The sequence below is a fragment of the Arachis hypogaea genome, chromosome 18, assembly GCF_003086295.3.
Source record: "Arachis hypogaea cultivar Tifrunner chromosome 18, arahy.Tifrunner.gnm2.J5K5, whole genome shotgun sequence".
Classification (NCBI taxonomy): domain Eukaryota; kingdom Viridiplantae; phylum Streptophyta; class Magnoliopsida; order Fabales; family Fabaceae; genus Arachis; species Arachis hypogaea.
In genome coordinates, this window is record NC_092053.1 from 21,591,591 (window position 1) to 21,735,769 (window position 144,179).

The 144,179-nt window shown below is 34.2% G+C and overlaps 8 protein-coding genes and 1 long non-coding RNA gene across 9 annotated transcripts in view; 5 read left to right on the forward strand and 4 right to left on the reverse strand.

Annotated features, from left to right (window-relative positions):
- The first annotated feature begins 13,773 nt into the window (after positions 1–13,773).
- LOC112771826 (double-strand break repair protein MRE11) lies at positions 13,774–21,435 on the forward strand. The gene is made up of 20 exons (XM_025816647.3): positions 13,774–14,209; positions 14,800–14,890; positions 15,605–15,724; positions 15,832–15,900; positions 15,992–16,083; positions 16,558–16,660; positions 16,748–16,855; positions 16,956–17,018; positions 17,126–17,197; positions 17,511–17,588; positions 17,916–17,978; positions 18,076–18,136; positions 18,378–18,460; positions 18,925–19,038; positions 19,205–19,282; positions 19,554–19,625; positions 19,739–19,959; positions 20,356–20,440; positions 20,652–20,837; positions 21,100–21,435. The coding sequence occupies exons 1-20, from the start codon at positions 13,902–13,904 to the stop codon at positions 21,130–21,132; spliced, it is 2,100 nt and encodes a 699-aa protein (XP_025672432.1). The 5' UTR covers positions 13,774–13,901; the 3' UTR covers positions 21,133–21,435.
- Positions 21,436–22,028: 593 nt separating this feature from the next.
- Positions 22,029–24,063, reverse strand: LOC112771317 (DNA-directed RNA polymerase V subunit 7). The gene is made up of 2 exons (XM_025816018.2): positions 23,790–24,063; positions 22,029–22,745 (listed from the first exon to the last, which is right to left on the reverse strand). Exon 2 carries the CDS (start codon positions 22,739–22,741, stop codon positions 22,199–22,201), a length of 543 nt encoding a protein of 180 aa, XP_025671803.1. The 5' UTR covers positions 22,742–22,745; positions 23,790–24,063; the 3' UTR covers positions 22,029–22,198.
- Positions 24,064–48,640: 24,577 nt separating this feature from the next.
- LOC112772889 (uncharacterized) lies at positions 48,641–50,845 on the reverse strand. Its single transcript, XR_003187714.3, has 2 exons — positions 50,283–50,845; positions 48,641–49,026 (listed from the first exon to the last, which is right to left on the reverse strand). It is a non-coding gene; the product is annotated as an uncharacterized lncRNA (long non-coding RNA).
- Positions 50,846–70,169: 19,324 nt separating this feature from the next.
- LOC112771718 (chlorophyll a-b binding protein 13, chloroplastic) lies at positions 70,170–71,875 on the forward strand. The gene is made up of 3 exons (XM_025816528.2): positions 70,170–70,590; positions 70,672–70,833; positions 71,171–71,875. Exons 1-3 carry the CDS (start codon positions 70,471–70,473, stop codon positions 71,678–71,680), a joined length of 792 nt encoding a protein of 263 aa, XP_025672313.1. The 5' UTR covers positions 70,170–70,470; the 3' UTR covers positions 71,681–71,875.
- A 109-nt stretch (positions 71,876–71,984) lies between these two features.
- LOC112772676 (myosin-2) lies at positions 71,985–80,653 on the reverse strand. The gene is made up of 24 exons (XM_025817645.2): positions 79,472–80,653; positions 79,237–79,338; positions 79,006–79,149; positions 78,776–78,926; positions 78,652–78,679; positions 78,366–78,534; positions 78,186–78,249; positions 78,042–78,055; positions 77,868–77,952; positions 77,175–77,278; positions 76,925–77,063; positions 76,641–76,759; positions 76,226–76,378; positions 76,049–76,138; positions 75,551–75,628; positions 75,201–75,359; positions 74,881–75,075; positions 74,560–74,765; positions 74,349–74,484; positions 74,052–74,181; positions 73,818–73,928; positions 73,632–73,744; positions 73,084–73,299; positions 71,985–72,825 (listed from the first exon to the last, which is right to left on the reverse strand). The coding sequence occupies exons 1-24, from the start codon at positions 80,042–80,044 to the stop codon at positions 72,346–72,348; spliced, it is 3,759 nt and encodes a 1,252-aa protein (XP_025673430.1). The 5' UTR covers positions 80,045–80,653; the 3' UTR covers positions 71,985–72,345.
- A 9,868-nt stretch (positions 80,654–90,521) lies between these two features.
- LOC140181293 (protein MAIN-LIKE 1-like) lies at positions 90,522–91,647 on the forward strand. The gene is made up of 3 exons (XM_072224828.1): positions 90,522–90,981; positions 91,367–91,446; positions 91,540–91,647. Exons 1-3 carry the CDS (start codon positions 90,522–90,524, stop codon positions 91,645–91,647), a joined length of 648 nt encoding a protein of 215 aa, XP_072080929.1.
- Positions 91,648–93,263: 1,616 nt separating this feature from the next.
- LOC114925774 (uncharacterized) lies at positions 93,264–94,407 on the reverse strand. Its single transcript, XM_029294894.1, has 2 exons — positions 94,318–94,407; positions 93,264–94,235 (listed from the first exon to the last, which is right to left on the reverse strand). The coding sequence occupies exons 1-2, from the start codon at positions 94,405–94,407 to the stop codon at positions 93,264–93,266; spliced, it is 1,062 nt and encodes a 353-aa protein (XP_029150727.1).
- Positions 94,408–116,954: 22,547 nt separating this feature from the next.
- Positions 116,955–118,605, forward strand: LOC112772867 (uncharacterized). Its single transcript, XM_025817868.2, has 3 exons — positions 116,955–117,295; positions 117,374–117,449; positions 118,185–118,605. Exons 1-3 carry the CDS (start codon positions 117,211–117,213, stop codon positions 118,345–118,347), a joined length of 324 nt encoding a protein of 107 aa, XP_025673653.1. The 5' UTR covers positions 116,955–117,210; the 3' UTR covers positions 118,348–118,605.
- A 23,681-nt stretch (positions 118,606–142,286) lies between these two features.
- The window catches only part of LOC112769742 (B3 domain-containing transcription factor VAL3-like), a 4,070-nt gene continuing 2,177 nt past the window's right edge, over positions 142,287–144,179 (forward strand). Inside the window, exons 1-2 of the mRNA XM_072224829.1 lie at positions 142,287–142,373; positions 142,913–143,090. Of these exons, the coding sequence (XP_072080930.1) occupies positions 142,287–142,373; positions 142,913–143,090 (265 nt within the window). The remainder of the gene's footprint in view (positions 142,374–142,912; positions 143,091–144,179) is intronic.

Sequence of the window (144,179 nt, forward strand, 5' to 3'; positions counted from 1 at the left end):
AGTTAAGATCTACAATCATCCAACAAAAGTAAAATAAAGATAAATTAAAAAATTCTCTAAAAAAAATTAGAAAAAGTTTGAAATAGTTTGGATCAAAGATAATTTAAGCATCAAAGTTGGAGTCATTAGAGGCACCGTTATCCTCGTTATCAGTAGAGTTGGAACATTGGCCAGTTTCAAAGTGTGAAGAGTGGGGTGTGTAAGTGCAAAAATATTTCAGCTTAAAAATAAAAATTTTGAAAAAAAATAGTTTTACAGCTGTGACTCAAGGTACATGTAATACACCATGTATCAGAAAAATATATTTAATTAAAAATAATGTGAAAATAATTATTTTAAATGTAAGTTCAAAGTTGACCTAACAAAATCAGAAACACATGGTCCACATTCGAAATTAGAAACAAACACAAAGGGTTTACACAATCTGATAATTCCACAAGATTCCAATTAACCAACTTTAATGATAAAGCCCACTCATTATTGGCCTAAAATTATCTCATAACAACCTGCGAGAAAAAACACTAAACCAAAGTATTAGAATGATCAGGAAAAATTAGAAGAATTAGTAATACCTAAAGCAGTATGCAGTTTGTAGAATTTCTCTTCAATCAATGGTTTGGTGAAAATATCAGCTAGTTAATCTTCTGATTTAACAAATTAAATCTCTAAATTTTTATTTTGCATATGATCTCTAATAGAGTGAAATCTAACTTCAATGTGCTTAGTTCTGGAGTGCAAAATAGAAATTTTTAAAATATTTATAACACTCATATTGTCACAAAGTAATGGAATATTAGAAGCATTCAACTTGTAATCATCCAACTGTGTTTTCAACCATAATAATTTAGAGTAATATGAGGAGACAACAATATACTCAACTTCGGCAGTGGACAAGACAACAATTATTTGCTTCTTGCTTGATCACACATTGAGAGGTTTGCTAAGAAAGTAACAAATGCTACTTGTGCTTCTTCTATCAACTCGATCCCCAACAAAATCTGCATCACAATAACCCACTAATTGAAAGAAATTAGTTTTTGGATACCATAAACCATAATCAGTGGTACCAAGCACATATATAATGATTTTTCTCACTGTTGAGAGATGAAATTCCTTAGGCTTTGATTGGAATCTTGAACACACTCCAACACTTTGAATGATATTAGGCCTTGAGAATGTAAGATACATTAAGAAACTAATCATTCCTCTATATCTTATCTCATCTACATCTCTAGCATGCTCATATTTGTCTAACTTGATGTTTGGATGCATAGGAATTTTCATAGTTTAGCACATTCTAGCCCAAACTTTTTGACAAATTTCTTAGCATACTTTTCTTGATGAACAAAGATGCCATCAACAGTTTGTTTAATTTGCAAGCCTAGAAAGAAGTGAGCTCTTCCATCATGTTTATATCAAATTCATTAGTCATAAGTTTAGCAAAATCTGCATACAATCTTCCATAGCAGAACCAAAAATGATATCATCAACATAACTTTACACAAGAATGAAATGACCATTGGAATTTCTAATAAATAAAGTGGTGTTAATGGCTCCTCTTTAAAAACTATTTTTAAACAAAAATGAGCTAAGTCTTTCATACCAAACTTTAGGAACTTGTCTTAAACCATATAAAGTTATAGCAAGTTTGAAAACATAATTCGAAAAAGTTTGGTTTTCAAATCTAGGAGGTTGAGCCACATAGACCTCTCTATATATTATTCCATTTAAGAATGCACATTTTACATCCATTTGAAATAGTTTGAAACCACAATGAGCCGCATAGGCTAAGAGCAATCTAATGGCTTCCATTCATGCTACAGGTGCAAAAGATTCATCAAACTCAATTCTCTCTTCTTGATCATAACCTTGAGTAACGAGTCTTGCTTTATTTTGGACAATGATTCCATCTTCACCCAATTTATTTCTAAAAATCTATTTTGTACCAGTGATTTTCTTTCCGTTTGAATCAGGTACCAGAGTCCAGACTTATTATTTTTCAAGCTGCTGTAATTTTTCCTCCATAGTCAATACCCAAGATGGATCAGCAAGTGCTTCTTAGACATTTTGAGATTCAATCTTTGAGATGAGAGCTACATTGTTTGATTTGGCTCTTTTCAAAGATGATCTTATTGCCACACCTTTGGAGGAATCACCAATTATGAATTCCTCTATATAACTATTCTAAAATTTCTATTCTCTTGACCTTTTAGTTTGGATTGATAATTCGGGTTCATCTTGATCAACAATTGCCTCAGCTTCAGAATTTTTTACTGCAATAAGAGATAATTTCAGATCTTGCAGAATTGCCATTCTCTGTGCTTTCTAGCGCAGCTTCTTGTGAACTCGAATTTGATTATTCTGTCTTAGCTGTTTTAGTCACTTCAAATCCAATTCCTGGACTTTCATTAATATAAACACTAGGAATAATGTTAGATTCACAGAATGTGACATGCATAGTATCCTCAACAGTCTTAGAGTTCTTGTTATAAACTCTATAAGCCTTGCAATTAGTAGAGTACCCAAGAAAAATACCTTCATGTATTTTTGGATCAAACTTTCCTAATTTTTCTTTCATGTTCAGTATAAAGCACTTGCATCCAAACATACAAAAATATTTGAGGTTAGGAGGGCGTCTTTTTTAAAGTTTATAAGGTGTTTTCTTCAAAAACTTTCTTATAAGAGTTTTATTTAAAATGTAACATGTTGTGTTTATAGCTTCAGTCCATAAAAATTTTGGAACATCATATTCACACAACATAACTCTAGCCATTTCTTGTAAACTTCTATTTCTCCTTTCCACAACACCATTTTATTGTGGTATTCTAGGACAAGAAAAGTTGTGTGATATGCCTAGTTCATCACAAAAAGATTCAAAATGTTAGTTCTTAAATTTCTTACCATGATCACTTCTAATTAAAACAATCTTTAAATCTTTTTCATTTTGAATATTCTTATTGAATTTTTCAAAAGCAGAAAAGACGTCATGCTTATAAGCTAGAAAGAACACCCAACCAAACTTAGTATAGCCATCCACTATTACCATTTCATAGCAACATAGCCTTTTCCCCAAGACTTTGAGTCCTAGTTGGTCCAAACAGGTCAAGATATAATAATTTCAATGGTTTCTTTGTAGAGCATCTTTTTTAGGTTTGAAAGAAGTTTTTGTTTATTTATCCATTTGACAAGTATCACATGTGATGTCTTTATCAAACTTAATGTTAGGAAGATCTCTAACTAAGTTTTTTTAACAAGTTTAGAGATTTGGAACATACTAGCATGTTCTAATCTCTTATGCCACATCGATTTTTCAGATTCTATTGAAGAAAAATAAGTCACATTTTGAACTTTAAGATCATCTAGAGTAAGACCATAGACATTGTCATATCTCTTTGCAATAAACAAAACAGTCCTTGTTATTTCATCTATGACCCTACAATCTAATTTCCTAAAAGTTACTGCATAACCAATATCACATAATTGACTTAATTATGCGTAAGAGATTATGCTTTAACCCATCTATTAGGAAAATACTATCTATGCAAGTAGAGAAATCTTTGCCAACCTTACCAATTGTAATTATTTTACCTTTACCATCATCAGCGAAAGTTACAAATCCTCCATCATACTTGTTAAGTTTGATGAAGAAAGTAGACTTTTCGGTCATATGCCTTGAACATCCACTATCAAGATACCACATATTTTTTTTTAGATGTAAGGCAAACCTGCATGTTCTTCAACTAACTTTAGGTATCTAAATCTATTTAGATTTTTTATTGTGAAATCTTCTTGGTTTCCTAAGAGCATTATAATCATGAACAACTTTATATAATTTATGATCACCAAAAGATCTCAAAAAAATAAAATATTGTTGAGAAACATGACTATCTCTATTACGTTTATAACAATGGTTCCTATTTGCCGAATTTTGAGGCTTGCTAAAAATTTTTTACTTAACATTCTTGGAAGAGGAAGCTTCAGATTTTTTGAATTTTTTATTTAAAAAAGGTTTGCTTTCCTCTTTGAATCCAAGTCCAAATTTTCAAAACTTGATCTTTGACAAGCAAGTAATTTGTCAAGATTTTGAAAACCTTGAACAAACTTTGCTAGATCTTCGTTAAGGTTCTTAATTTTCTCATGCAATCTCTCATTTTTAGCAATTAGATCAATTGAGGCTAATACCGAATGCTTGAGTTTGAATTTGTTTAGTTTAACTCTTAAAGCATCATTTTCTTCTTTCAAAGAGTTTTCATCACAAACTTCGGTTGCTTTTAATTTTTTTTAATAAAATTTTATTTTTAGCTCTCAATGCCTCATTTTCATTCTTGCACTTAGCATATTTATCAAATAATTTCTTTGAATTCAAAGTTAAATCTTTAATAATAAAGTGTAATTCATCAGTATATAAATCAGAAAAATCTATCTCATCCATATCTGTGTGATCAACCATCAAATACATTTGAGCCTCATGATTTGAGTCTTCTTCATCTTCAGAATCATTCTCCAAATCTTCTCAAGTTGTCATCATCACCTTCTTTTTGTCCTTCCTTGATTTGTTACCTTTCTTTATTTGAGGACAATCAAATTTGAAGTGATCGGACTTCTTGCAATGATGACAAGTGAATTTGGACTGATTTTTTTCGAAATATTTGGATAAATTAGTTTATTTTCCTTCACCGTTGTATCTCATTAATCTCCTCAATTTTCTTGAAAAGAACACCATCGTCTCTTCATCTGAAATGCTAGACGTCATCAGATTCTTCTTCTAATTTGCTATCATTCTTAACTTCAATGCTATATTTTTTTTTTTGTTATCTTTGTCTTAAGACATATGGGTAGTTTCATAGGCTAGCAGCTTGCCTTTTAGCTCATCATAGGTGATTTTTATCAAATTATTCCTCTCAAAGATGACTGCACTTTTCACTTTCCATTTCTTAGTGAGACTCCTCAAAATCTTTCTCACTAAAGTTTCTTCGTAATAGCTCTTCCCCATAGCGTCCAGATTGTTGATAAATATTGAGAACTTTTCAAACATCTTATCAACGCTTTCATCCTCCTTCATGAAGAATATTTTGTACTCTTTCATCAGCATGTCTATTCTTGTCTCTATCACTTATTTTGTTCCTTTATGGGTGAATTGTAGCTTGTCCCAGATTTTTTTGGCAGTTTTGTACCTTGACACTTGTCTGAACTCTTCAAAACTGATAGCATAATGTATTAGGTTGATTACCTTGGCATTGAATTCAACCTTCTTCTCCTTATCCTCTGTCCACTTATTGTCTTCCTTCAAAACTACGTCTCCATAAGCATTTTGCTTACTTGGAACATCAGGTCCATTGATGATGATATTTCAGATATTGTAGTCAATTGACTGCACGAAGATTCTCATTCTCTCTTTTTAATATGAGTAGTTGCTGCCACTAAAGTAGGGAGGTCTGTTGTTGGATTGACCTTCAGTGAGCGTGTAAGCCACAATGTTTGCACCCATGTTGTTAGCCATAGATTTTTGTCCCAAGCTGTGAAACTTGATTCCTTAAGATCGGACTCTGATACCAACTGGTGGGAATGCTAGAACTTGAGAAAGGGGTTGAATCAAGTTAATTTCAAAACTGAAGTTCTTTTCTCTATTTTCACAGAAACAGATTATACAAAAGATTTTTTGCATTTTATCTCTAAAACCAGAATAGAACAAAGCACAGAAGGAGGAAATCACACAAGCATATATCCTGGTTTGGTTTTTATGTGCAATAAAATATCTAGTCTCTACTACAATTATGGTGGACTTTCAATTGTAATCAAACTGATTACATGCACCAATACCAATGAATTACAACCTAATTCATCTAGTATCCACCACTAAGCTTCTAACCAAGTCTAAAAACTACGAAGTGCTATCCTAACTTGATAAAAGAAAACCCAACCTGGTTCAACAGCCACCAAGTGCTATCCCAACTTGATAAGGAAAACTAATCCTAGTTCAATAATAACCAAATATATAGAAGATTTCTTTTGACTTTTTCAATGTGTCTCTCTTGCCTATTTTCTCTCATGGCTTTTTTGCTTTTCACCTCACCATAATTTGTCTTTTTCTCAATTACTAAAAGATAAATATCAGATAGCCATAACAATGAGATCTAAAATGAAGCTCAAAGATGAAGAAAAATAATTTTGCATGTATGAGATGATGAATTTTTTACTCTATTTTCTCTGCCTTTAAATGATGTTGTGAGACCAACTATACAGTGTGAGGTTGACTCTTCAATTTTGCTTCACCGCCTTTGCATTTTTCTTGAGCATTGAACCAGCTGAAGTCTTCTCCTTCTTTCAAGAAATCAAACAAGAAAATCAAGGATTGAGAATAGAGTAATATGATGTAGAGGTGAGATGGACAACAACAGCTTCATGGGTATGAGGTCCTTAATATGTGTTTGTCAAATCAACACCCTTAATATTGTGCTTTGACCTCAAATTTTAATTTCAACTATTGATTTATAGTAGAAGAAAGTAACCTCCATATTCTTCTTATTATTCGAAATACAAATGCAGATGGAAAGTAGATTCAACAAGCAATTGACTTGCATAATAATAAAAATCTTTTACTTTTTTTTTATCATACTTGATTTAAGTATTTTGATTTTGGCTCAATTGATTTGACTTTACCTCCAAAATTTTGTTTTTCCTCCTTTTACCTTTGTGGGTTGGTCCAAGTAACAACATTATATACACATTTGTTCTTTTTATTGGACTGCTGAATTGTTGGACTTGTGATTCATTTCATAAAATTAACTTAGGCCTGCACTATGAGCGCACACACTTCATCAAAATATTTTTGGGCTATTAATCTAATATAATATTTGTCATCATATTAATATATATCAAAATTAATTCTAACTTAACAAGCTTGAATTGTTGATGAAAGATTCTCACAATGGAGCAAGCAAAGACATGCGACAAAGAAGATAACGATGGTGCAAAGAAATAACATAACGAAGTAAAGAATGGAGGGTAGATATACGACGTAGTCCAGACTGACCAAGAAGATAACAACGAATGAGAAAGAAGACAAGAATGAATTGAAGCCACATCCCACATCCACATGTGAGGAAAAATAATTTTGAACTTAGGGTTAAGATATATATATATATATATATATATATATATATATATATATATATATATGACGAGCTTCGGCAGGAGCCTAACTCTTGAGCTCTGCTTGCTCGGAAGGTGAGAGAGAGCTCAGGATGGCTAGAAGTTCCGCTATTTCGGATAGCGAAAAGAAGAGTTTTGCCCGGCAAGCGAATCGTAGAAAAAGCACTTCCCTAATTTTTGACGTGAGAAAGGTATAGAGTCTGGTAACTAGAGGTGAGTGGGGTGTCTTCCATAGAGGAGGAATGCTCCACCGATAGGGTACGAGTGTAATACTTGGAGTGAGAGAGTTAGAGGGAGTTGGCTGGTTCGATAGGACCTGTAGGGGTGGCCCAATCACTAATAGGTCTCTAAAGAGAGCCCCCTCATTCTGTCTAGAGGAATATATATATGTGTGTGTGTGTGTGTGTGTGTGTGTGTGTGTGTGTAAAATGACTAAAAATCTTATAACAATAATAAAACTCTTAACAATATTTGCTAGTTTTCCAAGTAACTTAAAGGTTATTAGCATTGGTCTTAACCATAAAGATCCATAGATCGAAACTAACACTCAGATGAAGCAAACACAAACTCTAAGGATAATTAAGATAATTCACATATTCAAAAATTTGAGAGACATGACAAGGATCTCCGTTCAGTTTTCTGATCCTATATTGGAAAATTCCCCTCCCCCTCCTATTTGTTATCTTAGCTAACTATTATGGTATAAATATTTTCCAAAGTAGGATTTTTGTGGAAAAACTGAAAGAACTTTACTGGAAGATAGATAGTGATTTATTCATGTTAGTCATCAACCACCAAAAAAAATTAATAGAAATAGAAAATCAAAGTATATTATCATTTTCAGGTGTAAAAATACAGAATAACTTTTTAAAGAGAACACAATATAAATTGTCTTAATTTTTTTCATTTGAAAATGTAAAACGTGATATCTTACTATACATTTTGTCACTACAAGAAAAATATCCATTCAGCTACACTTTTTTTAAGCTACACTTGAAAAGCGTAGCTATGAATAGGCTACACTTTTCTCTGTGTTGCCTTTTTATAAGAGAAAAGGATACACAATTATGGCATCATTTAAAAAGTGTAGCCTTAGGTATTATAGAAATCACTTATAAAGCGTAGCCGTAGGTTGATATCTATAGGTTCACTTTTCGTATCAAAGATGACGCTTTTAGAGGGTAGCCTATTTGTTAAGTTTTGGGTGCGGTTTAAAAGTGTGCCTAATGTATCTAGAGCAAAAAACTTAACACTTGGTGAATTTTTTCCCTCTTAACTTTTTTCCGTTAATTGTTAATATATTTTTTATTTAATTTTTATAAATAAAAATAATTTAAAATTCACTAATATTTCTTAGTTTTACATAACAAATTTAACTAATGTATTTGAAAAGATAATAAAAAATAAAAATAAAATTTAAACGACCTTGATAATTATCTTTAAAAAATAATAAAACTCCCAACAAAAAAAATTTGTTAATTCTAATTGATTTTTAATAAATAAATTAACAAATTATTATATCATATAGACTTATTCTATTAATACAAAAAAAATATTATTAAGCATTTAGCAAGTTGTTTTACCAGATTTCTGATTGCTCATAAGTCTTCTATTCTAAACTAGTCTAATCCTATACTTGGTAATTCTAACTTACTTGAATTCTGGGGTGTGCTCAGCTTGCTTGAAAAATAGATATGATATGATTTTAATTTGTTGAAGTTCTAAGTGTTTATTATTTCCTTACTCCTGATTTTAGTTACAATAGTCAATACTGAATACGTTATTGAATTTAGAATGCGAAGTAAGGTTGTATCCTTATTTGTGATCTATTGTGGTGTCTTTTACCTTAAATTAAATATATTATTTTATTAGAATTCGGCTTTACGTTGATTCACTCGGTTGGACCAATGAACCTTTAACTTGACATCCAGTTTTTGGAACCTATTCTTCGGTAGTTTTAAGTTTGAACTGTAACTTCCTTTTATTTTTTCTTTCAAAGATGAGCGAGCTTTTCTTTGATGATGTTTTCAAGGTAGAGGACATTGACCCTGACGGTAAAAAGTATGACAAAGGTAGTCCTCTTCTTTCCTTCCTCTTTGTATATCATAAACTTACATTCAATCACTTGTTTGAAGCACAAGTGAACAACAGCATGGTTGTTTATTATAGCATCATCAATCATTATTATGGCTTTCTTAGTTGATTTTTCATAATTTTGGGGTCTGATTGCTTTGACTTGGATATTTTTCATAATTTTGGGGTCTGATTGCTTTGACTTGGATATTTGGGATTTATTTATGAATGTTTAAGTTCTTCACTTTATGTGCCGGTATCAGACTATCAGCTGAGTAAAATTGTTAGTAAAAAAAAAAATAGTGAAGGTTTAAAATAATTTGTTGGCTGAACTTACCTAAAAAGATGTTAGGTGAAACTTCTCATGGATACAAGTCACGTTACATAATAAGTTGGGAGTATTCAACCTGACACTGATTTTATTTGAATGTTTTAATTTTTTACAGGGCCTTACATGTAAGTTTTATTTCACATTTTATCATCATCTTAAGGTATTCTCCTTTTGGGTTCATATAAAGTGTTGTTAATTTTTATATTTGTTCTATGAGACCAATACCTTGATACTGTGAAAATAAATGAATAAGGGAAAAGGACGATTTGTCAAAATTGGTTGAAAATATGGTGGTAGATATGAATGAAAGCAAGGGGTCAATTTGTAACATTTAGGAATGGATTCTCCTCTATGTAAGGATAGCTGCTGAATGAGAACTGTGCCACTGTGTCAGATTGTTCATATCAAAATTTAAACCCACTATTTTTCCCCGTATTGTCGTTTCTTTTAAATACTATATATAGTTAATTAGTCCGTTATGGAAGACATGCATAACTTCTGCCAAAGCTTCTAGAAATTTGATTCCTTGCCTACTACTACTACTACTGTACTAATTGTCAAGCATTTTTTGGTTTCAATATTCAATAGGCACACCACACACTATTCAAATTTGTGTATATGCATATCTATTATTATTGAAAGGGAAATGTCTTTGGTGAAGAATGAAGATTCACACTAAATTTACAAAGAACATGATTTTTTTATGACCTTTTCTCTTATTAAAAAAAACAATCCCCATTCAAAAGCATTCTTCACCATAGCATCATACTCAATAAAGTCATTCAAATTGTACTTATTTATTCTTGTAACCAATGGAGTGTTTTTACCCCCCTAACCCTCTCCTAGAATTTAGTATTCTCTTTTCTTGGTGATGCTAATTTGAATGTTGCATTATAGGTTTTGAAGAGTTATGGACATATTGACGTACATCAAGAACAGCCTTATGGTGATATCAGATTGAATTTGACCCCTTCCTTGAATCGTCAATTTTGATAGTTTTGTTAAGTTGCTTGCAATACTTCAGGGTGCTGATGTAAATAGGTAAGAGTTCTAGCCTCTCTACAAGGTATGCTTGATTTAGATTTGCTTGATTTATATGTATAAAACCCTGTAAATATAGGTACAAAATTAGATAAACATTAAAAAAGAAAGAAACTAAACCAAAACAGCTTAAATCCACACAAATACAATTGATAAACTGAAATTGAAAATAGACTGAAAATCACGTACCTGACTAGTAGATATGCATCAATGTGTTTCTCAAGATAAAATGTACTCTCCTTGTGCTATCTGGTTCTACCCTAATTTCCACCTTCTTCTAGGTTGTCTTTTTTTTTCTACCCTATTTTGTTGTTTTGTCATTATCTCTTGAATGATTTAATTGTTGCTGCTGCTGCTGGGTCCCAAATCTGTTTAATTATATCAATTTAATTCTTGCTAAATGATGATTATGCTGAATTTGTGGTTAAAGAGAACGAGAGAGAGGTTTCAAAGTTTGAACTGTTTCAAGTGCTGTTGTAGTTGGTTGCAGAGGTAACAAAAAGTCTACGAGTACTCTGCTGGTTGTGGTTTAGTAGTAGATGTAGAATCTAATTTTGTATACTATATCTAATTTTTAGTAGTAGATGTAGAATCTAATTTTTAGTAGTAGATGTATATATATAAGGAACTTAGTAATTGAGGGTTTGGTGCATTTCAAGTTTTGCTCACCTTCAAGGTGTTTCATACAATGTCAATGTTAGAGTCAGCTTGCTTTCTAGTAGCTTTTTTATTTGTTTTATTTTATTGTGTGAATTTGCTTTTGAAATTTCCACTATTGGATCCTTGTTTTTGTTTTTGAATGTTGGATGATCTGTTTTGTTATGGTAAGAAATATGCATGCTGAGATAGAGATAGGAAGCCTGCGCGTTTTGTTAATAATGTTGGTTTGATTTATGAGCTTATTGATTGTGTGCTCCTTCGGGTGATTTTGCACTTGAGCTGTTTGATGAAATGCGCAATAGGCTTATACATGTAAAATCCAAAAAAACTTTTATAATTTTTGTATACTAAAATCTTGATATAACGAAAATTCCATTTAATTTTTATAATTATGAATGTCATTATGAATATTTTTCTAACTACTTTTCTATATAATTATACAGGGTAACAATGAAGATTAAGCAATGAAGATTAAGCTGATTATTATTGTGGTTTATTGGCTAAGGTAGAGTACTGTTTAGAATCTTTATATGTATGGTTGACTAATAATTTTTATTAGAAGATACTTATATATGTAGGATATGTTTTTTTGTAGAGTATTAGTAGTAAATTCTAAGTGATATTATGATTGTTTTGATATGACTATACTTACTTTAGTGTGAGATGTATGAATTTTTACAATTAACTTCATTCTAGTACTTTTGGATCATTATTATAAATATATTTTGGTTGGAGATAATTTTTATTATTTAAAGAAATTATTTAGTATAATTATGTATTTATTTTTATTTTATAATATTCAACTCATTTAAATAAAAATGCAGAATTATTATACATGTAATCATATTATTAACTATTATGTTGTATTAATAATTATTAGAAAATTATATATATATATATATATATATATATATATATATATATATATATATATATATATATATATATATAGAAAAAAAAGAGATCTAAGGCTACACTTATATACAGTAGCTGTAGTATACAAAAAAAAAAAAAAAACGAGGAACCTAAGGCTACACTTATAAAAAGTAGCTATGGTATAGAATGTGGCTTCACTTTACAGGTGATGCAGTAGCATTGAAAAGCGTAGCCTATTCTGGCAAAAATAGAAGCTGAAAAGCGTAGCCTTTGGTCCTGGACAGCATCACTTGAAAAGCGCACCCTATTCCCAAATGCCAAAAGCGTAGCCCTTGGTGCAGAAAAGCGTAGCCTTTGAGAATAGGCAACGGCCGAATAGGAATCACCCCAAAAAGCGTAGCCGTAGCCCAGAAAGCGTAGCCGTAGTCTAAGGCATAATTTTTTTCACTTTTGGCTACACTTTTTAAGTGTACCTGAATGTGTGTTTTTCTTGTAGTGTGTAAGTAGGAAAAAAATATGAAAAAAAATATTAAAAAATTAGAGATCGTATTTTATACTTATAATTAAAAAATGGATAGAATTTATTCTCTTAGACTATTATATAAAGGAGCCCAAATTAACATATTGTAATTATAGTTACGCTTTAAAAGAGTGGTCATATTGTACCATAGTCATCAATAGCCATGCTTTAAAAGCATAGCCATATCAGTTACTATTGCCACGCTTTAAAAGCGTAGCTATATCTTTTCATACGGTCATACTTTAGAAGTGTGGCAATATCTCTCTCTATTGGTACGCTTTTAAAGCGTGGCCATATCTCTCTCATACGGTCACGCTTTAAAATAATGGCCGTATCTCTCACATACGACCACGCTTTTAAGCGTAATAATCTGTAAAAACGTGACAAAAAATAAAGTGTGGCTATAGGTTACAAAAAACGTGGCGATAGAGTAACCGGCACGCTTGCAGATGTGACACTTTCAAAAGCATGCCAGTAGCTCAAAATGCATGGCGAAAAGCTATCGTTGCGCTTTTTTCAGCTTTTCGTCATACTTTAAAAGCGTAGCAATAGAAATGTTTTCTTGTAGTGTTTTGGTGGCTAGGGCTTGGATTTTGTTATCTTTTCCTACATATTGGAGATCAGATTATTTTAAAACAACCAATTTGGGTTAGTCGAGTGGTCAGCTCACTTGTATGCTTAAACAAGTGTCGGAAGTTTGAATCCCGCCTTGTGCATGCAGTAACTTATTGGCCAGTGGCAGACCTTTAAATGGAGTTCAGATCCGCGAAGGATTAGTCCTTAACCTGTCGGGTTGAGGGATACCGTGGGGAACAAAAAAATATTTTAAAACCAAGAAATTAGTAAAATAAAAAATAAAATTCAATTATTATTAAACTAATATAGTAAGATTTAAACATGATATAAAATACAAATAAATAATAATTAAACTATTTTTTATTCTATTAATTTCTTATTTTACAGTATCTTTATCCTGGGTTAGATTTGGGCCTTGTGCCTGGAAAAATATTGACCAAAAACATAAAGCGGCAGAATAATCAGACCCAAAAAATAAAAAATATGGAAGGTCGCGCCATTCTTTAAAACGGTAAAATCCTCTGACCAAAAAAAGAAAAAAAAAGGGGGTAAAACCCCAGCGTTAATACAAAGTCGTTTTGTATCGTGGATCAAAAATTCAGACTTAACCCGCTCTGCGACTTCACTGTTTCCAGTCCTCCACCTCCTTCTTGCTGAGCTTCTTCTTCAACAATGGCGGAGGCAGAGTCGGAGTTATCGAACACGGTGCGCATACTTGTGGCGACGGACTGCCATCTCGGGTACATGGAGAAGGACGAGATACGGCGGCACGACTCCTTCAAAGCCTTCGAGGAGATTTGTTCAATAGCCGAACAAAAGCGCGTCGACTTCCTCCTCCTCGCCGGAGACCTCTTCCACGAGAACAAGCCTTCTCGCTCCACGCTCGTCAAGGCCATCGAGATCCTCCGCCGCCACTGCCTCAACGATAATCCCGTCCCCTTCCAAGTCGTCAGCGACCAGACCCTCAACTTCCAGAACTCGTCCGTGCTCTCTCTCTCTTTCTCTCTCTCTCTCTCTCTCTCTCTCTCTCTCTCTCTCTCGTTTCGTTTTGAAGTTTCGCTAATGAAAAAAAAAAAACGTGCATGTTGAGGGTTGACTATGCGTTTTGCTGCTCTAAGAAATTTGATGCACTTTGGTTTGTAAAGTGAGTATTGTTTGGCAAATGATGCATTTTGTTGTGCTTCTCAGATGAAATTAAAGAAAAAACAATTAGTATATTAGCTTCTTTTAGAATCCGCTGAAGCAGACAGTGAACCGTTTCGATTTTTCTTTGCTATTGAGAAAGTACCATTCCTTAACAATGGTGCTGCAGGTAACATATATGTGATAATGTTTGCCCTTCATTGATTGTTCCTTTTGAAGTGCAAGTGCGTCCTATAATTTAGACGTATTAGAATTTAGAAATATAACCATTCATGCACCTTCTGGTTTCGTGACATGGTAGAGCTGAATTTGTGCTGTTCAATTTGAGATTAGGATTTGGTTGCAAAGGGATATTTGTGTTTTTATTTGTAATATTCGTGAAGAAAAACATGAAATTTTATTGTTATTCATTATTATTTTGGGGCAGGTTTGGTCATGTGAATTATGAAGATCCTCACTTCAACGTTGGTTTGCCTGTATTCACCATTCATGGGAATCATGACGATCCTGCAGGCGTGGTATGACTGAGCATTCTTATGTTTCAATGTTTATTTTGAAATTTTAAAATGGCATCAGATGAAGATGCCTTGCTACTTGATGTTGTTAATTACCAAGTTAGTTTTAGATTTTGATTGTTATTTATGGTGCATTATGGCATGATGGGTTTAGAATGTTATAGAGAAAGGTTTTGGCTAGTTGTCTTGGCAGCTGGCACTCAGAAACATTTGAACATTCTGTCTGAGCCACTACAATGTAAAGTTCTTATTTGCGATTTTCCTAGAAGCAATTCATATGTAATGCCCAAAGGGATGACAGTCTCTGCTTTTTCCTTTTGTTTGTATGGTTTCTATTGACATGGTAAAAATGAAATCATCTACCTAGAAACTAAGGATGCTTTTTGTGTTTTCATTTTCCGTTTTCATTTTCAGTGTTTCTGTTTTCAGAATTTTAAGAAGAAAAAGAGAAAACAGGGAGTGAAAACAGAAAATGGGATTTTATTATTTTTACTGTTTTCTCTTTTTCCTTCAAACAAATCTAGAAAATAGAAAACACCGAAAATGAAAATGCAAACCAAATGCACCCTAATTTTTCTAAACCCCCCTCCCCTCCCTCCTCCCTTTCTTATTTAGCTACAATGTACTTAACCAGATTGATATTTTGTGAATGCAACTGTAATCTGCATACAGCCATTCTTAAATACCAGTGTGTTCCTCACTGAATGATTGTCACAGGACAACCTTTCTGCAGTTGATATTCTCTCAGCATGTAATCTAGTCAACTACTTTGGTAAAACAGTTCTTGGAGGTTCTGGTGTTGGTCAGATCACTCTCCACCCTATTCTTATCAAGAAGGTTTCTTGTTAATGCATAAGAAACTTATTTTCATTTTTCTAATTGGAAAAAAGAAGAAAAATGGCATGTTTCATTCTGTTGTGAGCTACATTTTTCATGAATTGCAGGGTTCAACAGCTGTAGCTTTGTATGGCCTGGGCAACATTAGAGATGAAAGACTTAATAGGATGTTTCAAGTACGCTGCCAATAAAATTTGCTTTGACTAGTTCATCTATTAATTTGAGTACACTCGTGTCACATGGTTCGTTATTCTTTATCTTGTTCAGACGCCACATGCTGTGCAATGGATTCGACCTGAATCTCAGGAAGGATGCCAAGTCTCTGATTGGTTCAACATTCTGGTTCTTCATCAGAACAGGTTATGCTTCTTTCCTGCCTGCATTTTAAATAGATTGTGTTTAATATCACTTATCACATACTCACATGTCCCAAAATGTGTGATTAACATGAAATATACATTTGATTACTTGACTTTGAATAATGGAATTCTTCATCTTTTCCCCCCATTTTCTTATGGATAAAGAAGAAATATTATTAACAAGAAAAAAAGAATAGTGCACATAACACAGAGGAAAGAGTTCGGTAAATCACATAGGAATAGACAGGAAAAAAAAAGAAAAGAAAAAAGTACATAAAAGCTTTTCAATCGCTCTGCATATCTCAGTCAGAGAAACTCCTTTAAAAAGATCATGTGCCCTTCCACCAAATAGATGCCTAATCCTATTCAATAAGACATGCTTATTTTGTCCTGTTTATGGTCTATAACATATAATTTTAGATTTTAATCTACTTGATAATTGACCCTTTTTTTCCCCCAAATGATGGTATGCAGGGTGAAAACAAATCCAAAAAATGCAATAAATGAGCACTTTTTGCCTCGTTTCCTAGACTTCATTGTGTGGGGACATGAGCATGAATGTTTGGTTGATCCGCAGGTTTATTGAAAATTTATATTTGTGAGTAGGTCCGGATAGATATATGCTGTGTTCTGCAAACTTAATATGGATTTTAGTTTTCCTCAGGAAGTTCCAGGGATGGGATTTCACATTTCACAACCTGGGTCATCAGTTGCCACATCACTTATTGATGGAGAATCTAAGCCAAAGCATGTACTTCTTCTGGAAATTAAGGTTGCATATATAATGACAATATAAACACCTCTTTCATGGAAGCAGCTACCATCTTTTTATATAGTTCTCATAAAGTGCTTGAATGAATTGTTCTTGACAGGGGAATCAGTATCGTCCAACTAAGATACCTTTGATGTCTGTGAGGCCTTTTGAGTATACAGAGGTGAGATCTCTCACTTTTTTTTGAAGAATACATTCAATTGCTACAGAACCCATCTTTTGAAACTATCTTATGGTTCTTCACTAATCATTCAAATCTTCATAATTCAGGTAATACTAAAAGATGAAGCTGATATTGATCCCAATGATCAAAATTCAATTCTTGAACACTTGGACAAAGTGGTATGTGGGTTTATTAAATCTAGATGAAAATTTGTTTTCCTTGCCTTTTATATTACTGTGCCATTTTTGTTGCTCTCTCTCTCTACTCTGTCTCTCTGGAAGCTCATATATTGGTTCCTTTTGATTACAGTTTTCCTATTTCGTTCCTCTTGGTGAATACGTTATGATTAAATATATTAGTCTGTTGTGAACTTGTGATATAAATTGGCATATCTGAAAGGAATTTAGCTTTATATTCCCCAAATAATTTTTGTATTTTGGACCATTGATCATATGTGTAGCAACAGTATTTTGATAGTAAAAGATTATGTAGGTGGTGAAGCTGATAGAGAAATCTAGGAAGAAGGCTGTCAACAGGGATGAACTCAAGCTTCCATTAATACGTATCAAGGTAACTTGTATATACTGTACAATGAATCTTCAATATCACTTCTGTATTTGAGTGCATTTCCTTCTGTTTCGCTTCTCACCTGCCAGGATGATTGATCTGCAGTTCAAAATGCTTCTAGAAATGTACTGTTTGGTCACACTTTTTTCCCCTAGGAAAAATAGTAATTTTCATTTTATTAAACATTTTTATTACATGGGAGTTGGATTCGTGAATCTTTCAAAAGGTATAGAGTTCATTTAATTAAACTACATTCTTATTAAACTTTATCTAGCCCCATTAGATACTAAACAATGTTTCTTGGTATGACTTATACAATGTAATATGCAGGTAGATTACTCTGGATTTATGACTATAAATCCTCAAAGATTTGGGCAGAAATATGTGGGGAAGGTATTTGATGTCTATCACTCTTCCTAAATTAGTGTGGTATTGCCCATTTTTCTCGAGGGTTGTTTTAGTGATGGAGAATCTATTATCCTTGTATCAGGTTGCAAACCCACAAGATATTCTTATATTCTCAAAGGCTACAAGAAAGGCAAAGGGTGAAGGTAATTTTGAATAGTTTTTGTTTTCATAGTTCATTGCGAAGTATCCTCCAGTTACAATATTCAATGTAGGCATCCTTTATTGTTCTCAAAGAGATTCTTGAGAATTTTTTTAGCTGTAAATGCATATTTCTTTTCTTAATCTACTTATTTTTTGTTAGAAAAGTGAAATTATTTGACATTGATAATGCCATTTTTTTAACCTTAAAAAGGCCTGAACAAAGTTTGTTACTTTCTTTTGTAGGTAAAATTGATGATTCGGAACGACTTCGTCCAGAAGAATTAAATCAACAGAACATAGAAGCTTTGGTTGCTGAAAATAATCTGGTATTTAGAAACTGAGTACTTTAATAATTTTGATCTTTCCTTATATGGCTCTATGCGTACTTGCTATTTCAATAATGTACGGCCAAGTAGATAACTTTGGCCCACTCTAAATATTATTTACTGTTTTTTATATTCTATTCCACAGTCTAACTTTTTGGAATTTTGCTATGAAAATTTAAAGGATTTGATGACCGGGAAAAAAATTGTTATAATTAGAAACAAGAAATCAGTGACATTCCTACGACATATTTCTTAATTTGGTTGGGAGCCTGACTTAAGTTCCTATTATTTAGTTTAAGCTTGATTTGCTAGTTGTATAGTACCAGACAACTTTGGTTGTATCTGGATTCTCTTGAGTTTTAATTGAAGATAAGGAATATAAATATGAGCATGCAGCAAGTTCGATTTTTTTTGTTTTATTATTTTTATTTTTTTAATACATCTTACGTTTAATGGTTTTGCAGAAAATGGAGATACTTCCTGTCAATGATTTGGATATTGCATTACACAATTTTGTGAACAAGGATGACAAAAATGCATTTTATGTGTGTGTACAAAGCAATATTAACGAAACAAGAGTGAGGATTCTATTTTGCTTTTAAATGCCATTTGGCTTTGTCTTTGATATTTGCTATGTTGTAGATCTGGTTCACATTGTAGTCCACCTTGTCTCTTCTTCTCATCGATTTGTGTTCATGTGATACTCCTTCCTCTTTTCATTGATGATTTATTGTGCTTCTGCAGAACAAAATTGCTAAGGATTCAAATACCATGAATTTCGATGAGGAAGATTTAATTGTTAAAGTTGGAGAGTGCTTAGAGGTTAGAAGCTTCATTTGTTTTAATGTTTAATGAACATGGCCTTGGGGTGAACGCCTTGATGTTACCGAGGCTTTCATGACATAGCATTCTAGCATATTGTCTAGGAATGTAATTGCTTGTGTCCTTCCAGGCTCTGTCCATCACAATTTTCTTTGCAGTATTGCAATTATTGGGACCTTAGTATGTGTTGGTATGGATCACTGTGATCTTTGATTGATGAAACATACATTTTCTCGTGTCATTAATTATTTTGTTGGTTCTCGTTTTCTAGGAACGTGTCAAACAAAGATCCACCCAATCTAAGGAACCCACACAGTTCACTTATGCTGATCAGTCAATGGAGGTAAACCCAACATATCATATGGTACTATTGCAATAGTGATGGAAAAGCTAGGTTCTGGGCAGGCAATGTTATTCACAAACTTTATTCTTAGTCATTTTCTCTCCAACCCCTAGGATTTTCAAGGCAGAAGCACCTCTGGAATTGGACCTGCAGTTTCCTTTAGTGATGATGACGATACCATGCAAATATCCACCTCAAAGCCAAGTACCAGAGGTAGGAAAGGGTCCTCTGGTGCTTCTCAAAATCCAACAAGAGGGAGGGGCAGAGGCAGAGGCAGAGGTTCTAGCACGATGAAACAGACAACTCTTGATGGAGCATTTCGCTCATCTCAAAGGTTATGACTCAAACCTAGTAACCTACTCGTTTAAAAGAGAATGATGTTAATTTTTATATAATACTTTTTTTTTAATTGAATACTATGTCTGGAGGGTAATAACTCCCATTTTTAATTGCTTGTTGAGCTATGAATATACCAGTAATTATGCCTGAATAAGCAGATATAGCTGAGTTTTTTGTACTAGGTGATTCTTTCTATATTTTATGTCTTAGTTTCTTCATGTGTCCCTATTCTGGCATGTAAGTTGGCCAATGTGGACAAGGTCTTCCAGGACACAAGAAAGAAAATAATCTGAAGCATGCTTAATGTTCCCCCCCTAAGTTTGATATTCCAGTGGTGGTGTGCCGTGATCCTAGATTTTAATGATTGAAAGGTTTCATTGACATAATGCAGGTCTGCATCAGTTGCTGCTGCAACTGCACTCCAAAGTGCAGCTGATGATGGGGACAATTTGGACTCTGCTTCAAGCGACAGTTTGGTATGGTCCAACACCAATTCATGGTTTATTGAATTCCTTAGTTTGCAGTTCCTTAAATGTGATGTGTTTTTGTGCTTCTTTAATACAGTCATTGCCAGTATGATATATGCATCCTGACAGTTTTAAGTTTGCATGGGATTGTAATTTGTAATCAAAACATACTGGACCTGTTCAATGATTATGTTGAATCCCTGTCTCTGATATTGCATAGGAAAATGAATCCAATCTACCCGGAAGAAAAAGGGCTGCTCCAAGGGGTAGAGGTAGAGGATCTACACAGTCATCTAAACGTGGAAGGAAATCAGATAATTCGACAATCCATAGAATGCTCATGAACAATGATGATGATGATGACGACGACGACGATGATGCCAGAAAGAGATTAAATAAGCCTCGGGTTTGTGCCCTCCCTGCTTCTCTTGATTTGTTTCTGATAGGATATATGTAATATGTTACTTTTCCTCTATTCCCATTCAAAATATGTGTATGAAGAGTCGTGGACCCTTGTAATTTGCTAATCCATTTGATCGATTACGTGAGACTGAGAATCTGGTTTATATTGAAAAATTTTTTGTTTCAAAGTTGTAGCTTCTAATTTTACATCCTCATCTTTGGAGTTTGTGATTTCTTGGAACTAAACCTTTTCATCATGATTGCAGGTGACTAAAAACTATGGAGCTCTAAGAAGGTGAACACACACGGTTATATGCGATTTTGCCGATTTCCGCAGGCCTTATACATAGATACTGTTGTAATATCATATGAATCATTAGGTGCATTTCCTTGTACAGAAAATATATGTATTGACAAGTTTTGTGCACTGGTAAGGTCTTCCTTTGGGTTTAAGGATAAACTAGTTAAGCAGAGTACAGGGGTAGTTTCTTTCCCTTTGTTTATTTTTGTCTCTAGAATTCCTCCGAAGTTTTGGGTTAGATGTAGTATTAGCGTAAGATCTTATTTAAAGTTACCTTAATATCCAGACTCTTGATTGTAGATATTGTTTCTCGCTGCAGTTTGTTTTCATTGTGCCGGTCACTTTAATTCTAGTATAAATTACTATTTTATTCTTTAACGTTTGATTGAATTTAAAATGTTTAACACAGCAAAAGCTGATCAACAAAATAATGGATGAATATGTAAGTTATTGATATAATTATGAATTATTATACTTGATTAATCAACATTTGAAACTATAATTGAAGTATTGAACTTATAATCGGCAAAATCATATTTAAATAAAATGAAATTTAAATTTGACTCAGTTTGAAAACTTAGTTCTTAAAATTTACAAGTGCTAATTCATTTTATTTTGACGTCAACATTTTATTTTAATAGCGCTAATAATGATTTAAAATTTTTAATTTTGAAATGAATAAATTTTACTCCACACACATAATAATATCTCCAAAAAAGGTTCCTTCTTCTCCAACACATTTTAATTCTCTAGAAAATTTTAAAAATTATTCTCGTCAAATTGATTACTCCCTCATTATAAAATATGATAAGGACACATTAACAACCCTGCATTTTAATATTTGTTCTTCATGGATTAACATCAACAATGATGAACATGCTTTCAAGAACCAAGTAACTACTAAACCATAATATTGTATTTAAGATGTTAGAAATTCCTTATGAACATGAGTTGATAAACCTAACTACACATCAACGGTAGAAACTGGTCCTAGGTAGTCGCCTTCCACAATATTATATTTAAGGTGTTAGAAAATCCACATGAACATGAGCTGATAAACCTAACTACACATCAAGAGTCGAAACTGGTCCTAGGTAGTCGCCTTCCAGACTAACCAGTGCCTGAAACTCCCTCTCTGCTTCCAGCCACTTAGTACCAATCACCATAAAGCGAACCCTATCATCTTTGCTGATCTTGGACATTTTGGCATTCATGAAGCAGGGATTCTCACCAGGAACATATCGGTAATCCGGCATCTTCAAATTCGACAGATAGGCATTCTCAATAGGACCACATCTCATGAAGACACCATGCTTCAGAACCTTGTGGACCACACCTTCTAGAACCTCACCCTTGAAAATCTTGAAGGTAAGGGCATTGAAGACAACTGGGAAGAGTACATCCCCGGTGTGTTGTCTAACTTTTCCTTCGCCAATTCTCTCCAGTACTGTGACTGCAAGAAAGTATCCAAGATCTTTCGAAGCCTTCTTTGCAGCAAAGTCACTCAGAAGACGAATGATTATTGCCCTCTGAAGCATCAGGCTTTCTGGTTGCGCGTTTTCTGCAGCAATTATGACATTCCATTGAAGCTGCACTTTGAGAAACATTGTCCTGACCATACATGTATCAGAAAGTTATACAACAGCAATAATTCAAAACTAGAATAACAAACATGCACTCGCACACGCACACATATAAACATATCCTACAGTTGAATCAAGAAATAACAGCTGAATCATATGCTTCAGTTGTTTTCTAATTGCTGAATGCATTAACCAAGTTGTAGCAACCTATAGTTTGGGACATCATTAACGAGAACTAAGTACCAACAAATATAATTACCTAGTGTAACAGAAACCTGTTTGATTTTTTGCAAATTGGTATACAGGGATTTTCAAATCTTTTTGTATCTCGTGTTTTGAGTACAATCTCATATCTATCCTACATCAGTGCTTACAAATTAACATTATAGGCAGCAGAAATAGCTCCCTTTCAAAATCAAAGTTAGAAACCAAAATATAAAAAATAAAAAATCGAAATCAGAAGCAAATTTCAGCAGAATGGTGGAACTCTTTTTTTTTTTTTCCCATGAAAGAAGGAATTGTTTCAGCGTTCCTGTCAAGTTAAATATAAGTAAGGTCCAAACATAACAATGGAGATAGTTCTTCGTGATGTAAAGGTTAGTGTTTAGATTTTTTATAGATTGAAATAAATCATGCATGCATATGTATTTTTTACAATAACATTAACATGCTGACTTTAGTTTTGTAAAAAACAGGGGACTAATTCATGCTTCAACTCCTAGATCAGCGGTAGGTACTGCTTCTTGAATCCAAATTATTATTTTTTTTACATTGCATCCACAATTTTCCTTTCCCCCTTCAGTTAGAGTAGAAAATATTTCCTTAAACCAGTTTTTAAATTCTGATGGTGTTATTAATCTAATAATTATTATATTCTCTTAACAACTGCAGTATTCAAGGAAGAAGGAAAGAGAAGGGGAAATAGCAAGGACTCCTTCTCTACAGAAACCTAACTTTTGTTTTTTGTTTCTTCTTTTTCTTCTATGCATGTTTCAGCACTCTCTGAAGAACTATTATCAACACTTACAGGGAAAAAAAAAAAAGCAAAGAATATAGAAGCAGAAAATGGTACCACAACGGAGAGAGCTAGAGAAGACGACGTCGAAACCACAGGAGCTTGAGGCGTTTTGAATGGTGGACGGTGTGTGAGAACACAAAAGTGATGAGTGATGAGAGTGGATAATGGAGGATGAAGGCGCTGTGGATGGTTGAATGGTGAATGAAAAGGTGATTTAGGGTTTGTGGGGGTGTCCCTCTGTGGGGAGCATCAACCAGATTGAAGCTGAAGCAATCTCTCCTTTGATCTTTTATTCATGCATTCTTTTTTTTTTTGGTTTTTAAATCATAAATGGGCCACAGGCCCAAAAGAACAAAATTATATAGCAAAAGGTTCCAGGTAACATTATTCCTCTACTATCCCGGCCTAGACCCAGCCCCTCTGCCCTCTCACTTTCGTTCTCTATAATTGTCAACATTATTATTTTCATTATCGTTATTTTTTTTTTTTTTTACTATAGATAGGAGACTCGAACCCGCAACCTCTTAATTGAGTATGGAAAAATTATGCCATTTGAGCTATTACTTATTGGTATTTTCATTATCGTTATTGTTATCTTTATTGGTCAGTATTATTATCACCGTTATTATTGTTGGCATACCCTAATATTACTATTTAGTAACCCTGTACGAAAATAATAACATACGATATCGTACTTTCCATTGTAAACAAAAAAAAAAAAACAAAAAAATAATATCGTTACGTTACCAACACAGATTCTGCCAATTTTTACCATTTTTATGGGCTGGGCCCTAAACCTATTTCATCAAAAAAATCGCATCCCTAATTATTCATACTAAACCTTATTTGTCCTAATTACTAATCCTAATTTTAACCGTTCAGCAACATCCACCCCCAAAACCCGACGGCAACCCCATCCAACCTTCTTTTTCGTGTCCCTTTTCGATGCCGGCGTCAACTTTAGTCAACGCCGCTGTTGCTTCCATCGACGAGCAGCTGGGTGTGTTCTGGAGATCAACGCAGTGCCGCCATTACTGCTGCATGTCATCGTTGCAGCTCCTTTAAAGATGCGTCTCTTTTTCGCTGGACCAGCCGACGGTGCGTCCGCGTGCTCTGCCTCCACGCACGCCGCGTTGAAAATCTCCCTGCCTTCCAAAGCACCACCATCCCAATTCATCTCTTGTATCTGACCAACTCCAGTCAGCGCCGCAACAAGCACCGGCTCCAAGACGCCTCGCGCAAACGCTTCCTCCTTCGTTGGCGCCACTGATCTAACAAGTTAGTAGTAGTATTTCATGGTTTATGTACCTGGATGTGGCTGATCTGTTGAGGGTTCATATACCTGGATTAGGTATTCATATAAGATGCATTTTTGAATTTATGGATGTTATTTTTTTGTAATGTTAGAAGTTAAATTATATGAATTGATCTGAATCTTCTGTGATTATCAGTTCATTGTGTTTTGCTGGAGAGCTTTTGTATGCATTATTAATTATTTTTGTTTAGAGAATCCGTAAATGTGGGATAAAAACGGGGTTAAGATAGTCTACGGAGTAAATGTTGTGCATTAAAATTGGGTTTGCATGTGGTTAAAGTAAACTTCAAGCATTAAGATAGTCTAGGGAGTAAATGTTGTGCCATTTTGGAGGTGTCTTTTTGGAGGTGTCTTTTCAGGATGTGTCTAACGATGGATGTGTTTTCTAATTGAGATGTCTTTTGTGGTCGTGTCTTCTATGCATGTGTCTTTTTTTTCTTGAATGTGTCTACTAATGGAGCTGTGTAATGGACATGTCTTTTGTTTCACTAAATCAAAGTTCCTTATTGAGACCTGTGGGAGTTAATAATCTGAACAGATTATTCTATGGTACTGTTTCTGTTTCTGTCTGTATTGCTGGATTTCTTAAAGGTTAACTTTCCTTTAGTAATTTACTTGCATTTTTTGATCATGCTAGTTATGTTGAGTTACATCTTTTTCAAGAACCTTTATGTGTTACACGTCTCATCACATGGACATTGATGTGTCTTCTTTTAGATGCATTTTTTGTTTGAAACTTGTTTTAATGTGTCTTTAATTGATGAGTCTTCTAATCATCCCAATCTTTCGAAGAGTCTTCAATCTTGTACTCTTTCCAGAGGTTATAGACAAATTGTTATAATCTAGTGGAACATCAAGTCATTTTCCTATTGTGATAGCAATTTCCTGTTTCTATCTATGTTTCTACATGAAGATAGCCACAAGGAGAAGAATATATTGGTCACATTCTCATTTGCGTTATCTTTAAGGCTTTTATATACATATATATATATCTTTTTAAATCAAGTTCTGGACCAAGAAAAAGAAATGGAATGATAAGGAAAATGGATCAGGATGTGTTTAACTATGGATGTGTTTTTTAATAAAGGTGTCTTTTCTGGTTCTGTCTTCCATGCATGTGTCTTTTTGTCTTAGATGTGTCTACTAATGGAGCTATGTTCCAATGGACATGTCTTCCATTTTCTTAATGGATATGTCTTTTATGGATATATCTTATATTTAAAATTTATTTGGATGTGTCTTTAATAGATGTGTGTTTATTGGATATGCCTTTTGTTAAAAATTTTTTTAGATGTGTCTTTAATAGATGTGTCTTTTGTTATAAGAGAGGGAATTGTGGCTGCTCTCATTAAGTATGAGAAGTTAGAAGAGCAGATGAAGGAAGCTACAACTAACTTGGTCTCTCAAGCAAGTCAGATAGAGGAACGGAAGTTCCATCCCAGGGAGTGTGATCAAGAGGTTGCTAACATGAAGAGTGCTCTAATCGAATAGTTTCTTGTTGGATTCTCAATTTTTTTTAGATTAAGTTATTTATACTTTGAAGGATTTGTTAGATTCTTATTTTGAACGTCAAGAAACATAGTTTATTCATCAATGTAGACATATTCTCAAAAGTTTATTTGAATGTATGTGCACATGATTTTTCCAAGCTTCTCAATTTTCCTAGACATATTTACATCAATGTAAGTTCAGTTGTTTGTTATATCTATTTGGTTATAGTGATCCTGTAACTATAAATTTGTCACTATAAATTTGTCATCATTCATTCAACTTATCCATACAATTTGCATCACTGTAGAATAGGAATTCATCATGACCAAAAATAATGCAAGAACTTTCTATTTTGTTAGATGGGTAAAGCTACATCATTTAGAAAATTATTATATCAATACTATACAACTTGTTAAATAAAGAACAACTTTCTATTTGCTACACTTGGATCACGTCTTTTCCACTTCATCCGATTCATCAACTGTTTCAAATTCCTCTTCCATTAATTCAGATTCATCAATCATCTTAAAGTAGATTTTTTGCTTTTTCAATGTGGTCTTGCAGCTCGGAATCCTTGAGATGACGTGGTACATTGCTTCTGCAAAAAGCAAAAACGAAGGATAAATAGAACTGTTGTGATTTATTAGCAACTCAACTTCTTTAATTTGTTGATCTTCCTCTTCACAGCCTGCATAACATTAAATAGTAGCTAAGACCAACTTAAATTGTAAAAATCATCTCTGCTAGTGGAGATTTAGTAAAATAGAAGTATAGACTCTATTCAAAAACTTTACAAACCGTGTTAAAGTTTTAACTTGATAAAGAGGCAGCAATCTTAAAGCAAACTTGAAAATGAATGTAATTAACCAAGTTGCCTACTTATTATAACACATGCAAGGCACCAAAGACATACCTCAGGTGAACCAAGAGCAATACCAATCAAGAACAACCATTTTTCTATAGGGTCACATAGATAATTAATGAGTTGATTGTTTGCCAAATTAGTTCTTTCAAACATTTTCACAGGTTCAGAATCTCCTACATGATACATATATCACAGATCAACAAACCATTTAACAATTTTCATACAAGCTACAAGCACCTCAACCAAAATGCATAAGATGGAAAACATATTTGAATTAGTAGAATTATGTCTCACCTTCAATTGACCAATGGTATACAGACGTCTGCGTCACAAGATCCAACAACTTGGGGCTAATCCCATTCCAAAAACTACCTGTACAGAAAATAATCACGTTCCAAAGGGATTAAATTAAAAATAAAAGAAACAATTATAACTCAAAAAAACATCTTTTTAAAATAGATGGACGATGGATGATGGAACAAGCTAGGAATCCCTTACTGAAAAATAAGGCCACATTTTTTAGATCCATATGGCAAACTAACTGAAACATTTTTTATCTTTGAGTTGTTATTACGACACTCAACATTAATGTAATGCATACAGAAAGCTTGACAAAACAGAAACAATTGAAAGAGACTCCAAAATAATATGCAGCATGCTTCTAACTTCTCCAACAAAAAAAAGATTAGTAAGATTATTATATATTCACCTTAGGAGCCAGCAGAAGCAGAAATGTTTCAACCGAGTAAAATCCTCTATCGACAAAATCTCCAAGGAACAGGTAGTTTGTTTTGGGGCAATCACCTCCTGCTTTGAAAAGCTCCTTCATGTCATAAAATTGATCATGGATGTCACCGTATATCTACGCAACCAAAATAGCTTATCAGACCTTTACAGGAAAAAATTAACAAGCAGAGTCTTAAAGAGTCATTAGTGCAGTAGACCAAATCCTAAATCTTGTTACCAACATACTGAATATATATGCTTTGCTATAAAAACAAGCAACAAGAACATAAACCGCAGTTCCATTATTATCAATAGAGAACACTGTATGTCATGCACTTCAGTACTTACCTAATTCCTAAAAAACCTATGAAAATTACTTTGAGATTAGAAAATGCACAATACAATGTAGTACTTTGTAAATATAATACGAATTATCTCAGTCCCTTAGCTCCTACCTCAACCTACTCATGCAATTCAACAAATTTCACTCAGAAAAGGGAAAAAAAAGCACACAGTCTATCGAATCCCCAATAAATACTAAGCCCTAGATAAAGCTCCCAACTTGAAATATTTTTCTTCTTTCCCCCAAAAAACTGAAATGGAAAATATTTCAGGCACGTTTTATTCAGTTTCAGCTGAAATTAGCAAAATAAAAAAATCCAAATGAAACGTTGAATCTGAAATTGAAGAAAAGGAGCAATGAGTTGAGTGAATAATAACAAATTTTTATGCAAAAGAGAGAGAAGGGAGGTTTAGGGTTGAGAACTGACAGTGACGGGCAGCGACGGAACAACGCAAATGATGGACGATGCCGTGACAGCGTAGTGGAAGATGACATAGGGAGGACGCGCCACTGAGGCACGGTTGAGGAGAGTGACGCGAGGGTGGGGGTGCGGCGCGATAGAGACCGGCGAGGCGAGGCGAGGGAGAAAGAGGCAACGCCTGCGCTAGGTAGGGTGGCGTTCTCGAAGAGGCAACGTTGACACCAATGAGGGAAGGAGAAGAAGGAGGCACAACGCAGAGAGAGTAATGTGTGGGTGGAAGCAAAATAGAATTAGGGTAAAATTTGAATGGGATTATTCAAATTCTGATTCTTTTTTAGATTCTTAATTTCTATAACAAATTATATTTAATTAATTTTAATTATTATTGGTAATAGTTGGCAGATATAATTCTTGGTACCCTATAGTTTTCCCAAAAAAAAAATTATTAGTGTCTGAGAGAGAAATTAGTAGATCATATTGTAAACGGATTTTTTATTTAAATAAATAAAATAAATCTAATAATTACCAAAATAAATAATTTAAAAAATATTTACCGATTTAAATATCTTAGTCTTATCTCATTTACACTGTAAACGAGATGACATTGCATGTATCTCGTTTACAGTGTAAACGAGATAAGACACGTCAGCTGAACCACGTCTATCTCGTTTACAATGTAAACGAGATATATATAAGACAATCGCAATAGCTATAAAAGGATGTCTAACCTTTGGTATTACTCACAAATTTTTTCTATCCTTTTTGTGTCTCATATTTTCCACAAATACAAGGCATAAATGGCCAATAATAGTCCATACATACTTGTGCTTGTTTATCCCAATTGTCGTATGAGAAATAGCGACAACGAGGTGACATTTGAGTGTGAAGATGCGATATTGTTTCGCACTCAACGTGTGAAAATGTTGTTGAATTTGAAGAGTTTGATATTGAGCAAGCTCGGTGGTACACAAGGGGACGAGCATGTGCGACTGATGTTTGACATCCATGGGAGGATTATGGTGGAGCAGGTAATGGAGCTTTCCGCAGAGGTGGGACACAGTGGTAGTGGGAGTTCCATACACTCGACCTATGTACAGGACGACCGACCTCTCGCACCACCGCCCATTCATATCGCCATTCCAGTGGATGAGACAGAGAAGGAGTTGGACGAGGATTACGTGGCGGACAGTGCGGACAGCAACTCGTTCGATGGTGGGGATAAGGATGAGTGTGTTCTAGAGACACCTGTCTAGATTGTGGCGCGCCATGTCCTGCCTCCACCTCACCCAATTCCGCCGCTATCAGCAGTGCTAAGTCACTATCACAGTCTGGATCTGGACGCCATGCATGAGAGGACTCTATTTCCTGACACGGGTGAAGAGGATTACAACCTAGACGGCTATGTAGAGTTTCAGGTCGGCCACAAGTTTAGAAGCTGAGAGTCAGTGCTTCAGGGTGTGAAGAATTATAGTATTCGCAGGAGTGCGGAGTACCGGGTGATCGAATCGGACCGTTTAAAGTACCATGTGCAGTGTAGTCAAGTTGAGAATGTGTGTCAATGGAGCCTCCGTGTGGTCCTTTTGCAGAACCTCGGATACTGGTAAGCTTAAATTTAGTTGCGCTTTTCAGTACTTCTGTACGATATAAAATAGTAGGTGATTGACATGGCTAAAGCGATACTGTTTTGTTGTGTTCAGGGAGATTCGGAAGGTTGGTGGAGTGCACAGCTGTCTAGCACCCGCCATGTCTTAAGACCATTGTCAGTTAGACAGCAGTCTTATCTGTAGAGTCATCTTGCCGTTGATTCAGTCCAACCCCTCTATAAGCATTCCGGTTTTGCAAGGTGCGGTCCAGGCAAGCTATCACTTCAAACCATCCTACAGAAAGGTGTGGATGGCCAAGTAGAAGGCAATCACACAGATATACGGGGATTGGGAAGAGTCGTACAACAAGGTGCCGAAGTTGCTTCAGGCACTGCAGACCTGTTTTCATGGTACCATTTGTGACCTACGCGTCAAACCGTTCTATGATGGACACTTCCTGGTACACGACTGCAGTATGTTCGACAAGATATTTTGGGCTTTCCCGTCATGTGTTGAGGCTTTCAAGCATTGCAAGCCATTTGTCTCTATAGACGGTACGCATCTGTATGGCAGATACAGTGGAGTGTTGCTTATTGCGGTGGCAAAAGATCGGAATAGTAACATACTGCCTATTGCTTTTGCTATTGTGGAGTCCGAGAGCACCGAGTCATAGTTGTTCTTCTTTACTAATCTGAGACACCACGTCACTCCACAAGACTGCCTGCTGGTTATCTTTGACGGATCTCAGGCCATTAGGGCTGCGCTAAGCTTCGATGATAGTGGTTGGCATCCCCCAAGAGCCTTCCATGCTTACTACATCAGACACATGGCTGCGAATTTATGACTCGGTTCAAGTCAGCCGAGGGCAAGAGATATCTCATTAACGCTGCTTATAGTCCAAGCAAGGCTGGGTACGAGTGGTATATGGATGCCTTAAGAGGAGTCTCCCCGTCGATGGTGGACTGGGCGGGTCGTTTCAGGAAGGAGATTTGGTTACAACATTCCGACAGCGGGCGGCGGTTTGGTCACATGACCACAAATCTGTCCGAGTGCATCAATGCAGTGTTGAAGGGTACCCGATACTTGCCGATTTCTGCCATTGTGCGCATCACGTACGAAAGATTGCAAAAGTTATTTGTGACGAAGGGCAGAGAGGCACAGTCACAGTTAGCGGCCGGATGCCGATTCTCACAGAGACTCTTGGCCGCCATTGAGAAGAACAGAGAAGGGATACCGAAGATGCGTGTTACTCATTGTGACAGGCGGGCCTCTGTGTTTGTTGTGGAGGAGCTAGAGCCGTTCGAGGGATGGGAGGGAGTTCCTTCTGTGTTCGGCTATCAGACGGTACGTGTGATTGTGGCTTGTTCCAATCTCTCCACTATCTGAGCCGCTATGCACTTGCCGGTTGTGCCGCAGTTAGCATTGAGTGGGCCCCGTATGTGCATCCTGTGTACAAACAGGAAGCTGTGTTCAAGGTGTACGAGATGTAGTTTCCCCTACCCTGACGAGTCGATGTGGGTAGAGTGGCATGGGACGATGCTACGTCTTAACCCAGTCATGTGTCGGAAAGCGACTGGAAGGCCCGTGTCTACCAGATTCTTGAATGATATGGACGAGACCGAGCGGCATGAGAAGCGATGTGGCCTTTGTAGGCAGGTCGGTCATTTAAGAAGGGGATGTTCTATTCAGCCCACAGGAATGCCTAGGTCGTACAATGCTTCTATGTTTATTGTAGTTGGCATGTGTTGTTGTTTTTTTGGTAGTGTGATATTTTATGTTCTAGTAACTTTGGATGTGTAATATTTTATGGATTTTTTATTTAAATAAATAAAATAAATATAATAATTACCAAAATAAATAATTTAAAAAATATTTACCGATTTAAATACCTTAGTCTTATCTTGTTTACACTGTAAACGAGATGACATTGCATGTATCTTGTTTACAATGTAAACGAGATTAGACACGTCAGCTGAACCACGTCTATCTCGTTTACACTGTAAACGAGATAGACCCCTTATCTGGTTTACACTAAAAACGAGATAAGGCTATACCGCGTCTATAAGTATAAGTCATTTACAATGTGTCTTTAGGCCCCATTTTGACTTAGTCAACCTCTTTCTCCCCTCTTTTTACCTTTTCCTACCATATTTGAGACTGATACGGTGATGGCACGCCAAGCGGGGAACGACGGAGACATCAAAAGACTGAACAAGACGTCGCATTACGCTGGGGTGGCTGACTTCGAGGTTAGTTGCATTCTGTTCGGTTAATCTAAGTATGTGGACATTGTTAGGGTAGTCTCGTAGTGACAAGCAATGAGTAAAATTTAGGGATTGGACTGTATGATGAATTTAGAACTGTATTTGCTTGTGTAAGATTGTTATGACTTAATTAGGATTTGCTTACTGACATATGTAATTTAGAGACATGTATAGACTAGAAACATGGAAGTATGTTCTTAAGTAGACTACAAAAATTTATGATTATCTCTTTATAAGTTAAATTTTTTTATTCAGCAGAGGCCTCGCCTTCTACTACCCTAGCGAGTCAGCCATACCTTTCCTCCACCAGACGCCATCGTCCCGTATCTAGCTGAGGCCGGATTGGGCGATACGGTGCCCCTCAGGGACTTCACTTTTGACAATTCCCTAATTTCGGCACTCGTTGAGCGATGACGTCCGGAGAGCACATATTTCATCTTCCGTGGGGTGAGGTCACTATCACTCTGCAGGACGTGGCGTACCACCTAGGCCTACGCGCACACGGGAATCCCGTTGGGGGGTGCCTTCGTGACTTTGGTAGGTGGTACCACACGGAGACATGGGCCATGGTGGAGCAGCTGCTTGGTGCTAGGCCTCCGGTAGTTATACAAGAATAAGAATTTTATACGATTTAGTTTAAATAATTGAGATTTTAGAATTTAATACTTTAATTTTATAAACAAAGAAAATTAATTATATTATTTTTAATTTTAAATTAGAATACTTAATTAAAAGCCAATTAGCAAATTGATAAATAAATAAATTTTTTTAAATAATTTTAAAGAATTAAATTAGATTTTAAATTTATGCATTATATCGTAATTTTATTAGAAATCATGTGTAGCTTTTGAAACGGACTTCATTAACAGTCTTCTTGCATCATTGACTTAATCATCATCATCATCATCATCATCATCATCATCATCATCATCATCATCATCATCATCATCATCATCATCATCATCATCATCATCATCATCATCATCATCATCATCATCATCATCATCATCATCATCATCATCATCATCATCATCATCATCATCATTATTATTATTATTATTATTATTATTATTATTATTATTTGTAAATATAGGAGTATTCCATCCAGTCACATACACACATACAAACACAAACGCACCCACACTTGCCACATACACGAAGAGGGATTGAGAAAGAAAAGAAAGAAATGGGAGAAAGAAATAAGAGAGAAAGATGAGAGAAGAGGAAAACGGAAGAGAGAGAGAGAGAGCCGTCACGCCTACCACCATCCAGCACGTCCCGCCGCTGCCAAGCCGCTGCCAAGCCGCTATCAACATTGCTGTTGAGGGAAAAGAAAGATGCGGCGCGAGGGGAGGGAGAGAACTCGTGCCGCCTTGCTCCCTGCCACCATCGTCGAGGCTACCACGTGTCGCCGTCGCCGTCGCTTGTGGGAGCCCGGGGAGAGACACGATCGAGAAGCCGCATCTTGTTGCCGCCGTCGAAGAAATCAGTGCCACCGAACCCCAGCCGCTCCGTCGCCATCAAATGAGGTAGAGAGGGAGAAAGTAACTTCGTTGCCGTTGTTGGAAAGGAGCTTGACCATCGTTGCCGCTAGAGCTTGTTGCCGGAAGAGAGGAGGTGACGGCGGTGGAAGTTGCTGCCGCTATTCTGCCTCACCGAGTGGCGCTGGAAAACCACTGCTACAACCGCTGAAGGACTCTTCTGCACCTGCCAAACCCTATCCCACTCCAGTTTGGGTTCTGACCATGGTTCGTTTATGCCGGGTTTTATTCTTCTAAGTGTCCGAGCTGCTGCCATTGCTTCGTCTCCATGTTTCTCCTTTGTTAAGTAAGTATTTCTTTTTCAAAACCTTCACCGCTAGTGTATGTCTGCTCTGTTATAAATTTGATAAAGATTCTGAGATGTTGGTAACGTAGGATTGTGTTCCACTTATTGCTTGTCGCGCTTAGAGTTGCGGTTGCTGCTACGGATAGTGGATAAAGCTGAGGTTATGGCTGCTGCTGTCGCTGGTCGAGGGAAGGGGTTTTTGACGCGTTTTGATTTTGACGAGTTTTGACTTTGAGGTAGGGGTTTTTCTTAACATTTATTTTATATTACAGAATTGTTATAAATAGATAATGAAGTGAAAAATATATTTCTGTGATTTTATTTGCCTTATGGATGTGGTTGTCTGTTGGATTGAATTACTAATTATTTGAATGGTGTGCGGTTATTGATGAGAAACTGGTTTGTAGAGTATTTAGTTGAATAGTATGAAAAGTGATTTTTTTCGTGGTTTTGGAGTTAATTTAATAATGTGAATGAATCGGCTTTGGAAAGGATTTGAGATATGAAAAATGAATTGATTTTGGAAGTAGTTTGATTTTGAGTTGGTTTGATTTTATAAATGATTTAATATTGGAGCTAGTTTGACTTTGAAAAAGATTTATTATTGGAATTAGTTCTATTTGAAAATAATTTGTTATTAGAATTGGTTGAATTTTGGAAATGATTGAGAATGGTTGGGGAATGTTTGGATGGGACCCGAAAAGGGTGGCAGTGTCCGAGTTTTAAAGAAAATGCTGCCAAAATTTTATAAAAATTGAAAGTTTCGTTTGAAATAATTATTTAAAAAGATTTGGTTTTAAAGATTATAAGTTTTAAATTTGATTTATTTAGAAAAGAATGAATTATGTTTTGAGTTGGGGTTGTTGATGAACGGAATGAGAGGATAGATGATGGTGATTGAATTTGAATGAAGGATGATGAGAATTGATTTTAAAGTATGATTTTTGAATGAATTTGAAAATGAGATATGAACTTATGAATGATGATAATATTGAGAATGATGTGGATGTTGATGAATTATGATTGAAATATTCATATGGCTTATTTATTTGAATTATCTTAGACACGAGTTTCTCTGGGTAGACGCAGTGGCTTGCCACCACTTGTTCCAGGTTGAGACTCGATACTCTATTGACCCTATGACGTAAGGGTGACTGGACACTTATAAATTCCCGGGAATGGTACCCCCATTGAGTGATTTGATATATATATGAGAAAAAGTATGCATAGACTTATGGGGATGTGCGTCGGGGGACAGTCCAAGGGTTTAGCATGCCAGACTTGTTGGGTTGGCTGTATAACCGACAGATGAGCTCATTAGCCATAGGACAGGCATGCATCATATGCATTTGAATGCTTTGCTTGGGTTTGAATTTGTTTTGGTTTGCCTAATTGTTAAACTGTTATTAACAGCTACCTGAACTATTTGCTGTAACTGCTACCTAAACCTGTGCTCTCCTTGTCTATTTTACCTGTGTTTGTCCTGGTGTGCTACTTTTGAGAATGAGCTTTGGTGCTGAATTGATGATTGTGTTGATTGATTGCGTGGTTGGTTTCTGATTAAGATTTTCTTATAAGAAAAGAAAGGTTTTGGATTTCTGAGTATTTAAATATTGATTTTCAAAAAGGATTTTTAGTTGACTAGTAGTTGGTTTTTAAAAGTTTCAAAGGACGAACAATAATCACTGAGCTTAAAAATAGATTTCTCTTTAAATATCTTATTTTGACAATTCTGAAACTCTGTGGTGAGACCGTGTGGTTAGGTTCTCACCCCTACAGCTTTATCTTTTTAGAAGAGGGATGAAAAATCTCACAAAGGGTTGTATTGCGTTTTGCTTAGTCGATAATGCTGTTTAGCTTTTATTTATTTACTCCTCCCCATCAATATTATATTATGTAAGAGGGATAGAATTTGTATGATTTGTATGTATATAATATGTATAAGTTACTTGAGTAAGAAGTTTTGTACATGTATATGCTTGTCTTGTTTTATTTAAAAAGTATTCTTTTTCTGGTTTTCAAAAAGAACAGTGATAGGATTTCGAGTCAAAGGCTCCTATTTTATTATTAAGTATATGAAGTTGTCGTAATACTTCTTACTATCAGTGTAGCGCAGACGGAAGCGTGACATTCTGACAGTGAGGGTGTTACACAAAGACGTTAGATAATTAGTGAATTAATTATCATTATTCATTCTACTCCACACACATATAAGAACTGTACAGTGTATCACAGTTAGCAGTTTAGTTTTGAAAATCAATTAATACAACTTTACTCTTTCACTCTCTTTCTCCTCCTTTCCCCTTTTCTTCCGTCTGATTCATCTTCTTTTCCCTGTTCTTCTCTGATCTTAGACTTGCACAATAGAGCTTGTTGAGAGTGTAGCCTCTCCCTCGCCATTTCCACATGGTGCGGTGAGCGTGGAAGAAAGGTGAATCTCCGATCAACGAGACTGAGTTCAGAAGGCTCCAGATCTGACTGCTGGAAGAGATTCGTTGATCCTTTCTGATTCTTTTCTTCAAAGAAGATTCATTGATTCTTTCTCTTGATTCTTCTGGAATAGTTCTGTTTCAACGACCTCAATCGTTATTCTTCTCTCAATCTCTGATGGTTGATAATTAGGGAGCGGTTACTCTTACAATGGAGGCACAGTCTATTGCAACCTTCTTTAATCAAATTGCTGCGTTTCAGGCTCAAATGGCGAAAACCCACATCAATCCGATGCAAGATCCAACAAGTCAGTATTACATTCACCTAAGCGAAAATGCTGGTATGCCTCTTATTCCAATTGTTCTTACTCCTAATAATTACGGTCCGTGGAGTAGAGCAATGCTGCGAGTTTTAGAAGGAAAGAACGAATTAAAATTCATTGATGGTTCGCTGCCTCGACCACATGAGAATTATCCTCTGTTTGACGCTTGGAAATGCTACAATACTTACTTAGTTTCTTGGATTAACTTGTCTTTGAGCCCTGACATTTCCAACAGTGTAAGTTGGAACAACGTGCTTCGGATCTGTGGAGAGATTTGAAGCATCGATATTATCAAGGTGACAAATACAAAATAGCTGAATTGCAAGAAGATTTGTTTGCCATGAAGCAAGGAGACTTAGACATTACCTCTTACTATACAAAAATGAAATCAATTTGGGAGGATCTTGGAAATTTCAGGCTAATTCCTCATTGTCGTGACTGCGATTTGGTATGTTCTTGTGGATTGGAAGTAATACGCCAGTACAGACATGAGGATTATACCACATGATTATTGCGAGGGCTCAATGACCAATACTCTTCAGTGCGGTCACAATTGATGCTGATGAATCCTATGCCCGATTTGGATACGGCTTTCTCCATGCTGAGTCAACAAGAACGATAATTTGGGGAAGCACCAGAATCCAAGGTGTTCTCCAACAGAGCTGCCACAGAGTATCCATCCTTTGATGACAAAAACAAAGGGAAAGGTAGAGGTCGTGGTAAGGGTAATCGGCCTCAATGCACCTTTTGTGATCACACCGGCCATATTGTGGAGACATGTTACAAGAAGCATGGGTATCCACCTCATTTGCGCCAAAGGCAAATTGGCAGTATCAACTACATGTCAACTGATTCACAGGCTGAAAAGGTCACTGATGAACTCAGCCAAAGCAATCTAAGCACTACTTGTCAAAAGGAAACTAATGAAGCATTAAGACTTGACCACACTCAATTCTAAAAGGAAGCTATACTCAAGCTCCTTCAAGGTCAGGATGCTCAGTCGCAACCTCATACTGCACCTCAGGCACAACTTCCCCCACACACTTCTCCAACGAGTCAAGGTAGAAGGGTCATTTTAAAATACAGCACCATAATTTCTTCCTTTGTTGCTGTGAAATCCACCCTTTGGGTCATTGACACAGGGGCAACTGATCATGTGACTTTTGATCTTAATGATTTTGAGTTACACCATCCCATTTCCCCTATAATTGTTAGAATGCTGGATGGTATTCAAACAGTTAGTAGCATCATTGGTACCATCCGCTTCTCTAATCAATTACACATTACAAATGTACTTTTTATTCCTACTTTTGACTTCAAACTGGTTTCTGTGTCCAAATTGACCAAAAATTTAAAATGTCAAATGCTTATTAATGATACACTTTGTGAAATCCAGGACCAAGCTACTTTGAAGAGGATTGGAGTAGCTAAATGTGCCAATGGCTTGTATACAATGGATAGCAAACCAATTGTTGGCACTTCTGCATTTATAGGTAGCAAATTATCTCATAATTCTGTGGTTTTAGCTACTGCCACTTTGGGCAACTCTGCTACTATAGTCAATAAAGTGGATGCACTTTGGCATTCACGGTTAGGTCATGTTCCACAATGCAGGTTAGAAATAATGCACAAAATATATTCTATGATTGATTGTGCTGAACACATACATCCATGTAATTCAAAAGAAATTACCCTTTTCTTATAGTGTAACTGAATCTACTGATTGTTTCGATTTAGTTCATGTGGACATTTGGGGACCCGTTTCAACTCCTTCCTTTAATGATGAAAAGTATTTTCTCACTATAGTTGATGATAAAAGTAGATATACATGGATTCATTGCATGCATAATAAGTTTGAAACTTCTGATCATATTATACATTTTGTTAGATATGTACAAACTCAATTTGGCAAAACTGTTAAATGCTTCTGCTTTGACAATGGCCCTGAATTTGCTTTGAAATCCTTTTATGCTTCCAATGGCATTTTGCACCACACTTCTTGCGTGGAGACCTCACAGCAAAATGGCATTGTGGAACGCAAACACCAGCACATACTAGGAACTGCACGGGCCTTGATTTTTCACTCTTCCTTGCCAAAATATTTTTGGACATATGCTGTTAAACATGCTGTCCACTTGATTAATATTCAACCTAGTCATTTTCTTAAAAACAAAGTGCCTTTTGAAATCATCTTTGGAACTTTGCCAATTTTATTCAATTTAAAGATCTTTGGGTGCTTGTCTTATGCCCCTACTCTAGTTCATGGCAGAACCAAGCTGGATCCTCGGGCCCGTAAATGCACATATTCTTGGGTTTCAGGGAGGGTACCAAGGGTTATACCCTGTTTGATTTGAACTCCAAGAATATCTTCACCTCTAGGAATGTTATATTCTATGAAGATTTTTTTTTTCATATAATAAAACTAAAAATTTTGCATTAGGACAGGTAGACTCAACACCCAAAACTCATCACCATGCACGTCACTTTGATTCCGATAACACGGATCACTTTTGCTATCCACCCACCGTAAATGAAGAGCATGCTAACACCACCACTCACAATCATGTTGCATTATCTACATCATTTTCACCCCCTCAGCTAAGAGAGGATACTGCCATGCATTCATCATCTCATACATTAGAAAATAATTCCACATTCCATACATTAGAAAATAATCCACCTTCCATTGAAATAAGAAAGTCAACCCGAATTAGGACAATGCCAACACATTTAAAGGACTATCATTGTGACACTCCTGGTATAAAGTCTACTGTTAATACTCTTTGCAGGTATCCTATCTCACAGTACATGTCATATGAAGCACTAAGTTCAAAACACAAGGCCCTTTCTTTAGCCATTGTCAAAACTGTTGTGCCACGCACCTATGAGGAAGCTGCTGTTCATCCTTGCTGATGGAAAGAAGCCATTAACAGTGAACTTGAGGCATTGAGGCAGAATCAAACTTAGTGTGTAACAAAACTCCCAGCTGGCAAGAGGGCAATTGGTTGCAAGTGGGTCTTTCGAGTGAAGTTCAATCCGGATGGAACTGTTGAATGTTACAAGGCAAGACTTGTGGGGAAAGAATTTACTCAAGTTGAAGGAGTAGATTTCATAGACATCTTCAGTCTCGTTGTTAGGATGACTACATTGCATATAGTTTTGGCTCTAGCTGCAGCCAAACGATGGCATGTTAAGCAACTGGACGTTAATACAGCATTCCTCCACGGAGATTTACACGAAGAAGTGTACATGAAGTTGCCTCCAGGATTAGATGGGATTAATTTGGATTCATCCTCTATTTGTAAGCTACAAAAGTCGTTGTACGGATTAAAGCAAACCAGCCGTCAGTGGAATTTGAAGCTCACAGAGACACTCACCATTGCTGGTTTTGTTAAATCCAAGAAAATATGATGCTAACCTTTGCCTTCAGGGCTTCTATCACCAACCATCGTGCTTCGACTAGACCAGCTCTCGATTCTGCTTAGCATATACTAGTGTTTTGAGTAATCGAATAAACCCTTTCTTCCTCTTCATAGATGTCGTCGGTGTTACTGCAGTCGTTTACAGCATTCGTCCATCGAGATAAAAAATTTACCCAGAGAGAAAATCCCGAACTAGAAGGAGGACATCAGGAAAGAAGGTCTAGGGTTTTGGATCGAAAGATACACCGAGCGAGAGAGAGCAAGAGAGAGTCTCAAGCACAGGATGATATAATGCAAGAAAGGCTCGAGAAACACGATCTGGAAGGGGAAAAATCGGGGTTGAAGTGCTAGAGTTTGAGAGTGACTACGACACTTTGAGAGACAGAGCGAGAAAAGGGGAGAGAATGGGAGGTCACACAGAGGAGTTGGATGGATCGGGATCACAACATCGACGGATATGACATAGGCCAGAAGGAGGGAGTGAGCTATCGAGAAGAGAACGAAGGGGAAGGGGAAGGGGAAGATGGGATTTAGGGTTTTTGAGCAAGATAGAGAGAGGAGGGGACGACTTGAATTGAAAGATAGAGAATAGCGAGAGAAGATAAGGGGAAGAATGAAAGGCTTTTAGGTTATTCATTGTATCAATTTTTTATTGCAATTTATTAAGGGAGTGACGCGTGGCCGAATAAGCCATGGATATTATACTGGTAGAAGATATCATCCTCATAATGATTATATCATTATTTAACATAATTGTGCTTTTTTCAGTTTTTAATAAATACATAGAACTGTAATATTAAACTAGAGTACCAAAATACAAATTTTAGAGTAGCTCTAGGACACTTTTGATATGTATAATAGATAGTTATTTACTTATTTTAAATTGTAGTATATGTCTGGATATTTGAAATCTTTAATACATTTAAAAATTATTGTCAAATTTACTTCTCATTTAATTTTATTGATTATAATAGTTATTATGATTCTTGCTACATATAATTTTACTAAGCCTTAGATAGTGTTTTTGGTGCTCTTTATTTAAAAGGGGCTTGAAGTTATTGTGCTTTGATTATAACCTTTATTATAAGATTAAGATATCTTTCTTACATATATGTTGATATAGCTTTCATGAAATTGTCTGGCATAATTTTGAGCAAAATTGATTGAAAAAGCTTAGGAAAAAGGATACCATGTCCATATAAATTGGTATATCATTATTATAAATTTAGATATTACACTAAGCCTAAAATATATTTTTTTAGCATATCTAATCTGTAATGAGCTATTAACTTTTTTCTGCACAAATTAAGTAGAAAATTAAAGATTAGAAGTAACATTTTGTTAAATTTGCATGTTGTTTTTAATTTGATTTGTCCTTTTATATTAATTTAATTTGTTAGAAGTTTTAACTCATTCATAAAACAACCCTAATTTAGGATGATGTATCTAAAATTAGAAGAATTATTCTCTACTCTCTAGTGTATATTAAGTAACAACAATAGTTATAACTTGTATTCTATTATATAAATACATAACATAACACATATCATATTTGGTTAAAACAGTACTTAACAATTAACTAATTCAACTATATCCAAGAAAAATCAGTAACACGACTACATTAATATACTCCTTAAAACATTTTAATCCTAAATTTGTTTCTATAGGAAATTTAATTGGTAATAGAAATAGAAACTACAAGTATCTAAAGCATATTAAAGCTAAGTATTTAATACTATTTTAACCACATACTTTTCATGCCATGAATAGACTTTGGATATGAGTAACTAAGAACATGAACTCCACCTCACATTGCCATTTCTAAAACAAAATCACCTTGCGATCATGCTTGAAAATATTAGCCCTTGTAAGTACAATGCTACTCACCTTCTTGTCATTAGTTCTTCTCAAGTTAGAACTTTGTTCATGGATCGACATACATCAAACTCCTACCACAAAATATGTCTGGCACTACAATAAATAAGGGCTTTCGCAACGGCCAAAAACCATTTTCATAGATTGAAAAATCGTTTCTAAAACTTTAGGCAACGCTTTGATAACGGTTTTTGAACTATGGTATATGGCAGCCGTTATTAATGCTAATAAACAACGGTTTTTTACCTAAAGTAACGACAACGAAGAAAACCATTGCCTTTGTTACCGTAATAGACAATACATTTCACAATATATTTTAAAGAATGATTTTTACCGTTATCTATCATTATGCAACGGTTTAGAACTGTAATTGATTAGACAATGGTTTTACACTATTGTCTTTGTGTTGCTAATTTTGATAACGGTTTTCACACTATTGCCTTTGTATTAATTTTGACAACGGTTTTAACATCATTGTTTTTGTTTTATAGTTTTTGACAATGACTTTTATACATATGTTTCTTTATTCCCAACGATTTTCTCATATTGTTGCTTTGAATTTCAAACTATTTTTCTTAATTTAATACCAAATAAACAATCTTAACTATATAAATCAAATTACTATTAGAAACTAATAAAACATAACCATTAAGATTCGATGTAAAAGAGGTCTATAGATTAAGCAATAATGCATGGCCCATTAAATTTAATTTATACAATATTTTATGAGATCTATAGCACATTACCTATAAAAGAGGTCTTAAAGATTAAGCAAATTAAACTATTTTAAAATCACATAATATGAGTGTCATATCAATCTCTAAAGTAATTTGCTCAAGTTGGTAGTTGTAACAACCTTTAAAATAATTTACTCAAGTTGGTTACAGCTTCATCGGTAGCACCAATTGACTCCAACATCTAAAATAATTTCTTCTCTATCAGACCATAGGCAAGAAGGAAATAACTCGCTACGCTCTGAAAAAGAACAAGATCCCTTCGCTCCCCAAAATGGTCAAGGAAAGCCCTTGTCATAACTGCAACACTGCATACACAAAATAAACAGAACTTAACCAAAGCTAACTTATAAAGTAATGGGAACTAGGCATCAAAACACAATCGTCACACAAGTGTGAAGACATATAAAATCTACAACATGCTCCTACCAGTCCAATACTCTAAAACTTGGAACGTGGTTAAAAAGAATAATCAAATTAGATTGTAGAAACAATGTTATCTGCAGTAAGCACTAATTATACAGAAACCATTTCAATCATCAATAAGATGAATGAAAGCTAGGGCATAAGAAAGCTAATAAAGTAACAAAATCCTAAAGTAACAAAATTCAAACCTTAAACCCAATTTCACATTGATCAATACCAAACCCTAAATCCAAATTTCACAATAAAAGAATTTAAACCCTAAATCCCAATTTCACAGCAATTTCATCAATTTGAAATTAAAACATATGTTAAACCAATTTCATAGCAAAATTCAAATATTAATTTCAGAAAATCTAATGGTAGAAACGGCCAACTTACTAGCAATGGAGGAGGTGGCCGGCGGCGTAGCAGATTCCTCGTCGGAGAGTAGAAGCAGTGCAGATTCGTCACGGATTAGAGGTGCGGCTGGAGTAGCGTCGTCATCGCGATGTCAAGGTGCTACTTGAGCAATTTTGACGTCTTAGAGAAGAGATAGTGCAAAACAGAAGATGAAAATGACTCTCTTCTGGACGACAACGAATATGACCCTTCTTTGGACGACGATAAACTGGACGGCCACGAAGCTGACCCCTAAGTCTTCTTTTCTTTCTTCTCCTCTGTACCACGTGTGTGTGCTAGTATGGGTGAAGTATATTGTGTGCGACTGAGAAATGGTGAAGGATCAGACTGTGTTAACAAAATTAGGATTAGTGTTTTTAAAAAATGATAAGGATAGTATAGATATTTTTATAAAAATAGAGGATAGAGTCATATTTAAAATTAAATGTAATTCACTAAAATTATTTTATTAGTAAAGAACTTTTAATAATAATAATATATTAAATAAGAAAAAGTATAGGATACCAACATATTATCTGCCAATTTATTGCCAACAATAATTAATTATTATATTTTAAACACATATATAAAGAGACACATCTAGAAAATATATCTGTAAAGACACTTCTATTAAACACAGCCATAAAAAAGATATTTTTACTAGACACATCCACAAAGACACTTCCATTAAACACCGTTATAAATAAGAGTTGGCAGAAGTTGGCAGAAATGCTGTTGGTAACGTAGCGGGATTGATTAAATAATGTTATAATTAGGTTTTTTATTGGATAATTATTTTGAATATTAATATAATTTAGATATTTTTATAATTATATTTTTTATGGTTAAAAATAAATATTATATAATTAAATTTTTTGATAATTATTTTGAATAATAATATGATTTAGATATTTTTCACAATTATTTTGTCAAAACTTGAAAGTAAATATTATATTTGGAAGGAATAATTTTTATGTGTATTATGGTTAAGTATTTTTAGAGAACGGTTTTTATGTGTACTATAACTTAGGTATTCTTAGAGAACGATTTTTATGCGTATCTTTTGTATAATTATTTAAACAACATTAGAAAATCGTTGCTTGATAAAAAAAATCGTAACGGTTATAAAATCGTTCTTTAAAATAGTCAAAGAGAATAATTTTATTTTGTTGCCATAACATAATGAAAAATTGAACTTCAACAGCAACACTATAAAAATCGTTGTCTAAAAGTTTATTTTTTTATGAGAAATGTTAGAGGGTCATCAAAATTTATTGTTTTTAGCCATCAATATTTAAAAGTATAGGATAAAGTATATTATTGGATTAACTAAACTAAAAGAACTAGACTAAAAAAATTGAATTAATAACTAAGTAATAGACAATAACAATAATTTCAGATGACTTCCTAATAGTCTCTTCTTTTATTCATCCTTCAAATATTATCAAGTAACTTTCCGATTATGATAAGAATTAAAAATACCTAAAAAATAACCAAAAGGCACTAGCAAAAAAATGAATAATCCCTAAAGTTTCTAGCATAAGCAGCTGATTCTTACCTTTTTCCACAATTAACTCAGACATCAAACATGAGTAATTGCACTGACACTAGATATGCTAAAATCTAAAACCTTGATTTAAAGATTTTTTGAAAAGCTTAATAATAATGTTGAAATTAAATTTCTTTACCTGGCTATTTTGCCAACATCAAAATAAAATAATAATAAGAAGAAAAGGAACCTTTGTTTTAGAATAACGTCGCCAAGGGGCAAAGCATATTGTGACTCTAACCAACAAGCAACTGGTTCTTCCATTAACATTTTAGATTTGTCAGAATATATTATGATCAATTAGCATTCATTAGAATTATTTAGTATATCTGAATATTTATTATAAATTATTATGTATTTATGATTACGATTCTCTTAACACCTATAAATACTCTTTTATATTGTATCATTCTAGACAACTTGAATACACTCAATAATACACAAATTCTTTCTCCAGTTTAGTCTCTTGTTTCTAACATGATATCAGAGCCATGGTATCTTCCTTGACGAGGATATGTTTGTTAGAGAATCATTAGAATTAATTTAGATCAATTAGTATCATTTATATTTATATAGCATATCTGTATATTAATTGTAGGATTCTATGCTTTTATTATTTTGATTCTTCTAGCAGCTATATATACCCTTTGTACATTGTACTTTTCAATACAACTCAATAATACACAAATTTCTTCACCAATTTAGTCTATTGTTTCTAACATGGTATCAAGAGCATAGGTTCTTTTTTTTCCATGAAAATTTGTTCATAGCCCCGTTGTTTTTTTCTCTTCCGACAGTGTTCTTTGGCCTCATTTTTCGACCCTTTTCCGAGGCTTTGGTTCGTCACCTCCTTTACCACTGTCTTCGTCTCGTCGTTGCGAGTTCAACAAGTCCAATCTTGTCGCCGGAAACCACCGCACGCGCCGTCTGAAGGTCGCCGTTCGTTTGTTTCTCTTCCTTCTTCCAGACGCTTCCAGGACCATCCAATTTCAGCCCAGAATCAACGCCCAGGATTGTCCCATGTAACACCCTACCACACAAAGCTTTACGCTTATGTCGAAAAACAGAGGTGGTGAGGTATTACAATCTCTAAAATAAAATATACATGCATATAATAGTAGAAAGAGAACAGTAAACTAGGATCTTTGAAGAACAGGTGAAGTAAAAGTCGCGAAATAAAAAGCGCATTGCTCAGAAAACGAGTTAACTTGCGTGCTAAGAAAGCTATAGTCAACGAGTACAAGATAACAAAACCAGGAATAAAGGGTCAAAGATACAAAATAACAAGCTCCTAACTTAGCCTGCGAAGTCAAGGCTGGCCGAAGAACATTTATACATATATATACAGATTCTAAATCCAAACATACATAAACAAAACCCTGTCTCTCCATAAGCCTCTAAGAGGGTCAAAAGGAACAAGTCATATGGAGAGAAAACTAAGTACATATATATACATAACTATCCAACAAAAAGTAACCCGATAACCACTTCACTTCAGAAGTCCAGACGCCTAACGCACTACAAGAAAACATATTTTTTGCTACACTTTTAAAGCGTGGCAAAAAGATGAAAAAAGCGTAGCGATAGCTTTTCGCCATGCTTTTTGAGCTATTGGGATGCTTTTGAAAGGGTCACACTTGTAAGGGTGCCGGTTGCCCTATCGCCACGCTTTTTTTGCCACGCTTTAAAATATTACCACGCTTTAAAAGCGTGGCCATATGTGCCAGCTATGGCTACGCTTTTAAAGCGTGCCAATATCGACACATATGGCTACGCTTTAAAAGCGTGTCAATAGCGTGGGATACAGCTACGCTTTGAAAGCGTCACTGTTGATGCCTACTATACATTATGGCCAAACTTTAAAAGCGTGCCAATAGGGTGAGAAACGGCTACGCTATAAAAGCGTGCCAATAGAGGGAGATACGGCTATGCTTTTAAAGCGTGCCAATAGGGAGACATACGGTTACGCTTGTAAAACGTGGTTGTTGATTGGTACTGTACAATATTGACACTCTTTTAAAGCGTGGCTATAAGTTAGTTCAATAACCTATTAGCACTCTTTTTTAATAAATACCTTACAAAATCATAGATAATTTTAAAATATAAAGGATGACTACTAATTTTAAATCAACTAATCCTTACTTCATAAACTTGTCACAAAAAAAAAGTGTTTGATCACATACTCTAACAACAAACCAAAAATCAAAGTCATGACAATTTCAAATATGAAACTTCATGATTATTGATCATCCATTTTGATCAAGAAAAGAAAAAAATAATGCTGCATTCAATTTAGCATCACTTCGTTAAAGTTGTATTCCTTTCCGGTAATCGAAATATTGAAAATAGAATTTTATTTGTAAAATTAATAATTAAAAATGATTAGATTATAATTTAGTTAAATATATAAATCTGAATATTGCACCAAAATTTGAGTTCAATCCTTCGATTGCACATTAACGAATGAGCTGAGCATAACTATATTCTAACAAAACATGCAAAAAACACTCGGCATGATATAAATTACCTAGGCATATATAATTGTCCTAATAATCAATTCTCTTTTCATAAAGCCTAGTACATTGACCTAGTAATTAATCAAAGCATCAAAATTAATTCACAATACTATATATGAACATAATATGCACTCAACCGTCAACACGCAATAGCGCAATTTAATGCATATATATATGATGAATATGTGTTGAAGAGAACTTATTAGGTATTTTAAAAGTAAATAATAACAATTTGGATTTAGCTAATACTGTATGTGATTTAAGATAAGTGTAAGAGTTTTTCATATAAGTAACACTACTTCTACTTACAAAAAGCATTCTAATGGCACCAATTCAAAATTACTAGAAATTTATGCAATTATAAAGTTAGGTTTATTCAGATATAACACAACAATTCAAATTTTAATAATTCAGAGGCTATATAAACATTGACCTTCAATATACTTCAATATTATTCAGTAGCAAAAGTTCCATTCAATTTTGTTCAATTCTCTTGCTGCTCATATTCAAAAAACTTTACATTACTGAAATTCTGTAAATCCCCTTATAACCTACTTTACTAATAACTTACCTTTCTTTTTAATAACGAATTTGAAAAGCTAAAAACTTCTCGAGGCAGCGAGGATAAATCCTAACTAGCTAATTTACATATTTCACAAGAAATCAAAATGGAAAAAGAGATGAAGGATGAAAAAACAGCAACCTAACTCTGAGCTAAGGACTTTGATGAAAAAGTCTTGACCCCTTTGATTAAATTGCTTCATGTCAATAAGATGATTGAACCAAAGTAGATAGCCAGTTCCTCTATTACGGATATCCAAAATTAAACCAAAAACATTCACTGTTAGATAGAACGAGAATAAATAAGAACTAATTAACAATCAGTTCCAGAGTAAGTATTATACTATTTTCCACAATCTCAGCTCAGCTTTACCAAAAATTCAAAGAGTAGAATTTATGCCTTCCAGAATTAGAAAATAGGACATACCTCAAAGTTCCAGCTGCTAATACATATATGGATAGTATAATTATACAAATAAATTCTGATGAACTGGGAACTGATGAAGCCACAACTCCAGAACCATTCAAACTCACTTGCAATGTAAAATTACATTATTCTCATTATTTACGAGTTACTACTCTATTCAAACCTAAATTAACTTAAATTAACTTAAAACCTAAATTAATTTTATGAGTGTATAATGACTTTTCATTGTCAAACACAGAATTAAGACATTATTTCCAACTAAAAGGATAGCTAATAAAGAAAGAAAGAAAGAAATAAAAGTAACATCCAAGAAGGGAAAGAAAAGGGAAAGCAAGGTAACTTCGTTTCCAATTGCATTACCCTTTATTTGTAAAAATTGGAGGCATAAAAGATGATTTTTTTTATTTTCTCCTTAAATATTTCCTTTATTACTTTCTACTTGGATTGTATTTGATAATAGCAATCTGGACAACATTCAAGTGCAAGTTACATTAAAGCTATACCAAGAAGAATATATAAAATTGACAGAGAAATTTTTACTATACCTACAAGGCTAGAACAGCATTTATAGTACAAGACCTTACAAAATGTATTAAAGATATAGATTATTGATTCAGTGATTCTCTTAACCATGTTACCCAAGTCAATTTGAATTTAAATTGTTTTTGTTTTTACTCTGTTGCTTTATACACAAAAGGTTGCATGCTTTTGAGGTCTGATTTCGGTTAATTGTTACATCAGTGACTCAATTGCTATCATCATAATATAATGTGAATGACTTTATCTTTGCATTGCATTTGTCCAGGATGCCAAAGGAGGATGATTTCACATTACCTCAATGCCACCAATACAGAAAAGTACAATCAGCACCCAAATAGAAGACAACACTAAATGCAGAAGACAACACTCATTAAGGCTATCTTTCAGATTTTATTAATGGCTATGAAAACGGGTTAAGTAATGAGAAACTCATAGTAACATTATAGCACCTCCTAATCAGAATTTCATGTAAGAGATTCAAATTATTTTCTTACTAATAAATTGTAAGCATAAATGCGCAAAAGACACTTACATAAGGACCTTGAAATTCCTACCACCACCTGCCCAGGGACCAACTTACAGCGAAGGAAGTAGTGATGGCTGAAGCAGAGCTTGCGATAGAGCAGCGACGGTGGCAGAGTGCGATAAACTTGAGTTTGAAACACCCGCAAGAAAAGTGATATACCAGAGAGATAGAGAGAGGTCGACGGCGAGACCAGCCGTGAGAGGTGAGACTCAGTGAACTTGAGGGTGAGAGTGGCAAGAAAAGAGAGAAGACTGACGACGAAGGGTGAGACTCGGTGAGCTTGAGGGTTAAGGGTTCTTCGACGAAGGCATTGCGAGCACCGACGACTGACGACGTTCTTCACAGAGTGCTGTTAGGGGTTCTTCGTCGCGGTTAGGGGTTCTTCGATTGGGGTTCTTCGTCGTGGTTAGGGGTTCTTCGTGAGGCACAATGAAGAGAGGGTTATGGTACGGTGAGGCACAATGAAGACAGTGTTAGGGTTAATCATGGGTGTTCATCTTCATGGAGGGCTTTCTGAATTGAGCTAGGGCAATTGTAACAATGAAGACCAAGTCTGGAAGAGTAATGTGTAAATTATTGTAACTTAGAATTTCGAAGCAAGCTAAGGGACAAGTTTGTAATTTTCTTTTTAGTTGAATATTTTTTGCCACGCTTTTGAAGCGTGCTAAAATAGTAGTAAGAAACGGCCACGCTTTTAAAACGTCCCAATAACAAAATTCTGTTGCCACGCTTTAAAAGCGTGCCTGTTTTTCTCTATGGCTACACTTTTTAAGCGTGGCAAAAAAATCGTGGTCAAATCTCGAATCAGTTGCCACCCTCATAAAAGCGTGGTCATTGACACCTTTTGCCACGCTTTTAAAGCGTAGCAAGAAAAAATATAGCCAAATCTCTATTTAATCGCCACCCTAAAAAAATCGTGGCCATTGACCACTTTTGGCGACGCTTTTAAAGCGTAGCAAGAAAAAAGCATGGCCATAGGCCTTTTTTCTTGTAGTGACGAGGTGCCTCTCGACCTGCATCTAAAAAATAACAACACAGTATAGGGTGAGAACCAAAGGTTCTCAGCATGGTAAAAGTGCCATGCATATAAGATATAAGGTCCTGGGAATGCAAGACCATAAAGCTTAAAGTATTAAACAAAAGCCATAAAAGGTGGTCTTCTAAGAGTAATTAAATCTAACTTAACTTAATCTTAACTCTAGGTTTTACCTCCTTTCCTCCATACCTCCATTTCCGACAACATATCACGGACAAATAAGCATATGAAAGCAAGCACAAAAAGGTACAATTACTGCAGATAACAGATATATAATTAGCATAGAAATACATTTAGTCACACCCAATTAATGCACAAACAAGTAAATTCAAGTAATATGCACATGATGTATGCCTGTCCTATGGCTGATGAGTCTCATCTGTCGGTTATCAAGCCAACCCGACAAGTTCGGTTTGCTAAAACCTTGGACTGTCCCTCGTCACGCATCCCCAAGAGTCTATGCATAGCTTTTTCTCATATATAAATATCAATTTCTCAATGAGGGTACCATTCTTGGGGATTTATACGTGCCCGGTCACCCTTACGACGTAGAGTCAACAGAGTATCGAGTTTCGACCTAGTACTCGTGGTGGCAAGCCATGGTACATTACCCAGGAAACCTTGTATCTCAGCTCATTTGATTGCTTAAGCGAAGTATTATACATAATCATTTATAACATTTCATATTCAATTCATTACCTTTTCAACTTTACTTTACCTCCAAGTTATCTCTATTTCCTAACTTCATCTAGTTACTAGGCTTGTTACTATCATTTGTGACTGGAAGAGTGAAAATAGAGGTTTAGAATTTTAAAATTAGGTTTAAAACTCAGAAAAATCATATATGCTGGAATAGAAGCCACGCGTATGTGCGGCTCACGCATACGCGTGGGAGTATAAAAAGGCAGCTCGCGCGTGCATCCCTCATCATGCGTACGCGTACGCGTAGACGTGCATGCTGGTCCATCACGCGTACGCATACGTCTACTCGCATACGCATATAAAGAAGTCATTCAAAAATTCCATGCCATGTGTATGCGTGGGCCACGCGTACGCGTGGGCGTACGTTTTCCCAAAAATCTGATTAAGTTAGAAAGTTGCAGAATTTTTCTATTCCAAACCAAAACTTCCGACGGGCATAACTTAATCATTTTAAATCGTTTTTCATCCGTTCTTTGAACGGTATAAACTTCACGAACCCAAATTTTCATCAAAATAAGTTTGAACCATTTGGGGGTCCAGAGGTCAAGTTATAGCTTGTTGAAATCCAGCCAAAAGCCAATTTTCATTACACTTCAAAAACCTCAATTTTCTTTAAACAAATTTCAATATCCACTTCCTTTGCCTACACCCAGCACAGCCACAACTTACAACATCTCCAAATCACTCTGCTATCCATAAACAATCATTATCACCAATTAACAAAATTCCATACTTCCAACAACAAAATCACCACTATTTTGCCATACATACATATACAATCATTACCACCAACTTACCAACAATATCACCAACACATACATAATTTATATTACCAATCAATGTTATTAATACTAAGTATCCAACATACACAATCATTCCAACCTATCCTATGGTTCTCTAGCATAAGTTTTCACAGAATATTATATATTAAATATGTGAAACCTAAACCATACCTTAGCCGATTTCCATGTATTGATCAAAGCAAAACACCAAAGACACACATACAGCTTTACTTATCCAAAATCACCAAGCCTTGGCACCAATCCAAAGCCTCCAATGTCCACAATTTCAAGTTCCAATTACATACACACCACCTAATACAAATATACAACACATATACACCCAAACTCAATATCCAATGCACAAATTCAGAAACTAGATAGAGTTATGGTATCCTCACCTTACCCAAGCTTCGTATAAGCAAGAGTGAATGTTTCCTCAAGCTAATTGGATCCTAATACATCAAAAAGCAAAGAAATTCAACACCACTACATAATTTTTGAAAATTAGGGGAAGGAGAGGCTAAGAGTAATAAAGTGGCTTACCTATGAAATTGTTCTGGTAGAATCGTAGAGCTCGACACGGTGGTCACGTGGCCACAAACGGTGCGGCGATCGAAGCTCGGATGGAGGAGATACGGTAATTTGAAGTAACGTAAGGGTTAGGGAATTTGGTTTTCTTCTCTCCCTTATTTGTGCTTTCAGTGAGCTCTTTGCTGAAGTGGGGAGAAAGAAGAGCCTCGTTTCATTTAAGTGTTAGGCCAGTTGGGCCCACAGACCTGGTTTGGGCCTGGTTCAACCGGTCTGGCCTATTTGGTCCAATCTTGGGCCGAATTCTTTGAAATTAGTGTTAAAATTCTCGTTTTGATGAGCTCTATCCTAATTTAATATAATATTCACATTTATAATTTTATTTATTAAAATTTAATTTATTGACTAATTATTTACTAATTTAACGGGATTTACATCCCACGTGTCGCCGAAGCAACGCCTCAACTAGGCCGCGCCCTCGGTACCGTTCGATCTTCAGCAAAGATCAAACGGTCCAGAGCGCACCACGTGTCGCAGAATCCACACCTCCAGCCACCTTTAGCGTTGGCATGGCTTTCCTTCTCTACTAAGATGTCGCCACGTGTCACCTTTCCTACTAGCGTAGCTGGTGACATGGAATCTGACGTGGCAACTGACATGTCAGACAATAGGGTCCTCCCTAAGGTTTTTTGGTGTGCTCTTTATGATTTTGCCGTCTGTTTTTTCATTTTCAGCTCCGAATTCGTAGTTTTCTCTCCCTTCTTTGATCTTTGTATCTACTATTATGGAAAACTCAGATGTTTTTGCTACCATAGATAGAAAGAGTCAATTCTGTTGTAACTATAACCGTTCTGGGCACCTCTTCTAAAACTGTCCTTCTGTTGAATGTTGCACATGTCAACAGAAAAGTCACATTTGTTACAATTGTCCACAACTATTCTACCACTACTACAAGCTCTCGAGACATTTGATTACCACCTATCCTACTTGCCCACCACGTCCTAATCAATTTAAGTATCATTCTCATCCCAACTTCTCCAAGAATGTGTCTACTTCTCCCGTTGCTACTACTACTGCATCTACCACCTCTACTCCTATCTCTCTATCTGATATTGCATCTCTTCTTAAGCATCTTCTCACCCTTTTTGGTAATACTCCTGCTGCTTTTTCGACTCCTCCAGGTAATTCTAAATGGTATTTTGACTCCGGTTGCTTTAATCATATGTTTTCTTTGCGTTATCTTTTCTCATCTTTGTCTACCAACTACAAATGCACATTCTGTCAATATTGCTAATGGTTCCCTCTTGCACGCAACCCACAAGGGTTCTATTTCCCAGTCAAATCTTAATATTCCTGATATTTATTATATTCCCAAATTGAACTTTAATCTTATTTTTGTTAGTCAACTTGTTGATCTCAGTTTTGATGTCAATTTTTCTATTTCTGGTTGTCGTGTACAGGATCGTCGAACAGGACAAATCATCGGGACTGGACGTAAGGTCGGAAGGTTGTCTAAACTCGAGAATCTTCATATTCTTTTTGTGCCAAATCTCTGTGCTGTTTCTTCTCCATCTATCCTTCACTTATGGCATCAATGTCTTGCCCACATCTCCTTGGGTAAATTGCGTCCTCTTATATCTCAGGGTATTTTGGGTCAGGTTCATAATTTGTCTTTTGATTGTGTTTCTTGTCAAACTGCCAAACAACTGGCTTTATCGTTTTACAATAATTCCTCTCTTGCATGTTCTCCTTTTGATCTTTTCCGCTTTGATGTTTGGGGCTACGCTCCCACCGCTTCTATGGAAGAAGCTCGATACTTCATCATTTTTCAATACGACAATTTCGGCAGATAGTGACGGAAATTTTGTAGCGGTTCTATAAAACCGCTACAAAATGACAACCTACGGCGCATATCACGGCGTTTAGGGGTTGGAGCTGCAATCAGCCTGGCATTTAGCGGCAGTTTTACTAGAACCGCTGCTATATGTACCGTAGGGTCAGTTACCGTTTTAAATCTTTTTGTTCAATATAATTCTAAATGATTTCATATTGCCTTAAGGTTGGATCCATGACTAGAGGAGCTCAAATATCCCGTGGCCAACCACGTGATAGAGCTCCACCATTTTCGTCTTCATCTAATAGAGCTCCAGCTTCCCGTATCAATGAACCATTTCGTGCACCGTGCAATGATAAAAGGCTTGCGCCGTCAACTATAGCTGATGACCCTCAAAATTCCACAGAACGCACAGAGACGCGGCATCGCGATGAAGTGGCTGATCATGAATTAGAGAATGAGGATTACAACCCAGAGGCGAATGAAGTTCCGTCGTTTGAGGACCACATTGACGACTTGTTTGCTGCCCAAGAAGGCGAAGGTCCGAACAACGATGAGAAACGCAAAGATACACATTACTGGAATGTTACTATTATCGGTATATTTTTTTTCTTCTGTTTTTGTCAATAGTTATTTCGAAGTCATTTACTTCTATTTACCTTTTGTGCAATTATTAGATAGTAATTTTTTTTTCCATACACTTCTTAGAGGATGGCGTGAGAAAAGGGGCTAGGCTGAGCGTTAAGGAGCCTATAGCACCTCCTCCCACTACAAAGATAATACTCCCATTTAATAAAGAGTTGTAACCAATTGGTCAAGCAGCTGGACTATTCAGTGGTTTCTTAGGGAGTTTGGGTGCTGATTATTCAAACTTTCCCATATGTGAAGAGAGTTAGAAGCACGTGAACAAAGCCAAGAAGGAACATGCATATGACATCGTTAAGGTACATCTTTAAGCATTAACATATTAAGCAAATTTAGTATTCAATTTTGTTTTTTGTGTAAGAACTTTTGCTTGGGTAAATGAAATTGCTGGTTAAGTTTTCATATTTTATTTTTCACATGTTTATATCAGCATTTCTATATTATACGTAACTGCGACTTCTTGTACTGGATTTGAGTGTTATATTTTTTCAGTTTAAAGTAGTCTGTAATGGTTGTGGATATTCTTCAAATTATGAGTCTTATGCTTGTTAGTTGGTTTTGGTTAATGATAATGGCAACTAATTGTAGAGGGTCTTTCACTTTGAGAACAATGCCAGAAGAAAAATAAAGCGCGGAATTATGCAAAGGATAGGAAAGCTCTGGAAGGATACAAGACACAACTTGTATCATAAGTGTTACAAAGAAACAAGGACTTTTGAGCAAAATCTTGAGCATCGCCCGTCGGGAATAGAAGAAAATGAATGGAAAGGGTTCTTTGAATATCGCCAGAAGGAAGAAACAAAGGTAAGCCTTAGTATTTTTTATTATTTCCACAAAAACATACATGTGTATACATATTATACCCCTTACATTTTATATTCAATATCCCTTTCTCATTTATATTTGTTCTGTAATTTGTTCATAGAAAAAGTGTAAATAAAACACTTTAAATCAGAGCAAGCAACTTTACACACATACTGGGAGATCCAAAACATTGGCAAGAAAAAAAGACGAAGTGGTAATAAGTAATTATTTGTATTGAGCTTTTGATTAATCTTCCTGAATATGGTGTTGTTATTTACAAAATTGTGTCGATATCAATGATATAGGAGAAAGAACAAGAAAGGCCCATTGGTAGAGGAGAGTTATTTATCATCACTCATAAGAAAAAAATGGCTCGTATATCCATCCCGATGCGCGTGTTGTCAGTGTAAGTAACGTCTGAAATTTTTGAAATTAGATTACTGTATATATCGTGCTAATGTTAAATCATGCCTTTCCAATTTCTTATATATTTGTAGGAAGCAATTGCGAATGTTGAGAGGCAGGATGAATCCTCTAAACACCTTTCACAAAATGATTCACTAGCACAAGTTCTTGGAAAAGAGCACGCAAGATGAGTTCGTGCCTTAGGTGCTGGACCATGTCCCACCCAAGTATTTGGTAACGCTGCTGGACAATTGTCGAGTTCTGGTGCGCAAAATGAATAGTATGAGAGGAGGATTGCAGAATTAACTGCTAAGATAGAAGAAGAGTAGGCGAAGAGATAGTCGATGGGGAGGGTTTTGGGATATATAATCCAACAGCAAGGAGGCAATTTGCCAGCTGACATTGCTACAGCACTGGATGATTTGGACAGTACACCGACCTTGTCATGCACAACAAAAAAATTGACTTTCAATCAATATTATTAGAGACTATTGAATTTAAGTTGGTTTAGTGTTTTATGTTTATTTTCTTTAAATTGTCAAATTTTACTTTATATTGAATCTTTCACTTATGACAATCTCTTTATATAAGTTATGTTTGCATATATATAATTTAGTTTGTTATGTTATTTGCTTGTTTTATTTAGTTGGAAGTTCTTTAAATTAATCGGTAACTAATAAATTAAAGTCGAATAAACATACTATTTTAAAAGAGGCAAAAGAATAAAAAACATATTGTGTGTTTCCTGGCATTTAGCAGCGGTTTTCAACCGTCACAAAACAAACGTCATTTTCAGCTCATTGCCATTTAGTGGTGGTTTGTAACCGCCGCAATACCATTTTTATTACGCGGCGGTTATTCCAGCAGTTAGCAAAAACCACCACTAACTGTTTACCCGCACCCTATCTTCCAGCGTTTGGTTTGACCGCCGCAAAATGGATCCAGAAACTGCCGTAAAATGCTGGAATTGTTGTAGTGTTTGTTGATGATTATTCACACTTTACTTGGGTTTATTTGATGAGTAATCGCCATGAGTTACCTCAGATTTATATTAACTTTGCCACTATGATTAAAACTCAGTTTTCCAAAGTCATTAAGGTTTTTCGATACGATAATGCTATGGAATACCGTGATTCCAAACTTTTAGCCTTTCTTGCAGAACAGGGTACTTTGTCTGAGTTTTCTTGCCATGGTACCTCTCAACAAAATGGCCGAGCTGAACGCAAACACCGTCACATTATTGAGTCTGTTCGTGCAATGCTTCTTTCTTCGTCATGTCCTGGGCGTACTTGGGGTGAAGCTGTTCTTACTGCTGTTCATGTTATCAATAGACTTCCTTCTTCTGTTCTTGGTAATGATACTCCCTTTGAGCATCTTTATCATACCTCTCCAGATTATAGTTCTCTTCGAGTTTTCGGTTGTGTCTGTTTCGTTCTTCTTCAGCCTCATGAACATAGTAAACTTGAACCTCGAGCCCGCATGTGTTGTTTCCTTGGTTATGGCACTGAACACAAGGGTTATCATTGTTGAGATCCTCTCTCTAAAAGTATTCGTATATCTAGTCATGTTGTCTTTTGGGAACATTACATGTTTTCTCGATTTTGCTCCTTTGAGTCCATTCCTCCTACCCAGTCACCTTTCTTCACTAACCCCAATGTTGACTTTTTTCCTAGTGATGATTCTACAGGTTCTATCTCGGTTACTCTCTACAGCCTCCTACTCCTCTGCCTTCTCTGTCTCCCGATGATTCCAGACTAGACGACAATCCTACTCCTACCGTCATGCCTCCTCCTTCCATTCGTTCTTCTAGGGTAAGAGATCCACCTCCTCATCTTCTTGATTATCATTATTTTTTTACTATTCTTCATCAACATAAACCTAAGTCATTCAAAGAAGCCTCCACAAATCTAAATTGGCAACTAGCAATGTAGAAAGAAATACAGGCACTTGAAAAAATACACACTTGGGATTTGGTTGATCTTCCTTCTAATCAGGAAGTTGTGGGCAGTAGATGGGTATACAAGATCAAGAATCACTCTGATGGCTCTATTGACCATTATAAGGCATGCTTAGTTGCTTAAGGTTGTACACAAGAGTATGGTATTGATTATGATGAGACTTTTGCTCCTGTTGCTCATCTCACATCTGTTCAAGATTTTCTTGCCATTACTGCGGTAAAAAAAGGTCTATCAGTCAGATGGACGTGAAGAATGCATTTCTTAATGGAGATTTGAAAAAGAAGGTCTATATGAAACCACCTCCAGGTTATCCTTGTCATTCTAGCAAAGTCTATATCCTTCACAAGGCACTTTATGGTCTTAAGCAAGCTCCTCGTGAATGGTTTTAAAAGTTCAGTACCACTATCTGCAATCTCGGTTTCACTTGCAGCCCTCATGAGAATGTGCTTTTTATTCATAAAAGTGAACGTGGAGTTGTTCTTCTGCTTTTGTATGTTGATGACATGATCATTACTGGAGATGATGTTGATGGTATCTCTGATCTCAAAGCCTCCCTTCACCGTACCTTTGAGATGAAAGATCTTGGCTCTCTCAGTTATTTTCTTGGTCTCGAGGTCATATCCACAGATGATGGCGTCTATCTCTCTCAAGCTAAGTATGCTTCAGATCTTCTTGCTCGCACCGGGATTACAGATAGTCGCACTTAGTCTACTCTCCTTGAGCCTAATGTTCGATTTACCCCTATGGATGGCATTGTTTTGGATAATCCTACTATCTATCAACAGTTAGTTAGAGGTCTCGTCTACTTGACTGTCACCCAACCAGACATCGCCTATCCCGTTCATGTACTTAGCCAGTTCTTGTCAGCTCCTCGTACTACTCACTATGCGGCAGTTCTTCGCTACATCAAAGGCACCCTATTTCATGGCCTTTATTTTCCTGCCCATTCATCTTTGTTCCTTCAGGCATACTTAGATACTGATTGGGTTGGTGATCCCATTGATTGTCGTTCTACTACTGGTTACTGTTTATTTCTTGGCGACGCTCTCATTTCTTAGTGTGCTAAGAAGCAAATGTTCACTACTCGATCAAGCACAGAAGCTGAATACCGTGCTCTCACTGACACCACTGCTAAGGTTGTCTCGATTTATTGGCTTCTTGAAGATTTAGGTGCTCCTCAGTCGTCCCCTACTGATGTTTTTTAACAACCATAGTGCTATTCAGATTGCCCATAATGACGTATTTCATGAACGCACCAAACACATTGAGATTGATTGTCACTTTGTTCGGCAATATATCCTTATTAATGTTGTTCGTCTCATCGCTGTTGGAACACTGGATTAGACAGCTGGTATCTTCACAAAAGCTCATCATCCGACTCATTTTTGGACTCTGTTATCCGAATTCAAGATGGTATCCTTAGCTCCCACTTGAGTTTGAGGGAGGATGTTAGAGAATCATTAGAATCAATTTAGATCAATTAGTATTATTTATGTTTATAATGCATATCTGTATATTAATTGTAGGATTCTATACTTTTATTATTTTGATTCTTCTAGCAGCTATATATACCCCTTGTACATTGTACTTTTCAATACAACTCAATAATACACAAATTCCTTCTCCAATTTAGTCTATTGTTTCTAACAATGTTATTTTTCTTCTGGTGAAATCACCGTATTTTTCATATTTCTCTTTCGTGCTATTTTTTTCCTTCTCTTTTGTCAATGGTTTGATGCTTTCTCACCTAACTGATTAGCTCGTTCACTACTTACTTATTCTCATAGAGAAACCATATATTTTTCGTCACCTTCCGATAGTTTGCCATCTCTTTACACTTTGTCACTTTTTCAGCAGTTTTTTGGCAGTTCGCCATCTTTTCAACAGTTTTTCGGTAGTTGGCCACTCTTCCAGTAGTTCCATCTGTGTTTTCTTGTGGCAGTTTCGACTGCCCTTTCTTCAGATAGCGGCAGTTCCATCTGTGCTTCCTTTCGACAGTTCTGTCAACACTTCCTTCAGACAGCGGCAGTTCCATCTGCACTTTTTTCCTACAGTTTCGTCTACACCTGTTCTATCAGTTTATTCATTTTTTTTATTTCGTTGTTTTAAATAAGTTTCAAACTCAAGTTGTCACTTGAGTTTGAGGGGGGTGTCAGAATATATTAGGATCAATTAGCATTCATTAGAATTATTTAGTATATCTGAATATTTATTATAGAATATTATGTCTTTATTATTACGATTCTCATAGCACATATAAATACCCTTTTATATTGTATCATTCCAGACAACTTGAATACACTCAATAATACACAAATCCTTTCTCCAGTTTAGTCTCTTATTTCTAACAAGATTCAATAGGGTTGAATAATATGAGCTAACCCAATAATAAAACTTGCACACGATTATTAAAGAATATAGTTGTTCTTGATCTCTTATTCAATCGCCGAAAACCACACTAATTGAACTAACCCCACAACAACAATAATGAGAGGATAGTAAGCAAGAAACACCCACGAGATGAGGTATTCAATGATAAGAAAAGGAGAAAAAAAGGGAAAAAAATAATGAGTCAAAAGGTTTCAATGGGAATATGGTAGGGGTAGGTCAACTCACGAGAGAAACCCTAATTAGGGACATGCATTACAAAAATTAAAACTTACGAAAAAGAAAGACACAAGGGATATTTCCTGGGAATGAAAGCGAGAGGAAAGTGAAAATAATTTTGTTAGGTAATTAATAAAAATACAGTTAATTGCTGTCAACTAGCAATAAATACATATCTATAATTTATTAGATAATATAATGTTTAATTGAATCCCACTAGGAAGCTAATGAAATATCTTTACAATGTCTACAATGGATTATTTATTTGGCACAATTTAAATTAAAATTAAAAATGGATCCATTTTTTACCCTAATGTCACAAAACCCTTTGGTTTCACATTAATTTTAACCATCCAATCCTTATTTCAACCTTTACCCTATGCATTCTTTGTGAACAGATGGCACACCTCTCACCCCCACCCTCGCGACCTCCGACAACCATTCCACCGCAACGGCGCCAACTGAATCTGCATCTCCCTCAACACCTATCTGCCCGCGATTGCTCACCCCTCTACGCGCACAACTTCCCTCGCCGGCAGCAGCAGGTTCGATGGCCCCCCGGTGCTTCTGTTGCGATAATCGAGTGCACTAAACTGGTGGGCCTCAACGTCGACTGGATTGCACATCGCACAAGGCTAGGTCGCTGATCGACTAGGCGCCAGAACCGAGAACCCTGTGTGCGTGCCCTGCGTCCTCCATCCTCCGTCCAAACCCCTTTACGTCAACGACGTTGTTGTTGCGACCCACAAGAACCTTGCGTCGCCAAGGATCTACGGGAGGTTAGTGGGTAGATTTTATAATGCAATGAATAATGTTTATGTTGCTGTTAGTTGTACATGCAATCAATCTACTTAGTTGTTTGATTTTTCATATCGAAGAACTCCATTGTTGCTGTTGCTGGTTTACTTGGTTTTTCTATTTCAGCATTCAAAATTTTGTCAAATTTTGGCTTAGTTAGTACAATAATGATTCAACATGTAGATGATTATTTTCATTGGATGATTACTTTACTACGTATACGAATGGTTGATTTTCATTGGATGTTCATTATACTAGGTATGTAGATAGTTATTTTCATTCTAAACTAACAGCTTTATGGATGATTATAAACCTAATGCATTGGCAACACCTAGTTCAAGTGTTGCATCTGTGCTTGCTATTGGAGGATTTCCAGGAATAAATGTGCCTACACAGTAGAAATAAACTTTAAAACTTTGCAACAAACTTTACTTCAGGTACGTTTTTCATGTCAGGTTTTGTAACAAACTAGCTTATTTTAAACAAAATGGTTTTCCTTTTGCTGGTGATCATCCAATGAACATGCTTAGTGTTATATAGGTACTATATTTAATCATCAAAACTAGGTTTTATAAAGTTATTTGTCTGACCTTTCAAATATTTAACAGTCCTAAAAATCTGCAGAGCTACTTCTTGATTTGAAAGTGAATTCCATAATTAGCAGTCCTAACACTTTTTCTGAGACTGCCATGACACACTTGTCATTTGCATCTCTGTTGGAATTAAATTAAAATTTGAGAATTCATTATCAAAGGCACTCATATTATGTTGTATCCATTGCCAAATTTGAAATAATTTTATGGCTATAACAAGATTCTAACTTCTCATAGTAAATTACACCAACATCCAATGAGATTAGGTGATATATTACACACGGTATCCCTTGATTTGTCATATTTACATTGACCTTATCCCTTGATTCATAGAGGAGTGTGAGGGCGTTGAGCTAAAAGAACTTCAACCCTGAACTACTGGATTTTAGTTCTTATTATCATTATTCTCAGTGTATTCATAATGCGGGATCTAATTCTAATCAGAAGCTACAGTAAAACATGCTAGCCTAAGTCACATATTTTAGTTGTGGTAGCTGAAAGCATTATGAGTTGAGCTATTTACTGATCTTTTATGCCACTTGCTTCCTTTGTGTATTCTGTGTAGGTGCAAGTACCTCCTTGTACTATACTATCCAATCGATGCCTACCATTTGTAATTAGACCTTGGACCACTACTGCACTTGTCATGTTCGAATTTTAGGTCCCATTTAAGAAAATATCACTTTCTCTTGGAGTTGGATATATTAAAGTAATATGATGAAATTATGGCATAACTCATCCCTATATAGTCTATTTTTGTCTATTTGATTGGTTTTGGTGGGCTAAAAATTGTTTTAAAATAAATTAGTTTCTTGTTACTAACCATCCATTTTGCTTAATTATTTCCGAATCATTAGACATGTCAATTTCACAATAATTTATGAAATTGGAGGATTTTATATTTATATAAACAGGATTGCATGATTCTTGGTAAAAGATCATGAGGCAATTTGCCATGCTGTAATGTTAGGAACTCAGATAGAGCAGTAATTTGATCGAATTAACCCCCTGTGAAAGTTAACTAATACACCAGTTCTTGCCCTTGTTATCTCTTCCCAATAGTTTTCTTCTCTCTCTAGCAATTGGTAACAAGGATAAATAATTCAACTTCCAGTTAAAGTTCTCTGATGCTTCAGTTCTTTTATAAGTTGAGTTGGCTATATTTTATATTTGATCAACCATATGCATATTTTCTGTTTAATTGATTTATTGGAAGTATATATATCTACTTATGAATAGGCTTTAGTTATAATATGTATATTGCATTGCATTCCTGAACTAGTCGATCTTGATTTTCATTATCAATTCGTTTGCTGGATGTTCATTTTACTGGGTATGTGAATGATTTTCTTCATAACAAAGTAGATGTTTATTTAATTTAGACTGGATTTAAGTAGATACAATGAAATTTACTAGATGTTCATTTTACTAGGTATGTGGATGGTTATTTTCATCCTAAACCAACGGCTTGATGGATGATTATACACCTGATGCATTGGTAACACCTGGTTCAAGTGTTGCACCTGTGCTTGCTATTGGAGGATTCCCAGGAATAAATTTGCCTGCAGGGTATGATACTAAGGGTGTCCTATTTGGAATAAATTTTGGTAGTTTGAAAGGATCAAAATCAAAGCTAATTGATATTGCATATGGATTTGAACAAGCAACTAAAGTCAGAAAGCTCCCTCCAGTTTAACTTGCAAGAATAAGATAATTAATTGTTGAAGTTCTTCAAAACTTTGTCATACATGTTGTCAATTGCCTCATGAACTATACTATTGTTTAACTATAATGTATTTTTATGTGTCTTATTTGAGCAAATTTACCGTGTAATAATAAATCTTAACTTTTTGGCTCTTAACTTTTTGGCTAAAAAGAGTGTTGTCTGGTTATCTTTCTCAATACAACTATTCTTTACTTTTTTTCTATTTTTAGCTAATTGGTAAAAAAAGATATATACTTTGGATTCTTTGTAAACATAATACAACTAGAACTTTTACTTTAGCAATTTTCATATTCTTTTTCCAACTAGCTAACTCAAATTCTAAACAAAAACCAATAATTCTTTGTTACTTAGCCCAACTAATGAAGTTCTTAACCATTATCTTTTTAGTTTATCCTTTATACTTATTTTTTAAATATTAAGATTGCTGGATTTTACAGGCCTCTAGAGGTATTTACTCTTATATCATATTGGCTTATGATCATTTATGGGGCCAATGAATAAATACAAAAAAACAGAAGTAATGGACATATTGTGTTAAAAAATACTTTTCATTTACAATAAGCAATGAAACTAATAAACACTTTCCACTTTTGCCAATATAACATTTTAATTAATTCATGGATATAAATATTGCGAGTTATTGTTCATCTTGAATTTCAAAAAACTTTTGCTTCTGATTATAAGCTGAAGAGTTGGCGTTATACATCCTCTTTGGGTTTAAATATTCCAAATCTTCCTGCAGAAAATGTGAAAGCAAAAGAAACCTGCAGAACATGTGCATGTAGAATCTAGCAAATCAAGCAAAAGACTAATAATATAACCCAAATAAACATCCAGTTTTCATATGAAAGTACCATCACATACATCGTAAAATGAATATCCACTTTAATTGATAATAAACAACTAACAAATTTACCAAAATACCACTCGGGCACCATGATTAAACGGCTTAACAAAAATTCAACTTCAATTCAAGCAAAATTAAACTTAATCTAATCCAAACTACATAACAAAAGAAACATGTAGAGCATGTACATGCAGAATCCAGCAAATCAAGCAAAAGACATGTCAAGTCAGCAACAATTAAACTATAATGGATGCATACTACTGAAGCTAAGCCAATTATGTCAAGTCAGCAACAATTACACTAATTCTATGCTAACTGTTTAATCAAAGTCCATGTACAAGGTAAATTGAACATCATCCTTGTTGCTTCTGTAACAACTAGCTCATTGACCAAAATATCTCCCGTGCACCTGGTTTAAATGACACAAATCAATTCCAATTTTTATTCGAGTATGACTCAACTAAATCAAATCCACAGAACGTAACAAAATAAGCATGCAGAGTATTTGAACGCCAAAGCCAGCAATCCAATTCAAATAAACAAATGCCATGCGGAGCTGTCCCTTTTCAAACATCCATTTATTAAAAAAACCAACCATTCCTATACATAGTGAACTAAACATCCGTGTTCTTCCAAGCAAGTAACGTAATATTGCATCCGCCATATAAAGTATTCTAAAAGAAGAACAAAGATCCAGTGGTTCAACAAATCAAAATATCATCACAATCGGCATGCGTGCATACTCCCTGAGTTCTAGATTCACAAGCAATATCACTTCAACAAATACCGAACTGAGTTGTACTTTTCCTTTTATTTTTAAAAACACTCCCAAACTAACTCGAGAAACATGTAGAATTGAGAAAAAAAAAAGAACCCCAACAACTTATCAACATTGAACCCTTTTTTGAAAAAATGGTTTACAAGAAAAGAGGGAATCAACTAATTCAACCAATCAAAACACATCTCATTTAGATCACTATTGGGCCAAATTTAATTAGCTTCGTTCAAGCACAACCAAAATAATTTTTAACCAATTATTTAATTAACTCACATACCAGATACAAAATCAAGCAAATAACCAATTACGGAAACAAAAACAAACATCAATTCATAGATGAGAACAAACTATCTCTAAACATTGCAAACTAAACAACCGTCTTATTCCCAACAAGTAAAGTAATTTTGCATCCATACATATTACCAGAATTCTAGGTTAACTAATCGAAATAGAGAAGCATGTAGTAGTGAAAAAAAAAGAAACTATACAAATTAGCAACAACACATGATTTTTTTCAATTGAGTGCAATATTTCAAAAATAAAATATACTCTGCAAGATAAAAAAAAATCCAATAATCCAACCAAATCACAGTACATCGTTTAACTAAAATAACTATTTTTTGAAGTCTAATACATTACATTAACATCAACAGTCACATGTTTTTTCCAATTTAGTCCAACAATTCAAAAATAAAAAATATTCCGCAAGGAAGAAAAATTCAATAATCTTAACCAAATCACAGAATATCTTTTAATCAACGTAACTATTTATTGAAACATATTACATTGCATGAGCATCCATTTAAAAATTAAAACCCTAGCTATCACTAACCTATTGTAGTCAAATGAGGTTGTTGAGGAAGATGCGTGATACTATGTCAGCGCCGTTTGCTGCAGTTAGTGGTGAACAACGGTGTTTAGGTGCCTATGACGTGTGGCTTGCTTGGTGGTGTTGCTGCCGCTGGGTCCGTGGCAACCGTGGTGGGCGGTGGCACAACACGGACAGAAACGGGTGCGGGATAAAGGAGACGGGCTGGAGATGCTCGACGGCAACGTGTGCTGCTGGTGAGGGAGTGGGCGTCGCCGATGGGAGGGTTGGGTAGAGAAGAAGCAATGGCGCGGCAGCGTGACGGCATGTTGCTACCCTTCGCGCCCCCTCCTACGTTAATGGCGGTGGCTGTGGTGGTCGGGTTGTTAGGAGTAGGCTGGCACAACGTTGAGGGTTTGACGAAGAGGGATTAGGATTCGAGGGAGAGGAATTGGGTACTAAATAGGAGAATAGATTTTTTTCATATGATGGGTTTTTGTGTTTGTATAAGTGACGACAATTCTAATTTGTTTCAAATTTTAAATTAGCAAATATTTAAAATTAATTAATTGACCAAAATTTGATTTTAATTTTAATTTATTGTATACATTGTACATTATATATATTGGTTTCTCATACTTTTTCTATTTAATTTGGTCGTTTTACATGTTTTGAAATCTGATTGTCTATCTTATCACTTTATTAATATCTTTATTCTAAAATTTATCTCAAAAACTAATTTGATCGCGTTTGTAAAATTTGCAGATTGAAAAAAAAATTAAAATTTAAAAAACTAAATTAAAATTCGAATTCAGAGTGAACATTCATTTTAGTATATACTTTATAGCACTAAGTTAAGCTGCTTGATAAAAAGATTCTAAGCTTTTATCGAAAAGATGGAATAGTTAAAATTTTCAATCTATTTGCAATGTATTTATTGAGGTAAAATTCAAAAATATACATTAACGATAATCTTAATCAAATTTTTGAAAGGTATATTCGGAATGCAATTTTAAATTGAAATAATAATACATAAATATTAAAAATTATGCTATGTGTACACCAAAATTAACTACTAATATAAAATATATACTGAAATATAAATACACATTAAAAATAAATTAAAGGAAGAAGGGACAAAATTACACCTGAAAATTCATACGCTGGACACAAATACACATAAATTATTTAATGAATCACGCGTGCACAGTAATTATACACTCCAGCAGACACAATCACCATTCCGGCCATCAACGTGTGGCGTGGTTAGTTTGAGTGGACACGTGCCTCTATTCACTCCTTGCTGGCATGTTCAGATTGAGTGAGCTGGCCATTTAGTGCCAACTCAGAAATTACAATTTATTTTAAAAAGAAAAAAGAATAAAAAGACATCCTTAACACGCAGCCCAAAGCGAATCCATTGTTGTGTTGTGCTGTGTTGTATCATCTTCTTTCTCTTCCACCCCTTTATTGATTCACACCAAAAGCTTGAAACTTTGATTGATGGGGTACCTTAGTATCTCTTGCAGAGCTGAATCCGCAGTTTCAACCTCCAATTCTCTCACACCATCACCTTCTTTTTCTTCTTCTTCCACCACCACCACTTCAAAGAAACAGAACAACAAAGAAAAAGAAAAACCCATCAAGATCCAACACTTCCATTACAGTGACCTTGAAGCTGCCACCAATGGCTTCTCAGAGCGCAAGCTCCTCGGCAAAGGAAGCCATGGTTATGTCTATAAAGCTACAATGGTTTCTTCTTCTTCTTCCTTTGCATCTGCACCAGAGTTTATCATCAGCAACAACGAGGTTGATAACGAGATTGATATCTTGTCCAAAATCCAGAGCAATAACAGCAAGCTTCCAAATTAGGAAAGAAGGGTTCGTTTGGCATTGCAAACTTCAAAGGAAATTGATACTCTTCATTCATCAACACCACCTGTGATCCACAGAGATATTAAATCAGCAAATGTTCTGATTGATATAAACTTCAATGCAAGGTTAGGTGATCAATAATGCCCAAAAATTCAACCCCAAACAAATGTCCACAACCATATTCTTAATACACTTTATTTTACCCTTAATCATATTAATTGTCTTTTGTAACTGTTGCACATATTCTTTCAATTTGGTGGCACACTCTGTAAGCTTATTCATCTTCTGATATGATTATTTCAATGGTCTTTCTTCAGATATAACCTCTGTCCCCACATTTCTTGTTTTTCCTTCTATTTCGTCCAGCCAAATAAAATACTCACAACGATCTGTCTGGATTTCACTCTGTTCCAGACTTGAGTACCACAACTTCAATTCCGTGCAAATACTTGCCATTGTTGTACTCAAACTTCTTCTTCTTCTTGTTCTTCAACAACGAAGATCCGCTACCAACAGCGCTGCTACAATTTAGGGATAAAGAGCTCGATTTTTTCTGGAATGAACCCATATTCTTAGTTATTGGTTAAGGTGTTAGGGTTTCAACACATAGCATCTTCTTTCTGAAGATAAAAGAAAAGGAAGGGTTTATTTTAATTAATCATTAAAATAAATTGTAATTTCTGATTTGGCACTAAATGGCCAGCTCACTCAATCTGAACGTGTCAGCAAGGAGTGAATAGAGACACGTGTTCACTCAAACTAACCACACCACACGCTGATGACCGGAATGGTGATTGTGTCTGGCGGAATGTATAATTATTGTGCACGCGTGACTCATTAAACGATTTATGTGTATTTGTGTCCAGCGTATGACCTTTCAGGTGTAATTTTGTTCCTTATTCCTAAATTAAATTACACATATATTTTTATTAAAATATATTGGTAGCTAATTTTAGTGACTGATTTTGGTGTACAAATAGTACTTTTAAAATTTTATATATTTATTTTAGCACTTGTTTCAATTTTTTTTTTATAGAACTTGATTGAAATTGAAATGTTTAGCGTATTGAAAACGAAATTTTTTTTATGTTATTAAGAAAAACTTTAAGAATTAATAAAAAAAGCGATGCGAATATATATTGTTGAAAACAAAGGGAAAAAGAAAACGATGGATATTGATGGATAGGTATAGAGACAAAATGAAATAAAAAAGAAGTGTGTAATACTATGTTATTGGATCAAAGATAAAATGTGGATAAAAAGATATGAGTTGGAGATACATAAAATCCTTTAAAGCCTTCTCATTGGTTGATCCAAAACCACACATCTTCCCCACCACTAACAAGTAACAACAGCAACACTCGTGTGTGTTGCCAACCACAAACACACACCTATATGATTCTCTCTCTCGCTACATATCATGTTACACACTACACATTAAAGCAATTAAGAAATCTTGCAAGAAATCATGGCATCAACATTGTCTAGCACTGTTGTGAAGCCAACACCTTTCCTTGGACAAGGAAGGGGAACCAACAACAACACTCTGAGAGATGTTGTCTCCATGGGAACTGGGAAATACACCATGGTATGTATATTGTTGTTGCACTTTTGAGACACCCCTTGTTTTAGCAACAGTTTTGAAGTGTTGTGTATGGTTGTGTTTTAGGGGAATGAATTGTGGTATGGGCCAGATAGAGTGAAATACTTGGGACCCTTTTCTGCTCAAACACCTTCATATTTGACTGGAGAGTTCCCTGGAGATTATGGTTGGGACACTGCTGGTTTATCTGCTGACCCTGAAGCTTTTGCCAGGAATAGGGCTCTTGAGGTATCTTCTTCAATTCATATCTAATTTCTCTGTTAAGGCCAGATTTTTACAAATCATAAATCAGTAACTCTCAGTAAAGTGTTTTTTTGGGCATCTTTAGGTTGTCAAAAGTTTTAATAGAAAAATCTCTTTTAAGGTTTTAAATAGAGTTTAATTTTGTCAAAAGTATATATGACAAATTATTAAAATTTTTATTTCTTTTAGAATTTATATTTTTTATGTTTTTTGAAAAAATATTATAAAAATATTTTAAGATAAATAAGATCTTTAAGCCTTAGTGGTGAGTCATTGAACGTTTTGTGAATGAAATTAAACGTTTTTGTGGAATAATAATTAGGTGATCCATGGGCGTTGGGCTATGCTTGGAGCATTAGGTTGCATCACCCCAGAAATTCTTGAGAAGTGGGTCAGAGTTGACTTCAAGGAGCCTGTTTGGTTCAAAGCTGGGGCCCAAATCTTCTCAGAAGGTGGGCTTGACTACCTTGGAAACCCAAACCTTGTTCATGCACAAAGCATCCTTGCAGTCCTGGGCTTCCAAGTAGTCCTAATGGGCCTTGTTGAAGGGTTCCGCATTAATGGGCTTCCTGGTGTTGGAGAAGGGAACAACCTCTATCCTGGTGGGCAGTACTTTGACCCATTGGGCCTTGCCGATGACCCAGTTACTTTTGCTGAGCTCAAGGTCAAGGAGATCAAGAATGGAAGGCTTGCCATGTTTTCCATGTTTGGGTTCTTTGTTCAGGCCATTGTAACTGGTAAAGGCCCATTGGAGAACCTTTTGGACCACCTTGACAACCCTGTGGCTAACAATGCTTGGGTTTATGCCACCAAGTTTGTGCCTGGTTCTTAGAACAAGATAACACCTTTTCTTTTTCCTTCTTTTCTTTTACCCTCGCACTTTGCTTTTATTGTGAATAAAGAGACGATGATTTATGTGTAGGTTGTTATCATTAAAGTTGTGGATTAGTAGTGTTAGTGCACTTATTGTTTTTACTTATTAAGGACTACTAAGGTTTTTGTCAATCAAGGGGATTTTCATGGTGAATCTATATTATTTCTAAATATAATCATATAAAAAATATTATATATACACAAAAAAATCAACTACCAATTACCAACTTAGTCACTCATATAAAATATATATTAAAAATAAATTAAACAATACATATATCTATACACATACATAATGATTGATTTAATAATTGATTTCCTGTATATACATGGCCTTTTTCCAAGCAGCATAAAAACTTGATGCTTAAAAGTTAAAACATTATTTATCATTGGTGAAATGAACTTGCATCAATCCAGCACAGCAATATGATGTACAGATATCAACACTGACTACTAATACTTTTGCGAGCTAAGTTTCACATATACATGAACAAACTAGACTATCCATTACTACTATGCAACCTACAAGTCTACAACTATGCACAACTTTCACTCTGTAACAAAATTGGTAGATATACAGTTACTCAACCCTTCACCAACACCAACCACTATTGCCATTTTTGCTCATTCCCTACCAAGACTATGTGCTTTTGAACTCAATTTCCCCCACCATTTTCGCCGCCCTCTATCCATTTCTGGATTCCTATGAAGTTTTGCTTTTATCTCCTTCAATCTAATCTTGTATTCTTTCTTCCACCCCTCAAACCTACGTTTAAGTTTCTTATATTCAGCATAACATTTCATGTTACCGTTTTGACCCTCGAGCATAGCTTTGGCCTCTTCATCAAAGACGTGTCTCTGCTGCTCGAATTCCCTTGTCAGACTGCTCACAGAATTTGCGCAACCATTAACTTCTCTTACTGCTCCGAGTTCAGAAAGACTACAAGAATACTTCAAGGGTGTACTCACTCCAGGTGTTCGAGGTGTTCTAGATTCCATGGAAGCGGTATCTTCAGAATCGGAGCCAAATTGCGCCACGACATCATGTTTTGCATGTTGACCACTGGCAGAGGCAAGGCTCTTTCTAGCAGCAGCAAGACTCATCTGTAAATTGAAATTGCAAGTCGAGTCTTCAGTTGAATTTCAGGTTAAACTTCAAACCCTTATGCATTAAGGTTGCAAGAAACTAATGTTAAAACAAAACATTCCTTATGGTGTGTAAAAATGAGCTAATCAAAGGTGTGGTTTTGAACATTTGAACAACATCACATTCATTGCAATAACATCATCAAATCTTGAGGATGTCAAAAGTTGAATGTATAAGCGGGAAAGTTAGTTTAGATTACTAAGCTGAAAACTTACTTGCAGAGACACCATTTGTCTTTGCCACATCTCCTCCATTGATTTCATCTTATTCTCGTATTCGATCCACCTTCTCTCAAACTGTTTTAGTTGATCCCTCAATTGAGAATTTTCGACTTCTCTTTGCTCTATAGTTACTTCAGCCTTGACGACCCGCTTTTGGAGTTCTGCTAAAGCTGAAGGCAGGTTCTGAGCCAGCTCTCTGGACAACACATCCTGATAAACATAAACCAGGAATGAAAATTAGTAATAAAAAGGAGAAAAGAAAAGAGGCGATTAAGATCTAGAATGGTTGGGAATTTGTACAAAATCTTATATAAAGAATCATTCAATTGGTATGCAGACTTAAATCTGCCTCCAACTTCCAACCAGAGCATATCCTAAGATTTTTGAAGAATTTTCGAAGGTCCGAATAAAGGGCCTTAACTTCTGGTATTCTAAGCCATTCAAGAACCTAGAAATATGTTTTGGCATAACAAACATCCCCATCATTACACGTAGGGCTGGTAATATAGTGGGTTTTTCTAACTAGAAAATGCAAAAATTACCTGTATTTCTGGAAACTTTGGACGTGATCTTCGTCTATGTCTCGGATTTTCATGATGTTTCTTCGGCCTATAAAGGCTACTAGCATGCCTCCGAACCAACCACCCACGAATTACTACATAAAAAGGAAATTTTTAAGAACCAAATCATATTTAATGTCCCTCTCAAATGTAACCCCACACACTAACCAGATTGTATTACTATGGCTGCCTCAATCTGCTGATCATGTTCAGAAGAAATGATTATAGAGGACTCCATCATAACACCATATTTCTTTCTCGCAATTTCTCCACGAATAACTGTAATATAACCAAATAGAAACTAAGATTTAGATACAAACATCCCAAGCAAGATGCACATGGAGGCAATAATCAGCAGAGAACTTTTGATCCAAGCGAAACTAATTTGATAGGCATCCTTACATGATTGTAAAGTTGTTGCACGATTCTTAAGTTCACGGAAAGTACTGCGGACTTGATAACCACGAAAACTTCTCTGAACACTAAGTATTCCCCATAAAATATGTTTTCTCCTATCCTCCAGTACACCAACCTAAACAAGAAACAAAGCACTGGAATAATGAAGTGAAAGAAACCACTAGATGCATTAATATAAAATCAAGCCGAACCGTGATAACTTGCGACATGGCAACTCGCATGTCAAGTAAACCACAACAGCTCACTATCATGGCTCGACGGCATTAGAAATTACCTACGTACCTGTCCTGATCGAAGATACAGTTTGGTGTAGCCAACTTGGTACATTTCTGGAGGGATATTAAATTGTTGCAAAATAGCAATAGAGATACTCAGTGGATCTAAAGATGTGTGCGCCTCAGAAAGCAATAATCCATACCTAAAATATATGCAGAAACACAAATTAATCCACTATTCATGATAATTGAAAAACTATAAGAGATTTCTGAACTACCGTTTGGCAAACTCTTGATGCGTCATTCGAGTAGGATATCCAGCCCTCGAAATCCTTACAACCTCCAAAACTCCGCAACATTTGAGCTGTTGCAGGACAAGGTCTTCATCATATATGCCAGGAACTTGCTTAGCATTGGGCTTTATACAGCGAATAAAGTGGGGTGTGGTGCTCTCCATCTGATGCATCAACTTAAACAGCTGACCCTGAAAGAAAGAAAGAAATTCAGTAACTTACTACTATCAGTATACACCTCAGATTTCTACTATGCTATTACATAGCATAGTTTCCATGAGCATTCATGCGATGATACAAGGTTACCTTGAACTTTGTGCCAACACTCTGCCTTTTTGACTCCATAGCACCTAAGTGTGAGGAATTTGTTTGTTGAGACGGGTCAAGAACTTGGGAGAATGACTGCAGCAGTTCGCAACTGCACGATGACAACAATTTAATGGAATCAGATGGCAGTGGATCTCTGTTCTTCTCCAGAAACCCATTTGTATCATATGTGACCTAATTGAGAGAACTTGTTAGTATAATCACAAACACAATCAAAATTGAAAACACACCTTAAGGCTCAGGAAATTTCAAGAGATACTTATACCCGAATAATCAATTTGAACTTAGTAGCTACTAACCTCCCCTGCATAATGCCGAACGCTGAAAGCCTTGCCACTTTCTCCTTTAAAACAAGGATTGGAACTCAGGTGCTGCTTGAGTTTAGTAGCAAGTGTCAGATCAGTGGCCCTTGGGAAATTTGATTCCTCATCCAACAGAGAGAGCAGCCCCAGAGGCTTCTGCAAAATTTACAACAATGTATATAATGACAACATCAATCAGAAAACTTTGTGAAAAACACCTAATATTAGGACCTATACACAATTTTTTTTATAAGAGCATAATTCAAGAATAGAATGCAATAATCAATGCCGCCAAGAGGGGAAACTCAAAAATATTAAATAGGTTAAACCTCATAAATAGTAAATACCTTCTCAAAGAGATCCAAACAAACTTGATTATCCTCAAATTCCACTTTTGTCCAATCTACACCATCTAATTCATAGTCCTGAAAAAAGAGAAGCAAATTGCAATAAATTTATAGAATAAGAACATAGTGTCAGACAACTTACAGGAACAAACAATACACTAATTAAGATCATTTGGAACTAAACTGTTTTATGAAATTATACTTCATAGCTTTTAGTTATTTAATTACTCTTGTTCCAAATACATTAACTTGTATATATTGGCCAAAAATTTGGAACTCTTGATTGATTATGCTCTTCCCAAAAGATAGTAGAAGTACCAAAGCTTTTCAAATGATGCATATAAATTAGATTCTTGGCTTGTTTCGCATTCACACTATCAGAAATATACTTGGCTTCAAATTGTCCAGCAACCATAAAGTTGAATTCACAAATAAAATTTATGTAACTGTAGCAACATACTATTGCATTCAAATTAAAGATTTAACATAATTTCTGACCTCCTGCTCAAGTTTAAACAGATGCCGATTGAAATGTTGCTGAAGCCTTTCATTGGCATAATTTATACAAAACTGTTCAAAGCTGTTTTTCTAGAGAGGGAAAAAGAATATCAACCCATTAGAACACATAAAATAGTGCATGAAACAATAGCAAACTCATCAACATAATTTGCATACCTGGAATGACTCAAAACCGTAAATGTCAAGGATACTTATGGATCTCCCAGTACGTCGTTTACCCACTTCAAGCGCCTTGTTGACTTGTTCTACAAGCCAGTCAAACAAGTTTGCATACATAAATTTTGCTAATGCATCTCTTGTATCAATGGCCTAAAGAAAAAATGAAAAATTATGTAAATAAACAGAACGGATTAGTTAGGTGTGATTGATCATTTGTAACTGATTAGAGAGTAGACGATCCCTAACTCTTCCTCAAATTAGTGTAATTCATTCAGGGTTCTTGGCTTATTTCAAAGAATTCCCAATTCAATAACACAATTCAAATTTTCAAACGTCATTTCCTTCTAGCAAAGACATTTAGGATTTGTACAATAATAGATTGCAAGAATTGTTTAGGTAATAATAGACAAACCTGTCGCAACGTCAATTTTTTGGTAATAGTATCCTTGCCAGCTTTAATTTTATGGGTAGACAATGTTACCATTAGCTCCTTCAAACTGCATTGCATCAGTGTGGCAGCAATGGTTGCAGCTGCCAAGAGAATTATATGCACAATGTCACTTTCAAGGTGTAACAAAAAATTTAATGTATTCATTCATATGTTACTATTTTGGTCACCTTTAAGATAAACCATTATACAATCCTTTCCCGCACAATTTAAAACATTATATTTGCTTTTAAGAATCTTATTCTTACCGTCATCATCAACCACCTCAATGTGATTTTCATTGTCAGTTTCATGGAATGTAATATTTCCCAGCCATAATATTGCAGCTAGCAACTTGAAAACCCTTTCTTGATCCTGTTTGGACATTCGAATAACATCCAACGCTTTCTGGGGTAAAACGCAGATAACAACGACAGGGAAACATTCCATGAGAACATAAAAGGCCATAAATTAGCTAAAAGAATATAGTGCTAACAAATGAACCGGCAGATGATATACCACTAGCCCTTGAAACTTTTTATCATCATTAACACCATCAATTATCATGCAGTCACTCTGATTAAGATATCTATATTCACTGGCCATTCTAAGCTTCAGCCTATCTGCAACGGAGAAAAAGTAATGCTGTGTGAGTAAATACTTACAACTTCAATTGAGCTGATAAAGAAATCACATTGCAGAGGCAACTAAAAGGGAAGAGGATATGTTTACAAATGAATTTACATATAGTACTAAGTGGCAGCAATGGTTAGTGAGGATAAGATAACAGAAGCTCGGCTAAAGTGCTTTGGTCATATGAAAAGATCAACAAAAGAATCAGGCAAGAAATATTTTATGAAATGGAAGTTAGTTCAGTTAAATGGTGTAGTGGAAACCTGAACTTAGATAGGAGAAACAAAGTATGAATAATTTCAATGAGATTTGGATTTTGATAGGACCTAGTGACATCAGTTGGTCCATATAACCAATACCACATAATAATAAAGCTTGTTTCTTTTACTTGGTACTTTGTGATGCCTTAACCAAGTAAATTTAAGGCATCTAAAAATGTATCACATAGGATGCCGAAGCAACTGTAGTAATTCCAAATAAAGGCAGGCTATAAAACAAGCCATATACTACAAGCTGAAAACTTGTGACATAAATTACGTAAGTATGCAAGCAAATTTGATAAATAATTAGAAAATGCACCTCTAAGATCAGGTGAAGCACCAGCACAAAGCTGATAAAATATGTGGTATGACCTCTCACCATTGGCTAGTTGAACAACTCTTGACTGCCAAAGGAGATGCGATTATTTCAGAAGTGAACATAGATATACATTTCAGTTACACACTTAAGTTTAGGCAGGGTATCACAAGTTACCTTTTCTAACAAAACTGCTCAAGTCAGTGAAATGGAATTGGCATGAGAAACACAAAGGCATGAGAACTTAAGTCAGTAAGTCAAGAAAAATCAATTGCACGAAAGAGTAAATTTTATGCAATATATTTACTTGAAAATTCTTACATGTTTGAATTTTAGCCCCACAAATTTTCCCCAGTGCGCTGAAATGAATTTCAATCAACTTCCCCTGAGCCCAAATAAAGGTGTATACCAGTTCAACTTCTCAACCATTAAATGCAATCCACAAAGTGCTACATTGAAAGGAATGAGTTCCAGTATAATGAAAGGAAAAACAAAACTCACAAATCTGCTAGAGTTATCATTCCTAGAAGTTTTTGCGTTTCCAAAAGATTCTAGTACAAAATTTGTCTGAAGAACATCATTTTCTATCCCACAACTGCCACCACCTAGATCAGCTAAATACTGCATAGCAATTTTCGCTGTCTCTGTCTTCCCTGCTCCACTCTCACCACTATCAACAGATTTGTAAAAAGGTGATTATTAACAAGTACATATCTATGACTTCTTCAGCAATTCAATGCCGTAGAGTTCAGCAACATATATGAAGAGGAATGTATTGAGTGCTGACCTTATGATAATGGATTGATTTACTTCATCTGCAATGTGTAAAATTTGAACAGAAATCTTTCTGTGAATATATAGTAAAACTACAGCTTAACAGAGATTCCAAAGAAAGAGAGAATCTCGCTCACCTCTTATCATCTCGTTATAAGCTGCATCTGCCACAGCATAAACATGAGGATTATCATTACATCTCTGTTTATAAGCTTCTACGTATTCACTTCCATAAATCTGGACATCTTTGAAGGGATTGAGTGCAATTAAAACTGGCCCTGCCTTGCTCTGCATACAGAACAAATACCATATGAGGGAACATAGATGAACAACCAAGCAGAAGTACAACCCAGAAGAGCACACGTACGTAAATCAAATCTTGAGTGTAACGACTCTTAAGATTGTAAAGAACTGAGGGTTCATTTAAGTAACTAAGCTGTATAAGATCATCCACACCCTCTAAAATGTCGGGATTAGCCGGTAGGAGTGCTAATCTGGACACTTTCATAACCTGCAGTAACAACCACAAACATGTTACCTTGAAAACTCAAAAACTGAAAACTTTATTTCGAAATGACAAAAATGCTTAGAATTTTACATTTCCATTTGAAAGCGAAACGCATGCTTCCTCTTCTGAAGTTGACTGTATCTTTCCTAGTTCCCAGTTCCCCTTTTGTTGCCTACACCAAACTTGAAGTTTCTGTAGCAACAACCAAAATCAGAAACGGAAGTTTAATGTACAAACACGTGCTACTAACAAATTACCAACTCTCAATCTATGCCAAAGGTCAGTGCTAACAGATAACTGAAAAAGAGTTCATCAAAATACACACCTTTCTGATGAAATAAGCAATATTATCATCCTCCAAATCCACTTCTCCTGTTGGAGAAGAAACCATAGAAGGTACAGCAGAAGCAGCAGTAGAAGCAACAGCAGAAACATAAGTAGAAACTTCAGAAGAAACAGGAGCAGATGCATCAGAAGGAGCAGGAGCAGCAGCAGCAGGAGTATCAGTTTCAACAGCAACAGCAGAGTTTGGAACCTGAACCTGTGATGATACAGGGGACGATGTTGTTGTTGGTGGTGGTGATTCTTCAGCACTCAAGTTCAAGTTGCTATCTTCTGATTTCACAATGTAAGGTGATTCCACAACCACCTTCACCTTCTTGACCCCAAAACTACCATTCCTCCTGTGGCGTCCACGAACACCACTATCCTCTTTCTCATCATCTCCATGGCAAAGGAACCTATTAGGCACTCTCACCGATGGCAGCCTCGCCCTCGAGGGAGGCCGCGATGGCAATGCCGGCGGCTTGTCCTTCGGCTTCTCCTCCTCATCCCTCCGCCGGAGAGACTCAAGCATCTCCTCCAGCGAGCTCCTCGCCTGAGATCTTGGGGTCATCATCTTTTCTTGCACCCCAAAGAACAACACAATCACAGCACAAAGGAATTCAAGTAAAGTTAAAAACTTTACATTCAATTTCTCATACCCAATGCAGAAATCTCATCACCCCTTTCCCTCTGAGAATGAACACGCAAAATGGTGAAAAGTTTTTATTCTGAACGGATTATGGTTATGGGGCAATACGGGTTACGTTTTTATTTCTCTTTTATATATATGATGATATGTTTTACGTGCCACTCGCATCACCCATAAAAAATTTTTAGCAACAGAATATCAAAAACCGAAGTCCAGATATGGATTTACCAAATCGAGGAAGGTGGCGGGTTCCTATTTTACTGAATGCGAAAGATAAGAGATTGAAGAAGTGGAGAGAGGAGGTTAAGGTTGTTAAAGTTGTTGCGAATAACTAACGAACCTCCTCTCAGAGGAAAAAAGAAAATAGAAACGGGAAGATAGAAGGGAATATTTGGGTTGCTAGTGTTAAAGAAACGCACAAGAGTTTAATGAATGTAATGTTAATGGCGTATAGAAGAAGAGCCCAGAAACTTTGAAGATTGAAGGAGTTGGCATGGCATCCTAACAGCGACACTTTGATAGTTTGATTCATGTCTTCCTGTAACTGCATTCTTCTTCTCCCTTTTTTTTATTAATTTATCTTTTTATAAATTAAATGTATTAATTTAATTAAAAAATTTCGAAAAAAGTGAAAAATATTGATTATATTATTATTAAAAATATTTTGTTATGATAAGTTTGATTTTTCTTGTTGTTTTTGAAAAAGTTGATTATTCTAGCTATTGATTATTTATTAAAATTATAAAATAATATATATATATAATGATTAATTTTTAATATCTATAGAATATTCCTTTATTCCATACTAATTAAGTATTATTATTAATATATGTATAATGGAAAATTAATGTATAGTATAAACTTGAGGAATATATATTAATTATTTTTATTTTACGTGTAATATTAAAAGATATCATTAATTAGTCGTGTCTAATATGTTAGATAATATAAAAAATCTAAAAAGAAACATAAATAACTTGAGATGATAGAAGCAAAATATTTTATTTAAATTCTCGTATTTAACTAATATTTTAAACACTCTTTAGCTAAATTGCATATTAAATATATTGTAAATACTAAATAACTAAGATCGCCTACAAAGTTTAAAGAAATAACCAATCATAACGAAACATGCATGCCAAACCAAAAACAGTTATGTTGGTCTCCTTTTCATAGCGTTCCATAGCCAACGACAAAGCAGAAAGAAACTGACAGACATTTTGACATGCTGTATTGCTGTTGGGTATATATGTATGTGGATGTGGTCCTCCAACCATTGAAATGAGATTAAATAATCACATTTGCATGACCTTATCCCAAATAGTTAATAATTAGGTAATATAATCTATACTTTATGTCATATGAAGAACTTAAAGTGGATTAACAATTTTTCAAAGGATGACTATATGCGCTTGGCGTCATAGTAAAGGACATGTGACCGATATTGGATATAGCTCTTGTCTACCATCACTTTTGAATTATTCTATTTAGATTTTTGAGGGCCACAACACTTTACATATACTCCCTCTATTTAATCTAGACATGCCTATCATTTTCTCCTCTCTCTCTCTTTTTTCTTTCTCCCTAATTCATTGGTTTCCTTCATTTTCTATAATTTTCTTTTGACAAGAGTCAAAGTTCAGCCACTATGTTTACGTTGGCTAAATAATTTGGTTATAGGTTTAAATTTGGTGTTTAGTTGAAAATTGGTGCAATGTGTGTATTTACCAAGGTTGCGAGAACGGGACCGGTCAAAAAACCGGTAGAATGACTGGTTCATTGGTTTAATGGTTCGACCGAAGTTCAATCGGAGTTCAACCGGTTTAATTAAATATTAAATAAAATTATTAAAAATTAAATATATAATTTCAAATTAAAAAAAATCATCAATCATCAATAAAATTATTTCAGATAATTTAACAAAACACCATCAACTATCATCCATCAAAATTTAAGAGAAGTAAAACAGCATGATAAAATTATCCCAGATTCACTATTATCCCAGATTCACTGAAATCAACCATCAACAATTATTCCAACTACATAACAATTATAGAAACCAAAAACTTAACACACTGAAGTTTGTGTGACCTACTATTATGGTATGAAGAGATCCATTGAGTGGAAAGTCCAAAAAGAAACCATGGAGGTCTTGAGTTACTGGGATGTCAATATGGAAGATCTCTGGAGAAAATGTCAATTCTTGGAGGTGAGGCAGTAACAACAAAGCATTGAACCATTCATGTCGAAAGATAGTGAAAGATCAAGAGTAACCAAGCATGTAACACAGAGGCAGCAACAACATTATTTTCCCACAAATCCAGCATGTGACAAGTTCAAATAAGTCAAGTTCTCCAATTAACACAGAGGCAGCAACAACATTATTTTCCCCTGAATTCTCAAGAGTAATCAGCCATCTTCATCAATCAGCAACAAAAATATAAAACAAGAAAATTTTCAAAAATAATTTCTTATAATTCAAAAATAGAAAAATCAAAAACAAAAAGTAACCTCAGAAAACCATGAACAAATAAATAATTCAGCAACCAAAATCATGAAGCAGCAAACAAATAAATTATGAACATATAACCTTAGAAAATCAAAAATCAAAATCATGAATCCAGCAAACAAATAAATCATGAACAGATAACAAATAAATCAAAATCTTGAATCCAGCAAACAAATAACAAATCGCCGTGAGAGAGACAGAGAGAAAGGACATTGAGCTCTGACCCTCAGACAAAGAGAAAACTCGAAGAGAGAGACGGACACTAACAAATCGAGCAGCGACGACGACAGAGCAGCCCTTCGCAGCGGTGATGCCAACAGCTCAGACTCGACGTCGAGGGGAGGTGACGATAATAGGTGTTGTTGACCTTGAAGAGAGCGACAGAGAGAGATCGCCGAAGAGACGATGACCGGCCGACGGCGACAAGAAGAGTAACGATCCGAAGAGACGACAACCAACTGACGGCGACGAGGAGAAGAACGATGAGAAGAGTGCGACGGTGGGATAGTGATGGTGGCTGGGTTTAGGGTTTCTCATAGACGGAGAGAAAGGGGAGGGGAGGGTGGGGTGGGGTGAGAAGAGTGCGACGGTGGAAGAGTGATGGTGGCTAGGTTTAGGATTTCTCAGAGACAGAAAGGGAGAGAAGGGGGAAGGGTGGGGATGGGGTGGGCTAGGTATTGTTGGGTTGGTTTTTTTTTTATATATATATTATAAAAAAAACCGGTAACCCTGAAAAAATCCAACCTGTTCTGACGGTTCACCGGTTAACCGTCGGTTTGGCCGATTCTTAGCCCGGTTTTTTGCTGAACGGTTTTACAGTGAAACCGAACCGACCAGATGACCGATTCCCGGTTAATCCGGTTGAACCGGCCAGTCCGGTTCGGTTTTCAAAACAATGGTATTTACAAATTAGTGAGGTGTCAAAAGGTATTTTCAACACGTGAAGAGACGTATTGTATGTAGCACGTTGGTGGGCATGAATAACACATGGCGAAGTTTGATTGCATGAAACTGCAACATGTGGGGAGCGTGTTGAATCAGCACAGAGGAGAGGCGTGTTTCATGTGTCGAATGCTGATTGGTTGGTGATGCAACACGGAAGATGTGCTGAGTACTTCGTCTATATAAAGCAAAACTCGGTACCATTTTCATTGTGAGGAAGATTGTTCTTTGAGTGTGTTGCTAGTGTAATGGAGGGTACCGCAAACTTGGTAGTGTATTGCAACGGTGAGATTATACAGAATACTCATGAGAGAGTAAAGTTTGTGTGCCAAAATTCGTTTTCGTTTGTGGTTCCATGCACCATGACGTTCATCGAGTTTTGAAATGGTCTCTGTCAAAGCATTGATAGAGAACAATATATTGAGGAGAGTGAGCAGTATATTAATATTGTACCGCAATCCGATTATTGCGTGTTGTTAGGGTTGTACCACTCATCACTGCAAGCCACCTCACCACGCCCCATGCGTGTTTCCAACACCTGCCACGCCTCTGACGCCTTGTCACCACTCCCGTGACGTGTTGAAACTGACACACACAACGCGGTAAAACACCTCCCTTTTTAATATTGAGCCAATACACAAATGTAATTTTCATAAAAAAATAATTTTTTGTTTACATTTATATATTTGAATGTAAATTTAATTTTAACTACTCTTATTTTTTTGATGCGGTTACTATTACTCAACGGTTATAAGTTATAATTTAAAAATTAAATAAAAAAATGTTAGTATTTTGATGATTTGTAAATAATCACTATTTACATTGTTATGCATAATTCGTCCTTATACCAATAATTTGATCATCATATCTATAATACAATTTAATCTGTCTCGTATTATATGCAGTAATTACTAATTAGAGTTCGGAGAACAGCTTAACAAATAGATATATATATTCAAATAAAATAAAAAAATAACCTTTCACACGTCATAATCTTTAATAGTTTAAAAAAAATAGTCAAACAGACATTAGTACTTCAAACATAATTGTATTATAGCTCATGTACCTGTCCACTAATATTTGGACAACCAAAAAAAAATATTTTAAAATGTTCATTTCTCTATAAATAAATCTAACAAGATAAAAAGTAGAATACATATAAAAATTTAATACTCACTTAAATTATTTTTATTCTCTTCCTTAAATTATTACTAACTTGAAAATTGAAATATCTTTTACAGATATTTACTCCATTTAATATTTTTTAGAACTCAGTGTATATTTTATTTATAAAAAAGACATGACAAATTGACAATGCCTCACCTTCTACAACGAATTATATCTTAGACGAATTTCTTAACGGCAAAAACATTTTTAATATACAAATAACGATCTATGCTATTTTAGATAGTGCAGTTTAAAAACTAATCTTTAGTGGCCACCATAAGAAATTTCCATGTTGTGCATATTGTTTAAGAGTTATATTCAATATATATTCACATCCTACATAGAATCTTATTGTAATATTTATTAGAAAAGAAACAAACCCGGAAAATATATGAATTTTTTTAATCTTTGTATTCTTTTATTCTATACGAGAGTATATCTTCCTTTGTTTATATTAAAGAAAATAAGAATACATATATATATATTTTGAGAAAAATTGTCCATCTCATTAAATTATTTACAATATCGCATGTGATGTAGGTGATGATTCAAATCAAAGCTTTAATAATGATATTATTTAATTTGTCCCACAATATAGTGATCATCTGTAAAACAATATCCTAAAATAAATAAATAATAATAATAATAATAATAATAATAATAATAATAATAATAATAATAATATGATTTAAAGTCTTTTTTTTGACATCTAATATGATTTAAAGTCTTTTTTTTTTCAAAAAAAAAGTATTAGTATTGTTGATTCGGGTGGTTTCGTGAAAAATAGATTAAGTGAAAAATAATAGTTAAGATGAGAGATTAGGGGTAAGTAAACTTGTGAGGAAGACACTTCTATTAATAGCAAATAAGCAATACAAGAACTAATAGTGAGGAAGAGAGGTGGAGAACAAGTGTTGAGACCTCCACTAATGTCACAAGAGGATGAATGAGCTTTGTTTAAAGTGGACATGAATGGTTTACAGAGAAGAGAAGCTCTCAGAAGAGGATGAAGGTGAAGGTGAAAGTAAAGGATGAAAAAGGGTTTCAAGGTCTGTGAAGAAGAAGATGAAGGTGAAAGTGAAAAGTGAGAGTCTCGTTGAAGGTGAAGGTGAAAAGTGAAGTAAAAGATGAAGATGAAGGATGAAGGATGAAAAGTGAAGTAAAAGATGATTTACAGAGGTGGCTTGAGGTCCTTTTTATAGTGTAAAACCATGATGAAGAGGACACCCCTTGGCCAATGATTTTAGTCTGACATTTGGTTTACTGCTCTTTCCAAAATATCTTTAGGTATTTGGGATCACCTCAAGTCTTGTCAACTGAAAAGGGTAGGAAGTTGATTCCCACACGTTAAACTAAAACTCCTGACATGTGACATTAGTGAAGGGACATCTAGTTTGGTTTTCTTTCAATTAGATGACACCTTTACACTCCAAATCCAACCAATCTACTTCCACCAATATAGTTCCCACTGAAGAGAAATTCAACTCCTCAAGGTGTTCTTTTGGGTTCCATCCTTTTAGCCCAATACCTTTAGGAGGAACTTAACTCTTTTCTGACCATGTTTGTAGGCTATTATAAAAATAATTATATACAAAAAAAAGGTTTATATTTTTAGTACACAATCAATTATATTAGGGTTTTATCAAAAGAATCATGTTACATGATCAACAAATTTATGTCAACTTAATTATATAGAACGATAAAGTAAGTATAAGTATATAATTATAAAGTATTGAAGCAATATTTTTTTACATGTGAATGAAGTGAATAAATAATAAAGCAATAATGGAGGGAACCACACCCCATCATTAATCAATTCAGCTCAATTGAAACAAGTAAGAACACGACGATGCAAAGTAAGCAAGCTAAGCAATGGATCCCTCTACTCTTTTTCTTTGATTTGATTTAACAATAAGCAACCTTGCATGCTTATGCATAATGACTCAGCTCTGGATTTAATGCTTGTTCTTTTCCTCTTAGTCTCTTACCATTCATCTAAATTAGAGTTAGAGGTTTCATAATCCATGTATATATGATTCATCAATCATAATGTTATATCAATAATTGGTAAGATACACTTTTTTTTCTTTTTTATCAATATATGAGAATGACTACTTTTTTTGGTTTGATAATGAACATATAAGTTGCCATATAATAATTATACGATTTAAATTTTAAATAAAAACTCAATAAATACCCATATAATTCTGTATAAGCTACTTAACATATTTTTTCCTTCTACCAAAAGAACCAAAGAAAAAAAAATCATGATGTGGTGAGTTGGCTTCATGATTGCATATCTATTATTCTTGGAGAGTGAATTTTGTGAATTGTCTGTGTTGTCAGTGAGATAATTCGTTTTCTTTAACTTTCTGTTGTGTTTGTCCTTGCATATATGTTGTGTCATGAATACAACAGTCAGAAGACTCTCAAGTACTCATTCCAGGCCAAAGAGCCCTGACACTATAGCACTGAACATGTCTGCGTAAATTTGTATCTATTTATGAGCATTTTATATTCCAATTATAAATAATCTTAGTCTTGATGATGATGGAATTACAAAAGATAAGTTTCCATCATTATATTAGACTAGATTATAACTTCTAAGTTAGGATCAATTATTGAAGTGAAATTGAGTAAATACTACAAAAATTTCGTCGAACGATGGATTTATTAAAAAAATTCATCGGTAATATATTTATTATTGAAATAAATTAACCATATAAATTTTGTCGGTAATTATTTATTCATGAATTTTTTTGTCTATCATTAATTATTATAAAAAAATTTTATTAATAATTTTTATCGTCAAATTTATTTTAGTAAAGTTGACGGTAATATATTATTAATTAATAATTAAATTAATAACTATTGACGAATTTTACCGATAGTACATTTAATGTTAAATTTATATTTCAAATTTTTTTTTAAAAAAATTTGTTTAAAAAGTAATATATAATTTTAAATATTTAAATTCAATAATTTCTAAACTAATAAATAAAAAATACAACACTAATTAATTCAAAAAATAATAAACTCAGATAATAATAAATTTAGAAAATTAACAACAATAAATAATAAGTCAATAATTAACTCAAAAAATAAACAAGTTAATATTAACTAGGACGATTAACAACAATCAAGTAATTAACTCAGAAAATTAAACAATTAACTTAGATAATAATAAACTTAAAAAATTAACAACAATAACTAATAAGTTAATAATTAACTCAAAAATTAAATAAGTTAAAATTAATTCTGACAAATAATAACAATCAACTAATTAACTCAAAAAATAAATAACTCATATAATAATAAACCTAAAAAATTAACAACAATAACAATAAATCAATAATTAATTCAGAAAATAATGAACTCAAACAACACTAGAGAACAGAAATCAAAATAATGCAGTTGGAGATCTTACACTTATAAATTCAAATAACAATCAACTAATAAGAATAATGCATATTTCAAACACAGAATCATTAAAATAGAATTAAAAAATCCTAAATCTAAACTAACATACGAACTAAATCTGAAAAATAGTTAAATCTCTAATACAAACACCTAATTGCAAAATTTTTAATACATAACAAATTAAAATTAGATAAATTAGGGTTTAGGATTTAATTACCCAAAACTAATTAGTGAGTTACTTGGAGACAGTGACGACACAAAGAACTTTTCTGCCGTAGTGGTAGCACAAACAACGAAATGGCGGCAAAGGTGACCAACCAGCAGGGTTGTATTAGAATTTTTTTAAATAAATTGAAAAAAATAACAGAAAAAAGGAGGAGGACAACATACCTAGAGGGAGGAAGGAGGCAGGACCGGCGATATAGGGGGCAGCAATGGCAGCAGAGGCAGGAGCGATGAAAACGGTAGCGATAGAGCGACCAACGCCACGCAAAGAGTCCACACAATCTTTGAACGCTGTTGGTGGTGGTCAATGCTGGTGGAGGGGTGTCAAAGGTGGTTTGTGGAGAGACATAGAGAGAGAGGGTTCGCGATTCGAATTTAGGACAAGATTATCGTCGTATTTATCAGCAGATAAATCCGACGGTAACGCTTTGCGAATGACCAAAACGCAGCGTTGTACTAATTCAGATTAAAATATGCCAATAAATCCGACGGTAATGATCGCACCAATTTTTTCCTCCAATTATTACCGACAAAATTACCGTCAGAAAACCAAATTCGACGGTAATTTTTTTATCCAACAAATTTATTGCCAAATTCGTCGATAAATATGTCGCTAATGTCCGATGCTTAAATTGACGATATTCAGCATTTTTCTTATAGTGAAAGTCCACATGATTTTTTTTTTTAACGAGTGATGTTATACGTACAAAAGTTTTTATAACCAAATATAATCAAGTTGATACAAGTCTAACAAAAAATATGTGCACATGTGTTACTGCTTCTTCTTTTTCGTACTTTTTTAGCATAGAATTTTTTGTTAAAGAGCATAGAAAACGGACTTTTTTCTATAATAAAATAAAAAAATTATTATTTTTCCAAACATGATTTTTGGACTTTAATTCTCTAAATACGATTTTTTTTATTTTTGGCATTTGTCCGGCGAACTCTATAAAAATTGGCAAATTCGCCTTACTCCGGGCGAACTCCACTCAAATTTTTTTAAATGCACGTTTTTAATCCATATCATCGTCTAGAAAATAGTATATAGATCTACAAACAGTATATAGGAGTACACAAAAATACACGAACAACAAGCATGGCTTCTTCAAGGATTTTTTAATTATAAATTAAAAAAATAAGTCATATTTAACAATGTCAACCATTTTTATCGTCTTTAAAAATATACAAGTACACCGGAATAAGCCATATTTAACAAGGATTTTTTTATTATAAATTAAAAAAATAACTATTTCCCAAAAATAAAATACGACTTATTCCTGTGTACTCTTGTATACTCTTATGTACTCGAGATGATGATAATGGTTATCATTGTTAACTTTCCAATATGATATATTTGAAGTGGATTATTTTTGGAAAATAGTTATTTTTTTAATTTATAATTAAAAAATCATTGTTAAGTATGGTTGCCATTATTAAATATGGCTTATTTTTTTAATTTATAATTAAAAAAAATCCTTGAAGAAGTCATGCTTATTGTCTGTCTAATTTTGTGTACTCCTATATACTATTTGTAGATCTATATACTATTTTCTAGACGATGATATAGATTAAAAATGCATGTTTTAAAAAATTTACAGAGTTCGTCCGGGGTAAAGCGAACTTGCCCAAATGCCAAAAAAAATCGTATTTTGGAAATTAAAGTGGTTTTTGTTGGTGGTATTGCATGTGGTTTATTGAAGTGATTTTGTTTGCGGTTTGGTAGGCGGTTTAATTTAGCGGTTTCCGTTACTGGCTTTGCATGTGTTATTGGTAGTGGTTTTTGTTTAGTGGTTTTGCATGTTGTATTGTTAGTGGCTTTCGATGTGGTTTATGTTAGCGGTTTACGTTGGCGGTTTGTGTGAGTGGTTTTTGTTAGTGGTATTGTGTGCGGTTGATTTTAGTGATTTTGTAGACAAGTTTTGTTGATGGTTTATGTTAGCGGTTTATGTTGCTGATCTTGCATGTGGTTTATTTAGTGGTTTTATATGCGGTTTATGTTAGCGGTATTGTATGCGGTTTATGTAAGTGGATTCGCATGCGGTTTTGGTAGTGGTTTATTATATTGCTTTTGTATGTGGTTTATTATATTGATTTTGTATGCGGTCCTTGTTTTGGCAGCCCCAGCGTTGCATCTCGAGCATGCGGCGGCAGCAGGGCATGCCCCTCGATGAGAGATACGTTTCGTACCTGCAGATGGCCGGATTATACTATCTTGCGAGGCTGAACGATAGATGGTTCCGATTAGATGAGCCCCTTGTTAGTGCATTCGTTGAGCGGTGGTGTCCGGAGACGCACACCTTCCACATGCCGTTTGGAGAGTGCACGATCACACTTCAGGATGTGGCGTACCAGTTGGGGTTTCCAGTGGACGGGCGCTATGTCAGTGGTTGCCTTACAGATTTCCAGATATACATCGAGGGTGGCCGTCCTGCCTGGGTGTGGTTCCAGGAGTTGCTTGGAGTGATTCCTCCTCCGAGCCAAGTTCAGAAGTTTGCTGTAAACTGCACTTGGTTCCAGGAGACTTTTGGGGAGTGCCCCGCGGGAGCCGATGAGGAGACTGTGCGGCGCTTTGCTCGTGCATATATCATGATGTTGTTGGGTACTCAGCTGTTTGCCGACAAGTCCGGCAACCGCATTCACATCAGATGGCTTCCCTACGTAGCTAGGCTTGAGGAGATGGGTACATACAGCTGGGGGTCTGCAGCACTAGCATGGTTGTACCGGTGCATGTGCCGAGTGGCAAACAGACATGTGGTAAAGTTAGCGGGCCCACTTCAGTTACTTCAGTCCTGGATCTTCTGGCGCTTTCCTAGGTTTAGGCCTGCTGGGTATGATACGTACAGCTGGCCGTTGGCCTCGAGGTACCCTACTCAGACCTTTCTATTTCAATTTAAAATAGTTGATTCCATGTTCGCTTCTTATGTTATACAAATCTGTCACACTTTTAATTAGCTATAACACCGATGTGAGATGCAAGTGGTCAGGTTACAACCCTTCCAGTGGCGAGAAGGGACTTAGAGTGCAGAACTGGAGACTGAGAATAGACATGTTACAGGCCAGGGATGTGAGTATACTAACCGGCTATGTTTATTTAATTAATTAAACTTTATGACTTTGGATCATGAATTGGCCTGACAATGTTGGAATCTTTCTGCAGTTTATCTGGTTGCCCTATAGCTCCCCCGAGGTACTACAGGTTGTGCATCCGGAGGTGTTGGAGCCTCGGCATACGGCGATGTGGCGGTCTGTGACGTCACTGATATAGTTTGCCGTGATAGAGTGGCATCAGATAGATATGGTTTTACCGCAGTTAGGCGGAGTCCAGCCCCGTCCGCAGCCCGCCCTGAACATCGACTTTCTGATGTCGAAGGACAGGAGAGGCGGTGATCGTTGGTTCCCGTCAGCTCTTCAGTTCTGGCATCTACATTGGGAGATCCGTGCGGACTACGTTCTCCGGTTCGATGTTGTTGCAGACCCTGGACCCTCACATGACTTCCTGGAGTGGTGGAGTCAGCATGGAAAGAGGTTCTTGTCACCAGAGATGTTTTTGGGGGATCCGAGAGCCGTTCCTATTCCTGTGGAGGCGTCACAGAGGGGTGCTGGGCGAGTTCCTGACATGGATCGTGTTGACGATGTGCCGGATAGGCGTCGGGTCGAGAGGAGAGCTCGTGTGGGGACACAACGGAGCCAGCGTGAGTGGAGGTGGCTGGACCAGGCTATGGACGAGGCTGACGGGGACGGTCGACGTAGAGGAAGACGACGAGGGCACGGAGGCAGACGGAGAGGGCGTGCTGCGGCGGACGATCATGGTGATCATGGTGACGACGACGACGACGATCAGCACGGGCCCGTGGGGGTCGCTGCAGGGCATGCTGCAATTGGTGGTGTTAGTCCCCATGTTGGCGGGCATGGAGGCGAGTGGTACGGGTCCGGTATGGGTGACGGTGCTGACCATGGTGACGGTGGACTTGGGTCTGGGCCGCTAGGAGATTACTTCGTTGGTGTCCCAGCCGATGACCAGACACTTCAGGAGAGTACACCATGTGTTAGTCCGGGGACGATGTTTTCAGACTTCCTGAAATGTGATGGGCTTGATGCGGACTTCGGCGGGTCACACTTTCTAGACGAGATTACTGCCATCATGCAGAAGGATGATGCGGCAGGTAGGCGTGGTCAGAGCTCCGGCACGCAGGCACCTTTAGATGTCGACCTGAACGAGCCTCCTATGACGCCTGCTGCTGACCATTTTGCATTGGGTGGTACTCCTACTTCCGCCTATACTACTGCGTCGCATTCAGTTGCCGGGCTGTCTGGGGCACCCGTCCAGCCTAGGCCACCTGCACAGCCTGCCCCGGATGAGGAGGAGGATGAGATCGAGGACGAGGATCTGCTTATCCGGAGAGGCCACAGGACACGGGTACCCCATCGTTGCTTCACCGGCTCGCATCTGTTTAGATGATTCATATATCCTGTATGTTGTTTGTTTATGTTCATTGTTGTATCCTAGCAAAGTTTATTAATGTCTTTGATGTACTTTGACGTTCCAACATGTATTTTGGTTATTTATGTTTCAGTATGATGTTCCAAATCATGATATTGTACTTTGAAAATGGTTGTTCAGTGTTTCTTTCAGTTACTAGCATCTTTTCCGCATCATGTATTAATTTAATTTGTAGATTTATTTATTGCCTTGTGCATTAAACAGAAATTTCGTACAAAACTACGGAAACGGAACATATTCATTAATTAAGATCCCATGTAGAGTTCATCGCATTAACATTAACAAATTCTATCACTTATCAACTACAAGTAAGGAAACCTATAATAGTGGAATCTAAATGCCAAAGTGAAACAAACAAAGTACCAAAGCTAACAATACAGCTACTCATGTCCCCCTGTAAGCTCTTGTCCTCCGACCTGTGGGCAACTCCGACGTGTGTATCCAGGCTGCCGACAGAGGCCACATCTCTTTGGCCGGTTCGGATCTGCCTCGTCTATATTGGTTCGTATCCTAGTGGACCTCGGACGACCCTCTCTCGCATGCCTCTTGTTAGGGTCTGGGATCACTGTCGCCCCGTCATATGGTGGCCAAAAGCCCTCCGGAATGGGAGGTGTGAATCCCATCCGACACACACTGAACACCGAGCTAAGACGATACACCTGGTGGATGTAAGGCTGCCATGTAATCCGTGAGTAGGCACAGCATGCCAGTGCGTGCGGACACGGGAAATAAAGTGCCTGGAAGTATCCGTAGTCACAAGTCTGAGATGCAAGCGAGACTCTGTAGCTACCCAGTGAGAACGAACCAGTCGGAGTTGTCTCTGCGACGGTAAACTCCGAGTTATCCCTGTCGTACAAAGTCACCATGAAGCACCTTGCTATCTTCAAGTTGGCCTCGATACACTTCACCAAGTGCTGACTGAATTGTTGTCCGGTACCCAGCTGGGCCTCAGCCTCCCTCCCCTTGCGAACAAATAGTTCGGCCAACCTTCTGTATGTTGCCTTCACCAGCGAGCACGCAGGGAGGTTTCTGACACCCTTGAGGATTGAGTTCACACACTCAGAGATATTCATTGTCATGTGCCCGAATCTCCACCCCTCATCACAATGCTGTGTCCACAAGGAATACTCAATTCGGTTCGCCCAGTCACACATTGCCGGGTCTTCAGACCGCAAAATATCAAACCAGTAATCGAACTCTACTTCGGTCTTAGCGTACGCCGCATTGACAAGAAGCCTCCTTGCGTCTTTGCCCTTGAAGGTTAGGGCAAAATTTGCTGCTACATGTCGAATGCAGAATGCCCGGAATGCAGATGGAGGTAGCCAGCCTCCGTCGGGAGCCTCCAGCGCGGCCTTGATGCCGTTATGTATGTTTCAGCTTTGCATGTAATTCGAAGTAGCACAATTCGAATTACATTCAATCCAAGTTTGAAACGATTTGATTCGAACTACATATATTTGTGCATTGGTTGGTTGGTGAATCAGATTTCGTTTTGGCTGATTCACGTAATTCCTTTCTCTCCATGGCTTATTTTTGTTTTTTACCCTAAAATTTATTAATATAAAATTTTTTGTACATAGCAAAAATTTTATTAATATAGCATAGAAATTTTTACTTATAACAAGAATTTTTTATCCAAAATACGTAAATTTTGTTACCGATATATTTTATTGGTTGGGTAATTTAATTATTGTTGAGTCAAGATTTAAGATGTACCTTATGATGATAAACATATTTGATTATTTTTCATTATAACTAACCTTTATGATTAGCATCGTAGAAATCAATCAAAGATGACCAAATCAAATTAGGAAGGATGTTGCAAATCAAGGCAGCTATTAATGCATTCCAAGAATAAAAGATTGGGAATTCAAATTGAAAGCTTTCATTGGAAATCAGATTGAGAGCTTTGAAGAGTGCGACGGCTAGTCAACGAAAAACACACTTCTCCAATTTGATGAAAAGATATCAAATTTTATAAAAGATTCATACAAGAAAAGGGCAAAAATTCAAATTGAATCTGATCTAAAACACTCAGTCATCATTTCCTTTTCTTGTGTATATGCTCTTACTTCTCTTGGCTCTAGAAATAAGTTTATATTTTGAAAAATATAAAAGACTAAAAGAGAAGGGTATACAAAAGCCAAATTTTTAAATTGTTTGAGTGCTTCGTTTTTCGAAGAATGTGTTAGTTTGGAGTACATTTTGTTGAATCAAGAATTGACTTGATTTCTTGGGATAACAAACATAATTAATAATAGGGTAAAGTATATTTTTGTTCTTAAAGTTTGACAAAAGTTTCAAAAATATCCCTAAGTTTTATTTTATTTCAATGTTGTCCTAAAAGTTTTCGATTTGCATCAAATATACCCCAGACGGCTAAGTTTTCAAAAAATTTAAGACCAATTCAACAACAATTTTATAAGAACAACCCTCAACACAAGCAAATCAAGCATAATTTTCATGCATTATTGTTAGATTGGTCTTATTTTTTTTGAAAATTTAGCCGTTTAAGGGTATATTTGATGCAAATTGAAAATTTTTGGGACAAAATTGAAACAAAATAAAACTTAAGGGTATTTTTAAAATTTTTGTCAAACTTTAGGGACAAAAAATATACTTTACCCTTTATAATATTTTAATATATTTATTTTTTTATGAGCATTGTAGATATTAATAAATTAGCAATCAAAGATCACGATAAATAATCTATGATTTAAGTAAAAAGCCAAAAACAACACATGATTCATTCTTCATAAGCAAGAATCAGTTCATATATAGATTGAATAGCTGCTGCATTTTTATCAAGTTAAACACGGAATAGATTAAGGGTGTACATAGTCTGGTCCAGTCTGAATGCCCGACCCAGGTCCAAAAGATTTTAGGGCATGATAGCCCAGATCCAAAGGGGCCCGGGACTGACCCAGAAAAAAAGAATGAAACCAGAGAGAGGGATGAAATTGGGACCGGGTCATAATTCGGGTCACCCGGACACGGCCATGTGAGAATCATAATTAACAATGAACTAGGGCACACATTCATAGTTTCATACAACCACGACCATGAGCCATTAGCCTCACGCAGTGACGCCTCACAATCCCTCTTCCACGTACCCTGCCACAGTCCCCTCTCAGCCCTTCCCCTCAGCCCTTCCCCTCATAACGCCGCCGCCAGCCTTCCCGTCGCAGCCCTCTCTGTGCCTTTCACCAATCATTGCACTCTTTCCCTCGCAGCCCTTTCTCTATCTCTCACCAGCCACCATGACAACGCCCATCACCGCTCCCCAACCTCGAAGTCACGATGGTGGTGCACTGCTTCTCGCCTCCCGGTGACGACGTCTCTCGACGATGACTGCAAACGGCGATGGAGCTTCTTTGACCATCAAGACCTGAACGATGACGAGCGATGACTGCTTCTACCGCTGGTCTTCTTCTTCTTCTCTTCTCTGGCTCCTGTTCAAGCTCAGGTAAATAATTAATGTTTTGAATTTCTGATTAAAGATTTAATTATTGGAATTTCTGATTAGGAATTTGATTATTAAAATTTCTGATTGGAGATTTTGATTGTTGGAATTTATGATTAGGGTTTTGATTATTGAAATTTCTTATTAGAGATTTTGATTATTGGAATTTATGATTAAGGATTTGATTATTGAAATTTCTTATTAGGAATTTTGATTATTAAAATGTCCGATTAGGGATTTGATTATTGGAATTTCTAATTATGAATTTTGATTATTGTTTTGTTCTTCCTTTTTCAGTATTTGACTATTGTTTTGATTAGATGTTTATTGTTCTGATCTGAATTTTGATTATTGTTCCGACTCTTGATTATTGAAACTTCTGATTAGGTGCAACTTTGTTCTTCCTGTTTAAGTGTTTTATTCTAATTATTGTTGAACTTTTGATGTGTTGCTGATTATTGCTGAATGCTGAATTTGTTCTTGATGTTGTTTGTTTAGGATACGAACAATGGGAGGAAGAGATAATTGTGTTTCTCCACCAATCACCGAATAGAATGTAACAATAGAAATTGAAGCTGAAAATTTTGCTGCTCTTGCATAATATTTTGTTATTTGTATGTGACTTAACTATTTAGTGTTATTAGACAATATTAGTATTGATTGTGGTTATGCTTTAATTTTAGAGAATGGTTGATTCTTGTTATAATTTTTTAAGTGAATTTTACTATGTGAATTGTGAAATAATGGTTGGAGATTTTGAGATTTTCACATGCTAAAGCCTGGTTTTCACTCGATTTTTACTCAGTTTTTACTCTGTCCGAAGGTGTGTAGGTTTCATAGGATTTAGGGCCAGGTTAGGGTCTAAAAAATAGGCCCAGTATATATTTCGATTCAGATTTAGGTTACAACAAACCCGATGTGGCCCGGCCCATGTAAACCCCTAGAATAGATTCTTATTCAATGCCAACAGCTAAAAGCATTAAAGGTACAACGACTTGCTTGATTATATTAGCGATAATTCCAACATTAAGGAAAGTCATTGACAAACCCCAATTTGACGGTTTGTTTTGCATTGAATTCAGAGTATTTTGATAACCTTTTGTCACATTTAGCCTAGGAATTAGCATGATTTTGTTATCTCTCCCATATTCGTGCTTAAGTGTAAAAACATGCTTTCTAAGCCTTATTTTGATGAATTCTAGTTCTTCTTTGATTCCATAAGATGCCTTGAGGTGTTTGCTAGTGATTCCAGGATTGAAGTAGGTTAGGCATGGATCAAAGGAAGTAAGGAAGGAAGCATACAAGTGGAGAGAAGCATAAAAAGTCAAAGAAGCAAAGTCAGCCATGCACGCGCACGCGCACAAGGCGCTCACGCGCACATTGCAGAATCGACCAGGGACGCGCACGCGTACCATGCGCGCACGCGCCGATGATGGCACATGACCTCATTAATGCAACACGTGCCTGGCGATTTGAGAGGGTTTCTGAACCCATTTTTGGCGCCAAATTGCTAAGGGAAAGGAATAAAAGGATGAAGGATTAAGGGGAAGGCATCAGCATTGTGATAAGAATCACCTTTTAACTAACTAATCACTTTAGCTTAGAGTTTTAGAGAGAGAAGCTCTCACTTCTCTCTAGAATTAGGATTAGGATTAGGTTTAGTTCTTAGATCTAGGTTTTAATCTTTGCTTTCTTCCACTTCTATCTCTCAATTCTTAGTTGCTACATTCAATCTCCTTCTATTCCTTTGTTGTAATTTCCTTTATGTTGTTCTTATATTTTGTTGTAGATCTAGTATTGTTCCTTCTATTTTCTTTCAATTCAATTAGAGGTAATTCATAATAATTGTGTTCCTTTTTGATTGTTGTTGTTAATTCATTGCCATAATTGTTGTTAGATTCTATTTTTGTTATCAAATTACTTTGCTTTTCTTTTATGCCTTCTAAGTGTTTGATGAAATGCTTGGTTGGATTTTAGTATAGATTTTGTTTCTCTTGGCTATGTAGAGTAATTAGTGACGCTTGAGTTGTCTAATTCCTTTGTTGATTGATAATTGGAGAGATTGCTAATTGGTTTGGAGTGCACTAAAGCTAGTCTTTCCTTGGGAGTTGGCTAGGACTTGTGGCTCAAGTCAATTCATCCACTTGACTTTCCTTTAATTATTAAGGGTTAATTAAGTGGTAGCAATGAACAATTCTCATCACAATTGAGAAGGATAACTAGGATAGGACTTCTAGTTCTCACACCTTTCCAAGAGCCTTTTTTTAGTTTTTAGTTTATTTTCATTGCCATTTACTTTTCATGCTCCTTATCCAAAACCCCAAAATAACTCATAACCAATAACAAGACACTTCATTGTAATTCTTAGGGAGAACGACCCGAGGTCCAATACTTCGGTTTATAAATTTTAGGGGTTTGTACTAGTGACAAACAACTTTTTGTATGAAAGGATTAGTGATTGGTTTAGAAACTATACTTGCAACGAGATTTCATTTGTGAAATTCTAAACCGTCAAAAATCCATTCGTCAGTCATCAAGCTCTGTAAAAGAATATTTCATCAAGGAAGATGGAAATTATTTTTGTGCATATTGAAGATCATAAAAAGTAGCTTTTATTTTTTATTTTTTTTTTGAGTGTGTTCTTACTTCTCTTTTGTCTAGATTCAAGCTTACTTTGAGAGATAAAAAAGGCAAAAAGAGTAGTACATACAAAAGACATTTAACCTTTGATTGAGAGTTTTGATTTCAAAAGTGCACTGGGTTAGAGTGCACTTGGTTCCCCTTAACTAAATTGGGTTAGCACCTAAGTGATCTACTAAATTTGGGATAGGTTATATGGTTTACAATAGTGAGCCTCTTGGAATTAGTGATTGTAATATATCTTGATTATAGTAAAAATTCTACCATTATTGTGGTGGAGACTAGACGTAGGTCACATTGCACTTCGTGGCCGAACCAGAATATATCGTGGTGTTACTCTTCTTCTTCCCTAAAATATGCAACTTCTATTTTCGTTTTATTCTCCTACCACATGACGAGATATAAGTTATTTTATTAAAATAATAATGTGTTCCATGTAATTAATAAAACTAATTCTAATTATAGTGAGTAAAATATGATGGTTATTACTCAACGAAAGAAATAAAATTGGTAGGAGTTTTAAAATAATAAAAATAAAGGATATCCCTCCCCTCTCTCTTCAAAATAAAAATATAGAAATTACGATTTTCAAAAAGAGAGACGTGACAAGAAAAGAAAACCTCTATAAAAAATAACAGATTTTAGTTTTTTCTGTGCCATCAACAAAAAAATGAAAGAAAAGAAAGAAAAAAGGGAAAAACATCCACAAACATTGGAAGACTACCCATTAGCTCAGTTAAATAGTTAATTAGAGCGTTCTATGCCCAATTGCCCATAACACAAAATTCATAAGAGTAATGAAAGTGTAGTGCATCCATAATCTACAAGTTTCTGAATTAAAACCAAACTCCAGCATTAAAGAACAAGCATAACTTAAGAACAGTCTAACATGGATCCGGATATGTTTGAATTATACTATTATGATGTAATAATCATAAATTTTAAGATCTTCTATTATTGTTAGAAATAATTTCTGTATAGGTTATAGAAACTAAAACTAACATATGATATCAGAGCGGTTATGGAATTTATGATTATTCATAAATTTAATTTGTTCAAGTTTGCGTAAACCAAATAAATGTTATTTGAATATTTTGATAGAATATTCTAACAGTGAAATTCTTTTAGTGAATTTAGGATAGATTTGTTAACCACTTATATCTGATAATGTAAAAATATATTTTGTGTTTGTTGTCATAAGACATTTAAAGATCACACTCAAAGGTGGATTAATTGTTCTTATATTAAATTGGCAAGACTTTTGGTTTATATATATGTACAGTATTAAAAATATTTAAATATTCAAAGATATTAAATATTTTTAATTAGTGCATATCTAATAAGCAAACTAAATTAAATTAATTTAATTTAATTAGTATTATTGTGTTATTGTATGTTAATGTATCACTTAAAAAAAATATTGATATACTGTAAATATTTTATCTGAATCTAAATAATATATTATTTTATTATTCAAAGCGTTAATGCATGAGTTTGTATTATATTTGCAGCTTCCATGAATTTGTTTGGTTCAGACAATGGAATTGTCAAGTTTAATGGACTTAACTATACTGATTGGTCTGAGCAAATTCAATTCCAATTTAGTGTTATAGACTTAGACCTAATATTAATTATGGATCAAAAGCCTACTGAAATTAGTCAAATTACTGAGACTAATTTTGAAGAGCACAAGTCTCTTTATGAGGCTTGGAAACGGTCATATAGACTATGTTTGAACTTGATGAGAATGACAATGGCTGAAAATATTAAGCCATCCATGCCTAAGACAGACAATGCTAAGGATTTCATGTTTAAAATCAAGAAGATTCTCAATCAGACATAACTGGCAAGTCCATTGTGAGCAACCTTATGACAGAACTGACAACTAAGAAATTTGAATGGTCATAACACATTCATGATCATGTGAATGTCTAATCTGGCAGCAAAGTTGAAATCCACGGGTATGAATGTAAGTGAGTCTTTTCTGGTTCAGTTTATCATGAACTCACTTCTTCCAAAATTTGGCCAATTTCAAGTGAATTATAGCACTCTTAAAGAAAAGTGGAATTTTCAAGAAATTAAGACCATGTTGATTTAAGGGGAAGGGAGATTAAAAAAACTAAAAGATCACTCTCTCCATTTCACATTTCAAACTGGATCTAGTAGCAATAAGGATAAATCGCAAGATTCTGAAAATCGCACCGGTCATCGAACAGTTCTACTCACTAGTTCACTAGTTTATTAGTCTAACTAGTTTAACCGAAAAATTATTTTATAATAAAAAATTATAAATAAACATATCGTACAACATAATTATAATCTAACATAAACTTTAAAATATCTTCTAAATTTAAAACATTACATGTAAAAACATCAATCAAATTATTATCCACATATGCATTATTATAACCAAGTTGATTGTTTTAAATCATAAAATGTATTAAAAATCTTTGAGCTCATCAATTTAAATAGAAACTCATTAAATTAAAAGACTGAATAATTTAATTGAGCTAATTCAATTCATATATTTCTTTATTGAACTAAAAGGCTGGTCATGATCAATTTACCTCTTTCTTAACAAAGGTTGATCATAATTTTAATAAACTTTTAGCATAATTTACTCCTTTCTTAATAAACTTTTAACAAATTTTCAGCAAAATTTTAATAAAAATTAACAAAAATTTTAGCACAATTTTAACCAATATTAACCAAGTGAACTAAAATCAACTAATCATTCAAATCAATAATTCAATTCAAAGTAGAGAACAATACAACACATGAGCATAGTTAATCATTTCATGAGGCAAATTTCAATCTGAGTAGTACATTAGTACTAGTAATCTCTAAAAAGATATTAACAGCAACACTAAAGAAGAAAGTTATGCAGTAGAAAATTGAAGAGATGAGTATTGTGCAGAGGAATAAAATCATGACTCTTAGAAACAAACCCTAAATTATTATTAGAAAGTTAGTCCTTTAAACTGCAGTTGGCTAAAGCCTTATATATTCTCCTTAATTTAGGAATCTAACATGAAAACACAAAATAAGCTAAAGATTATACAAAGCCAACTAATACAACTGATTACACTTCTTTCAATCTTGTTCTTGATAATCTTGATTCTTTAAAACAAAAGAGTTATTCTCCTTTACAATTCAAAAAAATGTTTTGAAAAAAAAATGAATAGGGAACAAAAATTTTTAAAAAAATGAAGCCATTAACAAAATTTTTAACACAATTTTAACAAACATTCACCAGGAAACTAAAATCAACTAATCATTCAAATCAATAATTCAATCCAAAGCAGAGAACAATACAACACATGCGCATAACTAATCATTCAATGAGGCAAATTTCAATCTAAGTAACACGCTAGCACTAGCAGAATCCCCTCAAAAAAATGAAGAACAGAGAACGAAAATTAAAAAATTAAGCCATTGCCTTCGAGGAAAATGCTGTGCGCCTATGATTGGTGAGACGGAATAGGATTTGGGGACTTGGAGAACACCGAAAAGATGAAGAGAGAAGCCCCTGAGTGCGACGGGCAGCGGCTGTGGCCCACTCCTTGCAACGCTGGTGGAGGCTAGGGTTAAGGCAATTCTGCTTTCTGAAGGAAGGAGATTGGCGAAGGGGCTGGGGGCACAAGGCACAACGGAGGAAGAAACGGTGGCCCATGAGCGCAATAGACGGCGGCGCTGAGGCTCTCCTTGCAGCGGTGGGCGAGACTGTAACCTAGGGTAGAGAGTTGAGAGAGGAGAGATTCTGATGAATAAGGCTCGAGGGAGAGTGGGTGATTGAGCCAGGGAGGAAGAGGAATATTTTATCCCTAAAGCTAAAAGCATCAAACGACGATGTTTTTTCAAAACCAGTCGGGTCCCGATTCAATCCGATTGACCGGTTCAATTGTTTAAATACGATTTTGATTTGGGCGATTTCTGTCGTTAAACCAAACCGCGTTACTTTCGATTCGTGATTGGATCGGTTCGATCGGCCGGTCCGGTCTGATTTTTAGAATCATGATAAGCTGGGTAAAAAGGATAAGAAGGACCATGCTTCACTAAAGATTTATGATAGCAATGTCTAAAAGAAGAAGGCGCTGAAATATTTTTTTTTTGTAACAAGACTGGACATGTAAAGAAAGATTGTCCGAAAAGAAAGAAATGATTCGAAAAAGATATTTATTATGTTTCAGTAAGTTTCGAATCAAATCTTGTTGAAGTGCAGAATAAAACCTGGTGGTTAGATTCTGGTGCAACTACTCATGTGTCACATATTATGCAGGGATTTCTTTCGATCCAGCCCATAAGAGAAACTGAAAAGTTATACATGGGAAACAGAATGAAGGCATGAATTAAAGGAATTGAGACGTACAGATTGATCCTGGACCGTGGTTGCTGTTTGAATATAGAAAAGTGTCTTTATGTTCTTGAATGTGCTAGGAATTTAGCGTCCATTTTGAATTTGGACAATGTAGGTTTTAACTTTAAGATTGGACAAAGTATTTTTTCATTGTATAAACTTGCTTACTATTATGGTGCTAGTGTTGTAGTAGATGACCTATATCGTTTCAATCTTGATGTTAGCTTTGTTAAATTCCTATTTAATATTGAACACAGTACCAGGAGTAAAAGCGATGCACTTATTAAAAATTCTGTTTTCTTGTGACATAAAAGATTGGGTCATATATCCAAAGAAAGGATGTTAAGATTAATGAAAAATAAAATTTTACCTAAATTAGATTTTTTTGATTGGGATGTGTGTGGATTGCATTAAAGAAAAGTAAATCAAAACCATTTCAAAGAATTCATCCAAAAGAAGCAGTCAACTACTTAAGTTGATACACTGATATTTGTGGTCCTTTTGATAATCCATCTTGGGGTGGTAAAAAGTATTTTATCAATTTTATTGACGACTTCTCTCGGTATTGTTATTTATATATTTTGCATAAAAGTCTCAATATGTGAATTTTTTTAAAATATTCATTAATGAGGTAGAGAGGCAATTAGATAGAAAAATTAAAGTTGTGAGGTCCAATAGAGGTGGTGAATATTATAAAAAATTTACTGAAAATGGATAATGTCAAGGTCCATTTGCAAAGCTTCTTGAAAGTTGAGGCATATATGCACAATATATCATGCCTGGTATACCACAGCAAAATGTTGTAGTTGAAAGGTTGAATTGTACTTTTATGAAAATGGTTAGAAACATGATAAATTATAGCAATGTACCTTTATCCATATGAATGTATGCATTAAAATTCGCTGCATATCTGCTGGATAGGGTTCCTAGTAAAACGGTTTTTAAGACACCTTATGAACTATGGACAGGAAGAAAATCTAGTTTAAAGCATCTTCATGTTCGGAATTACCCAACAGAAGTAAGAGAATATAATCCACATGAAAAGAAGGTTGATGCAAGAACTATTAGTGGTTACTTCATCGGCTATCTGAATAAATGAAAAGGGTACATATTTTATTGTCCTAATCATAGTAGGAGAATAATTGAATATGAAAATGCTAGGTTTCTTGAAAATGGTCATCTTAGTGGGAGTGAGGAATCACGAACGGTGGATATTCGAGTGAACCATGTAATAATTCCTACACATGATAGTTTTTCTCAAGTTGTTGTTCCTATTGTTGTGCCACGGTCACATAATATGCCAAGGCAACACTGCAACATTCAAAACTCACTAGATAAACATGTAAAAGATGAGCTTAACAATGATGTACAATTTCCAAATGAACAAGTGATAGATAAGCCACAGAAAATCTTAAGAAGGTTAGTAAGACAAAAAAAGACCAATAATTTCAAATGATTTTGTGGTTTATTCACTTGAAGAAGAGTATGACTTAAGCATTGATAAGGATCCAGTATCTTTTAAGCAAACCATATAATCTCATAATTCTGAAAAATGTTTCAATGCTAAGAAAGAAGAGTTGAAATCGATGGATGACAATAAAATTTGGGATTTAGTCAAATTGTCTAAAGGTTCAAAACAAATTGGTTGTAAATGGGTATTTAAGACCAAACGTGACTCACAAGGTAATATTGAAAGGTATAAGGCTAGACTTATTGCCAAAGGTTACACTCAAAATGATGGCATTGACTACAAAAAAAAACTTTTTCACCAATTTTAAAGAAGGATTCTTTAAGAATTGTTTTGGTTTTGGTGGCTTATTATGATTTAGAGCTTCATCAAATGGATATAAAGACCGCCTTTCTCAATGGTAACTTAGAAGAAGAGGTTTATATAGACCAACTTCAAGGGTTCTTGACCACACAAAAAAAAATTGGTGTGTAAATTAAACATATTAATATATGGACTAAAACAAACTTCTAGACAATGATTTATCAAATTTAATGATACCATCTTGTCATATGATTTTGTGGAGAACATCGTAGATAGGTGTATCTACATGAAAATTAGTGAGAACAAGTTTATTATCTTAGTCTTATATGTTGATGACATACTTCTTGCTGCTAATAATGTTAGTTTGTTATATAATGTAAAGAATTTTCTCTCTAATAAATTTATAATGAAAGATATGGGTGATGCATCCTATGTAATAGGTATAGAAATATTCCGTAATAGATCACAAGGTACATTAGGATTGTCATAGAAAAGATATATCACAAAGGTGTTATAGAAATTTAGAATGGAAGGTTGTTCTTCAGAAGAGAGATAAATGTAGTCAAAGGCAATATCCCAAGAATGAATTGGAATGAAAAGTAATGGTGTCTATTATTCCTTATACTTTAGTGGTTGAAAATCTGATGTATATTCAAACATGCACTAGACCAAATATAAAGTTTGCTATTGGGATGTTGAGTTGATATCAAAGTAATCTTGGAATAGACCACTGGAAAGCTGCAAAGAAAATTTTTAGGTATTTGCAAGGCACCAAGGAACACATACTCAGTTACAGAAAATCAGATGGCCTTGAAATGGTTGGCTATTCAAATCCAGATTTTGTTGGATGTATAGACTCGAGAAGATCAACTTTTAGTTATGTCTTTATATTGGCTGGAGGAGCTATTTCATGGAAAAGTGCAAAAGAGTCTATCATTGCTACTTTTATTATGGAGGCAGAATTTGTGGCATGCTTTGAAGCTACACTTCAAGCATTGTGGTTGCAAAATTTTATCTCAAGGCTTAATATCATTGAAAGTATAGCTAAGCCACTAAGACTTTATTGAGATAATTCTATAGCTGTTTTCTTTTCTAAGAATGAAAAGTACTCGAAGGGTGCAAAATACATGAATTTGAAGTACTTGACAGTTAAGAAAAAGGTACAGAAACAAAAAAATATATATTGAACATATTGGTACTGATATGATGATAATGGAGAGGCATAATTGATAAGTCCTTGTTACCATAAAAGTATAATATATATGACCATATGTTTTGCTTATTTGTTATGATACTTGTGAATTCAATTAAAGTTATGTTTCTACTTACTTACTGGTTATCACGTTATGGTAATTACATGTAATGTTTAGAGTGATACCATGTTATTATATATCTCTTAATATACATGTTGAGTTGAGTTGATTTTGTGATACATGAAAAAAACTATGTCACTAATAGACATCTACCACCATGATCCAATTCATTCAATTCAAGTAAGGATGATGATTTGATTATTTCAACATAAATATTATGCATTTACAGTTATTGAATCTTCAAGTCACACATGGACCAAGTAGGAGATTGTAAGTTATTTTATTAAAATAATAATGTGATTCATGTAATTAATGAAACTAATTCTAATTATAGTGAGTTAAATATGATAGTTGTTACTCAATAAAAGAAATAGAATTAGTGTGAGTTTTAAAATAATAAAAATAAAGGATATTCTTCCCCCCTCTCTTCAGAATATAAATATAAAAGTTACGATTTTCAAAAAGAGAGACGTGACAAGAAAAGAAAATCTCTCTAAAAAATAACAGGTTTTGATTTTTTCTGTGCTATCAACGAGAAAGTGAAAGGAAAGAAGGAAGAGAGGGAAAAACATCCACAAACATTGGGAGACTGCCCAATGGCTCAGTTAATCAGAGCGTTCTTTGTCCAACTACCCATAATACAAAGGTTACTAGGAGCAGTGGAAGCGTGATGCTTTCATAATCTGCAAGTTCCTAAATTAGAACCAAACTCCAACATCAAAGAACAAGTATAACTCAAGAACAATCTAACATGGATCAGGATATGTTTGAATTATACTATTATGATGTGATAATCATAAATTTCAAGATTTTCTATTATTATTAGAAATAGTTTCTATATAGGTTGTAGAAACTAAAATTAATACGAGACAAAAACGAAAATAATCTCCTAAAATCGAAATTCTGCATAACTTGTTTATTCAAGTCTAAAAAGTAGTTCCTTTATTCGACTCTCCTTCTTAACTCACTTAAAAAATTTTTCACTTGGTTCTCCTTAACTAGGTTGGGTTAGCACCTAGATGAGTGACTAAGTTTGGGATAGCTTAGGTAAAGTTACAAGAGAGTGAGTCTCTTTGTATTGGTGAATGTAATCCAATTTTATCATAGTAAAAATTTCACCATTATTGTGGTGGAGACTCGATGTAGGTTACATTGTACGAAGTACCCGAATTAGGATATATCGTGGTCTTACTTTTCTTCTTCTTCTTTCTCTGCCATTTCAATTATGTTCTGCACTAACGAGACAAAACTGAAAATAATCTTATAATACGAAATTCTGCATAACTTATTTTAAAAGTGGTTCCTTGATTCAATCTCCTTTTTAACTCACTTGAAAATCTTCAATTATGATCCTTTAAAAATTTTTGTGTATATATATCAAAATTTTTGTTTGTGAATCAAAATTTTTATGCTTTCGTTTTTAGAATAGAGTAAATAGCCATTTCTGACCATGAAAGATTTGGACGACGCTGACAAAACTGACCATAAAAAATTGAAACTAAAGTTATACCCATATAAAATATGTTTTGTCCGACAAAAATAACTAATTATTAAATTTTTGTTCATAATTCCATAAATACCCCTATCTTTTTATCTTCTTTTATCTCTACACCCAATCTATAGCCCTAACAATTTAATCCCGCTCCCTCCTCCTCTGCCTCTACCTTCCAACCTTCTCCACCGTCACAATCCCCTTCCACCACCACCATTCCCTCCATCCTCCTCACCTCATTTTTCCTTCAACCATCACCAACTCCAACACCACCACCACTCCATTTCCTTCCTCATCCCTCCTCTCCAACCACCTCTTCTACACTATTGAAGACCTTCCTCAGTCCTCACAAATATATGTTTATTACTATGTTAATATATGTTGAGAATGTCAATGAAAATTGAGAAAAAGTGCAGGAACCTGAAAGACACCAAGTTGTGCATTAAAATCAGATTCGGACATGATAAGAAGCAAAGAAACATGAAACATATGACCAACATGCACACTTATATGCTTATCCCTCTTTGTTCTTTCAACAAAATCACTCATTCCCCCATCAAATGAGAACACATCAGAAGAATTTTAATTCTTTAGTGTAATCAAAATGCACATTCTCTCTAACCACCACCAGCTCTTCCACCCACAGCTTCACCAAACAAACTCCCAAAATAGTTGCCACAATCAGAACCAAGAACAGAACCATGCACAAGTATGCAGCACTCAGAAGCCCAAGCCCAAATTTCTTAAAGAAGAGTGCCATCGTGGTGGTGGTTGTGGTAGTTCCTCTTCCATGATGAGCTTGTTGATAAAATTCTAATGATTCTACGGTGGTGTATTTGGTTTAATAATAATAATAACATCCTTCTTTTCTTTGTGTCTAAAAATATGAGAGACAGTTTATTTGGTTTAATTTTGGGTTTACTTGGTTCTGTTTTATTTGTGAGGACTGAGGAAGGTCTTCAATGGTGTGAAGGAGGTGGTTGGTGGGGAAGGTGAGGAAGGAAATGGAGCGGCAGTGATGATGGAGTTGGTGATGGTCGACGGAAAAGGAAGGGTGAGGGGGCTGGAGGCGATAGTGGTGGTGGAAGGGATTGTGATGGCGGAGAAGGTTGGAGGGTAGAGGCATAGGAGGAGGGAGGGAGATTGAATTGTTAGGGTTAGAGATTGGGTGTAGAGATAAAAGAAGATAAAAAGTTAGGGATATTTATGGAATTATGAACAAAAAATTAATAATTGGTTATTTTTGTCGAACAAAACTTATATTATATGTGTATAACTTTAGTTTCAATTTTTCATGGTCAGTTTTGTCAGTCCATATTTTTCATGGTCAGAAATGGCTATTTACTCTTTCAGAATATATATAAGAGAAGAAGAATATAAAGAGAAGACGATGATGATGATAACGAAGAAGAATGAGAAAGGAAAAAAAAAGAAAAATAAATCAAATAAGAGAAAAAGATGTTGAAAAAAAAGAAGACAATAATGACGATGTTGTTGAAAAAGAAACGTGCGAAAAAAGAAGTTTGAAGAAGAAGAAAAAAAAAGTTGAAGACAAAGTTGTTAAAAAAAGAAAAAAAATAAGAAAAAATAAAAAAACACGTGTATCTAACTTAGTTAGGACTTGATCAATAAATTATTTGATCGGATAGTTTTATTTTTTTTTTATTTTTTACCATTCATATAACTTTTTAAGAGAAATGGTGTTTATACTATTTTTCCTTTTTAATAGTTAAGTTTTTCTTATCATTTATTTTTAATATTAAAATAAAAAATATATAAAAGTGATATATATAATAATTTGCTCCTCGATAAAGCTGGTATATATATTGTCCTCAAATAATCACGTAAAAATAGTGCAGCAGAGGAATCGGCTAATTTTTTTGGTTATGGAAGAGGGGCAGGTGTTGTGCCGGGTTATGGAATGTGGGGGTGCTACACCGAATTGTGGGAAGGAAGATATCGGACCCTCCGAGTTCTTTGTTTTGAAAATTTTGTAAGCAAATAGAATGGTCCGTTTTGCTTGTATACAAAATTCACATGGGAGAAATCGGACTGTGCGATATGTCTTCATCAAAACGGAAGGTCCGTTTTCTTTGTTGGTTTTTTTTTGTTTTTATTTCGTTATACTAGTCGCTGGGTCCGATTTCTGCTTGAGAGGGATTTTTTTTTAAGTTATAGAAAATCGGAAGGTTCGAGTTCCCATCCGCAACTCACAGGGTTCGATTACTGTGTTCCTGATACTACAGCCCGGTAAAACTCTCCTCCTCTCCATATCTGCGTCCTACACTAACGATGCCTCCATAATAAAATTAATTTGCGCAGAGGAATCAGATGGCTCATGTTGCTGCGAGGAAGACCACTTGATTGCTAATTATTCCATATAGCTATGCTATAGTTAAAACTTAAAAGTAATTTTATTATCAAATTATAAAATAACTTTGTTACATGGATACTAAAAATTAGATGTCAATCAATTATTTATACTTTTTTTCCCTTTACAGTAGCTTTTAAATCGATTAGTTGAATTATTCCATCATAAACCGTAATTTTATTTAAAGATTTATTATTAGTCAATAAATTATTACATACATCAAATAAAATTTAAATCTCAATTAGTTAAATTATTCTATTATAAACCGTAATTTTATTTAAAGGTTTATTATTAGTCAATAAATTATTACATATATCAGATAAAATTTAAATTTCAAAATTTTTTTAGGTTTAATTACTCTATTAGTCTTTATAGTTTTATCGAATTTTCAATTAGGTCTCTATATTTTTTTTCTTTTCAATTAAGTCCCTATACCATATTAGATTTTGTAATTAAGTTCCTACCGTGACAAAAATGTTGAAATTAACAGAATATTCTGTTAAACTATATAAAATATTCAGTCAAGTATTAGGCATACTCGTTTTGTTTAACGGAATATTCCGTTAATTCTAGCATTTTTATAACGATAGGAATTTAATTACAAAATCTGATATGGTATAGGGACTCAATCGAAAAGAAAAAAAAAAGTATAGAAAACTAATTGAAAATTCAGTAAAACTATAGGGACTGATAGAGTAATTAAACCATTTTTTTAAAACTGATTAATAAATTAACTATTTAACCGATCCAAATTGGTTTAATCATTTGTTGAACGTGTATTAAAATACATAATATATCAGTACGGCTAGATATCCTTTAAAAGTGATCCTTTATTAAGCTTTTTATTACAATAATTTTAAAAAAATGTAAACAAACAAATCTAAATAGATTTAGTGTCTTTTTAAAATTAAATACACATCTAAAATACAAACTAGATAAAAATAAAATTAAAAATTAAAAATTTTTGTTTCAGTTTTACCATTTTTAATTATTAACAGATTATCATTTAAATACACATCAAAAAATATAAATTCAGTAAAATTGAAAATTTTAATTTTAGAATTCAAAAAGTAAATCTTAAGGGGTTTTAATTAACCCACACTGCAGAAAAATCCCTAAAAGAGATTATAAAGCTCCCAATCCAGCCGTCATCCTCCGAGAGCTGCACGCCGTCTGTGGGATTCTTCGTCTGTGCTGCCTTCCTCCTCATCACCACCTTCCTCCTAGTCGTCGCCACTTCTCGGCGCCGCCGTATTATCCTCAAAGAGCTACACGCCGTCCGTGTGATTCTTCGTCCGCGCCGCCCCGTCATCCTTAGCGTTGTTCATCAGCTTCGCCGTTTCTCTGCGCCATCGTCGTCCACCTTGCTCATCCTTGGCATCACCTTCCTTCTCGCTCGCTTCGTCCTACTTCTCGGCGCGTTCGTCCTCATCAACGTCGCCAATCCTTCTGCGCCGGAAGTGGACCTCAAGTATTTTGGATGTGTTTAAGAGAAAGCGATTCATAGTTAACTGCATGTATCTGTTTAGTTATTCAATTACATTGATTTTGCATGCCATGTATAACATCCTAATTTGCATTGGAGAATGGTTTAGGTAGAAGAACAATTTAAAGAATCACCATCCTCAAATTGTCAATACGGTGATATCTGCAATTACAGCCACTACAAGGGTTTAAATTTCTGATTTATGATTTTGGATGTGTTTTAGAAATATTTTGTGTATCACTTTATAATTTTAGATGTGTTATAATTATTTTTTAATGTTTAAATTTAAATTTTAAATTTATGATTTTGGATGTGTTTCGAAAATATTTTCTATATAACTTAATACTTTTAGATGTGTTACAATTGAAAAAAATTACGGCCACTGCAAGGGTTGTAATAAACTCTAAAATTATTTCATATATTGTAACACCCTCACTATCAGAATGTCACACTTCCGGCTGTGCCACTCTGATAGCGAGAATATTACAACGACTTCCATATATATAATAATAAGCTATGAGCCTTTAACTCAAAAAACCGTATCGCTGTTCTTTTTGAAAATAAAAAAAAAATACTTTTTTCAATAAAACAAACAAGCATATGCCTAAACAAAACTTTGTACTCAAGTAACTTATACATATTATATCCATACAAATCATACAACTCATATATCGTCTATGATAACCCATTAGTGCTTCCATATACATAATTCACTAGTGTTAAATCGGCCAAATTTAATACCAGAAAGTATGAAATGATAGACTAATAGCATTAATCAATAGACCGTCATGTGCATAAAGCTCTAATTCTCGTTGTTCAAACAAGACTACTACATGACAGACGTTCAGAGTATGCAACTGAAGCATAGTCAGTCAATTACTCAGGCTTTACAGGAAAGACTACTTTGATACCATAATAAGTAAAAATTCAATTAATATAAAAGTCTCTAAAAAAATATATCCTTGAATAAATAAAATAAATCATAAATAATTTATTATTAAATTTCTAAAATTTGGAGTCTTACATATATTATAAAGTTGAGGAATTAATATTAAATATCTAATTTATTTTTGTATTTTCTAGTAGTTTTGATGGTCTTTTATTCCTAATTTGCATCGGAGAATGGTTTTGGTAGAAGAACAACTTAAAAAATCACAATTCTCAAATTGTCAACACTGTCTGCAATTACGGCCACTACAAGGGTTTAAATTTCTTATTTATGATTTTGGATGTATTTTAGAAATATTTTGTGTATCACTTCATAGTTTTAGATGTGTTACAATTATTTTTTGTAACACCCTACTACACAGAGCTTTACGCTTAAGTCGTAGAACAGAGGTAGTGTGGTGTTACAGATCTCTAATCAGAAAATACATACGTATAATAGTGGAAAAATACGATATACTAGGAGTCTTGAAAAACAGGTAAAGCAAAATCACAAAATTTAAAGCGCAACACTCATGAAACGGGATAACTTGCGTGCTAAGAAACCTAAAGGTCATAGACATAAATAAGCGAAAGAGGGAATAGAGAGCCGAGAATACAGTATAACTAGCTCCTGACTCAGCTTGCGAAGCCAAGGCTGGCCGGAGGATATATACATACATATACAAGTATCCCAAAATACCCAAAATATAGAAATAAGACCCTAACTCTCCTGTAACCTCTATGAGGGACAAAATAATCAAGTTTCTTGGAGAGAAAACTAAGTAGATAAGTACATATATACATAAACTAATAATCCAAAAGAACCCAGGGACTACTCCGCTTCAGGAATCCACACGCCTAGCGAGGAGCCTCTCGACCTGCATCTGAAAACAATAACACAGTATGGGTGAAAACCGAAGGTTCTCAGCATGGTAAATGTGCCACGCACATAATATATAAGGTTCTGGGAATGCCAGAGGCAATCCTAGAACTCCAATATACAGTTATAAAACTTAAACTCTGAGTAGAAGCCATAAAAGGTGGTAGGTGACCTAAAAAGTTCTAAACTTATTTACTCTAAACCTAACATTAACACCAAATCGGTCCACCTTTCCTCTGCTTCTCCATCACCAATGATTCAGCAGAGACAAACAACCAAACAATTTCACGCACAAGTAGGAAGCAGATAGTGCAAGTAGCAAATATAACAGGTAGCATAAAATATATTCAGTTAGGCAATCCCAAGTAATGCATAGCAGACAAAACAAACAAATGCACATGATGTATGCCTGTCCTATGGCTGATGAGGCTCATCTATCGGTTATCCAGCCAACCCGACAAGTTCGAAAACCTTAGACTGTCCCTCGTCGCGCATCCCCATGAGTCTATGCATGGATTTCTCATTCATTCATCATTTATACAATCATTCATTAATTTATATATCACTCAATGGGGGATATCCATTCTCGGGAATTTATATGTGCTCGGTCACCCTTACGACGTAGGGTCAACAGAGTATCGAGTTTCAACCTGGAACACGTGGTGGCAAGCCACAATTCTGTTACCTAGAGAAACTCGTATCTCAGATATCATTAATTCATAAGCCGTTTAATGTTCATAATCATTATATAATCATTCATCAAAGCCATGGCATCATAACTTCATTTAACATCTACATCTTTTTCTTATAACTCATCATGTTTGCCCCTTTCTTCATTCCCAAGTTACATTATTTCCCTAGCTTCAACTAGCTACTAGACTTAGTATTATACTTTATGACCAAAAGGATGAAAATAGAGGTTTAGAAGTCTAAAATCTGGTTTAAAACACAAAAATTCAGTTTTGCAGGAAACAGGGGCCACGCGTACGCGTAGGCTACGCGTATGCGTGGGAGTATAAAAAGGCAGCTCGCGCGCGCATTCCCTTACCATGCGTACGTGTGGTCATGCATGCTGGTTCATTACGCGTACGCATATAGCTACTCGCGCAGTTCAAAATTTCATACCACGCGTACATGTGGGCCACACATACGCGTAGACGTACGTTCCTAAAAAAAACACAGATCACCCAGAAAGCTGCACAAACCTGTTATATCCACCTGCATAATACATGTTTCACACCAGAACTTCCGACGTGCATAATTCAATCATTTTAAATCGTTTTTCTTCCCTTCTTCGAACGGCGTAAACTTTACAAATCCAATTTTCATTGAAAATATGTTAGAAACAATTTGAGGGTCCAGAAGCCAAGTTATGCCTCGCTGAAGTTCGGCCAAAAACCAACTTTTTCAAAAGCTTCAAAACCTCATTTTCTTTCCAAAACTCATTCCCACTAAATTCAACATACCCATAACCATCAATATAACTTACCCTTAACAATAGCACAACAATCCTTGCAGTCCTATCATTTCCTTAGCTCAATAACATCTCATTTCAATCCAATCTTTACAAGTTTAATCACAAACTAATATCAATCTATATACATATATTGCCATGATCATAAATTCTCCAACCATCATCACATCATCATTCATTGTATCAATACCAACAAAATCAAGTAAACACCACTCAAGCTCAAACCATATCATTATATTGCCATGATCATAAATTCTCCATCCATCATCATTATACTAGCATATATATATATATATATATATATATATATATATATATATATATATATATATATATATATAACCAAACCTCAAGAAGACATCATAAATTCACCATATTCCTCAACACATGCCCAACATCAAATTATCCATCAATATCATAAAGACTAATCATTTAACATATTCAACCACTTCAACTTATCCTATAGTTCTCTAGCCTAAGTTTTCACAGAGCATTACATATTAAATGCGCGAAACCTAAACCATATCTTGGCCGATCACCACATTTGGTCCAAGGCAGCTACCTAAGCCACACACACAGCCCCACAAGTTTCAAAAATCACTAAGTCCTTAGCACCAATACTCCACCAAACCTCCAATTGTCTACAATTCAAAATTCAGAATTCAGAATTCAGAATTCACCTAATAAAATCAAGAGTTGGCTAGGTTAGGTGATCCTTACCGCACCCACGCACAAAGCAACTCAAACCCGATAAGCTCCGCAAGCTAAATCGAACCTAAAACACCAAATTTGGCAAAATCTCATTACAAGGGCTCAATTTCAAAAATCAAAAGGGGGTAGAGAATCTGAGATGAGATTGTGACTTACCCGTGAAATTGATCCGATAGAAACGTAGAGCTCGACGCGCTGGACGCATGGCCGCAAACGGTGCGGCGATCGGAGCTCAGACGAAAGAGTTATGGTGGTTTATGGTGATGGTGAGGGTTAGGAAGCTCTCCTCTCCCCATTGCTGTTTCAGCGTGTTTCTTAGCTGAATGGGGAAGGCGATGGCTTCTGCCCAGTTAAGTGATTGGGTTCGGTTGGGCCCACAGGTCTGGTTCAACCGATTCGGTCCATCCGGCCTAATTTTGGGACAAATTTTTTGAAATTAGTATCAAAATTTTCGTTTTGAAGAGTTCTACCCTATTTTAATATTAGATTTATATTTTTAATTTTCTAATTAAAATTCGATTTATTGACTAATTATTTACTAATTTTAGCGGGGTTTACATTTTTTAATGTTTAAATTTAAATTTTTGATTTATGATTTTGGATGTGTTTCAAAAATATTTTCTGTATAACTTATTAATTTTAAATGTGTTACAATTGAAAAAAAATTACAGCCACTGCAAATGTTGTAATAAACTCTAAAATTGTTTCATATATCACAAAGTTGAGGAATTAACGTTAAATATCTAATTGGTTTTTGTATCTTTCACTACAGAGGAATAATACTCTTCCATATAAATTTTTGTGAAGAACGTGAGAGAAAAGAAAGACAAGAACGTATAAGAGAAGGGAGAGAGAGAGAGAAACTTACAGAGAGAATGAAAAAATAATAAAATTATTATTTTATGAAGTGTGTAGAAAATTAAAAAAATTTTAATATTTAAAATTTAAATTAATTTTAATTACTAATATATTTAATTATAAACTAAAAGTATATTTTAGTTAAAATTTAATTAAATAATATTATTTGAATTAAAAAACTGATTAAAGACACATTTTTCATCATTTGTCCAAACTCCAAAGTCAAAAAGAGGAACCTCATCTAATGCAAACTTGTCCAAAAAAAAAAGGGATATTATATGTGTGTGGGTGCGATGTGTGTGAGTGTGTAACTTAGGATTGGGAATTGTTGTCCAATCCATCGACAAAAAAAAAAAAAAAAACATGTTAAAACTTGAAACTTATTGGTTTTGGTATTAAAGAAATGTTAATTACGGAACTATTGGGCTTTACTACCAAACTGAACCCAATCCAAGAAAGTTTAATTAGAGCGGTTCGGGTCAGGTGAATCGAAACCCAGCAAGAAATGAACCTTCTTTGTTGCCTTCTTCGGCGCCTCATGAAACCGTAGTGACTAGTGGAGTAGTGGCGGCAATCTGAATCCTATGGCGAAAAACAGGAACAAAAAGAAGCGAAACGGTGCCGTTTCCATGGACACTACGGAGACATCGGTTTCCGAAGCACCTCAAGGTATTTATTACTCTATTCTCCTCCTAATTCCCAAGTAATAACAAACTTAATTAATTAATTAATTAATTTTATATTTAGGGTTTATGGTTGGTGTTGCACCAATGGATACATCAGAATCAGGAGATCAAAGCACCTTTTCTGCTGCTACCAACATGTAAGTCGTAATTTAGATTAATTTTCAGTCATCTGCAGTTTTATGTATGGCTTTCGAGTAATCATTGTGAAATTGCTAATTACTTTTGCGTATGTTGCAACACGTTCATTATTAGTGATACTAATTAGATTATGATTTATGATTACATAATGTTTTCAACAAAGTAACAAACTACTGATAATGATGGACCAATATTTTTTTTTTATAACTGCTGATCAGAAGTTTATGTTGAATGTGGTTTTACCAATTATTAAAAGTTATAGCCTGGGGCTGCAACTTCACTGTATGCTTTGACAGTTACCAATTTTCCATGGGCTGTGCTTGCGAATTAGGGTTTTGGAGGGAAATGGAATATATGGAAGGGTTTCGAAAGTAAAAGCCTCTAAGAAAAGAGTCTTCACTTAACACATTTCGAAACTTCACTTACATGCAGATGTATTCATGCGAAGTTGATAGTTGAGAACTATTAGCTGAAAATTTAGTCAAACATGGCAAATTATCCAACGGATATTAACTGTCAACTTTACATAAAGACAACTAATCACGATTCATATGCATTTATGATTTATATCTCATCATGCAGGGCATGTTATTTGCAAAACTAATGCTCAAGTCTCCTTCATTGTCATTAATTAACCTAAAAATGATGCATAAATTACTTTCTTTCTCTGATAGTTAAGATTTAAGGCTGCTTTTTGTATTCGCTCTTAAGTTATGCGACCTATCATGAAACAGGAACATGAAGCAGAAGGGAAGGCCTATGAAGAGATCCAAAAATGTCCGGAAGATGAAGGCAAGAGCAAAAGCCATATCCGCAAACGAGAAATGTGCTGTGAAGATTGCGAAAAATGAAGACAAAAAAGTGAGAGTTCTGTCTGCAAAAACACTCTATGAATGATTTGTTGGACGCCTCCTATCCTTAGTTTTGAAAAATTTTACTTATTGATCTTGCTAGCATTTAGTATATAGTTTTGTTGTTCATGTGTCTAAGTTCATTTCTATTATTAATTCAAGTGCGTTCTGTTTTTGATCTCCCATTATATATAAGATAGAGATAGTCTTTCTTTTTGCTGTTACCTTAGACACATGGAATAACTTTTTTTTTATAAACTAATGTATCAATCTTGAATTTGGATCAATGCATTCCATTTTTAAATTTATTGATCCAAGGAGAAATCCTCTTATTTTATTCTGTGAAGATGAATCCTCATTTGAAGGGATAATTGCTTCAATGTAAATTATGGATTATGTGATTTTTTTTTAAATTTTATATTTCAATATTTTGGTGGTGTTTTTAAATGATCGTGTTTTGCATAATTCAGAACATATTGTGTCATACTTTAGTGGTCAAAGTCAAAAGAAAAATACGAAGTGAAAGATAATTTGTTTATCCAATGTGATAAAGCGATGAAATATTCCGTCTTAAGGTGTGTTGTTTTACTGGGCAATAAAAATGAGTTGGAATTTTTTGTGACGAAATTATGTATTTTTATACAAGGAGTTCCTTTATACAATTTTCTGCCCCAACATACTTCTCAACCATATGCTTGGATGGGCTGAAATTGTACATAGATGAGTTTGATGGAATTATATTTACAATTTATTCTCCGTTATAATACCAAAATATATATATATATATATATATATATATATATATATATATATATATATACAATTTATTCATGCAAAGTTTTCCCCTATTTTTATCCCTTAATAAAATATTGAGAAGGTTAAATGGTGTAGAAATTTTTATAGATAAATATATTATAGTGTATAAAATTATAAGTAGATTTCATTAAATGCTTGGTTAAGGGATATAGATGTTAGATATGGAAAACACTAGGCCTATGTCTGTGATTAGCTAGTCAAATATGTTTCAATTTCAGCTTAGTATTGTCACATGAGTCATTTACAATATTAGTTTCCAAAGTTTATTGAAATAATCCTACTACGATTACAAAAAATTATTCATTAATATTCTATAGTATAGATTATATGTTGAAAAATAAAATATACAATAAAATATATAAAATAACATATATATGTATAAATACATAATGATTGATTTTGATATGTACAAAATATTTTTGTTATTGAAATATATTTTTAGAATGTTAGACGTAAAACTAAAACGAATAAAATATTGTAGTTAAAATTAAATTAAAAACATAAAATTATCAGGTATTTATTTGGAAATATATTAATGCATTTATTTGAAGGATCCGAAATTATTATTTAAGTAAATTATTAATATATTAAAAATTCCAAACTTTCATACCACTATATTCAAGTTTGCTCTCCTCAAATTTCATGTGTAAAAACCAATTTAATTCTCAAGTTTAAAATTAATCAATCTAATCCTTAAGTCCCTCAAATGATTCATATGTTAATATTGTTACGGTCATAATTGTGGGGATCATTAATAGTTGGCTATGACTGTATTAAAATAAGAGTAAACATTTATTTTTGACCATAAAAGATTTAGACCTTAATAAAAGTAATGGCCTGCTACACATATAAGTCTTTTTGGCTTACAAATTATACAAGTTGTCCAAGTCTAACAAAAAACGACGCGCACCCACACTCTCCACACTCGAACGTGAAAACTACTCGCGTTACTCAACCGTTTCACTTTTCCAAAGCGCGTTCATAATGAAAAATTCTTCCTCTTCTTCCTTGATCAATACACAAATCCTCGAGATTCAAACGACATTCAAAACAACAAAAAAAAAAACTCTCAAAAAACCGTCCAAGTCCTCGCAAAAAGTACAAGAAATCAAAAAGGAAATATTCAAATCTCCGTCAAAAAACACCAAAAAGAACGAACAAACATCATTCAAGGTACTGTTTCGTTTTTCTTCTAGATTTTTCACATTTCTATTTCTGATTTCAAAATCGAAGTACTATATCGTGGTATTTTTCTCTCTATTTCACTGTTCTTGGTTTAAATCTCATATTAATGTTCTAATGAAACTATTCAACTCGTTTATGCTATTTTACGTAGTTCTAGTGAAATGATATTTGGGTGTATATATATAAACTCTGTTTTGTGAATGTTTGGATGCCTTTTAAGTAGGTTTGTATAGATATAAACTGTGTATGGAACATTTCTAGGTGTATATGTCAGTATGGAATGTGACTGTTGCTTCTAGTGACAATTTGAACTAAAATATCATTCTGAACTCGTTTAATTTATGATTTTAGTTGTTTGGTTGAGTTGAATATGACTTTGAACTCATTTAATTTTGTTTAATTGAAAAAAACAAAATGTGTATAGGACTAGATTTGGGTATTTGTGGCTGGTATTTGGATGCACGTGACTGGTTTTTGTGTGTATGACTCTGGTATTTGGGTGCATTTTTTATCTATTGACAGTATTTCTTTTTCCTTGCAATAAAAATGACGAGCAAAAACCAAGGTGGAAAAAGATAAACATAAGTGAATATATATATACTAGAACAAGTCAATTTTTCCTAATACAAATATAGGTTATTTAAATGACTCTAATTTTGCTTTGTTTACAGCAAAACCAAAGACTTGAAGTGTGCTACCAGACTACTGAGCGAAAAATTTAAAAAGATGAGTGAACCGAAGAAAGCGATCGTTCGTGAATTAGGATTTGGAGGACTCATGCACATCCCGCCAATGAATGTGCCTCACAAACTTTTAAAGGAGTTGGCTAACTCCTTTAAATTGGGGAAAAACACACTGGAAATCAGCTATGGTTCCTTTAAGGTTACACCCAAAACAATAGGGCTTGCCCTTGGCCTCAATGCATCAGGTAACTGATTACAGAAAACCTATATAGTTCCATTCTCTGTGATATAAGAGTGATATTTGGGTGCATCTGAGTGATATTTGGGTGCACATGAGTGGTATTTGGGTGCATATGAGTGATATTTGGGTATATTTCATTTAATAAATTGTTTTCTTTTTTGTAGGAGATCTATTTCGTAATAAAGTGAGTTATAAAAATCTTTCGGAAGAGAACCAACTCATTTTTAGAAGGTTTCAGGGCAACACTTTGAAGCAGCTGACTGATGAGATGATGAGTATCAGTGTTGAAAGTGAATAAGATCGGCTGATGTTAAAGAGGATTTTCATCCTCTATATTCAGATGGCGTTCTTGTTGCAAAGTACAATAACCAAAGTATCTCCTGTGCACATAGCTCTAATTTTTGAGATGGAGAAAATAACAAAGGGGAACTAGGGGGCCCATGTGCTGAATTTCATCATTAAAGGCATAACAAATTACCGTCTCAAAAAGAAAATATCAATCGACGGGTGCCTCTATGCCTTGATGATAATTTATTTCCATCTCGCAAAAAACAAGGAGAAGAAGGGAGAGGAAAAAGCTGCAGTGCCCTGGGTTAGCAACTGGAATAGAGAGCAGCTAGTTGCAAGAATTAGAGCAGAGATAGATGGCCATATGGTAAGGAAACAGAATACCATCTCTAATTTGTGTGTGTTTTATTTATGTACATGTTGTAAACTAACATTTCTACTGTCTCAGGGCATCGTCAGGATGGCGGAAACAAAAAAGAAATTAAAAGAAATGAAAGAAAAAGAAAAGAAAGAAGAAAAGAAAAAAAAAAGAAACCAAGTTCTTCCTCTGAAAATGATTCATCAGATACTAATATTGACGTTTCCTCTGAGTCTGAGTCGGAAGAAGAGTCAGAGAAAACTACAAGGAAACAACCAAAATAGGGAGCCAAAAAGTAAGTAATATTTTTGGGTGCATTTTGTCAGGTTTAGGGTGTTTTTCTCTAATAATTGTTGGTTTCCAGAATGGAAACGAGAAAGAGGAAGCAGATTTTAGAAGATTCCAGTTTAGAAAGAAAAACTGAATCCACTGATGAGTAAGATTCTGAAATTGTCATCACTTTCTTTCCTGTCTTTATCAAAATTTAATGTCTTAACACAAGGTTTCTCATTTAATTTCAGGAGTGAAGAATCCTTGCCAGTTAAAAAAAGAAAAAACAAGCAAAAAAATTCACACTGCCGCCAAAAAGTATGAACTGCCTTCAACGGTATCTCATCATCAATATTGTTGTATTTGTCTGATTCATAATTTTTTGATTTTCAGGACGCAATCCAAAAAAAGAAAGCACATCATTGAGAATTCGTCTTCAGAAGAAGAAAATCAGTCATATGATGGGTAAGATACTTTCTAAAGCTATCTTAAACTCTATAATCAAAACTATATTTTGTTAACATATACTTTTCAATGTACTGTCAGAACTAAAATTGGAACTGAAACAATCGAAGGATTTTTAAGACAACATTAGCAAAGGTATGTTGAATTTGGGTGCATATTAACTTTTTTAAAGTGTTTTGGTTGCTGATTATTTTTCTTCCTTTAATTGATAGAATTTTGATATCCTGATTTAACTAAATAGTATTATTTACTGAATGATGTTTATTCTATAATTAGAATGCCGGAGGTGAGCTTAGCAACCGAGACTGATCCTTTGTTCGAAGGACAAACGGAGCAAAGCAGTGTAAATAAACCTTCGCATTCCATGTAATTTCTTTTTCTTATACCATTTTCTAAATTCTTTTTTTTTTACCATATTCTTCTAATTCTGTATATATTTTTTTAGAACAAAGAGCCCTTTAATATTTTATTCAAGAAAAAAAAAGGCAGAAAAAAAACAAAAATCTGCAACAACGTAAGTTCTCAAAAAAAAAAAAAGTCTTTTCGGGTGTATTTGGTAATTATTTGGGTGCATTGTTATCTTATTTGGGTGTATTTCATGTTCAGTCGGGAAGAAAAATCGTTGGATGACCCAGCTCAACAACAGATCATCGTTTTTCGACCATCCTCTAAACCGTTTGATATGTAAGTTTAATAACTAAATTTCAACCCTCTAATCATCTATTTTAAAAGGGTTTTCTTAACATTTTATTTTTTTCTTGTTTAGAGTTCTAATTCAACTATGCCTGCCTTCATCCTAGGCAACATTAGAAAGCCCAGTCCCACCATTTGAACCATCCCCCCAACAGAGAGGTGAGCAAAAATATTCGGGTACATTTCGTTACTATTTGGGTATATTGTTATCTTATTTGGGTTTATATCCTGAAAATTGATCAGTAATTGAATTTCTTATAATCTAATTCATTTTCTCTAACCCCACAGCACTCCCGAACCCCAAAAAGTTCATGAAAGCACACCAACAACGCCACCAGCTCCATCTAAATGTAAGTTCATCACAATAGAAATTGATTTTTATTATCATTCTTTTTTTTTCTTATTCTTATAGTACAATATACGTCAACACGCAGTGATCCAGCCCCTGAAGCGACTGCTGCTGCACTATTGATGATGGCAAGGACAGCATCCTATGTACCAAAAGAATTACCGTTGCCAACATTCAGCCTTGACTTGACTGATTCAAGCCAAGAGGAAACACAGACCCAAGAGGGGTGGCACAAGCAGAAGCTCAGGTGGTAAAAAGTCCAGAAACCACAATGCTAATAGAAGAATTAGATGTTCTGGTGGAAAAGATTGCAAAGAGTGGAGAAAAGACAACACCAAATTTTCCAGAAGGTAAAAGTCCGCCAACTAAAAAGCAGACCGTGGGCCAAATTTTTGACAAATTTGAAACTCCTGCGAGGAGAAATTTAATGTCGGCCGAAATGAGAGAAAAATGCTACCTCTGGGCAACACGTATCAGGACATTTCCAGGCGATGCTACTTATGAGTACGATGCAATTTGCAGACTGAACGCCCAAGAACCGTTGATGTTGACAAGAGGCCACTTTGCATCTTTAAAAGCTTCTTCATATATTGAAGCTGACGTAAGATTAGAATAAGATTAATGATTATATTATGACATGTGACTGCAATATTGATTGATGTAATTAACTTGGCTGTTTTGTTTTTCTAGATTGTCACTGCCATGTGCCTGATCCTCAACCAACAGAATATTAAAAGATTCCAGGAAGAAATTTACTGTTTTCCACCAAATATTGTGGTAAGGTGTAATGTATTAAAATTTGGGTGTATTTTGTTATCTTTTGGGTGCATTTTCTTATCTTTTGGGTGCATTTTCTGATTTCTTTTGGTGTTTCGCAAATGCTGCAGAACATGGCCATTGGAAATCATCCAGATGGGGTGTTCTTACAGCCAAAATCCAAAAAGCCATTTAATGTAGAAGACTATCCAATATTTTTACCCTTTTTGGACCGAAAAAATTAACATCACATCCATATGTAAGTTTTCATTTCTAAAACTACTTATCATAATTCTTTGGTTATCTATGAATTAAACTAAAACACTGTTCAATATGGAGATGTTTCAGATTTTCACACCTGTTTGCTATTCAAATCATTGGTGGATATGGGTGGCTGATGTAAGAAAGAAAAAATTTTACATACTTAACCCCTATCACAAGACGTGTCCCTCCAAAGATAGAATGAAGCTAAATAAATTTATTGTAAGTTGATTATGTTTTTTGCGTTTTTAAATTTGGGTGCATTTTATTTCAAAGTAAGGTGCATTTTATGTTTGGCATTGTTTTTTGTATTTAGGGGTATGTGATTTCGAGAATTAGGGTTTATGATGGCAGGGCACCTCTCAAGAGAAAAGATCGTGAAATTGAGCCTCCTTACATTGACATTTCAGGCCAAAAAACAGAGTACAGATCTTTCACTCTAAAAAAATTGTGTTTTCGGTTGCTGTTCTATTTTAATTTGCTAAATTAATTTTGGTTTTCAGCTATGATTGTGCTATTTATTTCATGAAATGGCTTGAAATAATATTCTTTCAAACTGTAGGCGGAGATCGACCACTTTAGAGTTGAATTTGCTTCTCGAATTCTTTTTCATGACATGAATAGTGACAAAGATGCATCGATCAAGGGAAGTGAAACAATGAGATTGTCGAAGCCATCTGCAGCTTTGTTGAGCCCATACTGTCAAGTAGATTCTCATGATATTGAAAGTGACAGTGATTGACTTCAGTTTTATGTAGTATTGAAATAGTTTGAACACTTGTAATTCATTTGTATTATAAAATTTGTTTGCATAAATAAACTGTCTGTGCTGTATTCAAAAGCTGTAAATTACAGGTACATAGAAAATAAAGGAAACCGACAACAAACCAACTAATGCGCCCAATTACTTCAACTATGCACCCAAATAAGTACCATAAATACAAAAAACCCTAAACCCTAAACCTTAAACCCTAAACCCTAAAATCCTAAACCCTAAAACCCTAAAACCTAAACCCTAAACCTTAATTATGCACCCAAATATAACCCGTATACACCCAAAATATACCCTAAAACCCTAAACCTTAAACCCTAAACCCTAAAAACCTAAATCCTAAATCACCCTAAAACCCTAAACACTAAACCCTAAAACCTAAACCCTAAACCATAAAACCCTAAAATCTAAACCCTAAACGTTAATTATGCACCCAAATATAACCCGTATACACCTAAAATATACCCTAAAATCCTAAACCCTAAACCCTAAACCCTAAACCCTAAACCATAAACCCTAAACACTAAATCCTAAAACCCTAAACCCTAAAACCCTAAAACCTAAACCCTAAACCCTAAAACCCTAAAATCTAAACCATAAATCTTAATTATGCACCCAAATATAACCTGTATACACCCAAAATATACCCTAAAACCCTAAACCCTAAGCCCTAATTATGCACCCAAATATAACCCATATACACCCAAAATATACCCTCAATACCTAAAACACTAAAAATCCTAAACCCTAAACCCTAAAACCCTAAACCCTAAACCCTAAAACCCAAAACCTTAAAACATAAAAACTAAACAAAACAATAATTATAACATAAACAGCAGCATCTGAAAATATATAAATGTATAATGTCAAACACAAGAAAATTCAAAAAAATACCCAAAAAACTAAGCTTTACACCAATATTCTGTTACTATACACCCAAAAAACTATCCCCTACTGCTGGTTCCCTGAACTGATAATTCATAACATGTCCGTGATATGGGCTGGAATTCGGACGCACTACTGATGCAGCATCAAAGAGGTTTAACTGGAAATAATAAACTCAGATATTAACAAAACTATTAACAAGAAAAATAAACTCAATCACCACATATTTAAAGAACAACACTTTTACCTCGTTTAAAGCTTTTGTTTTTTTCTTCTTTAAAGCATTTGTAATCTGTTTGTCCAACTTTGAACCTAGTCTATTTTTTGGACGTCCTCTTGTTCGAACCCTTGGAGGGCTTTGAAGCTCGTTAACGGATTCCAAGTTGGCATCTTCGTGAGATAACGAACATGTCCCCTTCCTTTTGGCTTTCAGTTCTTCCATCTCAACCATGACGTTATCGTACGCACGGTGCAGAATGGCAGTCAACTCCTCTAATTCTGATGCAAATTCACAAATATTTTGCGAATGAAACACCAATTGGTCAAATCTCTTGCTTCTTGGCTCCAACAGTGGCTCGTCGTGGCTGCTCTTGATGTGTGTGTGTCACCTCTTTACCTTCTTTCTCCATCGTTCCAATATATATCTGGGTGATACTTGGGTTACTCATTCAAAGCTTAACACGCTTAGTGCGTGACGGCACAATATCCCTCTTGACTCGAATAATAAGCATTGGTATTTCACTTGGACTGCTACTGAGTCGTAAGTTACAAGAAACTTGTTGAATATTGAGCTGGAAACTTGTTCTCCAACTTCGTATACTGAATAGCCTAGAGCGGAGTTCGTTAATCTTGTGATGCAATTCACCTTCCCTCTGAATTGTGCTTGGACTTCTCTAAACTTTTGGTGAGTGTACACATGTTAAAACTGAGCTTCAATGGAGGATTTTATTGCACACGGTATCATCGTATGAAAATCTGCAGCATCCGATTCTCTCTCTGCTTGCTCCCTACTTCCGAGGCAATTATCGTATTGTTTGACAAATTGAATAAGCGAGTTATTCCGGGTAAACTTGTTAAAAAATGAATGCATGCTCTCGCTCCTTTGTGTGCTTCTCATCCCAGCCCAGAAGTGGTGATCCAGATAAATTGGAACCCATATATGACGGTCTTTATAGAGATTTGCAAAATACATCCAAATCAGACTACAATGCACCCAAAAACATGCAATTAGCACCTCTGCTGTAGATTTTAAACGTCATTACCTGAAAGCCACTTGTTGTCCACAAGACCATACTTCAACAGAAAATCATCCCAATTTTTATCAAATAATTCTTTGGTATGAGAGTTCCAAACAACTTGGCTCATTTCTTTTTGGATTTCTGTGTGTCCCTTGAACTCGTTTAATTTGCTTGAAATCTTCTTGGTGATGTGCCAAATACACCAACGGTGAATTGTTGTGGGCATACAAGCCTCGATAGCCCTTTTCATTGACGCGAATTGATCGGTGAGAATCCATTTTGGAGTATTTCCTCCCATGCAATGAAGCCAACATTGAAATAACCATTTGAATGATTCAATATCTTCGTTTTTCATCAAAGCGCATCCAAGAAGTGTTGACTAACCGTGGTGATTCACCCCGACAAAAGAACCATAAATCAGATTATACCTTAAATAGATTAACACAAAACTGAATTATAATCAACAAAATGCACCCAAATAATGATTCTATGCACACAAAAAATGCTGATATGCACCTCTGCAGCAGATTTATCAAACAACATAAATTCAGCATCATAAACTAGAACACCATGTTACCTGTTTGTATTGTAGGTGATGTCAAATGAAATAACATCTCCGAAATACTCATAGACAGCTCTGCTCCTTGCATCTGCCCAAAAAGCAAGCTTAATGGACTGATTGTCTTCGAGTTCAAGCTCGAAAAAGAAATTCTGATTCTTCTCTTTCATTCTTAATAAGTATTTCCCGAATTCTTTTGCATCCTCTTGTTCTGAAACATTCCGCACTTCTCTAGTGATGTAATTCCTCACGTCTTTCTCGATAAAATTTAACTCACGGTGACCCCTGGCTACTGCAATAAATGATTGAAAAGTTTTGCTAGGTCTGATACCGGCTTCCTCGTTATTCTCTATTGTGCGACACACAGACATGCTTAGTTCCCTGTGATGTTTGAGCATCTGTGCTTGATCTGGACAGCAAGGATGTGAATGATACAACACGACCTTCGAAATGATCCAAATACCAACATCCTTCAATACGTGTATATAAATTCTTGCAGGACAATTTAAACCAGCTGAGGGATTTGTTTTCTCGGTCGGAGATATTTTTTATTTCCATTTTCCCTCTCTAGTACATGTAATAAGTTGATTCTTAATTTCGCTTTCCTTCTTATTTGTGCATCAAACTCTTGTAGAAAAACCTGTAATCTTTGAATAATCCTTGTAGAATTTTGCAGCATCGTCAAGGGTTTTAAAAGTCATCCCAACCTTGGGAACAAACTGGTCATCAACTGCACAAAAGGTCTGCAAAAATACACTAAAAAATACACTATATTAAAATAGAAACTAAAACAATTTAACTAAAATAATAAACTGTAAAATGCACCCAAAATTTCCTTAAATGCACCCAAATATTACTGATCTACACCCGAATGTCTGATATAAAATGTACAAAATTATTTTAATTCTAAGGAGAACTAGTGCATTAGATTCAATTCAAATAAGGAAGAACAAACAACAAATATCACAGGCAAGGTTCACAGATTATTCAGCTACACAATAAAAAAACTACTAATCAAATTCAAATTCAGATTCAATTACTAACAAAAACAAAATCACACCTCAGGAACTTCATTGGATTCAGTTTCAAAATCTACTTCGCTCTGGTTCAGCTAAGAATCTGAAGTTGAATCATCCATTATCTTCAAACACAAAATGAAACGGAAAATCTGAAGCACGTAAGGCAGAGAGAAAACGTACGTAAAACACGAAAGAGAAGACACAGAGAGAAAATGCACGTAAAACACGAAAGAGAAGGCACAGAGAAATGCTCGAAAGAGATCGAAAAGAGAAGGCAAGGAAACGCAGAAGAAATCCAAAGAAGGAAACGAAATCCGTTTGAAAAAGGAAGTTATATATTCGTGCGTTGATTGATTAAAAAATCTGTTAAGCAGGCGCGTGAAACATACGTGCCAAGAGAAGCACGTTTTAGGAATAAAGGATATTAAGGATTGTAAGACTTGTATAAGGAAAGGACTTGTATGTGGAAATTTTCTCTTAAAATAACTGTGAAAAATTGAAACTAAAGTTAAGATAAATTTCATTCAACAATTATTAAATTTTTATTGATAATTTTATAAATACTCCTCTCATTTCTTTTTTTTCTCGTATTTCCTCTTACTTCCTCTCTTCTTTCAATAACCACCATTATCTTTATTGCAAAATCTACCATCCAATAGATCAACTCCTCTGAATCGGATTCGTTTTCCTCTAATCGATCTTCTCCTGCGATTCAAACCAAAAACCTTCCTCCTCTTTTTCCTCAAATGTGAGTCATCTAATTTAGCTTTAGACTCGAAAAAATTCTCCAATTTTGTTTTAAATTTGGATTTTTCTCTAGGTTTAATCTTATTGAAGCTCAAATCACCTTTTTCAACCCCATATTTCACAGTAATCTCTTCAGTATTTCTCCAGCATGCCGAAGTTCTTCGACAATGCTATCTGGCGAGCCATCATCATTGGTAACGGCTTCTCCGGCGTCGAGAACTAGTGCATCGGGTTGGTCTGTGCTGTCGGTAAGCTATGGAACTAAGCTGAATTGTATCACTGGATTATTTTTTTTATATGCAGCACGTGACGAGGCCCCATGGAGGAATCAATAGGTGGCTTCATTTGCTTCTGATTTTGAAGCTGATGCTTACCACATTGCAATAATGGCACATGAAACGTTCCACAAGTAGGTTATTATAGTCTTATTGTGCTTTCTAAAAGTGAAATTCAGAGGTGTGGTGAATTTGTATGAGAAAGACTAATGAATTGCGTTGTATTTTATTCATAGGGATGGTCCATTGTTAGTGGTTGCATCCGGAAAGACATTATTTATGTTGCAAGTTCTGTGGTGGATTTTGGCGCGGAAGTGGTGGTGGTTATGGAAGGAAGATGAGGAAAAAAGAGAAAAGGAGAGGAGAAGAGAAAAGAAAAGGGATATTTATGGAATTATTAATAAAAATTTAACAATTGGTCATTTTTGTTAAACGAAACTTATCTTGTATGGGTATAACTTTAGTTTCAATTTTCGAATATTTCATGGTCAAAAATGACTATTTACTCATCAATATAATGTCATTTTATTATTTTCTTTCTAGGGTAAATTATTATTTCTACCCACGAAAGTTTTAAACATTGACAAATCTACCTATAAAAAAATATTAAAGTTGTATCCATGAAAGATGAATTTTATACGACAAAATTATCAAAACAATAAAAAACCACCTAAATATTTCAAATTGTCCTCATCCTAACCCTAATGCCCTTCATGATTCCTCAAACATCATCACCCTCTCTCCCAAATCTCAACTATCCTTTTATTCTTTCAAGAATTTCACCATCTCCCTCACCAACACAACCCTACCTCAATCCCACATCCCTCTTAGAAATCTGGTCCCCCACTTTAACTCTCAAGTCTCAACCTAGAACTCAGGCCAAAACATCAAGGACATTGACACCAGAGCCCAACGCCCTATCCCGCTTTGCCCCTACCGCAACCACAACCACAACCACCACCACCTACTCGGACGCTACCACCTCATCCTCCTACGACAACTTCTCCACCACCAGCTACCGCCTCTCCTCCGACAACTCTATCTCTAGTCGCACCTCTCTCACCTAACTTCACGACACTCTTCCTAAAAATCCAAACATCTATGACTTTCCTGAAATTTGTGCCACCAATAACAACTTCCTTGTCAAACATTACTCCTCATCTTCCACTCCTTCCTGGCGTTGCACTTTATGCGGATAATGTCATCGTCGACTTCGTTATCGCCGTCGTTAAGGATTAATGGGCCTGCACCGATAGTTGGTGGCAGAGGAATCTAGTGTCACCTAATTTTGCCGCTCGCCTCTTTCAAGTCCGTCACCAGCTAACTCTGTGTTATGCTCTTCTCTACCACTATAAATGAAATACCCAGTGCCCAAAGTTATTCAGATTGCGCCACCTCACATGGTAGTGAAAGAAAAACAGCAATTACGTCTTGGGCTATTAATCGAAACAGCAAGCTATTGTGGTTTGATTTGCTTGTTGTTATTGTTGTTTATGATTGTGACCGTGAAAAAAGAGGAAGGTAAGACTAACAATTGGTGGTGTAAATGAAGAAGGTAGTGAAATCTATGAAAATAATAAAAAGAGGGCTGAAATTTGGAGGATGGGTGTTGAGATTAGGGTTAGAAAAAAAGTAATTTGAAATTTTTCGATAATTTTTTAATATTTGAATAATTTTATCGTACGAAATCCATCTTTTATGGATTTCTTTCATTTATGAATAGATTTGTTAACATTTAAAACTTTTATGGATAAAATAATAGTTTTTCCTTCTATCTATTTATCTATCTATCTATGTATCTTCTTCTTCTTCTTTTTCTTATTATTATTATTATTATTATTATTATTATTATTATGGAGATATAAAAATAGTTTGTTGTCCAAATTATTTTTTTGAAATGTTCTTTATTATACAACACACATAAAATAAAACACTTTATTAGTTACTATCTTGGCTAATTTCAAATTTATACACTAGTAATATATAATCATTTTACCCCGTAACATTCACATAGCCATTAGCCCATTACCATAGTAACGAATACGAAAATTTGAGCGAGGCATAAGTGTATGTCTTATGTTTTATATTTCAATCATGCTGCTATGTGTAAATTAAAAATTAATTATTAAATTAATTATTTATATAAAATATATATTAAAATATAAAATATACAATAAAAATAAGTTAAAAAAATACATATTTATATAATACATAGTAATTAATTTAATAGTTAATTTTTAATATATGCATAATCATTTTGTTTTATACTTTATGAATAAGAAGAGTGTTAGGGGCCAGTAAGTTTTGTAATTTGTAGTCATCAATTATTCATTATTGGCATTTTTAATGGTGTGAGATTTCATTCAATAGTGTAAGATTACTCACTTTTCTTTTATTGATTAAGTACTGGCCAAATTTTAATAAAAATATTGGTCTTCTAGACTTTCTCTATGAGTGATCAACCATATTACATGTTGTACCAAATCATCAACTATTATTATATAATACATATTAAGGTATAAAATATATATTAAAAATAAATTAAATAAAAAATATATATAATAATTGATTTGATAATTAATTTTTTATATGTATTTAGTATTTTTATGAACAAAATAGAATAATATTTAAAATTTCATAAACCATCTCGAATATTTAATCAGATGTTAATTTTAATATATTGATAATAAAATATTTTATATTATTATCTAATTACATCTATTTTTTTGTATAATCATTCACACGATTAATATAAAAGGTAGTTATTTTTATTAATATAATATTATGTAATTAGATTTATGTGTAAATCTGCTTTACGCTAATAATGTATTAAAATTAATTTCAAATTAATCATTATTATTGTTATTATTATTATTATTATTATTATTATTCTTCGAAATTATTATTGCTTCGTTACAGGCACCAATGGTTTATGGAATATATTTATTAGGTTGAAGAAAAAAGGAAAAAATTTAACAATAAGAAGATTTTCAATGGAAGATAAATTATATTTTATTTATTACATTAATACGTGTTTTTATTTTATTTTATTTATATAGCACTAGTGAGTAGTGACCTGTGAACAAATATACGACAATATATAGAAGTGCGTGTGGCTTTCTGTTACTGAGCTTCTCCAATGGCTGCTTTAGATTTGAATGGGGATTTCAACAACACCCTCATCTGCTGCTTTTACTGTAAGTCGGTGTCCACACCCTTCAGATATGGCTGGCACCTTGGCGATGGCACTTTGGCACAACTCTGTCGTCAATGCGGGTATTTTAATTATTATTATAAAAATATTATATATACATTAAAATTAGTTATTAAAATTAATTATTATATATTTATATATAAATATATATATAGTTTAATTTATTTTTAATATATATTTTATATTTTATTTTAATAAATAAATTTTAAGGACAAATTCTAGTATTTTTTTTTTACCAAAGATAAGAGATTCGAATCCGCAACTTCTTAATTGAATATGGGGAGTATTTGAGCTATATCTCATTAGCAAATTCTAGTATATACTTAATATAGTTATTGTTATTATTATTATTTAATTAACATGGATTTTGTTAGAGATGTTTTAAACTTCGGTCCCGCTACGTTACCAACAGCGTATCTGCCAATTTCTGCCAATTCTTATTTATAACTATGTTTTATGGAAGTGTCTTCGTAAATGTGTCTAATAAAAATATCTTTTTTATGGTTGTGTTTAATAGAAGTGTCTTTATAGATATATTTTCTGAATGTGTCTCTTTATATATGTATTTAAAATATAATAATTAATTATTGTTGGCAATAAGTTGACAGATAATATGTTGGTACCCTATACTTTTTCATAATACTAACGCCTAGTGGTACGGTCATGCTGGTTTTTTTTTTTTAAGTATTTTTATTTTGTTACGAGAGTCAAACTTATATCTGATCTTATCGGTTACCTTGATTAATCCTAGATACCTTGATTATCAAAATGAATTTTGTTGTTGTTATGAAATCACGCCGCAAGAGCTTAAACTTACAGGAAGGATATATACATATCGAAGAGTCGAGTTTGTGTGAATTTTATACAGTTTTTTTATTTGTCTTACACTAATTTTTTTTTGTCAACAAAGACTAAATTTTAGATTCTTGATCATAAAAATTTATACCAAGTTAGCAAATTATTATTACAAAAATTTAAACTTATAAAAAAACATATAAATAGATATAACCAACAAATTTATCAGAACCATTTTTTTTTTTGTTGTTGTACAAGTATATAACTGAATCATTCGCCTTTGACATAATATAGGTATCTCTACGATAGTGGAGCATTTTGTACCACATTTCACGCTGGACTTGCCGGGTGGAAAGCATGTTTAATCTGCAAAAAGGTAAAACATTGTCACTATTTCTTGTTTTGGTAAAGTACTAAATTAGTTTCTTATATTTAGGCATAATTTTATTTTGGTTTTTATGATTTGAAGTGTTTTATTTAAATCTAAAATATTTTATTTAATTTTAATATAGTCTTACCGTAAGGTTAAAGTTAAATAATTAATTAAATGTATTTTTTATAAAACTAAAGAAAATGTTAAATAAATGAATTGATGCATCTACGGTTGATTTTGTGCTTTTGGAGCTTGTACTTGTTTTACAGGTTATCGACATTATTCTTGTACTGTTGTCATGTAGGATATTTCATTAATTATTTAACTTCGACCTCATGATGGGACAATATATTAAAATTAAATAAATTTTTTTTTGGATTCAAATAGGACACTTTAAATTTTAAGGACCAAAACAGAATTAAGTTTAAATATAGAGACCAATTTAATACTTTACTCTTGTTTTTAAACTAAAGACAATTAAAAAGGAGATAAAAATTGAATGCTATGAATGATGTGGGATAGATACTTGAACAAGAACATTTTATTAAAAAAGAATCTTATAAGATTTTGAAATTTTTCACGTAATATCTAGTTCTTATGGTAATAATTTTTTCAATGTCTCACTTTTATATTGAGAGTTAGCCGCAAACTTAAAAAAAAAAGGGTTAAATATTATTTTAGTTCTTAACGTGAATTAAAATAAAAATCATTCTCGATTTTTTTTTTATTAATATTATCTTTAACAGTAAAAATTGTTTTAAAATTATTCTTTTTACGTAAAATATTAATTATATGACCATTTTATTTTTAATAAAACACATCTTTTCCCCACTAATGGGTCGGATGAAACTAGGTTTGATGTGACTCAAACTCAACCCGAAATATACACCGAACTTGTTTATTAGATTCGAACCCGGCCTTAGACTCGATGAAACCTATATACTTTCGAGCCACGATTATACCGGGTAAAAATCGGGTGAAAACTATGCCGTTAACATTACATTACCTTAATACTTTCTTATAAGCTAGCATGTGAAAATATCCAAATTTTCAAGACTCCAACCATTATTTGACATGGTAAAATTCATTTAGAAAAATATAACAAGAATTAATTCTTCTCTAAAATTAAAGCATATCCATAATCAATACTAATATTGTCTAATAACACCAAATATTTAAATCAATACAAATAACACAATATTATGCATTTGTCTAAAATCTTATGCATTTTAAACATAAAACATTAACTTATAGTCTTATAATAACTAATAAAACAAAATATTAAGGTTTACAATACTTAAATTTCACATAAGAATAGCTATCATCCATCACTAATAACACAAAATATTAATTGTGTATGATGATCGGGCCACCCGGCCAAGTTCGGGTGACCCGAGCCATGGTACAGACCCGACCCGAAATAATGAGCGGGTCTATTTTTGAGACCCTTACCCGGCCCTAAATCCAGTGAAATCATACCAAATTAGCCCTTAAAGTGTTCGGGGCAGGGTCGGGCCATGCACACCCCTACCATTCACCTACCCATCACCATTACCACCTCTCTCTCTCTCTCTCTCTCTTTCTCTCTCTCTCTATTTTCTGAGTTCGTCGCCGCTGCCAAGGTCCATCAACTCCGTCGCACTTGTTGTCGTCACCGAAAACCGCAGCCCCTATGACGATATGATTTCAATAACATCGTCTCAAAGAAAGATGAAACTCAAATCCAAACCTTTCCTTCAAACGCCCCCTCTCTCTCTCTCTTCGTTTCCTTCTCCTTTGTTCAACAACGACAACGATAGTCTTGCTCGCCAGCGTCGTTTTGCTCAACCCCTTCTGATCTCCTTCTTCGATTCCCCACTCTCTCTTCTCTTTTCTGTTTTGATTCTCTCTCTATTCTGCTTCTTCAAAGGTGCACGCATGCACGCATCGGATCCGGTTGCATTGCTTCTAGGGGGACCCCAGCAAGAGTAAAGTCATTGGGTTTAGTGCTACATGGGTGAGGAAAAGTTGGTGTTGGGTGTTCTGGAGTTGGTTTTGAGAAGAATTGTTCCATCGGTTTCTAGTAGTTTCTGTGTTTTGTTGTTGCAAATGAAAATATTGTATTTTGTGGTTTGTTGTTGCAGTTGCTCTGGAGAAGTTTAGAGGAAGGAGGGGTTCTTGTAATGGTGATGGTAATGAGTAGGATGATTTTAAAACGATTTCTAATGTTGAGTATGATGTTAATAAAAAAAAAATTAGAAACGATATTAATTTTAACTCAAGATATTAGGGATTAAAAATACTTAATCCCTTAAAAAAATTATCTACAGAAAATTTTGACCGAGGAAAGATTGAGTAAAATGCTACATGGTTGAATATTATGTTATAATAAGTCTTGGGAGAAAAATACCTAAAAACGGCTTTATAACTCATTATCCATCGAATAGTAGAAAGTTTAAGTTTAAATAAAGTGCAAAAGAGTTAGTTATTAGACTATGAATTTGATTTAGGAATGACAAAAATATTTACGAAAAATTATGGGTATTGTTCTTGTGTGAAAATAGACTTCGAGATATAGTGTGTTCTATTAGTGTTTGAACTTATTTTTCTTAGGAGTGAGAAGAAGGAACATCGTCTTCTTGTAAAGACGGCGACATTGGGCACCTGCAAAGGGACTCCAACGCTCAAGTTATTAAGGGTGTGAGTAATAGAGATGATATTCAGAGTGAATAACGTACCTCCTTAGTGGAACAAAACTTTTATAGAATTACTGTGCTACAGGCGGTTACTTAGTGAGCCTAATTATGTGATAACTGCTCTTTAGTGAGCTTCTTTAGAAAGATTTGTAAAGATTTTTGTGCCCATTTGGGTTGGCACGTAGTTACTTCTGTTAGGAGAACAAAACACGTACTCTCCACCCAGTGACGGATCCAGAAAATTTTAGTAGTGAGAAAAAATAAAATATAAAAATAATAAAAATTTAACATAAATATATTTAGATATTGAAACTTCAAAATATATTAGTCAAACTTTAAATAATTTAATTAACACATCAAAATATATATTAATTTAAAAGTATTTTTTCATCAAATATCCTCTGTATCCATCAACTCACATTTTATTGATTATTTTTTATATAATACAAAAAAATTATAGCTCAATAATTAAAGAATCTATAAAAAATATATAAAATTAAAGAAAAACACAAAAATAATTACGAAAAAATAAAAATTTAGCTCAAACAATCGTATTTTTTTCATATAAATATAAATAATGTCTTTTTTTATTAAGTAATTATTTAAATATTTTTTGCCATTTAATTACACAATTGACACTCTATAATATTTATGGTAAAAATTTCTTTGATGAAAATAATTATTATACATAATACCAAAACTAAATTAAATAAATAGTAAAAATAAATAAATAATATATAATATATATTATCTCAAATTAATTAAAAAACTATTAAATACTAACGGTCTCATTTTTATTTGAGAAACTAAATTTGATTTTGGATAATTAATTAATTAAATTATTATTACTATTTAATCAAGTATATTTATTTTATAATATAAAAATATTAAATTTATATAATTCAATAATTTTTATGATTGTGTTATTAATTAATAACCTAAATTTTTCACACATATATTTTAAAAAAATTAAATATAAGGGCAAACTCATTATTTTAAGCGGGGCATTTAATATTTATGTGTATAGTTATTATTTATTTATAAAAATTTAATGGGGACAATTGTCCCCACATACTTGTAAGTAAATCCGTTCCGTCTCTACCTATTTCTAATATAGCACGTGTGTATTTAGTTTTAACTAGATTCTAATTTATAATTTTACCTGAATCGAAGTATAGTGAACGGACAAAACAGGTATTATTTGCAACAGAATTTTAACGGAGCCTAGGAAATTTTTACGAGATGAGAACATACTTTTATGAATAAACCAATAAGGAAATAGAAATGGGAGTAGAGATTTGTCAAGGCTGAAGTTATTAAAATATCTCACTTATATATAAAAGCTATGTTATATTATTTTGTTAGAAATGATTTTTATTTCATTTTTTTAATGTTAGATTATTTTAAATTTGCGTTTGAATTGTATTTTAATATGATAAATTTAGTTGAATTGTATTGAATTATATTATGATTATATTAATTTTTCTTAAAAAAATTTTAAAGATTAATATATATAGATATCCACAAATATCTGTCTTTTTGTAGAAAAAATTAAACAGAAATTTGTAATGATGAAAATGAGACAAAAATCGAAAACATTTTCTTAAATGGGAATGGAAGGCAGAAAAAAAAGTACTTACCCAACATATACCCATTCTCATCCTTGTAATCGGCCTGCACACATTGTGATTATTTGGTATTTGCTATTTAGAAAAATGATATACATTTATTTATTTAATTAAGTTGTGTGCACTTTAATTTGATAAATAAGTATCATGATACATAGTGTTTGATTTAACTTGGTATTTCAGTATCTGCATTGTGGATGCATTGTGTCTGAGAAGGATATTTTCGTGATGAATTTTGGAGGTGTTTGTTGCTTAGTTTGTGCAAAGAAATATCTTCTTCCCGCTGTAAGAACTCTAAATCTCTGCTTTCCAATATATCTATCTATCTATCTCTATGCTACATTCATATATAATATATTATTATATATGCTACTTCTCTGTATACAAATTGATATATAGGGTTTTTAAATTTGTGATTTTATGCAGAAATAAGGAGAATGATAAATAAATATATTAATACATTATAGTTAATTTTATGTCTCTGGAGTTTGAACTTATTTTTCAAATTATCGACCTTATTTTTATACTGCTGTTATGTAGGACATTTCGTTAATTATTTAACTTTGTCCTTATAATGGGACTATATTAAAATTAAATAAAAAATTTTTGGATTCAAATAGAATACTTTAAACATTAAAAATCAAAACAGAATTATTACGTCCGAACTAAAAGACCAATTTAATACTTTACCTTTTTTTTATATATACTAATAAGTAATAACCATCAACCATGCTATTTTTTTTAGTGAGATACAATAATAAAAATCATAATTCACCTAAAAGGCCTAAAATATCTGACTTCCATAATTGAATTCTTCTCAAATCTCAAATTAACTATATATAGTCAAAAAGAAGAATATATTTCGATGTCATCACGTATTTAATTGTTTTTTAGTACCGCTATAGTTTTAGAGGAGCAAAATATATATCTAAGGAACATACACTAGACTAGTTAATTAAGTTGCTACAGTTGTTTATATTTTGCATTCCGGGTGTTCTAGCTTCAATTATATAGCATCTAGCTACTATATGAATGACAGTGCTAATAATAATAGTATATTATTCCTTGACTTTAAAATTGATTGAATATTTTTCTTAAATTTTATTTTATTTTAATTTTATTCAAAAAAAATTTATTTGCATTAAATATATTTTTAATAGTTAATTTTTTAAAAAAAATTAAAATAATTTAGTAATAATTTTATAAAAATAATTTTTAACATAAATAAACTAAACATAATTTTTATCATGTATATTTATTAGATTAGCCTTAAACTTTTAAAAATTTAATTGTCAATAATATATTTGATATAAATATAAAAAATATTAAAAATAAAATTAAAATAAAATAAAATTAAAAAATATTTTCAAAATTTGTGTCAACTTTCAAAAACAAAAAATATTTTTTTTCCTGAATTTTTAGAATGAAGTTCCAATGTTTTAACTTCAGTTTTTGTCTTAGGAGGATGAAACTGATGAAGACAAGCCCGTGAATGATTGTCCTCCATTATTAACGTGGAACAATTCCAGTGCTAATCAATCCATGGACCGTCCTTCCAATGGTGAGTTATTTTTATCTAATATTGGCTTTGAAGAACAATATAATAATGAACGCTTATATATACTTGATTTCTTTAGAGTTGATTTTATGAAAAATAGACTGCTAGAGATATAAATTATTTATGTGGCTTCTCTTATTAATTTAAATTTTTGAAAGAAGTAATTTTTTGATATAGTATTAAAATTTCTATAAAAAAATTTAGAGTTTGATCTTGTTAGATTCCAAAAGAAGAAAAAATTTAACGTAAGACAAATTAAAAGAGAAAAAAATTATGCAAAAAATTAAATAAATTTAAAAGAGACTTTTATTTAAAGAGATGTGTTAAAAATATAATAATTCATATTTTTTTTAACTTTATTTTTTAGGAGAAGTTCATGACATGGATATAATTTGCTGGTTGATTTTATGAAAAAAAAATCATTTAATTTTATAGGCATAATTTTCTGCTTGAATTTTTATCAAAATAAAATGCAATAAATTATATATTTATATTCTAACTCTCAGTGGTCTTTGTATATGTTTTTATTTTAAACAAGTTCTAACAATCATTTAACTATATATGTAAATGTTATACAATTGAGTTACCTTTTTATCAAGGTAATTTTTTTAAAGAATAAAGTAAATTGTTATATTAAAGGTTAACAGTTTACACATTCAAATCAGTTGAACTAAATTTCGTTTTATTAGAAAAATGATTGGCATATTTTTTTATGTTTTTAAATTAGTGTACGTAATATACATGATTATTAAAATATATGTACACAAGTAAGTAGAGTTATTATTTAATGATACACTTATTGATTTTTAGTTCTGACCATAAAATTTAGCATAAATAAGCTTGTTATTATGATTGAACTATATATGGCTATTACTAATGATTAGATCGATATATAGAAACTTAATTCAAAGTAAAAACCTAATAAACTCTCCTTATAATTATTAATTAAATAAACCCTATATATATTGAGTGACTAGCTATACATGAGGCAGAAACCAAAACTGGAGATGGTTGTTTCTCACGGAGAAATTCAACCATGGCTGCTCCAAATGAATCAACTCATCAAATGGTTATATCCGGAGCACAATGCAAACAGAAAAATGCAGTATTAGGAGGTGGTTCATCATCAACAGCCATGTATAATGCATCATCATCATTGAGTGAAAACAATGGCACACAACCTAATCATTCTGGGTCTTGCTTATATGTTTCACCTCAAACTGGTTTGATCCGTTTCCTCAATTTTGGTCAGATGAAAGAGCAGCAATATTTGAAAGATTTGGGATTGTATCCACCAACTTTCATTTAATTTGCTCACTTCTTTTATATCTACAATTATTGTCACAAATATTCGAATAAGAAATTCTAAAAGATCAAAACAGAGAAGAAAAAGAGATAGAGTGAAAGGGACCAAAACCAACGCAAATAATTTATAGTTAGGGGCTAAAATAAAAATGACATATACTATAGAAAAATGGTTTATCAATATGAATTATAGACCAAGTAACTTGTCTTTTGAGTTTAGGTAGTTATTAGCTTATCAAATCTAAAGTTTACCAATTGAAATGTTTTTTATGAAAAAGATGTAAAATTTAAGTTTTCAATCTATTTAAGTTGTTATGCATTTATAAAAAAAATTACTAATAATAACATGAATATTAAAATTATATATTAGCTAAATCCTTAAATTTAAGTATCTATTTTGTATTATAGTTGTGTTATTAATGCACTAAAAATATATCTTGGTTTAGAGAGTAAGAAAAAAGAAAAAGAAAAAGAAAAATCTTAGCTTGTGACTATCTCTCTTAATATTTTTCATAAAAAATTATCTGTATTCACTGGAAGTTGTCCTTAACTCCATTATTTAAGTCTCAATTCTACAATGACTCCTATGTTCAAGAAAGTTCTAAGTGCAACCGATACTAAAGTCAAGAGTGGACGTCTTGTGATTCCAACCAAAGGCGCAAGGGTGAGTCCCTAACTCCATATATTTATTAATTTGTGATTATATTTCATTTAAAAACACAAAAGTGTTTAGTATTGTGTAGGGTTATATTGATATTGTTGATTATTATTGATGTCTTTGTTGTTGTTGGTTTTTTTAAATGCTATTTCTTGAAGTTCAAAATTCTTATTAATTTTTTTGAACGTCTTATGATACTATTATTTCTTTAAAAAAATTAAGTTAATAAAAAAATAATATAAATAATTATATTTTTAATATTTTTTAAGTAATTATATTTCTAACAGAAATAATGAGTAGTGTTGCTAGATATCAATATAGTTATTAGTAAATATATATAGACCAAAACTTAAAGCAAAATATATAGTAACTTATTTGCTGCAGGGTTATTTGCATGCATGGAAAATTAATGCATGATTATTATATGAGGATGTTATAAAATCTATGTAACAGATAATTGAATATATTATAAGTATGTTTTCCATGAATAAAAAAATAATTAATAGTAGTACTGTATCTTGTGCATGACTGCATGCATGGAACAGGCTTATCTTCCAGAACTTGAGGATAAGCAACGATGCATTCTCCTTGAAATTCTTGACACCAAAGGGAATATTTGGAAGTTAAGCTACCGTTTTTGGGAGAACAACAGAGGGAGGATCTATGTTCTTGGAGGCCTTAAAGCTTATATTACTATTTGGAAATGGCAAGTTGGTGACCAAGGTATTACTATGTTGTTGTATTTTAGGTTTTTATTTCTGAAATAAATAAAAAAAACATTATTTTCAAAATTACGTTACTTCAATTTTAATTTTTTGGAATGCACCTTTTTTTTTGTTTAGGATGAGTTCGTCCAGCCCTCCGACAAACTTCTATAATTTTATAAAGTTTTTCACGCTTCCACCGAAATTTATCCAAATTTTCCAAGACTCAGGACTCAGACGGACTCTATTAAAATAGTAGAGTTTGCTGGAATACGATAAATTTGTCCTAAATCTAAAAAAAAAATGTGTATCTAAAAATTTAAAATTGAAATAACGAATTTGTGAATTTTTTTTATAATTTATTTTAGAAAAAAAACCTTGTATTTTACTATAATCATCTCTATTATTATATTCATATGCTTGTGCTTTATTTAATTTATTTTAAATTTTATTTTTATCAAAATATGTGAAATAATATATATAGTGTATGCAAATATGATAAACATCTTGAGTTGGACAAATTTGTCCTAAATTCTTAAAAAAAAAAAAATATCTAAAAATTAATAACGAATTTATGAAAATAATTTTTTTTATAATTTATTTAAAAAAAACCTTGTATTTTACTATAATCATCTCTATTACTATATTCATATGCTTGTGCTTTATTTAATTTGTTTTAAAGTTCATTTTTATCAAAATATGTGAAATAATATATATAGCGTATACAAATATGATAAACATTTTGGGTTGGTCAAATAGTTGTTTAAGTAAGTATAGAGAGAGTTTAAAATTTATTTTATACATGTAGTAATTTATTATTGGTCAGCAAATAAACGAGTGGCATATGGTTTAATCTATTAATTTTTTTGGTCTGAGTGGCATATGTTTTCTAATTGAAGTATCATTTGTGGTTTCAGTCACATTTTATCGAATTGAACCAGAAAATAAATATCTTATTGTAACTGAAAAAGAGCTTCCAGTATCTGAAAAGAAACTTCCAGCATCGTCGTCTTAATTAGTTCTCTTAATCTCAGGTATATAACAATTATTTTAGATTTGTTATTCGTAAAATAAGTTATTTTGTAAAAAAAAAGAAAAAAAAAAAAAA

Bases quoted from the DNA above. Each gene is read 5' to 3' on its own strand.
- LOC112771317 (XM_025816018.2), bottom strand. From the start codon at position 22,741: ATGTTTCTCAAAGTGCAGCTTCAATGGAATGTCATAATTGCTGCAGAA.
- LOC112772676 (XM_025817645.2), bottom strand. From the start codon at position 80,044: ATGATGACCCCAAGATCTCAGGCGAGGAGCTCGCTGGAGGAGATGCTT. The intron at 79,339-79,471 runs GTGTGTATTTTG...TTGTTGCTACAG, and splicing joins TTGCTTATTTCATCAGAAAG to AAACTTCAAGTTTGGTGTAG. The intron at 74,182-74,348 runs GTACGTAGGTAA...TTTCTTGTTTAG, and splicing joins TGTATCTTCGATCAGGACAG to GTTGGTGTACTGGAGGATAG.
- LOC114925774 (XM_029294894.1), bottom strand. From the start codon at position 94,407: ATGGAGAGAAAGGAATTACGTGAATCAGCCAAAACGAAATCTGATTCA. The intron at 94,236-94,317 runs GTTTCAAACTTG...AACGGCATCAAG, and splicing joins TATGTAGTTCGAATCAAATC to GCCGCGCTGGAGGCTCCCGA.
- LOC112771826 (XM_025816647.3), top strand. From the start codon at position 13,902: ATGGCGGAGGCAGAGTCGGAGTTATCGAACACGGTGCGCATACTTGTG. The intron at 15,901-15,991 runs GTACGCTGCCAA...TATCTTGTTCAG, and splicing joins GACTTAATAGGATGTTTCAA to ACGCCACATGCTGTGCAATG. The intron at 19,960-20,355 runs GTTATGACTCAA...GACATAATGCAG, and splicing joins GCATTTCGCTCATCTCAAAG to GTCTGCATCAGTTGCTGCTG.
- LOC112771718 (XM_025816528.2), top strand. From the start codon at position 70,471: ATGGCATCAACATTGTCTAGCACTGTTGTGAAGCCAACACCTTTCCTT. The intron at 70,591-70,671 runs GTATGTATATTG...GTTGTGTTTTAG, and splicing joins GAACTGGGAAATACACCATG to GGGAATGAATTGTGGTATGG. The intron at 70,834-71,170 runs GTATCTTCTTCA...AATAATAATTAG, and splicing joins CCAGGAATAGGGCTCTTGAG to GTGATCCATGGGCGTTGGGC.
- LOC140181293 (XM_072224828.1), top strand. From the start codon at position 90,522: ATGCGGCGGCAGCAGGGCATGCCCCTCGATGAGAGATACGTTTCGTAC. The intron at 90,982-91,366 runs GTACTCAGCTGT...GCAAGTGGTCAG, and splicing joins ATATATCATGATGTTGTTGG to GTTACAACCCTTCCAGTGGC. The intron at 91,447-91,539 runs GTGAGTATACTA...ATCTTTCTGCAG, and splicing joins ACATGTTACAGGCCAGGGAT to TTTATCTGGTTGCCCTATAG.
- LOC112772867 (XM_025817868.2), top strand. From the start codon at position 117,211: ATGGCGAAAAACAGGAACAAAAAGAAGCGAAACGGTGCCGTTTCCATG. The intron at 117,296-117,373 runs GTATTTATTACT...TTTTATATTTAG, and splicing joins GGTTTCCGAAGCACCTCAAG to GGTTTATGGTTGGTGTTGCA. The intron at 117,450-118,184 runs GTAAGTCGTAAT...ATCATGAAACAG, and splicing joins TTTTCTGCTGCTACCAACAT to GAACATGAAGCAGAAGGGAA.